We start from the raw sequence: 144,179 nt of genomic DNA, 5'->3' as shown, positions 1-144,179 counted from the left end.
TGGGGTGTCTTATTCAGAATGCTGTTTTAATCTGATTAATATCTGAGTATTGTCCGTGTCAGCAAACATCACTAGATGAGTTTCCATCCAACCTGTTTAATGCATATTTCCAAAATGAAAACACAACAAAACTAAAAACAATCTTAAAATTAATTCTTAAAAAATAGGTGTTGATGCCAATAAGAGCAATGGAATTCAGTAAATAAAGGATTGATGTAAATCAGCGATGAGGAAACCACAAAGTCTTTGACTTAGTACAAGACAAGGCAAATATCACACACATTTTTTCCTGCCAATGAACTCCCAATATTCCATGTGTATTTTCTTTAACTAACTCTAACTACATTCACTTGAAGTTTGTGATACATTTGAATGGATATTGACTCTGGTTGTTTGTGGTAATGAGCTTCACTCCAGAATTAATCCGGGGGCCAATTAAATGCCTCCACGATGTTTTGCATGATGGAAAAGAATCTGCGACTTTTCCACATATCCCCACAAATACACCGATGCAATCAATACTCATTGATCTGACGAGATAATTAGAAAATTTCAAACTGAGCCCGACTATTTTTATCTGTTAATTATCTCATTTGCAGAGAAAGAGAGAGTAGGTTTTCATTAAACCTGAAAATAGCCTTTCAATTCACCTCTTTCATTAAAAATGTTGTTGAAAGGAAATTAATCAGAGCCCAAAAACCTTCATTACTGGAAAGTAGCAGCTCAGCTATGGTGAGGAAATGAATCACACAGATTATAATTACCACCATGAATATTTGCTGGCTGCATCTCCAACAGTCGGTCCACAGACAGAAAGTAATGGGTGATTTCGTCCAGTGATGTCATTGGAGGAAAATCAGTTTCAGCTGCAAAATGTACAGTTCAGCCTCGCTATCAGCACAACCATGCTGCAGCAGGGAAGAAGAGAAGAAGCATCCAAAATAGCTCAATTATCCAGAATATTGGTTAGTGAACATGGTGAGCCGCTGACAGACCGAGGAATGGATAGATGGCCGGTCAGTCAGCAGAGCCTGGATGGAGGATGGAATTATCCTGGTGAAATTCACTTCCTTCCAAAAAACTCATCATTACTTGACATGTACAGTGGAGCAGCCGTCCCCAACACACACTCACTCAGAGATACTCATGTTGTCCCGGCTTCACGGCGTTATTGGCAATTACTATGGGCATTATGGGAAGGAGAATCATTGTCAGGGAACTGCAGTGGCTTTCCACTTGCTAGAAAAGACACTCCTTTTTTTTTTTTTTGCTTTAGCCGCATATAAAGCTTTAAAAGTAGTTATTTTTGTACACAAACCAACAGTAGTGAACACACTCAAGTCGGGTGTCTGGGGATGCTAATAACGCGTTAGCATTTAAGCTGGCGGACTTTATCACTAACGCGCTAGCGTTTAAGATAGCGGTTTTCATCGTCACAAACTTTCTCCAGAGTTTATGAAAAACAAACGGATGGATTATTTAGCGGCCAGAAGAGAGTGGCAGGACATGAGGATAAGGGGACACCTTGAGGCGAACAGACACGGTAGTTACTTCTGAGATGACGATACGACGAGAAGAAAGCACCCCAAACCTCTTATTAACCTTCTATCTTCTTATGGGGTTTTCATTATCCTCGTTAATCTACATTACAGTTCATTTGAAGTCACATACAGGGATTAAACAATGTTTTTTCATGCTGGACGCTGTCTTTTAATAAGACGCTGTGCGTTTCAGAACGTTATGTGGCTACATTGTTATTAGCTATCTCAGTATCGTCATTTTAAAATGCAAATGATGCCCACATCGTAACTTGTGTTGGATCAGATCATCGAAACGGGAGCATGTGAGCATCTGCTATTAATATGAATAGCAAAAGCAATGAGGATTGGGTGCCTTGCTGAGGGATTTAAACCAGCAACCCTCCAGTTACAAGCCCAGTTCCTTTCCTGAATCCTGCTCCCATGAGTGGTTCAGGGACTGTTTCACAATTTCTTTTCCATAGTCTCAAATTCTCAATAATGTCAATGTGTATATCTTTAAAACAACAATCACCATATTATTGTTATATATCTTGCCCATCTGACAAAGTTAGGGTCACGATTGTTGTAAGTCATGTCTCCCTTCATTGCCAACCGGGACGCTGTGAATCAGGATGCCAAGTTCAGCGATGGCAAATGCTGATTTCTTTCTTTTAATGCGATGTCTAAGCGTTCTCCGCAGTAGAAAGAGGGACAGTTCATCAGAAAGCTGAAGATGTCATGATGCCCCAGGTCTGGAATATTGTCCGGCTGTTTCCATACTCGTGCAAAGTACCCGTGGGAATTGTAAGGACCAGATATATTCAGTCTGTCAGGCACTGGGATGGATTGCTCAATCTCTATGGATTTAATGTGCACAATGTAATCGTAAAGCTTGAAGCTTGAAGATCGCACTGGTGCCGTTTATTTCACAGAGGGTTTTCCTGCCAACATGGTGATGTAAGCGAACTGGGTCACATAATGTCCAGAGCTTTTATTGAGTTTAGTATGTGTTCTCACTGAATGTCTAGATCCTCTTGTTTGCACCTGTTTAGTTAAACCAATGATATGAAGTTGATATTCTGATATACACATAATGTGTGTTTTTGACTGACTTGTGGCCTAATACCAAGTAGTTCTCAATCAGAATCATAATTTACACCAAAATGCTGTAATAAGTTACTGTCATGTTGATGTGTGTATCTTAAGACGAAGAGAGAAGAGGTTTTTAGTTTTTTTTTTGTTAATTAAAGGTAACTGCGAACGCAGTTTAGTTTAGGGGAAAACAGAAAATTGAGTTTCCACAGGAAAACTGTTTTCGCTGACCTTTAAATCGAGGTGGTGTTTCTGTTCGGTGCTCTGGCTAAGCCTCAAAACCCAACTGTGTCTGTTTTACCGGCCAAATGAACGAACTTGCTATTTTCATGACTGTGGGGTATTGAGAGTGTCATGGAGCATGACATTAGCCCAGAGCTTCACTGCAGGATTGAATGACTGACTGAGCGGGTGACTATCGGTCTGACTGATTCCTGAGGTTTGTATGCCACTGAGGAGCCCTGAGGGGAGCTGTGAAGCGTGATATTGGACCCTTAGCTTCACAGCGGGAGGCTTCAGAGTCCTAACAACCTCTGAGTGTCTCCAGCCCGTCTGCTCTGACTGGCAGCTGCTCTCATCTGGAACAAAACGCTGCTTAAAGAGAGGAGCTGCGTCAGTAGTGTGAAATGATGAGGAGAGGGTCATCGGGCCAAATCTGCCATTAGAACACAGGGACTGACTCCAGATTATTCAAGGCTTCGAGAACATGGATAAATGTGGAGGGGACAGAGAGGTCCACTCGCTAATAGGATGGAGAACCAACCACAGCTCACTAGGCAACATAATGGCGGTGCTGAAAATCCCGGCTGAGAGAAACATATTTACACGGTTTAACAAAGTACATGATGCTGCGAGCCGTGGTGGCACAGTGAGTACTTGCAGGTCACGCAGAGGTTACCGTTGGAACTGAAAAGGCCTGTGTTGTTGTTGCCCCTCACAGATGGTGTTATTACTTTTCCCCATCTTGGACTCTCCTCAAAGCTCTATCACATAAACAGCAACAATGCACGCGCATCACGTAGGGATGAGGTGATATGGTACACGGTATTGGAATGTGTCCATTACTGGCCAAAATCGCTGGTTCAGATGTCACTGCAGAGTGAACTCTGTTGTCATTCATCATCATGGTGTGAAAACAGTGTTTGGGATTATTTAGTCAGAATATCTTCCATGTTACCTGTATAAGAAATCATTATATAAAACGTTAATCATGAATTTGGATCAAACATCAAACCAGTCATTTGTGCACATAATTAATATAGCGAATTGGTGGGGAAAAATTCTGCTAATCAATTTAGAGACCTAGAAAAACTCTAATCTGGTTTTTTGATTTTATTGATAGTGACAATATTATTGATGATGTATTTTTTTCTCCCTCTCTACGGGAGCTTCATTTGATTTGGTAGAGATGTTTACGTCTGATGTCCTTCCTGATGCTACCCGACCATTTACTGGCACAAGGAGGACACACTCGATCCAGTCTATTCAAATGGCGGCCCGGGGGCCACATGCGGCCCATAACCAACTTCTTAGTGGCCCAGCCTGTGGTTCCACCAGCAGAAACTGAAACACTTTTCACTGCCCCTCTGTTAGTTCTTTTGTATTCTGTCAAAGGCACTTTGTGGTGTTTGTGGGTCGTACAGTATATGACATGTGTTTGTCTTATTTCAAAGAGAAACAAATGCTAATATTGTGCATCTTTTCGATTTCATGCACTTTGAGTTGCACCTGAAATTCCTGTGGTCAAGTTTGAGTGTCCAATGGGGATTGGATACCTTGCTCAGGGGGACCACAGCTCTTGACCTGGTGGGGACCCAAACTGACCCCCTGATTTACTGCACCTTTAAGGGGTTTAAATACAACACAACCGAACGAAACCATGTAATGTTGCTGATTTATAGAAGCGTCAGTCAGGGGTTCACTGAAGCTGTTATTTACAATTTGTATACCCTTTATTGATAATGTCTTCCTCTGCGCTTTGCTTGAACATTTGAGTTTTAGAGTAATTACTAACATCAAGTTAATGACAAAAGAAACATCTAAATGCAGGATGAGAGAAGCTGTCAGGGGTTTCATATCACGGCTGGTTGGAGTCATTTTATGGAATAAAGCAGGACTTTGGTTTCAGGGCGTAAACCGGTAAAAGGGAAATTACCCACATGTACATTTGGACAATTATTCATTTCTAATAACCTGCTCTATACTTCTTGGTAATAACTATTTCCTGCTCTTCAATAACTCCTAATGCATTTACTGCTGCCTCAGGCCACATTCTCTATTTAGATTAGGATTCTGTCTCTCCACCGCTCCAGTCACGGTGTCTACAATGTCGTCCTCCGGTCTATATCTGTCCATCTGTCTCTCTGTCCATCTCTCCTTCACAATATTCTTCCCATCACTCTTACACTGTCTTTCCTCCTGTCAGGTTTTTTTTTTTTCTGTCTGTCTCTCTGTCTCAGCTGATACGTGTTCCCTCTTCCCAACAAATCGCCTGCCGACAGCGGCGGAATAGATGTGAACAACCGACCCCCTCCTGCCATGTAAACATCCATTACTGGACACTGAGCGAGAGGCAGAGGAAGTGGAGGAAACATGCGATCATTTGTTGGTGTCCTCAACAAAACAGACCCCGTGAAAGGTCTGACCTCAATTTTACAAAAGGTGCGGATGTTTCCGTGTAGCACTCAGCTTCCATTAAAAACTCCAAGCAACAGTTGTCTCCAGCAGCAGCTCACAATAATGGCAGCGAGAAAGCCAAGAAAATGAGCTGGTGTTCCTTTAGAAAGCTCTTTGCACACTTAAAGGTCCTGTGTGTAACATTGAATAGGGCTTATAGACAGAAATTGAACCTAGTGTGTGTTTGCATTACTGTGTCATCGCTTTAAAATAAAAACAGCTTGGTTTTCGTGGCCTTGAAATAGCAGTCGCACCGACACATTTCCATCATTTATACAAACTGGACCTTTAAATGGTGTCGTATAAGTAGTGTTATATGAAAATGAGTGAGGAGGCAATGGAAAAATGACATTCACACACAGTTAATATTTATTATTTTAAATATTAGTAAGTAGTGTTTGAAGAAAAAAATAGATATTATTATTATTTACAGCAGTTGAGGAGGGCGTGTCCTGCTTCGTGATGTCCCTTTCTCCGGATTATCTCCTGTCGTGTTCATCGTGTGTGACAAATGTGTCAAAGTTTGTTTAAGTCCACAAAAGAAAATGTCCAAACACAATCTTCCAGACACTCCGTGTATCAAAAAGGATTAAGTGAAGGTCTATTATAGGTCTGTGATTTGACCTTCTGCTGGACATCCTTGGTAACACCAGCACTAACATGCTTATCCAAACCTCTGAGCTAATAAAAAAAAATCTATTAACAGTATCAGGATTTTGGAGTAATCCATTTTCTCCAGCCTCAGATGGTGAAACTCTGAAGAACATAATGTTCATACTTGAGTGTATAAACTGTCATCTCCTTTATTCAAACTCTGTCGTCGTATTCCTGCTCTGGCCCATCAAAGGTCAGACTTCATTGACACTGACACTAACGCTCAGACTGACAGAGCAATTTAAACACCTCGTTCTCCGCTAAAAGGTCAAGCAATCATCAGACAATTCAGACTTTTTATAGCCGAGCAGCAGCCGTTTCCCAGAGCTCGCGTCCGTCGCAGCGCTCACTATCAAAATGTCACCAATCACATGTTGATTCACTATCTTAAATTTTGACCTGTGCAGCTTCATCTGTGACTTTTGGAAAAAGTGATGCACTCAGCTGTGATGGTCCTTTTCATGCTTGTTTAGTCCAAGACCTTTTTTAAGTCTTTGGCTACAAGAGCCGAACTGAACTATGTGGTGGAATTGATGGAGTTAATGACTCCGCTGAATCAGTTTGGAGCTGTTTATGCTTCAGCAGCTGCAGGTTCAGAGAGGTTAATTGGTCGTTTCTGCTTTAGGGACTGGGAGGCAAACAATGGGCTAATATTCTGAGAGGAGACGAGGATTTTTGTCCGATTTCCACTTCATATCTCGCTCATCTCTGTCAAACTGCAAACACATTTTAATTTTCCTCAAAGGTATTTAATGACAACAGTGAATCAGCGCTCCATTTATTCATAGTTACACTAATTTACGTTCTGCCAGGACTAATTAGCTGCTTAATATTCCCTTTTTGTCATAGCAAAATTAATTACTGCCCTGACCTGAGCAAAGGGGAAAAAAATCTCACACTACCTCGTCTGTGTTTCTCTCTTTCTAACTAGAATTAATTTACAATGAAGTGAAAAATGACACCTTTGTGTTGACAACCAGCAGCTCACTGACAACTCAACTGTGATTAAATGACTGTTATGCACAGTAATTAAGAGCTCATTTTGATAATTATAAAATAAAGAATGCCCACTCTGGCAAAGAGCCCCTTCACAGAAGAACGACTGCACGCATTCAAAGGTCAGTTCTCGTCACAGTTCAATGCACACAGTCATATGATGATCGCACCTGACTGAGTGTGTAATACAGGCCCTCACTCACGGCAGTGCCCACACTCAAACATCTAGGAGTCCACACTACACAACATGCTAAGACGGTGAGTTAAGATGACGCGTGGGAGATAGAAGGCCAGGAAAACGTGTTCTCATGAGCCTCCAACGGAAACTTCTTGTACACCTTATATGCAACTCCATCAGGCTCCGGGAGGCTGAAGCACTTTCCACCTCTCTCCAAGTTGGAGGACCAACCAACGTCGATGTGATGTTCTGGGACAGAGGCGTGCGGTGAGGTTCATGGCGTATAAATAATGCATGAACCCAAAAAAGCTTATATTTAAATGTTCACCTCCACTGAAACATTTAGCTGTTTTAAAAGCTTTTAATTATGCTTTAATATAATAATTAGATTTTTTTTTTGAGATGTAATCTTCCATTTTGTCGGAACAAAATTAAACGAGCGTACCGCTACGCACTTGAAAGTATATGTGATCTTTCACATTATATTAAAGTGAAGATTGGTTATTCTAGACGTGTTAGAGGATTGTGGGTCACTGGAGTCCAGAAATCTCAGATCTGGACCGTGGTCACATCACAGTGTCTGTGTGAGTGGGTCTTTGGGTTCTGTCTCGTCATGGTATATGAATGAGGAAGATTTATAAAAAAAAAAAAAAAAAAAGAGATAGAGATCACAGTGAAGTGACGTCCAAGACCTGAAAGAATTATCAAAGCATCCTCTGCCATCAGTATCCTCGGCAGACGCTCGCAATCACACGACAATTATCTTGTCTGTGGTCGCTTTGCTTCCTCACGTCTTCAGGCAAGTGGTTCTATTTGCTTTGAGAGGTGAATTCCTGCTGAAAAACATGAACAGGCAGCATTTCACATGTTTATAGAGGCTATTTAAACAGTTATAATTATATGGAACAAATCCCAGACCTGTCGGGCTTTTAGCAGTTCGGCAGGTTCATGTAAACCACTTAGTGTTTTTAATGCTACTGCTTCTTCTTCTTCTTCTTCTTCTTCTTCTTCTTCTTCTTCTTCTTCTGCAGGAAATATCTTTCCCAGACACCAGCGGCCGTTTCTTTGTACTTTGTCATGTCATCACATCAACCGATCTTTTATTAAAGAAAATAAAAAGTGGCTTGTTTTTCTTTTCAGTTTCAAAGTTTCAAGGCTCCTTTAAATATGCAAATCTTAAACACAAACAATGTCGCCTTTTGGAGAAGAATTCGAGTCTTTTCAAATGCTGATAAATGACAAAAGGAACTAAATCAGGAGTGATGAGGGAGTGTGTGATCTGTCATGGGTGACATAAAGTGCAGGGTTGAAGGACACGGTTTGAAATATTCCCTTTATCCCTGCCACTTTGTTTTATTTTCTGCCAAGGCTGTTTGATTATGTTCCACTGAAATCCGACAAAACCCTCACGTTCTGAAATAGCATCACCACTGATGAAGTATTTTCTACATTTTTTGCATTTTTATTTCTCCTTTTTTTAATGAAGTACATTATACGCGACATACTGTCACCTGCAGACAGGGTTTGTAATGTTCCGAGCACATTTACCGTATGGTTTTCCACTGTTTACAGAGCCGCCCCTGACTCTGGCAAGGCTAATTATATAGTATGTCATAGTTAGAATAAGAAAAAGAAAACGCTGAAGGCCCCCACTGACTCGCCTCATCAAGGCCTTACTGGCAGGCTATAGGGCTAATGGTTCCACAGGCTAATTATACCTCATACGCTCCTGCTTCACAGATTGAATATCATATGTGGGCAACACTGTGTCATGCATGTCAGTGCATTTGGTTGGCATTTCACGGTGAATGAAAATAACTTAAAAGATATTTATCCATATTGACTTCAGTCATTTTTTCCCCTTTTGACTAATTATACATATTATGGTAAATTATCCTATCATAAAATCTGTTTCCTGTACATGTGTATATATATATATATATATATATATATATATATATATATATATATATATATATATATATATATATATATACATATATATATATATATATATATACACATATATATATATATATATATATATAAACATATATATATATATATATATATATATAAACATATTCTACTATACGTTGTTCATTCTGACATTGAATTTGTTGCATTATTAATCTGCATGGTTGAGCCTTTGAAGGGCACACAAAGAAAGCTGCATTTTTGAATAGTGCCCCCAGTGGACAAAGAAATGACGGACATGTGCTAGTTTTGCACACCTGACTTGAGTGCAACTATAATTAGGCTTTTGTGACAGAGCCTAATAAAAGCACAGTACATGTTGGTGTATGTTAAAGCTGTAGTCAGTGTAATGTAACAAAGTACAAATACTTTGTTACTGTACTGTACTGTACTGGAACTGTACTTTTCACATATCTGTACTTTACTTTGTTATTTATATTTCTGACAACATTTACTTTTACTCTTTTGCTTTTATTGTTAAGAAGACACAATAAATGTCATATTCAAAATTGTAATTGCTCACTTAGTTTAAATACTTTTACTTCTAATACTTAAGTATATTTTATATCAGAAAATTACTTTTGATACTAAAGTACAGTACATGTCAGGTACTTTAAAAAAAAAAAAAAAAATTTAATTTCTTTGTCTAGATTACTGGCAGTGCTCATAAAATGTTTAAAACTACATATTTGCCCCCCTTTATTAAACAATAAAACTCTTCTTTACAATTAAATCTTTTCTTGAACAAATGTTTATTAAAGAAAATAATGTTTCTTTGTTTGGGACAGTGTATTAATGTCTGAGAATGACGGATGGCTCAGTGTTCTAGGACATAGAGATATATTGTGAATAATATCACTTATTGTCGTTGTTCCTCTTTATAAATGTTCATTAGCTGTTGCTCCTTCCGTGAAGATCAAGAAGCCACAGTAGTTTAAAATCTTTTGTGTTTTCTGATGATGTATTAAGCATTGGTGTCATCTACATGATACAGCACAAATTCAATTGTTTCCAACATTATCTGAAGTCTGCTCATGTCTCAGCTCTCTCAGGTTTGTTGTCTGCTGAGAACACATCATCGCTGTCCAACAACAACATCACTGTTGATGCAAAACCATCATCTCTGCTGGAAAATATTGGCAGAGCTGTTAGCGACATTGACACGTCGGCTGCTTACTTGTTTCCATTGTCAGTCCTGTGGATTCTCATTGATTTGACTTTAAATGGAGAGACGGGGCCTGAAGTGAATTCCACTGAGCGGACATAAATAATACCGACTGAGATAAATACATAAATGCAGCTTCCATTTGAAATAAACGTTGCATTGAAAATAATTAATTCAATTAAAGGAACTTTAGAGGATGCAGCAACGCGAATAAGACTGTCTGCGGGTGGAATTAAGACAAAATCCTTCTCAGGCAAGCAAAACGCCCACTTTCTTCTTCTTACTTCAGGAGACTAATGTTACTAGTTTTTTTTTTTTTTTTTTTTACAAAATTACATCCATCAGTTTTGCTGTTTTCTTTTATATCACTCTTTACAGCCTGTGCTGATATTTTAAGTACAACCCTGTCTGTATGTGAGTATTTGAGTGAATGACGTGTGTGTGAGAGTCTCGGTGGATCCTTCGAGCTGATTGGTCGTGCACGGGAGGTTCCAGCACTTCCGCACTTGCTTGCACTTGCCAATATTAGCAACAGAGGCTTGTTAGAATTAGTGATAGACACTCACACCAGGCACATGTTTATGTTGCTCAAGAATTTTGACACCTAACCTTCTGATCTGGAGTCAGACGCTGGGTGAATGTGATGACGTCTGACATCTCTGATTGCCTGTCATGCACCATCAGTTGTGTTAGTTAGTTTTAGTTCAGTGTCACTTCCTGTTTTAATTTGGTAGGGGGTTTTCTCTACTTCCTGTGAGCACCTTGCCTGATTCCCTGATTGTTTTCACCTGGTGCTCCTTACCCTCACCACCTACATATACTCCCTTCTCCCACTTTCTGTTGCCAGAGCGTCTTACGTGTGTTGTCAGCGCCCGTGCCACTTCAAGTTTGAACCAAGTCAGAGATCTTTGTTGTGTTAGTTTAGCTTATGTTCTTGTTTGTTTTCTCAGTCATTTTATGTCAAGTTTAGCTTAGAGTTTAGCGTTTTCTGAGTTGTTGCAGCTCCCTTTGTTTTCTTGCAAAAAGGAAGGGAATAAAACCCGTTAAAACCATTTTCCTGTGTCTGTCCTCATGCATTTGGGTCCAAGCCTTGTGAGAGTTTGTAACATTGCTTTGTTTAGTTGTGTTTCTTGGGAGATGGGAAGAAAGAGTCTCCTTATTTCTGCTGCGATCACAAAGTGATAACAAAGGAACACAAGATGTTTTGATTTTCTTTCTCCAATACATTGATTTGGACAATAGTACTGGACTGATATGAGTAATAAGTGTCATATCAGCTCGTCCCTATTTAGCACATATTCATTATTAACACTCCAGTAGAACCATGTTGGCCATGCCTCCTGTTTCTTATGTTATATGTGTTCAGTCATGTAAATGACATCAAAGAGTCATTAATTTTCTGTTGAATTTATTTTACAGGTTATTAAAATACTAATGGCAGGGGTGTCAAACTCCACTGGCCTTTGGGGCCATCTAGTCTGATCAAGAGGTCAAGAGGGGGCCGGAATAGAGAAAAGACAAATGTAGGAAAAAAAAACAGCAGGTGGGCAATATAAGATATTCATGATATTTGACATCATTTCAAAGTAAAAGTACTTTTTTTAATATGGAATGATGTATACTTCACAATAAAACATATTTACGATGCACAAAAACAGAAATAAATCGGACATTTATTGAGTAATGACGTGGATAACTGTAATTAAACAACCTAAATATATGTGGAATACATTCAATAATGCTGCAAATGTCTTATTGTTACTATTATAATTACACTGCCAAACATATTTAGTATTATATTCTATCACTTTGCTGAAGTAGAGGAGGTTGTGGGCCATGTTTTCATTATAAAAATGATTATAAGTGTTTGGGGGGGGGGGGGGCACATGTGACCAGTGTGACACCCCTGACCTAAGGCTTGCGCTCTATCTCTGCTGCACCAATCCATCCACCCACCCGTCCTCTACATCATTTTAAGTTTCGTTACAGTGTAAGAAAATCAGATGAGGTAATAAGAGAAGAGGAGACAAAAACTAAGAAGAACAAAGATATGAAACCAAAGAAGGGACGTGGATATTTCCGGCTGAGTTTCGTGAAACATACTCCAGTATGGACAGAATGAAATAGATAAAAAGGAATAAAGGGTGTTTTTGTCTGACACACAGCGAGGAACTTAAAAGAGTGAGCAGGTTTCATCTGCAGGCAGGAGGTCAATGCACTGAGACACTGGAGCTGTGTTGGGCCCGCCAATGGAGCTCCTCGGGGAGACCCACACATAAACACACCTACTCCGTCTCTCACGTTAACCAAGGCTGACTCTCAGTCACCTAATCCTCTGATGGGCCCAAGAGCAAGGCAGCCATTGTGTCCCTGAAAGAGAGAGGTGATCCAATCTGGACACCAGAGAGCATTTACACTCATAAATCACAGACTGCTACACGATACATGTTTGTCTTCTGAGTGAATGAAATCAGATTCACAGATAAAGACGCTTATAAAAGCGTTCTTAAAGGTCCAATAGGGAACTTTCAGCCTTACACGATGAGTACAGTCCTTAGTCAGTCATTCAGTGCTTTGCATGTGAAAAGCGGTGTTTTTTTTCTAAACTTCAATGGACTTATTATAACTTTTTCAAATATGTAATACTTCTTTCCATCTACCAAGGCTAAATGATGCATATTGGACATTTTTTAAGCACTAAATCCAGCTCAAAGAACTCCAAATGAACCAGTTATCTCAATTCTCTCAGTATTATGATGTGGTGAAAAGGTCCTAATATAGTGGAGAGGAACATTCTGTCACAGCCGCGCTGCTCACGTCGCGTTTAATACATTTTTCTGGTTTCAGTCCTGATGGTTTGGAGGAAGTTTAACATTCAGTTTGTGTCTTCAATGCGCAGAGGAGGCTCGGTGACAGTTTCCATGCTCGTCATATTCAAATCTCTTCCAACGTTTTAGTGATAAAACGTGGCAGTTTGACTCTTTGACTGACAGAGGAGATGATCTGAGTAACTGCTGGAGAGCTTGCTGTATATTTAACTACTTTTAGATTCGTGTTTCTCTGATGCTGGAGCCTAGTTTTGGGTTATTCCTAATGTAAAGGCTTAATAAATACGTACCGTAGCAGACGTAACCAACAAGTCTCAGAAAGATATTGGGCAATTGTTCAATGTGTGTCAACCTGGAATCAATAGGAATGCAACTGTGGTGAAGTCATGCAAATTCAACCGTACATATTTGACCATTTATTTTATGACATTTTTGAGAAAGCAGAGTTTCCCTTGAGCAATTGCCTCTGATTACAACCCTCACCATATGGCCAAGAGCTTTGGGCAACCACCAAAAGAATGAGATCACAGATACAAGCAGTCAAACTAAGCTTTTCCCAAAGGTGTCTGGGTTCCGCCTTGGACATGGGGGCGAGGAGCTTTAGACATTTGCACAAAGCTCAACATTGAGCTAGTGTTTCTTCAGGTGGAAAGAAACCAACTGAGGTGATTCAGGCATCTGATGATAAAGCCTCCTGGGCATCTTCAGGAGAATTTGTGGACACGACTTACCAGGAACACACCTCAGGGTAGATTCAAAATTTGCTGACGCAAATACAGAACCCATTTATCCTTTCCATGCCTCAGGATCCCTTAGCAGTGGTGGAAAGAGTTGCTGTGGAGAGGGATGAAAGAAAAGAAAACTTGCTTAAAGGTGACATCGAATGCTTGTATCGCACATATGTTAGTTATGGAGGTCTACTTACATATATTAACTTGTTTTCATGGTTAAAAACCTCCCAGTCGCTGCAAACAAGCCGATCAAAATATCTCCTCACTGACGCTCTCGTCAGCCGCGCTGTTTCAGACCAAAACCACACCCCCAGAATGTGGACTGTGTTGTGATTGGCCAGGCAACGAGAGCTTTCCCACTGTCCTGTGATTGGCCAGGTACCTGGAAGTGACGTAATTGGTAGGCCAGCTCTCAGATACACAGCTCCCCCTCTGGCACGGTGGATGCTCTGCATCTCAGCAGCTACAACGAGAGTAGTTCTTGTAGTTCATGACATGAGCTGTCATGTCAATTCTTTACATATGGCTTATTTCTACCGGCTCTACTCGGCACGGTTAAGGTTGCATCTCCACTACAAGAAAAAGTACCTAATCACAGCACTCTGGCCAGTACCTACTCAGCAGGCTTTTGGTACCAGGTACTATGCTAGTGGAAACACTACTTAAACCGTGGCGTGGCGTTGCGAGGCGAGTAGAGCTGCTGGAAATACCCCAATAGAGGTCCAGCTCATGCAGCGTCCTCACAGACACATGACACCTGTTGTCCTCCCACACAGGTGTTTTCTAATTGGATGTTTCCTCTGCACACTGTGGGCGTGAACAAACACAGTTTGACTGACAGCTCCAGTCGGCCTGGTAATTTAGTAGCACCCATTTGGGCGGGTTGACTTGTTGACCTGTCATCACTGGACTTAGGTGTCATCATTTTCCCACTGGGTTTTCATACCGTTTCAAACTTAAGCCAAACACCCATGTGGGAAGGAAGAGGCGTTAAATCATTTTTCTGACTTCCTGTCTCTTTAAACTAGTAAACAGTCTCGAGCCAACACATAAGAATAGAGGCAGACTGATTATCCAGTCAATGGTTATTTGTTTTTGCCTCAGAAACTTTCATGTGTTCAATATTTACGCTATTCATTGTTTTTATTGAAGACACACAACCATGTAGACATAAAATGCAGATTGGAGACACATAACACATGTGTTGTTCAATAGAAGCAATTTTGAGATTAGGAAATTGGTCAAATATAATTATCGGCCAGAAAAAAATCTGCATTACAACCATATGCTGCACCTCGGGTACGTTTACGATGACAAATCATAGTCCGACATTGGAAATGAGCCCAAGAAAGATTAAAAGCCATTTCTAAGCATTAATGTTTGCATATAAATTGCACTTGTTTTGTGAGTATCAGGGTCTTAACTTTGAGCAACAGTGCTATGAGTGCTGTGGACTTTTTTTGTTTTCTTCTTCCTGTGACTTCCTGTTTTGTCACAACTTGCACACAAGTAACTTAGTGGTGAAAAAACAAACACTGGTAATGGGAATGGTGTTAATTCCCTCTTTTTTTAGCAGCTTCACTTAAGTTTCCTCGGTTTTCCCAGAACCAAAACCTTCCTGTTTTCCCTTTTGTTTGTTTTGCATCTTTTAAATGCCGTTTTCATGTCCTGTCGTTATTTTTCTTTGACGTGTTTTTGATTGTTTGACGCCTCTGTAGAGGCACGTCAAACTGCTTTGGTGTTGTAATGTCTTTTAGATGTCATTTTAATGTCATTCTAATGTATTATTCATGATGTCTTATTGTTGATGTATGATCATGCCTTTGGAAAGCATGTGTTTGCTCGGTGCTATAAATAAAACGTCAGGATCTGTGTGCATGTGTGCTTTGATTTCATTTCAGAAACCTGAAACCGTTTAGTATGAATTTGTCTGTCACTAATGTTACATGTCAGTGCCATAACGCCATGAATCTCAATTGTATCCCCAGCAGCCCGGCAGCACAGAGAAGCTGTTGTTGTGGTGGTGGTGGTAGATTCAGAGATCAGAGCCCTGTCATGTTTAATTCAGGCTTGACTGTAAAATAATTTAACAACATTTCCCCTGTGGAGAGGTCGAGCTTTCTGTCAGTGAGCTTTGAACAGTCGAGCTAAACACGGAGACCTCTTTGTATGTTCAGAGCTGTGGGGTAGAGCGAGCGCTGCGCACACACACACACACACACACACACGCGCGGCTCTGTGGGAGTAAATTTGATGCAAGCTTAATTAATGATTTGATAACTGTTGAGGCGTTAAACGATGCTCGGGGAAAGGCAAGAATCCCAGATGAGGAGTGAAAGCAGAACTGAACTGGCTGCTAATATGATGTGAAGGGTTTCTCCCCACCTGCTGCAAACACATGTTCCCTCTCGCTGCTGCAGCACACTCACATTCTCCTCATTTCAATTCCAACTCCAGTCAACTCCAGTTCTTTTTTTTCTTGTGCAGCCATTTAACACAGTCTCGGTGCTGTAGGGCCTTTAGTACGCGGCCTCTAAAACACTGGAGGAATTACACAGCTGCAAAACAAGTACAACACCTTCGCTCCATCAGGACATTTACCATTACACAATTTGGTTCCTGAAGCTGCAGCGATGTCAGTCGGTTTATATGTTAATGCAACACATGAACTAACGTCTTCATTTAGTCATTGAGGAATGGGGAAAAGGTTGGGTTTTGCACAGAACAAACAGAGCATTTCATTTTAGCAGTGAAGTGATGAGTTTGAAGCATGTTCATCTGTGCATGATCGTCTGGTGGGAGGCGCTGAGGAGGGGAGCAGCAGTCTCAGCAGTCTCCTTGATCCACCTCAATTAGAAGCTCAACTGGTGGGACACGTAGGCATTCCCAGGACTCACTGGAGAGAGTGAGTCCTGGGTCGACCACCGGGGCCTCCTTCTGGTTGGGCATGCCCAAACCACCTCCCCAGGGAGGCATCCAGGAGGCTTCCTGCCGAAATCCTCAAACCAGCTCAACTCTCAGCCTCTCCAGAATGTCCAAACTCCTTACCCTATCTTTTAGGGTGAGCTCAGACACTCATTTTTGTTGCGTTAGCATCAGGAATGGAACTACCAACCCTTCCCTTGGGGTAGCAGAGTAATGGCTCTTACTGGACGTTGATGAAACTGAGCAATCAACTGTTTTCCTGAAGTCTCTCAAATTTGAAGCAACACAACGCAGAATTGTGACCTTCAAATAACGTCTCCAAGAAGGTTGCACAGTTCACTGGTATCTGACTGGTCAACAAAACGTCACAACAGTTGCAGCAGATGATACCGTTTCCCGGCTGTAGGGGGTGCCGAGAACAAAGCCTGCATTGTGTTAATTTAACGCCATTAAAACCTACTTTCTGTGAAACTGACCTGATTAAAAACAACGTCAAACCCTCAAAGCAGAAGAATGAAACAGGAACACACTTAGTTTTTCTCCTTTTCTCAATAAAAGCTTCTTCTCCGTCACATTTGATGGGTTTGTCATAAAAGTCAACCGATCCTTGAGTTATTGTCTTTCTCATCAGTTCGGCTCAGGTCTCTGATACGGTGCTTTCACTGCAGTCTCCTTGTGTGACTTTTATTAAGTTTATCAGTTTGGGCATAATACAACTCTGCTGTTATCGTTAGGCTCTATATTGCTTTTGGCTGCAGTGTTGTGTTTCTCTGGCTTTTATCTTTTTGTTGGTCTCTCATCTGCTTGTCTTGTAGCAGTTGATCGTTTTCCACCTCCCTTGGTGGAAATAATAATAATCTTTATTGTGCACAAAAGTGGCTAAAAAGACGATACACACAAAATCAATTACAGATACGTCAATAGTAACGAGCCTGTCTCAAATTCAAGAAAAGTTTGCATTTGTTGTAAAAGACTTATAAATGTTAATGGTTGTTCCTGCAGCTCTGTAGCTTCTGCCCGAGGGCAGTTTAATGAATTCGAGCAGAATCAGACACAGTTCTGTTTAACCTGCTTTTCATAAATTGCTTCTGCTCTTTCTCTGTAATTTCACTGGCCGTGTTGGGATTCCTCGACTTATATAAACACTTTCTAAAAATGTCCTCACTTACCTCATATGAATTCAGCTTTGGGGTTCAGAGGCTGTTCAGAGGCTGCACAGCTTTTGTGAAACTATATTCAGTATTGGCTGCATGAAACTTAAAGTGCAATCAATGAAAGTTCCTAAATATTAAAGTTCTAGTTCAACTGGATGATCATGACTCACAACAGAGGGAAAGTTTTTAGTCTGATTAATATCATGGAAATTTGCTGACTGTCTAATTGTGTCTCCTGCTCATACAAGGCCGACCAAAACCGCATCATCAGCATACTTATACAAATGACAGTTTGAGTTCTTCATTTGCAATTCATGAGTGTAGCGAGCCCTGAGGCGCTCCAGTGTTAAGAACAAGTGTGTCACAAGTAACGCCGCCAAATTTGACTTTTTTGTAGTCGAAATTCTGTGAGGCTTAAGCGTTTTGTTTTGTTTCTTAATTGACAGTAGTTCTCCACCTCTGCCTTTCTCATCTGAAGTGTTTAGAAGAGAAAACGTCGTCAAATTGTGAGTTGATTGGCGAGTTGAACATTTCTTCAATGGAACATCCTGTTTTCATCCCGGTTCCTTGTCCATCATAATAATAAAAGAGTCTCCTCCATGCATCCTTATAGCTTCACGGAACAGAACTGACCCTCTACCCTTTCCTTTCAAGGATTTCATCTTGTACTTCATTAAAATTTCTCTCAGTTCTTTCCTCTGAAGCTTAACTAGTTCAAGAACCCCAATAATAAAAGCAGCCAATCCCTCCTTAATGCGTCTCTGGAGACGACTCAACCTTATTATTAGAAAATATCCTTACGGTCTTCGTCACAGGAACATTTGCCTCACGGAACTTCATCTACTCGGTTATAGTAACTATGAAGCATACCTTGTACTTGCACTGTATTTATCTGGCACTGGAACTCGCATGTTTGAATTCATCAGTGACTCATCTGTGTTGAACCTTCGTTCAGACTCTTTGTTTGTCGTTTTTATAAAAGCCAGCTACAGCTCCTCTTTCTGCTCCGCGAGCTGTAGGCAAAGTCAGCCAATAAAGAAACATAATGAACACTGCTGAAGGGAGACATTAAAATTTTAACTGAGCCAGGTGCTCTGCTGAGAGAGAGAGAGAGAGAGAGGGAGAGGCAAATGTGCCGCAAGTGTTGAAGAAATTAGCCGGAAAAACGGGAAGAAAAGGTGTAAATGAATGAATAATCAAACGGCGCCGAGGCAAGAGTTATTCCAACTCATTTGAACTGAATATAGATTTCTCTTCATCAGCACCTGAGGTTTAGCTGTGGTGTTGTTACTGCGTAAGTGATTAAAACGCAGAGAGGAGGAAGAAAAAAAACGAGACTGTGACTGCTGTCGTTAGAGAAAGCAGCAGTCTGCCTTCTGAGCAAACATTTTATTTTAATGTTCAGAGTTGAGAGTTTTACAAATGCTCCTCTTGGTTTAACACGTTCTGTTTCAGTTTCAGAATCACGCAGCCGTGGACTCAACCGGCGGAGAATTAAAGTGCTTTTATTTGAGAGCAGAAAGTTGTGTTCGCTGCCTCGCCGTCTCGCTGTGATGATGACCTTATTTTCTCACCAACTCAGCCTTTTGATCAAAATAATGTTATTAATCAGCACCCGGAGGAGAAGAGCCACTAATGACCTTAATAATGAGGAGTGGAGTCAACACGCTGCTTCTTCTCTTCTCACTGCTCTTTTGTCCTTTCTCCCTCCCTCCCTCCCTCGCTCTCATTTTTTGTTTCAGTCTTCCTTGACCATTTTTAACCTCCCTTAGCTCTTCTCTCCCAATTTATTTTGAAAAGCACCGTTGATTAAACAGCATAATTGCAACCTGGGTGACCTGACAGTTTTCATTTGTTGGATTTTTTGCCAGTTACCAACTTACAGTTTCATCGTTCCTGCAGAGAGAGTTTGTCTTTCTTCACTGACGACACTTCACATGAGGGTGTAGTCGCACTGTGGGAATACTAAAAATTAGAATTATGGTGATATCATCTTAGTTCTGTTGTGAAGAAGTGACACTGATGGTAGGCCCTTGTAATTTTTATTACTAGATAAATAACTTGACATTACAGTACAACATGGTAACAGTGCAGTAACAGTAACCCTCAAAATGTCCATCATAACATCATAACTATAAAAGGGCCAGAAAATGTCCTCTGAGTAAGTGTTTTTGCCCAGTTTTCCAGAATAACCTTCAATATCTGGCAGTTACTTACAATTTACTGCATGTTAAAGCTGTGTGTTAACAATTTAAAATGCAGAAAAAAAACACTCTCGTTGGCTATGAACACCAGGTTTTATGTGTTTAAAATTAGAAATTTGAACAGTATAAAGCATGTTTAAAATAACATTTGCTTGAGTTTTTGTCTCAATATGTACAGACTGATTTCCTGCAACAGCTTGTGCAAACGTGTCGCCTTCGCTGTGCTCGGTGTTTTAACAAATTCTATAATTTGAATTGAATTGAATTGAATTGAATGACTTTATTCCTCCCCCAGGGGGGAAACACACATTCACAACAGCTCAGTTAAGAAAGGTGAGAATAGAATAAAGGTAAAAATAAGAATAAAAATATAGAATAAAAATAAAAATAAGATAAAATAAAAATACAATACAATACAATACAATAGTAAGACAAAAATTACCAAAAGATAAAAAGTAAAAAAGATAAAATTACACTCTAATATAGAGTATTATCAGGGAAAGTGAGTGGACATTTAAGAGGAGTTAAATATCCGAACAGCAGTGGGGATGAAGGACTTTCGGTAGCGCTCTGTCCTACACTGAGGGTGCCGGAGCCTGCCGCTGAAGGAGCTGCCAAGCCCCTCCACAGTCAGGTGCAGTGGGTGGAGTGTGTTCTCCATGATGGAGGACAGTCTGGATAACGTCCTCCTCTGTCCCACCTCCTCCACCGATTCCAGCGAGCAGCCCAGGACAGAGCCGGCCCTCCTGACCAGCCTGTTCAGTTTCTTCCTGTCCCGGTCCGTGCTGCCCGCTCCCCAGCAAACCACAGCATAGTGGATGGCAGAGGCCACCACAGAGTCAAAGAAAGTGCGGAGTAGAGGTCTGCACACTCCAAAGGACCTCAGTCTCCTCAGGAGGTGGAGGCGACTTTGACCCTTTTTGTAGAGGGCGTCGATGTGAGTGGTCCAGTTCAGTTTGTTATTGAGGTGAACACCCAGGTACTTAAAGTTATCCACCAGCTCGATGTCCGAGCCCTGGATGCTCACCGGTGGGTGTGGTGGGGTCTTTCTCCGGAAGTCGATCACCATCTCCCTCGTCTTTCCGGTGTTCAAGCACAAGAAGTTGCTCTCACACCAGTCCACGAAGTTTTTGATGACCGACCTGTACTCCAGCTCGTCCCCCTCAGACACGCAGCCAACAATGGCTGAGTCATCGGAGAACTTCTGGAGGTGACAGCTGCTGGAGTTGTAGGTGTAGTCTGAGGTGTAGAGGGAGAAGAGGAACGGTGAGAGCACCGTCCCCTGGGGAGCCCCGGTGCTGCAGATGGCCACCTCAGACCTGCAGTCCTGCAGCCTCACATACTGCGGCCTGTTGGTGAGGTAGTCGGTGGTCCATGCAGCCAGCTGTGTCCCCACTCCTACGTCCTCCATCTTCCTCCGCAGCAGCGCCGGTTGGATGGTGTTGAAAGCGCTGGAGAAGTCAAAGAACATGACTCTCACAGCGCTCCCGGCGACCTCCAGGTGAGTCAGTGCCCGGTGCTGCAGGTAGATGACGGCGTCATCCACCCCGATCTTCGGCCTGTAGGCGAACTGCAGCGGGTCCATCACGGGGCTCACCACCATGCGCAGATGTCTGAGGACCAGCCTCTCCATGGTCTTCATCAGATGAGAGGTCAGGGCGACGGGTCTGAAGTGGCTCGGCTCCTTTGCGTGCGCTGTCTTAGGAACTGGAACCACACAGGAGGTCTTCCACAGGACCGGGACCTTCTCCAGTCTGAGGCTCAGGTTGAAGATGTGCGCGACCACCTCACAGAGTTGGTCAGCACAGTCCCTGAGCAGTCTGGGGCTGATCCCATCTGGTCCCACAGCTTTCCTGATCTTCAGTCGCCTCAGTTCTCTCCTCACCTGCTCAGTTGTCACAGAGAGGGGGGGGGGGATTGAGGGGGGGTGGGCAGCTGGGGCTGTGGGGGGTGGGGTGTTGGAGTGAGGTGTTTAGGAGGTGAGGACGGTTGGAGGATGGTGGCTGTAGCCGCTGGAGAGCAGGCGTGTGAGGAGTGGGAGGTAGAGGTGGAGAGGGGAGGGGGGCCCTGGTCGAATCGGTTGAAGTATTGATTCAGTTCAGTGGCCCATCGCTGGTCCCCCCCTGCTGTGACTCTGGCTCCACTCTGTCCATGACCTGTGATGTTCTTCAGGCCTCTCCACACATCCCTCGCTTTGCTCTGTCCCATCTGCTCCTCCAGTTTCCTCTTGTAGACGTCCTTGGCCTTCCTGATCGCCTGCTTGAGCTCCCGCTGGACTTTTTTCAGCTCCTCTCTGCTCCCTGAAGCAAACACCCTCTTCTTCTTGTTCAGCAGAACTTGAAGTTGAGGGGTCACCCATGGCTTGGTGTTGGCAAAGCACCGCACCCTGCGGGTTGGTGCGACGTTCTCCTCACAGAATTTTATATAATGTGTGAAACAGTCATTGAAGCCGTCGATGTTATCTCCATCAGAGAAAGTCTCCCAGATTGTTGTCTCGAAACAGTCTCTCAACCTCTCCTTGGCTTCTTCATTCCACATTATTACAGTTCTTTTCTGTGCGGGCTGCCTCCTCACCACGGGTGTGTATTCAGGTCGCAGACGTATCAGGTTGTGATCAGAGCGGCCGAGTGGGGGGAGGGGGGCGGAGGTGTACGCACCCTTTATATTTGCATATAAAAGGTCCAGCGTCTTGTTCTCCCGGGTGTGGCACTTCACGTACTGTGTGAACGTGGGGAAAAAGGGGGAAAGCGAGGCATGGTTGAAATCACCATTTATGAGCAGGAGAGAGTTTGGGTGTTCAGTTTGCAGTGCTGACACTGAGCTGTGCAGCCTCTCACATGCTGCGGCTGCATCGGCTGAGGGAGGGATGTAGACTGTATACACAATCACATGTGAGAACTCCCTCGGGATGTAATACGGGCGGATGCCCACCGCAACAAACTCAATGTCCTTTGTGCAAACTTGTTCTTTGATGGAGACGTGCGCGGGGTCGCACCATCTCTCGTTAACGAACACCGCCACTCCTCCGCCTCTCCTCTTCCCAGCCACATTCCGGTCCGCACGTACCGTCTTAAACCCCTCCAGGGAAACGACCGAGTCCGGTGTCATCTCCGTCAGCCAGGTCTCCGTGAAGCACAGCAGGCTGCTCTCCCTGAAGTCCCTCTGGTGCCGGGTCAGCGCCGCGAGCTCGTCCGTTTTGTTCACGAGGGAGCGGACATTTCCCATGATGATAGATGGGATAAAAGGACGGAACCTACGTTTCCTCTCCTGTTTCCTCCGACCCGCTCTGCAGCCCCGTCTCTTCCTCTTTAAAACCGTTGGAATCGTCCATTCCGCGCTGAGAGAGAGAGCGGTGTTGCGCAACACCAACAGCTGATCCCTGGTGTAAACCACGGATCCGCTGAGCGCGTCTGCCGACGGAGTTCCCAAAAGTGCCGAGAAGAGCATTAAACAAAATGCAAAAGTAATGAAAGTGGTCTCATTGTGCGCGTGGTGGCAGCAGGATTTGACCATTTTAAAGAAAAAGCGTGAAACACGCCAGAAAAAAGGAGAAAAAACGAGAAAAAGTAAGAAAGAAGGGAGAGCCGTTGTAAGCAGCAGCTGCTCGTGCAGCGCCATCTTGAAAACTAATAAGGACAAGCTTTTAGCCACTGAGATAATTCACTCATGAGGAAAATGTTTACTGGCATTTTAAATCAAATGACGCGAAGAACAATCAGGCATGTATTTTATTGGAATTACGTGCTGTATACGTATGTATGTATGTATGTATGTATAAAGATAAATTATTATTTATTATTGTTATTATCATTATTATTATTATTATTATTATTATTACTATTGTTATTACTATTAATAATAATAATAATAATAATAATAATAATTATTATTATTATTATTGTTGTTGTTGTTGTTGTTGTTGTTATCATTATTATTATTATTATTATTATTATTATTATTAATAATAATAATAATAATAATAATAATAATAATAATAATTATTATTATTATTGTTGTTGTTATTATTAATTATTAATTATTATTATGTTTATGTACATATAAACATACAAATGTACTTATTATGTACATATAGTGTATACATCTAACATTTATCTCTCACACTACATTTAGATTTCTTCTTTCAAACATTTATTTATTGTTTGTTTGTTATATATATATGTGTATATATATATACATAGACATAAACACACATACTGTATATCTGTGGAAATATTAGAAAAAATAAAGCCAATAGTTACATCTATTCAATATTGTGGGGGTGACGGTAGCTCAGTGGTAGAGCAAGTCGTCTTTTAACTGAAAGGTTGTAGTTCGATTCCCAGTTCCACTTGACGAAGACACTTAACCCAGGTTGCTCGTGACGGCTGTGCCGCTGTGCAGCGAGTGAAGCGCTGATGGACAGTGACAGCCTTGTATGAACAGTGTGAGTGAGTGAATGGGTGCGAATGACAAAACTGTGGTGTAAAGCAGCTTGGAGCGGTCGTTAAGACAAGAAAAATCAGATTCAAACCATTTACCGTCGTACCAGCGTCTGTGCACACAAATATTTGCTTGATGTCACGCCGTCACTCACAATCAAAGTGTCACAGGATGAAACTTTTTATTGACTGAGGGAAAACAAAGCATCACTCACTCCTCGAGCAACGCGAGGACAAAGAGCTCGTTATCACAAATAGCATCTGTTACGCAGATGAATCATAAATTATTTATTTATCTGCTGTCGTTATAAAGAGGGGACAAATTGCTGGTGATTGTCACGTTAAATCGCACTCGACAGTCCATCATGTGAATCCTCCTGCTGGAGTCTTTTTGCCCCTGTGTGTGTGTGTGTGTGTGTGTGTGAGAGAGCATCTGTTTGGAGCTGCCCGCGTTCCTTTAGCCAAGTGTTTCTCTGTGTTTGGCACCGAGGGCCCTTTGCTCCAGCTCATAAACCAAAGTCAACGCTAACTTTTCATCACAGCAAAACATTTGTGACTCTTTTTTTGTAACCTGATATTATTCTGGACGGATAAATCGGCCATTTTTCTAGAAGGTGTTTGCATTGAACCACTCTTCACCAAAAAGGGAGAAAATAGGAAGCACTTGGTGCAATTATCCCAGGATTAGATCACACACATGTACATGAACCCAATTTCACTTTCACTCCGTTACTGCAAACTTATCTCAAGTAAAACATGTCTCATTCAAATGTTTTTTGGCATATTTTCTGTGTTGTTGTTTTAATATCACAGATTATTGTCCATATATTAGTTATGAAATAATGACTGTCCCCTGCAGTGAGCAGTAACACACCTCAGGTTTCCTACAGGCAGGATGTGCTACCTTTGTCCCTCTGTTCTCCATGCAGAATAAAAAAAGAGAACAGAAACTAAAGGGTTTCGGCTGCTTCCCTTCATTCATCTTGTCTGCTCAGACTGTGAAACTGAAGCCAAGGACGTGTCTCCACCTCAGGCTCAGGCTCTAAGACCTGAACAAGTCCATCTCCCACCGGATTGAAGCACCTCCTGTTGTTGTTGTAGTTTTGCTGTGATGAACTGGCCCTGGATTTGTTCTGCGGTGAAACAAAGGTGGTTAAAATACAGGAGCATTTTCAGGTTTATTATCATTCAGCTGTAGATAACAACCCCCTCTGAGAGACGCTGACTTCCACTGATGTTTCCACGTGTTTATTTGAAGCCTCGCAGCTGCCCGTCTATTATTCTGAGTTTAAGTGGAACAGTTGCTTCATTTGCTGCTGAAAAGATGAAAATCACGAGACAAGTGAATGGATTTGTGTGCGTTTCAGGAGAAATGAGTGGGAAATGGAGTGAAGACCTTCCTTTTTGCTTAGGTATAAGCTGAATATACGACCTCTTATGTTATTTTTGACTTTAAGGTTCAATTGTCAAGTTGTTGTATTATACAGTTAAAAAAAAAGTCACAATTTAATCATTTCTGGTGAAAATTATACTTCCAGTCCAAAGACAATACTTTTTTTTTCTTTTTTTAATACTTAAAAAATGTCAAATAGCTAAGATAAAGTTTAAATGCATTCAACAAAAGCTCTGGTCTGGAATTTAAATTGTTCCACTAACTTTCCAGTGTTAAATTTGGCCGATTGCTGCGGTCAGTGGTGTTCTTCTCCTTTTTCTTCTTTTTATAATAATAATAATAATAATAATAGTTCACAGTTCTTTATCAAAAGTTCTCCACCCAACTGCCCTCTCCTCTCCTCAGTCACTGTTCAAAGTTCTCGTTTTTATCGAGAGTTTTATCCTCATCCTCGTTCTTTTATCCCTTTGGATTCTTCCTCCCTTTAAAGCTCCTCTCATCTCATTTTAGCAGAATAAAAAAGCACCAGTTGAGCAGAAGGAGTTCCTTTTATTCAACAGGTCTAGATCCTTCACTGTTGTTTACCGCCGACTGATGGTGTCGAGCTTTTGCGGTTCTGTCGGGTGCTCTCTCGCCCATGGTGGTCACATCTAATATGACATCAGGCTTAATAAAACAGTCGTAGACTGCAGCTGATGCGGCTCCTGTTGCAATCCCAACCAGAGCAATCAGCTTCTTTGTTTTCTTCCTCAACATTTGGGAAACAGATTCTTCAAACACTGTTTAAGTAAAAACCTCCTACAAAGTGGTTTTAAGTAGAAAGTAAATAAAAACCAGCTGCATCTCTGGTCTTCATGGAGGTTATTGCCTTCATAGAGTTTCAAACTGATACTGTTGTTTTTTCTTTGCCTGTGTGCGTATCTGTTAAGAATAAATTCAGTTGTCCTTTGATTACTTTAAATCAAAGGCGATTTTCTGCTAATTCCTTAAACATGGATGTTTTTTAAATGCTCGATAACTGAAAACAACCAGGCCAATAGATGTGGCAGACCGCCAATGTATAAATACAAATGTTTTAATTTCTTTCTTTCCCTCTAGGGGTCGACATTGTCTTTCTTCTGCATATTTGACTTTGCAGAGATCCAAGCTAGGGATCGGCACAGAGGACACACTGGGTGTGGCTGTAGTCAATTTAGAGCGTCCAATTAACAATAAGCAATGGGGGATTGGGTAAATAAATAGAATAGAATAGATGTTGAACAATTTTCATTTTATTTAGAACAGCCATTTTCAAGAACACGACATGACATACAAGGGAATGTCAAATTGTTTACAAGTTTGTCTCTGCAATGCTTTGTATAAGCATTAAAATAAACCCATATAATCTGTGCAAGCTACTTAACTTGACCCTAATTTTGCTTTCACGCAGCCATTTCTCAGGTATCAAACACATTTTATACTTTCTCACACTACAATGGCTTTACTGAATTATACAGACAAATTTAAATGAATCCCCATAAGGACATACTGTAATTTGTGAAAACAACTTCCTATCCAAAAACAATACTTAAGGTCTTCTTATCCTGCAGGAGTAGGAAAGAGTTCAATTTGAAAGAAACGCTTGGGTTCCAAAGTCGGTGGAGAAATTTGTTGAGAATTGCCGATCACGCTTTCTTTTCATTTTCTGACGATGTTTTGAGTTGAATTCTATTTTTTTCCCGTCCGGTAAAAAAACAGCTCCTCCGCTGGTCTCCACTGCTGATTGAAGGGTTTTGATGGGGTCCACCCTCTGCCATGGTTCTGGGATTTTGGTCTCATCCAACATGGCCATGTTCTTCTTTTTTCCCTTGAAATGGCAGCAGCCCCACGCCAAGGAATGGTAAGTGCCTTTGTCGAGTCAGTCAGTTCGTTATGTATCGTCTGGTGGTGATGGGGAGAAATCACGCCCCCCGCCCCCCTCAGCCAGACTTGAACAGCAGAATGGCCACCTGACCCAGGTAGAAGTAAATGAAATGCTGGGTTTCGTGACTCACGTAGCTGCCAAAGTTCCTCCCGACAATGCAGTGCCAAGTCGGGTTGTATTTCTTGTCAAACTCCTTTTTGATATATGCCGCAATGTCTTTCTCAATGTTGTACTTCTCCAAGGCCTGTGTGGCACACTCCACGGCGTCCTGCTGCATGTCCTCCGACATGTCTGCATTTTTAATCACTGCCTTTCTGTCAGACATGGTTGCCTCGTCTCCGGTTTGTGTTTTATCGTGTTTTATATAGTGAGTAGTGAAAGCAGCGGCTGCCTCTCGGATCTTTGTGATTTTGATCTTTGACCCACGCAGACTCTTAGCGGCTCAACTAGATTTTCTGTTCGCTTTCCCACCAGTTAGCTTATTGTAGAAGTATTAGCCTGTAGTGTTGTTACCTTTCTTTAAAAAGATGCTAGATTTATGACATACTATTGCATTTGTCCTTTGATAATTGTAACTTCAAAGTCAAGTCAAAGAGTAAACAATTTAAATGGTGATAAAAGCACCAATAATGGTACGTTTTTGGCAGTTTTTTTCTTCTTTGTCTATTGACAGCAGGATGTACACAGAGGTGTAAGACGATGCCTTGCACAGTTTGAAAATCTTCCCAGTTGATTTCCACCAGTCTTATTTTTCAAAAATATTATAGCATTTATAAAAAGTCCTTCTAAAAAAAGGTTTCAGTTGCATGAAGAAATGCCAAAACCAGCTTTAATGACAAAGTTCTTGACTTTTGTGATGTTTTAAGATGATAAAAATGCCTTTGTGATGCTTTATTGTGACTGTTAAAACAGGCGGGAAACTATGAAAACACCATCTTAAAACAACTTTTGAGACAGTTGTCAGTCAGTCGCTTCATCCTCCGTATTTTACAAAAAACGTTCAGTCGGGCTGCAATCATTGAATGAAGGGAGCTATACATACATTTGTGTGTCATCCACATATACTGGCACCAAGACTTTTGCCTGAGGATTATTTCTGTAGATGTCTTTGAAATGTCTTAAATGTACCTTTGTGCTTGGAGGGAATGACAGCTAAATTACAAGTAAAACACATGCTGTCAGATTATAGATATTGTCATTTACATACGCTGTAGAATGAGATCTGCACAGGACAAACTTTGATGTCAAATATCCTTAATCAGACTGTTATTATTGTAGCCTTTGGACTGCAGGATGTGCAGTTTTGATCAAAGCTAGTCTCACGCAGCCATGACCATTGGCCAATAAGAGACATTCAGCTGTGAACCTGAAATGATTCATTACATTTAAATGTTGCATGTTGTCAGTGGTGAAGAAAGCCCATTTCCAAATGAATGCCATCACAATTCCACCGACATGAGTGAAACACACATTGATATTCTCTTTAAAACACTTCCGTGCCTGTGGCAGCTTTTCAGTCATCAGACTCATTTCAGATGATATCTCATTTCGACTTTGTTTTGGTTTCCGTCCTTTTAATTTGTGCTTTAAATGTCTCCTGCTGTACTTTTGCTCATCTAATGCTGTTTCTGCATTATTCAGAGCACATTAAACCGCCTGTGGGTATAAAATGTGCGGCTCATAGTTCTTCATTCGTTGCTACAGGATACCACTTATCAAGCTCTGTTTCCCCCCAGTTTTTAATTTCATGCAAAAACAATGTATCACTTCATTTCTCACCATGGGGTAAACCCTCTTCCATCAAGCTAAAGATCTGGTCTGGTTGCAGCCGTTATTATGAGGAAAACAATGCATAAGGCTTCTGTTTGTATCCCTGGATGTCATGAAGGATTTCATGAAAGTCGTGTACTTTTCACCCATCGTCTCAAGTGTGCATCTATTGTCCTCACAAACAAGAGCTCGGCTCGGTTGACACATCCTTCACCTTTAGCTGAAGAAGATCATCTGTGGCCAAACCGCCAACAGTCACGTCTGAGAGCAACATTCAGACTGTAGTGGTGGATATGATGACACTTGAGGAAATCATCCTTCCACTTGACTGAGATGTGTTCAAGGACCATTTGGCTCAAAAGATGAATGGTCCAGGTCATACAGAGAGAGAGAGAGAGAGAGACAGCATGAGACATTAATCCAGATTTAACGTTTGTGAATAGTTGTTTGTTTGTTTGTTTGTTTGTTGGCAGCCTGTCCAATCTTTTCTCTCTTTCTTAACTCTGCTTGGCCTTGGCAAGTGTGCCATGTTCACACTACACCATTTTCAGTCCCAATTGTCCACAATCTTTACAACATGCAGAAAAAGAAAAAGAAGACGCCCTGATCTGTGGTGAGTCTGCGGTCACCAATTATTGTGCAACTTAACTTTCCAATGTCACAAAAAGGTTGTAGACGGTTGTACAGTTCTGCATGTTTCCTGTGTCGCATCCTATGAATGTTTTCATGACAAAATATGGTTTGGAACGCAGACGTTCCAGTCAGAGGCTCCTCCACGTCACATAGTAAAGTTAAGTAGAACCATAGTTCCGTGTTTTTAAATATGTTTTCTTTCTACAATATTACGTGCATCCTCCACCTCTCCATCTCCATTTTAGATCCAAGTACCAAAGACGAACAAGTTGAATCCCATTAGCAGTTTGTGTTGTCACACATTCATTCATTCATTCATTCTTTCATGATATTGCTCATCCTCTGGGTGAAAGAAACAGGGTCAGCAGCTTTCCAAAAAGGCCAAGACAACCGTCCACACTCACATTCACACTCGTGGTCAATTATGAGTATGAATAACATCATGTGCGTCTGCTGCTTTATTTCTGTTGGAAGACTTTTCTCTCTCCACTGCCACTTAAGTGGATTTCTCTCTACACTATTAATTTGTGTCGGGATTTAGTGCCACACAAAAAATAAAACCCAAATTGAGTTAAACAGATTTTCATATTCTGTATTCGATTAGATGCTCGTGATGATTCATTTATTGCAAACGAGGCTCTCCAAACACGAGTCACCAAACTCATCGAGTAGTTTGTCATTTCTTTGTGAAAACTTTTTCCCGAAATGAAACCCGTTACCTGTTTGCTCGTCTGTAAAGTAATATTTCCACATTTGTTTGGATTTCATTAAGCAGAGGTGAGTAAAAACTATCCTAGAGTGAGACACAGAAAGTGAATCGACACTTTTAAATACACACAAACTTCTCCTCCACACAGCAGCTCCTTCAAATACACCTTTTGCCCTCTTGCTATAATTTCTGCAAACTCAAACACACACACACACACACTGAGCTGTTTGCAGCTCACTCATCCAGGGGCCTCATCAAATGAAAAAGGGAGAATCTGATATTTAGATCTTTTCTGCAATCAGCACAGTCTGACTTGCAACTGTTTAGCATTACAAAGTAGTACAACGCTTCTTGGGAGGTCGCACTTAGTTTAAATCTGCTCTGACTGTGTGAAGATGAGTGTGATGGAGTGAGATGACACTGTTCAGTTCATTTCCCATGTGTTTCTGAGATGTTCACACTGTTACAATGTGATAATAGTTATCATCGCCTTCATTTCCTCAAAATATAGAAAGAATAGTGTGAAACAAAACACAGAATACCAATTATTTTGTATGTTCCAAACCATCCATCCATCCATCATCTACCACTTTATCCTCCACCGGAGAGTTGCAGGGTGTGCTGTGCCCATCTCAGCTGACATAGGGCGATAGGTGGGGCACACCCTGGACAGATCACCAGTCCACCAATTTACCTAATCCCCATGTTGCATGTTTTTGGACTGTGGGTGGAATCTGGAGAACCCGGAGAAAACCTACACACACACACATGGGGATCCTCAAAAAAGCTATGTTTTCCCATTCATGTCAAACTTCTTCTTCATTAAACAAAGCTCACGTGTTAATTGTTTTACGGATGCTTGAACAGACAGAAAATAACACGTTTGAGCGTCTTACTCCTTCATGCCCACAAAACCTCATCCTCTGGAAATGACGAGTCTATTAGTCATCAACTCGAAATGAAGCTCCAATTCAAAGAGGATTATAATGACACTAATTACCCTGCAGTGGGAATACTGACAACTACTATGTACAGTGGAGCCAATGCAGTGCTGTCAGAGTCAATTACTTGAATCCACTAGAATCTATGACATGTGCATTTGCACTGCTTCAGGCCGGTTCATAAATAATCTGTTATTACAGGCAGTTAACTTGGATGCAACGTGCAAATCTGAATATTCATTTTCTGAAGGAATTATTGGAGTAAATTGACCCTGACTAAAGCGACCCCTCGTCTTTTGGAATTCATGGTCCCAGTTCTCCGTTTAATAAATGCTAATGTGATGCTCGGCATCGCTCCGCTCTCCGGCTCCGCTTCACTGTGAAATCCGGTGACCTCTGATTCATTAGCTGAATCTCCATTTTGCACGCGTGTCATCGAGCTCGACGGTTGTGAATGCCCTTGGTGGTGACTTCAGCGTCATTTCAAACCACAGAGTGAGACGAGGATCGGCAGTTAACTTCTCCCCCTCATGTATCGCTGTATTATTTATTCCTCTTTAGCCACTTTTCCAACGATCATGTGAAGCATTAGCATACTTATGTGAAGTCAGATGTTCAAATGTGCGGTCTCTTAACGACTCCTGTGGAAAAAGTCATTCATTTACAACCACAGCAGTTCGGGCGTTGATGCTCTTACGTGCCTGAGAGGCAAGAAATGCACTCTCGGGTGCTTTTAATCAGGTTTCTACAGTTATAGGTTTCCAGTGGACTCAATAGACAAACGGCTGCAAAATGCCAAGTCTCACCTTGAAAGACAAAGTGACAGAAAGAGTGTTGGAGGAGGAAGGAGCTGGAAAACCACCAGCGTTTGGCTTTTCAGGTGTATGTTATTGTGTGAGCAGAAGACTTAGTGTTAAAGGTCCATTATGCAAGAAATGCATTGAATTAAATCATAAAGTGACCATGATATGTCATCAGAGAAAAGGGAAACATGTCGAACAGAGACACTGGCTTTACAAACAACAATGTTACAGATGTTTTATTCAGTTTAAATATTCATTCATGGTCCCAAAAATCTATCAAGAACAACCTTTCCACTGCAGGAACTTGAAACCTTTCCCTCAACGCCAAACGTTGACCTAAAGAAGACTCTACTGGCGAGTCCGGACTTTGATCGGTGGAACACATTTTGCAGCTGCAGCTTAAGAAGACAACGGAAGAAGAACTCGTTCATTCCGATGTAGGTCATTTCAAACATATGGAGTTCTCGTAATTGCTGAGGGGGAGTCCCAGCGGGACTTAAACCATGTAAACCCTAAACCACACAGATTAACGAGAATTCTTTTCCCCAGGTAAATCATTTCCTGGAAATAAACGTCCTTGGAAATGTTTCCTTTTGATGTCGCAGCTTTGAGGGAGAGAAATCCTTCTAGATATCCTCTGTTACATTTTAAACACAGGTATCAATGAGAGCATCTGCAGCCGTGTGCTATTCTGCTATTCTGTGGTTTTGGACGGCACCAGATCATATAGATGTTCAAATGTTATCCAACATGCCTGAGGGCACAGTCTTCTCCATCAAGGGCAAACTAATACAGCATATTAGCATGAAGTGTTAACTGTGTATCTGTAGTACATGTAGTCACTTCACAGAATAACGCGAGCGTCTTTGTGTCGTTCTCCTGGAGGCTGATTGGTCATTGCTCATGCTTTGCTTTTGTTGTGTTGTCGGAGCCTTTGAATCCCCCCGAATGAAATCATTAAATAAGCCTTGCAGATTGTTGCAGCATCTGTTAATATAGCACGCTCGGTTAGATCGCTGAGCTGTCGAATAAAAGCAGGAACGAATGACACGTTGTGATTTCACATGCTCAGTTAAATTTGTCCACGGCGTCGGCGTCGAGCTTCTTGCCTGATTACTCCCAACAAGTTCCACCTCACCGGTCCTTTACTGTCAACAAGTACTAGTGGCAAAAATCACACGCTTTGATTTTTGGAGTCATTTGCATAATAGCCTCTGGCACTATGGATGAAAAAGAAAAGTCATTGTTGAGTGAATCTCACATGGTTTAATTCATGAGTCTCGGGTGTGTGTGGGATCAATTATGTTTCTAAAGATTAGTTTTGGATTTACATACTTGTTGTCCCTAACTGCTCATTCTGAATGACCTGTCATCATTAGATTTGCAGGTTTCTAAATTCCCCTAAATTACTGCAGCAAAAAAAAGAAAAGAAAAAGAAGCTTAGTTTAGCTTTGAGATGGAATTCTTTCACCCTGAAGAGCTGATAGCTTTCAATTCTTACAACAATCCAGTGATGGAAGAATCCTGAAAAGACCATTCAAACCTTGACCTCAGCGACAGGAAGGGTTAAGAGCATGTTGCCTTGGTCAAGTATACCTGAGTGGAGTCTTTCATTCATCCTCATCGGGGTTGCAGGGCTGCTGGAGCCAAACCCAGCTGAGGGCGAAATGTGGGGCGTGCGTGTTTTTGTTGACTCACAGCAGGGTAAAAATGAACAGGTTTAACACTGGAGCTGAGAATAATGCTGCCAATAATGCAGGATTAAAACAGAGAAATGAAAATATGCCAAGAGAGTGTCTCTGAGTGATGTAAATTCCCACTAATCTTTTTTTCCAGTGTCGATGCTGAGAGCGGTGCTGCTGTTTGCTGCTGTTTGCTGCTGATAACCCTTTGGAAGAGTCCAGTCTCCCCTGGATTCTATCAGGAGCGTCAGACAGAAAGTGTTGGCTCAAACTGGTTTGAGTGGGAGCTGTAGTTTTTTCCCTCTTTGTCTCCACACCAACAGGAAGTGGCGGCATGTGAGGAGGAGATGGCGGCGGCGGCGGCGGCAGCAACAGCAGCAGCAGAGAGAGACGAGTGTCAACACCTCAGTGTTGTCGTACGTACACGCGTCTCGCTGCACTCTCTTATCTGCAGCAGCTCAGTGCACAGACGCTAAGTTTAGATTCTCCCAGTGGAAACAAAACCACTGAGCGTAGAGGAGATGCTCCACCTGTTGATCCGTCTGTCACTCTGCCGTGTGCGGCTCCATCAAAAACTTTCTGCAGACTTTGATCTGTTGTCTAGAGTTGGAGTATTGAGAGGTAGATTGTGGCAAAGAGAGTCATGGTTTGTGTTTGTTTGCTTTCCTATAAAATGAAATGATTGTAATTCTTCTCATATGCAACATTTTTAATGTCCCCAAATGCTGTACGAGTCCATCAGTGGCATTAGAAGCTCATTTCAGGCCCAGTTATTTATTCATGAATTCTGCAAACGAACAACTAGAACTCACAGTTTATTTATAGTGTATATGTACAAATGAAAATGGTCTATATCAACCAGCTATTTGTCAACAGACTTCACTTTCAAAATCCACTCAGGACTGAGGCAGAAAAGTTTCCGCTGTCATGTATGTTTCTGCAACGCTGTCAATCAAAAACTGGACGGTTTTCATGCAGAAGCCCAGCATCCACGCCAGCCCACTGCTCCATTGACTCCCAGAGAAGCTGAGCTTCCGTGAAAGTGACGTTTTTGCTGCATTTGTCCAATCACCGTCGAGGTCACCGCAGGGAAAAAAAACTATTCTGTGTTTTCACACAGAAAACACATAGATTTTGGTGATGTGGATGTGAAAATGAGCCCCATTTGCCAATGTTGACACTCTCTGTGTTGACACTTTCTCTTGTATTGATAATGAATCGGTCTAAGAGTTGGAGTTCCCCTCAGCTCTGTGAAACACTAATATCCTATTGTTTGTTGTTGTTTGTTTATTGTTTTGGTTTTATGGCTCAGAGATTTATTGTTTTGGCTCAGTCTCACTTTTTCTAGTCACATAAGAATGTTCTCCTGACTCCTCGATGGCAGGAGTGTGAAGAGACCTTAGCTGCTTTAAAGTCCAGGGCTGCAGTGATACATTTTTTGATTGTTTGACACTGTTGGCGATGAATGCAGTGGCTCATTCAGCCAGTGTTTCCTGAACTATCTCTTTTTTCAGTGTTCACATTCAAAGTGAGTGCTGCATTTTATCTAATACCAGAGAAGTCGGAAGACGTACACCGCACATCTAAAGCAAGACACATAAAAACCCAAAAGCAAACCCACAGAAAGTTTCAGGAGTGGATTCTACTGTTATAAGTAGAAGTAGGACTTCAGAGGTTTCTTACAAATGTGACTGTCTGTGTCTGGATCTTTGCACCTCACAGAAATTCCTGGATGCAGGACGAGTAACGCTGCAGTAAAAGACAGATAACGACACATATTGAAAAAATGCTATTGTCTTTCTGTGTGTTTGTGTGATTGGGAAATTTGTATGCTTGTTATGCACCAATGACACCAGAACAAATTCCTTGTATGTGCAAATCGTACTTGGCAATAAAGCTCTTCTGATTCTGATTCTGAGGTTAACCTAGGTTAAAACAGGGCTGCAGGACTAGTATCACAGGTAAACAGTGGAAGCTGTTTGTCAAACAGACACCTCTAAAAGCTAAATTGAGCCAATTTGTTTCAAACACATTGTAGCTCTGTTGAGCTTGCTCTTATGACAGCTTTTTTTTCTGTTCCCTCATATATGTTGACATTAGTATATTTATGTACACCCATCAGATTAGCAATTCCATTTTCAGACAAAACTTCAACTTCACCCTGAGCTGATTAAAAGCATCAGATTAGCTCTGTGTAGAAAAAGCCTCCAGAAATAATCTATAAAATGTTCAAATGAAATGTGGGCGTGAGTCTTATCACATTTTTAAATGACAGTTCTGAAGATGGATCTATTTTGAAATGTTCTTGTTTAAATGGTAATGGTAAATAAGCTGTTTGCTCCAATATATTAAAAACAAGCAACGTGTGGGCAATCTGAGGAATTGAGGAATCGGAGGACATGACTGCAGCCAAACTTATCCTCTGCAGCCTCTCCTCTATGTTATGACCCACATGCATCCATTAAAGTTTAAAACAAATGGAGAGACACGTGTGTGACTGAAATCATAAGGACTTTGACCCAGTGCTTCATTTGTAAACCAGGAACACGGGGCCTTTGACCTGGGCTAGTCTCTATTCCCTCACCCTATCCACTCCCACACCACATTAAGGGTCATCGCTAATCAGTGCAGTGTTGAGTGGAAGTTAATGGTCTGTAGTTGTAATGCACCTATCTAGTCTTGATGACCGCATTAGAGTGACTTCGTTTATTAATTCAATTATTGTTATTTGCGCCACCTTATCGATGCTTGTATTGCAAGAGGAAGGGTGACGACGGATCACAGAATCAGTATTTTGACCCAGCCCTAATATACATGTTTAGAATCAAATCAGCCTTGTCAGCAGACAGCAGGCGTGTTCACGTAAGATTAGAATATAATTTAACTTAATTAAAAGGAAATGTTAAACATTCAAGAAGCACATTCTTAAACTTTAACTGTGACTTGTATAATATAATATGCAATATTACTTACAATATTAATATTATTATTTTTATATTATATGCTATATTACTTATAATATTATTGTTATATGTAATATAGCGTATAATAATATTATACGCTATATTACAGGTGAAAACGTATTTTCTTGTGATTTTACATGACAGATTTATCTTCCCCAAGGATGTTTTGGCAGCGTGGACACCGGCTGAAACAGGCTTTATAAACATGACATTTCATTTATGGCACAGCTATTGTAACCATTAAGTCGCTCTGTCACCCTCTCACTGCCTCGTGTTTTGTTCCAAGCACCTGGGCAGGATTTCAGCTGTGCGTACACTATCCTCCATTGTAGAATAACAATAGCTGGAGGCTAGATTCCAGTTTCTGTTGTGCTGATGGAGTGGACAGCAGCTCAGCCTGCATGTGTTTATCATTCCCCATGCAGCCCAAGAATTAGTCGATATTAGCTTGGCCTTATCAGCGTGAGCCACAAAGAGCTGAGGTTGAAGTGGAACAGGCGCTGAGGGGAAGACGCTCCTCAGGGGAAAACAGCTAATGATTGTCCCCTCTGACAGAGCCTGACTCTGGGCCTGAGGCGCTGCCACGACAGCCTCTCTGAGGCCGGAAAGTTCTACAGTGGAGGAGCAAAAAAAAAAGCTTCCATGTAATTTTAACATTAATGAAAAAGTTATTTCATCATATATGCAAGATCTGTGACATCCAGACTGGATGATTATTCAGAGTAAAAGCAGCAAGTGGCTGGGAATTCAGTCTGATGGTTACAAGGTCACTGGAAATGTAGGTGATGATCTGAAATATATTAACCATTTAATGCCTAAGCCTCAAAATGGCCATCAGGACTCTTTTGCTTATTTTAACCATAAAAGGGCCAGAAAATGTCCCGTGAGTAAGTGATTTTGCCCAGTTTTCCAGTATAACTTTCAATATCTTGCTGTTATTTACAATTTACTGCATGAAGAAAAACGTTTTTTATTGAGGAAAAAACCCTTAAATTTCAATCTGAGCAAAAACACAAAAAATGGAAACTACGTACAGTTTTGTTAGCGAGCAGCTACACCACCAGCTATCATCATAATCAGGATTATACTGCACCCTGACCCCTTGTTAATCCCTGAAGGTCATGTGGTTCACGAAGTGATGGCTTCTGTGATTGCACAGCAGGTCCTTTCAAGAAATCCTGCTTAGTAGGAGGCCCGAGGCTAGACCCAGAACATACGGGAGAGGTGGCCTGTCTTATCTGGCCTGGGATTGCCTCAGGATCCCCCAGAAGGAGCTGGAAGATGTTACTGGGAAGAAGAATATGGAGACCTTCTATACTTGACTTGATGCCCAGGATAAATGTCAGTAGGGGTGGACAGATAGATAGATGGTAACTTTTTTTTCAGCAGGTCACTACCATAATAAGACATAAAAAAATTGAAAGCACGGTAGAGAGATATATATAAATGCACCAAAAGGAATAATAAATACTAATGATCACAGTGTAGGATAATAACAATGTGGTGTTTATGATAAAAGAAAGATGAAGGAAAATGAATGAACCTTTGTAGCGAGGGACCCACATATATTTATGATATAAAAGAATAGCACCGTAGAATAATTGACAGTTCAATGAACGGGTGTGAACGTAATCTTTTAATATCTGCACAAAGTCCGAATAAAATTGACCATTTTTAACCTTCTCACCGTTGTCTTCTTCTCCTGTGAAGCAGCTTCTTCTGTTATTTCTGTGTCAAAGCTCAGATTTTAGCTGGACTAACACAAAGATTTGATGATTTTTTTTTTAACACTGCCATGTAAATGCAATCTTCTCAGTTTGTGTTTGTGAGGAAAACAGGTTTCATCATCTGTGATGTGTCGTATGTCACCGTGACGTGAAAACGAGCCTGAGCTCCTGAACCACGCCGTCTTTTCACTCGTCTGCTGGTGTTTCTCTGTGGACGTGGATCGGATCTGATCTCTACACGTTATTTCACACATGTCTGCTCCATCAGAGCCGTGATGGCCAGTGTGACTGCTGCCACATGGCTGAGGAAGTCACCGGCATTGGATTTAAGCTGATAACTCACCTCTCCAGCCCCAGAGCAGCTGGCATTTGGGGGCTTCAAATCTTAAACCAATCAGAATTTTCCATTGAGGTAATCCTGAAGACTGTCAGAGAGCTCAGGCTCGTGAAATGCATCTGCAGGCAGCACCACAGATATCTAATGCATTCCTTATGCATTCCTCTAAGAGCACAGCTATCGCTCTGTGGTTCTGTTGCATCGTGGCTGACAGAGTGTGATATCAGAGGCCAGAGAGCAGCAGCGGCAACAGAAAGTTTCCTCACTAGAAAAGATATTTAAACCTCACAATAAAAGAAACTCATTTTACTTTTCCAAATGCTTTGCATTTGCCTCCTTGTGCCAGGATATTGCTGATAAAGAAAATCCATTATCGAAGGTTTTAAACCAAAGATCTCATCAAATTCCTTTCTCAGAAGAAAACAGTTGCTTATTTAAGTTAGGTTAGGATAATGCAAGGGAATGCATTATGTCTATGTGTGTCGTCACTAAGATAACTGCACAAGAATGCACATGCACATGCACATGCACATGCACATGCACATGCGGGTGGGTAATGATGGATCATGTTGCCGGCAGCACAACAAAGATCTGTCTGTGAGACCATTAGATGTTGTAGCAGAAATGGCGTCGCAGCATTTCATTTCCTCTTTGATTCTCTGATACGAAAAAAACAAATGGTGACGGCATGCGGCACCGGCGTGGAGAAAAGAAATGAAAGGAACACCTGGCAGCTTAACACAGTCACCTCTTTGTGACTGTTGTTTGTGATAATCACTTCAGTTCCCATCTATCATTATCTATGCTGTTGATCCTTTGAGGGTCTCAGTGGGGGCACTGGAGAGGCAGGGACACACGCTGGACAAGTCAACTGTCCACCATATGACCCACGTTCAGAGACAAACAACCATTCACACCTAAAAATCCATTTTAGAGTCAACTATTACCCCAGTCTGCATGTTGTTGGACTGTGGGTGGAAGCCATATACTCGTGCACTCAAACAGAGCCTTTCTACTGTGAGGCACCAGCGCTAACCACCTCACCCCTGTCCTACCCTAATATCTTAACCCTTTAACACCTGAGCCTCAAAATGTCCATCTACATGTTAATAGTGTATCAACAGTTCATTGAGAAAAAAACACTGTAGTTGTCCACGATAACATTTAAAATAACATTTGGTTGAGTCTTTGTCTCCAAAAATGTCCAAAAACAGGCCACTTATGTACATGTTTTCCTGTCTTCTGCAACTTCTCAGCTTTCAGAAACTGTTGGAATTTTTCCGATAGCACAAATCATCACGTAATTATGGTGATGCAAAGTGTGCTTGCGCAAATGTGTCGTCTGCGATGCTCTCGGTGTTAAGGGCTTAAGTGTCCAATACACTTAGGAGGATTTACAGTATGTGAATAAACCAGCCATAAGTATGTTTGTGGAAGTGCATAATTCCTTTGAAATAAAAATGGTTTGGTTGTCATAGCGTTAGAAGAAGCCTTTTGTATGTACGTGTATCCCTGGCATGTGAAAACTGTCCAGAAAAGTTAAGGTTTCTTCCATATGTGATAATAAATGCTATTAAACCTCCACAGTGTGACACCTTCAGGCACCACTGACTCCCATCAACACCCCCTGGTGTGATAAAGATTTTTTTTCAATTTCAATGTACCCAGAACATAATGTACAGAGCAGAGGGTTTTCTTTTTTTTTTTTTTTTTTTTACAATTTTACAAAGCCATAGAAGCCAATGAATCAGAGCAGCTTCTAGTGACCAACAAAGGCAAATATGACTGATGTTCAACTTCTTCTCTTCCCTTCACCAATTCCATTGCATCTGAGGATTTGGATCTGTTTTAATCTGCGTCTTCACCGTGAAATGACACGTCTCTGTCTCCGTCACCACAGGGGGAATGTTGCACATTGCCACCTTCCTGTGTGACACTTCCATCAAAGGATGTCACGTACACTGACGTGCTGCTCGTGGACTCAGATATGATTCCCTGCAAAATAACCTAATAAGCTAACTATTTAGTCTGGCTTTTGTGTAGTTTATTTACTTTAATTTAAATTTTTTTCATTAAAATTTTACAGTTGACTCATTTATTTTATGTCTTCAATCATTTGACCTTTGTTTACTTGGGAAACGTTCAATTATTGATTGCTTTTGCAAATAAAATCTATATGACTGACTGTATTAGCTGTGTTTTCTTCTTTTTCATCTTCTCCTGTGTAGAGATGAGCTTTACGTTTTCATTATTGTTCTGATCGTAAACGAGAGCTAGAGATGGAGGTGAGAACCTCAGGAACAAACAGCTGCTGTCCGTCTTCTGCCCATCGTCACATTCATCCTAATAAGTAACGTATGAGCGACTTCACTCATCTCATTTCCAGCCATAATGAGCTTCACCTGCTGCAGATGGATGGTGATAACAGGTTGGCGATGGAAGTTTCCCTCACGTTGACCGGCGATTTGTTTGGAAACAGCCACACTTGGTGATGAGGTCACTGACGCTTTAATATTTCAGGTCCGTCCTTTTGTGAAACAACAACTCATTAGAATTCCTAAATCATCTTTATTGAGTTGCAGTAATAACTGCTGCTCGTCTCCTCCCTGCACCCTGCACAGGAACATCCTGTTCTCCCTCACTGCTGCTCTGACGTGTTGATAAGTGTACTTATTTTAGTGAATCATCCTTATCTTTTGTTGTAATTAAAGTCATCACATCCATGAATAAATGAATTCCTCTGTGTGAGAAGTGACACCTCATTGAACATGAGATACATTCTCTGATGTGATTCAAACTCTCATTAAACTTTCACAATCATGAGAATATTCACCAAAAAATATTTGCTGAACTGATATTAAGTGAATTCAATTATATATTTGAGATTTGAAAACATAAAATAAAATAAAATAAAATAAAATAATAACTGAGGTCAATCAGAATTTCAGTTTTTAAAATAATAATATATAAAGTTACCTGCTGTTGCCTCTGATGGCCTGTAGAGGCCGCGGTCCTCCTCCAGCTTCACAGGAAACAGAAAGAAGACATGTGACACTTAACAGGAAGTAAATAAACGGCGTTCCCGCGCAGTTGAATATATTCAATAAACTGTCTCACTTTCACGGATTATCAGACAAAATGGACGAGCTTTACTTGGATAATATTGATGAATACGTGAACGACCACGACAAAATAGTAAGTCGCGTCTTATGTCTCTTTTCTGGCGCGTGCAAATTGCACGCACGTAACGTTATGTGATAACTGACAAAACTGTACATTTAATGTTTGCTTGCATGTCATGCCAATATATGTATCGGTGGGGTATTACTTACAACGTCATATCATCCTCTGTGGTCTTTTAGCCTCTTCGGCTTACGAATTGCATTAATAATAGCGTCACGATTGTCGTAAAAACTGTAGTTTGTATGTCCGATGAACGCTTGCTATTGCCGTTAGCCGCCAACGGTTGTCTTTATGGATTTTATAAAAATGACGGACAGTATTTAAGGTCTCAGCCTCACTCAGGGAATAGAAGCGACCGAAAATACAGTTAATGACAAATAGGACAGATTGTAACGTTAATTTGAAAAGTGTGTCGACACTCATGTGCAGTTTTTTCTTCGGTGTCTTTCTCCTTTGCTCCTTTTTTATGTGGTAAACGAGGTGTTTTCTTCTGTTTATCAGGTCACTTACAAATGGCTGAGTCTAACACTTGGAGTCCATGTCAACACTGCGAAACAGTGAGTGTCCCCTCTCTATGATGGAGAGTAAAGGAATATGCCATTTGTAATTCAATGACAAGCAACACAGCATGCTTTTCACATCTAGTCAATATCCTTGTAAGAGTTTACAAACAATGTTTTTTTTTTGTTTCATTCCTGTGTAATAATATGAATCTAATGTTTAAGATTTGAGTTTCAAAAGTACAAGTTCAAAGTTTCCTATTACCATTTTGACACAATTAGGGCTGCAGCTAACACTTACTTTCATAATCGATTCATCTGTGGTTACTTTCTCGATTAATTGAGTGCTTGTTTGGTCCGTAAAATGCTAGAAAACCTGGAATTGATGATGTACAAACCAAAATGATTGAGTTGTAATGATTTCTTTGTCACGAGTGAAAAAATATTCACATTCAAGATGGTGGAAAATCAGAAAGCTTGTCTTAATTATTGAAAAAAACATTGGATTAAAAAGCTGGAAACACCAAAGATTTGGCATTTGCTAAATTAATTATTTGATCATTAGACGTGTGTGTGTGTGTGTGTGTGTGTGTGTGTGTGTGTGTTGGAGTCCAGTTAAATGTCACAAACATGATTCGGTGAGTGTCTCATCTTCAGGATGCTCTTCCACTACCTGGATCACAAGAGGAAGGAAAGTTCGGGTCAGCTTCATGCCACTTACCTTGTGTCGGGGAAGATGGTGGACAATGGCCAAACAGTGAGTCACATTTGTCGTCGTTTGCATCTTTTTGTACTCGTGAAACCTCCGTTTAATTAAATGTATTGCCTTTTTTTGCTTTTCAGAGCCACAAGGTGTCTGTTGTCAGAGAAGAACAACTGGAGGGTCAGTAAAAATTGTGTCCCAGAGAATGTATTTATTACTCTTTTGGGTGGGGTTTATTCCACGGCTAATACATTTTGTTTGTTTTACTTTGCAGATTTCAAAGCTAAGATGAGTTTGATCGTTAGCGTCCATGTCTACAGTGTCCAGAAAGCTTTGCTGAAAGACAGCAGTCCTCTCTACAGTGTTGACTATGATGCTGTGAGAGACAATCTTAAAAACTGCAGCAGGTATGTTGAATAGATTGTTTGGGGGGAGGCTCCCTTTGCCATATTGACAAATGCCAGTCCTGCGAATATTTCACTTGAAAAGCCTTGTTGAGAAGACTAACTGTCCTCAGAGAACTATCATGCGAGAGTGTTTTTGTTTGTTTTTGTCCATGCATGAAATGTGATGTCAGAAATGCACCAGAAATAAGTATTATTTAATAAGTACAAAGAAAACGACAGCACAGTGGAGATCAGTGAAGATGTAACTTTTTAGGTTTGTTTTACTTCTCTCCCAAACTCACTGGCAAATAAACAACTGTCATTTTCAAATAAAATTAATTAAAGGATGTAACAGAAAAAAAAAAGAGTGGTGTCCCAAGTTTTTAGGTTATCTAAAAACATTCACGGCTGCAAGATGAATGTGCATCTTGGTGAAATTATGCCAGATTATGCTTCCAAAAATGAAGCTAATGAAAAGGAGATTAGTGTTTTAGTAGAGATTAGTAGATTTGTGTCCCTATGGATGCTGTTCGGAACTGAAGAATGCTGACTAAACTAAAACCTGTTCTAACGGGCTATTGGAAATGGTTGTCAGTTATCATGTTGTGCACAATAAAACCAAATGTATTTTTTTTTTAACGTTGCATACTCCTTTAATTGATATTTTTGCATGACCAATCAGGGGAGACAAAAACACCCTTAAAAGTCTTAGTTTGAATTGTGGCACGTCCGATATTTACTTTAAAAGTTTCCGCTTCCTTTGCAGATACAGTGCGATCCGCTGCACCAGTGCGGTGCCACTGTCGCCTGTGGAGCTGCAGCAGACGAGACAAACACCACGGGCTCCCACACCAGAGCCTGCAGTGAAAAAATCCAGCATGAACGGGGAAGCTCCTCTCACTTCCAAACCACCCGCCAAGCAGCAAAAAGGCATCATGGGAATGTTTGCGAATAAAACTGCTTCTAAGAACCAGGACAGCAGCAGAGAGGTCAAGTCAAAACAGAAAGAAGAAGCAGATGCACCTGTGGTACGTCTCTCTATCTCTCTGTCTCGTCAGATGTCATGTTTTACAGCTGTTTGCATCTGTTTTGTTGTTACAGCCTCTTCCTTTTTTTCCTTTTCCTCTTCTCCTTACAAAAAAAATCCATTATGTTTAACCAGTGAAAGGATGTAAGTAGATTTTTACTGTTGTGATTTGAATTTATTTTTAGGTTGATGTCCCCAAAAGCAAACCAGCTGTAAAAGCCAGTCCAATGACAAACTTCTTTGGGACTCAAAAAGCAAGTGAGTAATATTCCATTTTTTTATCAGTGCTACACAGATTTATCAGTCGGCTGCTAAAAAATCTGCAGATATCAACTTTTCATGAAAACTAGGCTCCTATTGGACGATACCAGCTGTCAGTCACACTGGTGTCCACTGATATTTGCTATACAAACTTTTCCTCAAAAATGGGAACAAAATATACAAAATTGACACCATTTTCTGCTGAAGAAGACCAAGTGAGAAGTAGAAGCAAATTTTCTCATCGACTAACAATCGAACTGAGTTCTTTTTGCAACCAGCAGAGTCGCGCCTGGTGACAATTTAAAATATTAATTTGTGTTGAAAAAGGTATGTAATTAGGAACACAGTAGTAGTATGTGGTAACCATATGGTCATGTTGACTGACTGCATTGAAAAATTATAAAAAATATTCTGCAGAAAAACCTGACAAAAGTGTTAAAGAGGAAGAAACGGCAGCAGCAGCAGCTCAGTCATCGAGCACAGCAACACAACAACGTCCCAGTTCACCGCCTGAAGAGAAACAAGAAGCTGCTGCAGGGCAATCGACAAAAAACACCAAGAAAGATTCCAGGAGGTGCGTGTGTGTGTTCAATTTTATAATATTTATTTGAATAATTTGGTTCAAAGTGATCCTTCCCAATCAACACCTTTGTGGCTTGTGTGTTATTATGTATGGAAGAGTATTAGGGCCACATGTGAAAATGATTTTGGAAACAAAATAAATAAAAAGTCCAGAATTCTGAGATTTAAGTTAGAATTCTGTTTTTTCTTTTTTTTTTTTTTGTTTCCAAAAAAATATGTGGCCCTAATCCTCCTCTGTAATGACCATAAGTGTCATAACAAAGGTGTTTAAGGAGGAACTTGATTCATTGCAGGCAAAAATAATTGAATTGTCAAATGTTCAACAATTGTTAAAGCAAAACCAAGCGAATTGAAGATTCTGACAGCGAGGAGGAAAAAATGGAGAAGAAAAAGAGGCGAAGGATTAAGAAACCAGAACCAGACAGCAGCGATGAAGATGGTGAGTGCTTTACTTTCACTTTGTTCTTCTTCTTTTTACTCATTGAACATCTTTGAAGCCTGTATTGAAGAACTGAGTCCTGAAAGTACCTTTTTTCAACATGGTCTCTTTTGTAATGTCATTACACCCAATAAAAATAATTTTCAGATAATCTATAATTTTTTCACGTGTGCAGTCATTCCAGATTCTCCACAGCAGATGGAAATAAAAGAGTCATTACCTCAACCTAAGAAAGAGATCGAACCTGTTTCACATTCACATGTAAGTACTCAGTATTGTGGTGCTGATGTTATAACTGTAAATTATATATTTTTTTCATGTATTAAAAGTTAATTCGCTGATTTAACATTTGTGGGGGTTTTTGCAGCCGAGTCTCCCTGTGATGAAGACGAGGAAAAGGAGACGAGTCCTGAAATCTCGGACCTTTTTGGACGACGAAGGCTGCATTGGTATGAAAATTAGACGGAAATGGAAACTTTATCAAAAGAAAATTCAGGAACATTTTACAACTTTAATGAAGTTTTGATGACTTTAATCAACTTCATTTTCTTTATAATTTGTGTGTATTTTCAGCTCTTGTATGGTTTTGTGTGAATGAGAATTGTATGACAGCTCCACAGACTACAGTCACGTTCTCACCAGCTTTCATTTTCATTTCCATTTCATTTGTTTGTCATTTCCACCCACAGTGACAGAGAAAGGCTACGAGAGCGAGTCATACTCCGAGGCAGAAGAAGATGTTCCGGTCAAACAAGCGCCGAAGAATCCCTTCCCCGCTAAATTAACAGCGAGTAAAAAAGAGGACGAGAAGAAAGGTCAGAAGAAAACAGCAAGTGCAAATAAAGGGACTAAACAAGCGTCCATTATGGGATTTTTCCAGAAGAAATGAGAGAACACGACTGAGACGACCAACTTCTTAACTGACTCTAAAATGAAACAAACACTTCATGATGGCAAACATTTTAATTTCCCAAGCACTCGAAAATATGGACACTCAATAAACATTATTGAAAACTGTATTTGCGCCTTTGTTTAAGAATTGTAATACTGTGATGTGTAATATTTGATGTTACATCTCGTTTTGTTTTTGTGTCATACATCCTACGGCAAACTAAAAAAAGATCAATATCACGTGATGTGTTTCACAAGCTTATGTAATAAACCTCATGTTATAGCGTTTACAATAAACTCTGTACGGGGTTCCCACGGGTCCTTGAAATCCTTGAACGTTTGTAAATCTGAAAAAATAAATTCAAGGCCCTTGCACTTGAATTTTGTTGGAAGGAAGTGGACGAATTGAATGAAGTTGTCCAGTCTTAAGCTGCATCAGTACATTCGCTCTTTGGATTTGAGGGAATTGGTCCTGGAAAGTCCTTGAAAATCCTTAAATTTGATGTCAACCAATGCGTGGGAACCCTGTTTTGATGCTCTAACGTGAAATGCATCACTTTTAAAATAGGATTTTAAATTGTAACGTGAAAGAATCATGTTTAAACCAAATGATCATGTTATGATGTGAAACGATAAACTTTGACGTTCTAACGGGATACTGATCTGTTTTTTTTACATCCAGACTTACATTCCTTTAAACCAAAAAATATGGACAATCGACACGTTTCAAACCAAAATATAAAATAAGACAGCAGATATAAATGTGCAGTATTTGAGGGTGTGTTCATGTAGCTTCACAGGTCATATTAAGTTCAACTGTCGCCTCCTCGTCCAGTTTGCAGTTTTCTGTATGACGGGCTGGAGGTTTCACAGGACGACAAAGGATGGACAGACGCTGAACGGAAAGGGGAAAAAAAAACAGGTGTTTATGTAAAGATATATTTGTGGAGTGATTTAGTGCAGTTATTTTTCCTTGCATGAACCAAATCTAAATCAACGCTAACCTGTACAAAGGTTCCCTTTGTCAGACACATCTGTCCACCTGCCCAAAGTGGCACCATGAGGACAGAGGACAGAGTCATGGTCCATCCCAGCGCGTACGCCCAGTCGGGGTAGATGTAGTGATCGTTAATCTTCAGGTGTTTGTAGTCGACCAGGTACAAGAAAAAGGAAACCTGTGAAGATGAGAAACACAAAAGTGTACAAAAAATCAAATTAATTGTACTGCAAAGACACTTTTAAATGCACTTAGTAAAGAAACTGGTCAATAAAGCACGTTAAACAGTTGAGGGAAGGAGGCTTTTGTCTCTTTGTCTCACCAGCGACAGCAGAGGGACGATGTATTTCCAACACACTTTAAACAGAAGACAAGGCCTCTGTCCCGTCATGTCCTTGATGATGTTACAAAAGTGGTCACCACCTGATGAAACATCAGATTCATGTCATTTTAGACTGATAAACATGCAGTGAGTGACCAAGAAATGAGGCATGAGGTTTATTTTATTTTTATTTTGGTCATCTATTCACATCATTTTCTGAACTCCCCCCAAAATTGTTTTCTATTGTAAATAGGTTCCACATTATTATTTTCCATACCATACCTTTTTGTTTCCCTGGGGAGTAATTTGGCGTTACACATTGTGTGTGTCTTGACGCTTGGAGCTAAAAAGTTATGTTTACATCTCTCTCTCTCCCTTTGATTTTTTACAAGCTTTTTGTTTGTCGCTCTTAAACCTGAAAGTCTATCATAATGTACACTGCTTTGTGACGTGCTGTTAATAAGCATGCGGGTTAAATTCCCGTTGTGCAGGTAAGTTAAAAATGTGTTAAAAATTAGCTTGCGTGAATTAGCTTAATGCTAGCGGCAGTTATTACGGGGTTTCCTGTCCCCGTGAGTTTGCGCAGGGGTTAAAAACACCGCTGCGTGCCTGTGTTGACGTCTTGAATGCCGCTGTATGATTGATATGTGGGTGTGTTCCGCCTGTTTCCTTTGAAAAGGTATGTCTGTTATGAGGTTTTTGTTATAGCTCATTGTAAAAAAAAAAAAAAATAATAATAAAAAAATTAAATATATATATATATAATTATTTGATTGGAGGGAGAGGAAAAAAAAGGACTGCACTGTGACCCTTATAAAAATATACAATATATTTTTGTTATTTACTGATGTATATATTTTATTTACTGTTTTTATTGAACTAATCTCTTTGAGGCTGTTTTGTGCTTCATTTACATTTGATAATTTCCACATGTATTCATAAATAGTTTTGAATTTATGGAGCTTGAGTGAGATAACTGTACATTGTGGACGTTCTGTTTCCTTTGAAAAGGGGAATAAATCTTCCAGAAGTCAACTCCTATGTGTGCCTCGCTCGATACAACACAACGCAGAAACTCACGGGTTACATTTATTTACTTTGCTCAACCTATTTACACCACTGTATTTTAACATTGGCGATAATGCTGTTACTTCAAGAGCTAAAAAGTTTGAGAAGCACGGGTATAGACCATTTCATAAACTGCAACATTCATAGAAAACAATGGAGCCAATAATGGAAACTGTTATTTCAATGATTACATGAAGCAGGCACTATGTAGTCTTGATTCACTAAAGTTCGGCATGTTATTGTGAGTTTATGGCTTAATTTTTGTGTTTTTCCCGTCACGTCCTGTACACCTGTGAAGTTAACGGGGTGAAATATTGTGTGTTTTTTAAATGGATGTTATGATGATGTTTGTGAGCCAAGGGAAAAAATGTGCAGCCAAAAACATTTTCATCCCATTAACTTAAATCTCAAATGACACATTTTATCTCTTGACATGGATATCAAACTTTGTTTTTCCTTTATTATATCCTATATTTTGGATAGATTCCATTTCACCTCTTAAATTTATTTGACTCTGACTAAAAGTAATAGAATAATAAAATCACAATTGAGTCAACTGGTAAATGATTTTTTACTCACCAAAGATCCAGGCTATGGCCACACACTGGCATACAGCCATGAAGTCCTGACAGGCTCTGGTACAACCATAATAGTCAATCAGCTGGAAGACATAAATGCCTCCCTGGAAAAGACACACGTAATCAACCTTCACAACATTACACAAACCCAATCTGCTTTTGTGTTTTAAACCTTAGCGCTCACGTAGCACAGATCCTTGGTAAATGGCCTCTTTATTTATAAATGTTTTTAATTATCTATTTTTCAGTGGCATACATAGACTGATTAAAGACTTTTGCAGAATGGCATGCCTTAACATCAGTGAAAATGGAAATTTTATAAATTATTTTTTAGACACTCTTATAATGTATTTCTTCAAGTCTACAGTGTCAATGAATGTTTTTACAATTTAAAGCTTTGAGAACTATTTAATATCTGTTTTTGTGTATGTGACAGTAAGTTAAATCAAACAGATTCAATCCAATGTAAACATAAAAAAGAAGGTGTGTTTATATAGTTGGTGAAAATGAAAAAGAAATCATCAGTTCATTCATTTATATCAAATATAATATAAGACACTGTAAACTGCACATTCCTATAGCCTCTGTATAATGTATAAAGTATAATGTTTTAGCATATGGGGGGGGGGAAGCAGCCTAAATGCTCTGTGTTCTCAGGGTGAAGGTCAGTGTTTTCTGTACCTCAGTGACCAAGGTCAGATGAAGGAGAAAAAACGAGGCACAGACGACAAAGACGAAGATCTCGTGTCGTCCCGGCGCGTGAAACAGCTTCGGATACAAGTCGCTCACGGAGGTGATGACGCTCTCGACCGTCACAAACTGAGAGGAGGAATGAAATGAGCTGAGACTGTGTTTGCTGCATCTACCTCTTATGTGGTTGGTCAATCATCGGTCTTACATGTGTGTCGACCGTCAAAAGAATGAGCATCAGGAAGAAACAGATGGTCCAGAGCTGTGGCAGAGGCATCATTGCTGTTGCTTGAGGGTAAGCGATGAATGCCAAACCAGGACCTGCCAATAAAACATTCCACAAGCAGATCATCAATGCTCTCTCTGTCTTTTCAAAACAGGTGCTGCCAAAAGGTTAGGTCACTTGTACCTGACTCGGTCACATTTCTGACGCTCACACCCTGTTTCTGAGCCATGAATCCAAGAACGGAGAAGACGACGAATCCGGCGACAAAACTGGTGGCGCTGTTCAGCAGACACAGCCAAAAGCAGTCCCTAAAGGTCAGTGTGTCACACACAGACGAGAGACATTTTATTTTTTATTTTCACATTTCGATTGTTCATATCAGTCTAAAATATTGGCTGGAGTCCGACTGTGGTGGGACTGCGGATGCAGGAGCAACTCAACTCCCATTCACATTATCTCATTATCGGGGGTTTGTTCGTCCAACTTTGAGAAATTCAATTGACAATAATCACAGTCATGTTTTAGTCGGACTTACGCAAATTGCTAATAACACACGGAACGTGTCATATTGGTTAGTGCTCTCTGAGTGCTTTCTCTAGTTTTGTATGCCTTTGTTCAGAATAAAGCTGATAAAATCAAAGATACTGGTGTTTTTTTGAGCAGAGGTTAAATCCCTTTGAAAAGGACAAAAAAAGGCTGCAAGTTTCATTATATACGTGTGTGTGTGTGTGGTAACTTTTCATTGTAATGTCATACTTAACTTTCACTTACTTGTAACAGTTGTTGTTGTACTCACAATAGCTGCCTAAAACATTCAGTGTCCCAATAGTCAGGCTGTAGGAGAAAAATATTTGAGAACCCGCCTCTAACCAGACCTGTAATGACAGAAGCATTTCAACTCTCATAAATACCTGTGGAAATACCTTTGTTTATTATATGAGGTCAGTTTTGGAGCTGATCTGTCAAAAAAGGTAGATATAGGAATCCACAGGGTGGACCAAAGTGTAGTACACAAGATACAGAACCAACAATACTAAAAAGATTAACAATACACAAGTCACACATAAAATACAATAAAATAAGCATTTAGAAAAAGATAATAAAAACACAGACATAAAACAGAACTCAAACTGGGTGAAAAGAAAATAATGTGTTTTTAAATGAGATTTAAGTCTGCCTAATGTGGAGTGGGAGCTCATTCCACAATTTAGGAGTGAAAACAGAGAAAGCTTGGTCTCCTCTAAGCTTCAGCCTTGTTTTTGGGACAATTAAGAGGCGCTGATCTGCAGATTTAGTGACAGTGAGGGAACACAAGGCTGGAGCAGATCACAAAGATAGGGAGGGGCAAGATTATGAAGGCATTTAAAAGTAAATAAAGTAATTTTAATGTCAATCTGGTAGCGCACAGGGAGCCAGTGCAGGGAAGACAGAATTGGCCTAATGTGCTCATGCCTCCGAGTCCGAGTCAGTAGGTGAGCAGCAGCGTTTTGAACGAGCTGGATTAATTACTGCCTGATTTGCCCCCCCATATAAGGGTATTGCAATTCCAAACTAACATCATGTAAATAAGACACCACATGCTATATTTTCCAGTATTTTCATCTCCAGTACGTCCCAAAATAGTTCTAAAGTTAGTGTCAAATACGTCACCTCCAGGTCAGCCAGCTTCTCCAACTCTGGATACAGGTAAAAATAAATGCCATCCCAGGCTCCAGGCAGAGTTAGGCCTCTGATGAGGAGTATCAGCAGCATCGCATAAGGGAACGTGGCTGTAAAGTATGCCACCTAAGTACAAAAGAGTTATTTATTTTTTAAATGTTTAATAATATTTGAAGGGATTTTTTTAAAACGCTGAAACAAATATCCACTCACCTTCCCAGAAGATCGGACTCCTTTCCAAATACAGAAATAGCAGCCGACCCAGCTGGCCAGTAGACACAGAGCCAGCTCCCACCGAACACTGCCCAGCTCTTCAATACCTCCAGACATGGCCAACACCCGGCGTCTGAGGAGGGCATTCGTTTAAAACCACAGAACATCAGAATTATCATGCTTTTTTAAAACTGTTTTCCAACTGCTTTGATGCTACATACAGATGTTCTATGTACATATGTAAATTTTCACCTAAGGCGAGGGCAAATGTTTATTCTTCCCAGAAATAACGTTTAAGTTCAAGTGCTGAACATGAATGCAGACGTTAAAGACTCACTCCCAGAACTCAGTTGCAGCAGAGGTGGCGTTGGTCTGACTCACTGTCAGGTTAGATGAATTAAAAAGACCAAGACAATCAGCTGTGTGTGAGAAGAAAGACGTGATTACAAAACATTACACGTGACAAATATGTGCCGTAAAAATCTGCATTCTGAATGAACCACCTGTGTTCCAGGTGTTGTCACAGTTGGCCCATGGCAGTTCAGACTGGAAAGAGAACACCAGGTAGAAGATAGCCCACACCTGGACTAATATGTAGCTGAAGTCATAAACTTTCATCATGAAATATCCATATCCGATCCCTGGAATGTAAAATTGAAGGTAAATCACATCAATGGCGACGGGTTTCCATCAGCCTATTTTTATTATTTGTATTTGCATGTTCAATGTGTGCATTAAAAAACACAGAAACACAGAAAAGCTTTCACACATTTAGAGGTGGAACAGTTGGCAAATTGGTATAAAGGAACTCTTTTTACCCCACTGCCATCAGAATCCTTAACAGCTGAACAGGACTACAATAATCTTGTCACCTGGTTACACTGTCACTTAATCTGTTACCGTCACTTTAAACCTGACACATGTCACTTTAAATCTGTTAAATCTGTTTGCACAGCATCGAATTGCACAACCAGTTTACACTTATTTCATGCATATATATATATATTTAGTTTTTTTGGTAATATTTATATTTATATTTTCCTTATGTATATTTCTACTATTTTACAAAAGAATTTCTTTTTTTTACTTTATGCTGGTGTTTTTGAGTGGACAGCAAAGTAAGAATTTCATTGTACAGGGAAACGTGTTTCTTTACTGTGCATATGACAATAAACACTTTGAATTGAATTGAATTGAAAAGCAAATAAAAACAGATTCAGATGATGCCAGTTTTTTTTTTTTTCTGACCCTAATACTCCTTCTTACTCTTCCCCATGCCACTGCACAGACAATATCTTTAACACAAATGTCTGAACTGAGTCACATTAAACGATTATAAAATTAATTCTGATATTATTCACTTCAAACTTTTAATGTGAACATAGGCACATCAGGAAAATTGCAATCTTCATGCTGGTTGCCTGTCCCTATCAATTTCATATGGAACACTCACTGATTGTTTTTTTCTTTTTATTGGAAGCCAAACTATGGGCATTTTAAAAATAAAAAAAAGCATCAACTCACCTTGTGCCAGTGGGCACAGTTTTTTCCAACTGGTGATAAATCCTTCCTGTGTGTACTGACCCATTGCAGTCTCCAGCAGGAACAGAGGAATTCCAACCACCACAGCTAACAGACAATACGGCACCAGGAAGGCTCCTATACAGAAATATGTGGATATTGAGTCTTAGGTCACTCACCTCTCTTCAAAACATTTTGCAATGTACATTGTTCACCTCCTCCATTCTTGTAGCAGAGGTAAGGAAATCTCCACACGTTGCCCAAACCGACCACATTTCCAGCAACCACTAGAATATATTCAGTTTTACTGGTCCACTGTCCTCTGTCTCCAACCGGTCCCTGATGTTCTCGTTTCCTGATTTCCCGGTTCATCTTACTGAACCTGCTTACTGCAGGAGCTCACGGCTGTGCTGTGCTGTGATGTGCAGAGACAGAGCAGTGTGAGTGTGATCACTAATGACTCTTGTATGTGCAAAAACCGGTCTGATGACCGCAAATATCATTTTGACAAACCATGAAATCATCAACTGTCATGATGAGTGACTTCTGCAGTCGTTATTTTCAGTCAAACTGCTGTGTGTGCCCTGTGTTTTTTTCTTCCTTCAATCTCCTAGGCAAATAGGTGTGTGCCATAGCCATTCCAGGATTGGTGGAGTGGTTCTGGGCCCTGGCTCTTGATTGGCTGTACTCCACCACCACATAAGGAGCCGATATGGTGGACGTCAGCACGCACTTTTCCTCATCCGCCTCCTCTCCCAACCGGTCACACATCAGCTTTGTAGACCCTTTGTGTAGTTTAGTTCTAGTTCGAGCAGTAGGGGTGGACTGTCAGTTTTGGTTTTAGTTTAGTTTGGGAGGTAAGTTTTCTGTCATTTAGTTTCCTTAAAGTTGGTAAGGTTTATTATTTTCTAGACAGGGACTTTTTTTGTTTGTTATTTTGGCCTTAGTCCACCCTGAAGCCTATACCTCAGTTCATCTAATTTTGTCATTTAAACCTACTTTTGGTAAATAAATCATTCTTTTTCTGAATATACAATTAAAATCGTTTTTGTGGTCACTTGGGACCTGGGGAAGATGAGGCCTTATCTTGTTCTGTCCTAGGCCCCCTAGTCTGGGGCATAACATCAACACAAGGAAGGAAGTGAAAAGTTCCAGTCTGGTTTCCGCCCCCTCCATAGCACAGAAACTGCACCCGTAAAAATCACAGACGACCTCCTAATGGCAGCCGATTCTGGTCTACTCACTATTCTCATCCTCCTTGACCTGAGTGCGGTCACATCACTCTCCTCAAAAGGTTATCTTTCGCTGGAATCACTCACACCCCACTGGACTGGTTTAAATCCTATCATCCCAGCCTTCCACTGTTAGTTCAGTTGTGTCCCCGGGCTGAATCCTGGGGACCCTCTTCTGCATAATTTACCTCCTTCCCCTTGGCAATAATCTTACACAAATATAACATTGACATCCACTGCTACACGGATGACACCCAGCTCTACCTCACCATTAAACCCACTTCCAAACTTCCACTCTCCACCCTTACTGACTGGCACAAGTAAAATCCTGATTGTCTGGTTTTTCAATTGCTCTGTTTCTCCCTCCACCACTTGTCTGTCCCCTCCGTCCGTCTACTGGAACTCATTACTACCTAAATTAAGAAATATCAATTCACATTAAATCCACACTCAAAACTCATCTGTTTGAGATTGCTGCACTTTAAGCTGTTTAACCTGTTTGTGCTATTCTTTATTCAAAGAGGGCCTTGGCAGCTTTGTTGTTTTCTGTGATCTCTGGAATTTGACCTGGAATTCTGTCACTAAACAAGAGGAGCAAGCGGTCAATGAGTTGAGTTCAGTTTGTGATGCTCAAGTATGGCGTGAGTAAAGCTGCTGTAATAGACCTTATTCACACAAGAACAAAAACAAAAGGTTTTACCAAAAACATTATTCAGGATCCCACAGCAGTTCAAATGGACCCTTACTTACTTGACATTTCCAAGTTTTTTTTTTTTTACAAAAGTACTTTGGGAAGTTTTCTGTCTTTTACCAAAGTGTCACTTGCCCCAACTGCGTCCAGGAAACACAGAGCTGTGAGGGGCAGACACAGGTAGATTGTCACATGTAGTCAGGCAGCCGTTGAGGGAGTACTTCATTACTCTTGGCAGAGCACACATTTTAAGTTTGTGAGAGTCTAAACATGTGACTGTGAAGTCCTGACAGTGAATGTCTAGGTTTATTTTTAGCAGTAGAATCCACTGCATTGGTGGCCCTGAGAGGTCAGGGCGCTGCAGATATCACAACACATTAAGGAAAAAACATGCTGCAAATATTACTCATTATCACACTTGCATGCAGGGGGATCTCTCTACAGTAAACAACTGCGTTCAAGCCATGGTAAATGCATTGAAACCATCCGGAACAAGCAGACAGGCAGCAGGATTTTCAAAATAAGATAATAAATGATTTTAAACGGTTCAAAAATAACATCATTTGAAGTCATAAATATGGCAGCGATGGATATTATCTACATCCTGTGTAACTTTAACATTATAAACTTACCCACAAGATGTTTACTGTACAGAGATCCCCCTCCCTGCAGGTGTGGAGACATGTGTGCATCAGTTTCAAGTGTCCCCTGGAAACACTGTTGTGTTGTGATATTTGCAGCGTGTTTTTCTTAATGTGTTGTGTTGTGATATTTGCAGCGCGTTTTTCTTAATGTGTTGTGTTGTGATATTTGCAGCGTGTTTTTTTAATGTGTTGTGTTGTGGGGTTTGCAGCACGTTTATTCTTAATGTGTTGTGTTGTGATATTTGCAGCGTGTTTTTTTGAATGTGTTGTGTTGTGATATTTGCAGCGTGTTTTTCTTAATGTGTTGTGTTTTGATAATTGCAGCGTGTTTTTCTTAATGTGTTGTGTTTTGATATTTGCAGCGTGTTTTTCTTAATGTGTTGTGTTGTGATATTTGCAACGTGTTTTTTTATGTGTTGTGATATTTGTAGCGCGTTTTTTCGGAATGTGTTGTGTTGTGGGGTTTGCAGCACGTTTATTCTTAATGTGTTGTGTTGTGGGGATTGCAGTGTGTATTTCTTAATGTGTTGTGTTGTGATATTTGCAGCGTGTTTTTCTTAATGTGTTGTGTTGTGATATTTGCAGCGTGTTTTTCTTAATGTGTTGTGTTGTGATATTTGCTGTGTGTTTTTTCTGAACGTGTTGTGTTGTGGGGTTTGCAGCACGTTTTTTTAATGTGTTGCGTTGTGGGGTTTGCAGCGCCCTGACCTCCGCAGTTAAGGCACAAAAGACACAGAAAGAAACAACCCTTATCACAACCCACCCTCATCCATTCACAATATTAATCATGACTATTCACATATTCCAAACAAGAATTCAAACAGAATTCCACACAATTACCTGGGACCTTGGGGCTAAGGAGGTGGCTCATTAGAAAAACTCGTTAGGTAAGGGCTTTTGTGGTAAAGGTATTTCCCATGGTGATTTAGAGTTGGACCCATGCCCAACTACTCAGGTTGTGATACCACCAGGCAAGTGGGTCTGCGTTGGAGTTTACAGGTTCGATGATCAGTATTGACTTGAAGCTGTCTCGGGAATGCTTGTGGAGCTAAGTCTATGAGACTTCATCAATGTTCACATTAAAAAAAAGTCAATATCAGATTAAAAAAAATAAATGCATATATATGCATTCAGACAAGTGTTTTAGCACTAATGCATCTGAAAATGTGTGATCTTTCAGTTGCCCGTGTAAACAGAAGGTTGATTATCTCTTCTGCATTTGTTTGCTTAGTTTCAGAGTATATTACCAATGAGAAACACAAATGGTGAAAAGTAAGAGCAAGGCTGTCAGACTGAGCTTTGAGATGAAAAATATACTGAAAGTGTTGGCAGAGCCTTTTGTTAACAGCTGATAGTGGCTGATAAGATTTTCAGATAAAACAACAGCCAACAGACAGTTATACTCCTCCAATTTGGGGGCCCTAAAATACCAGTGTAATGTGGACAACAGGTATATTAGGAGCAGAATTTCTAATATGTTTTTAACCAAAAAAAGTGGGTAGTATAGTAGATATAGTTAGAAAGTCTTTTTTTCTGCTGGTTATGGCTAAGTAGAACCCTGCTTTCCCCTGCTGAGTCATTGGATGGTTTTTCAGAACATCTCTAAAGATCAAATTGGAATTGCAGATCAGAGTGATGCATCTATAATGCACAAAATACTGAATTGAAGATATCTTTAATGAGACACCAATCATGAAGAAGTAGACGGTGATGTACAGTAGAGTCAAAGATGGGATATGAGGATAAGGTGATAGTTTTCAGAATTACATTGATTACCTTGTTTAAAATCAAATGGTAGAAAGTGTATTACTAAAGAAAATGTCCTGACACAAAGTCACAAAGTAAAAACTAACTTTATGAGGACTGGGATAAATTTGATGGTTCAGGATTGCTGCTACATAGAAATGATAAGTTACATGCATTTCCTCTTATGAATGACCAAATACATGATGTGTGTTGTCAATGTGTCAATTAGGCTGTCACTCTAGACGTCATCAGTTCAACAGTCGTCCCTTCCTCTCCCGTTTCTCTCGTCTGCCTGGCTCCATCTGCAACAGGACCGCGAAGGACGGTCCATCGCTGGAAGACAAAAAGAGAACATGACAAGTGAGGAGGTTTAAACTACTTACACTTCAATGACACTCACAAAGGTCATTTTGGCTGTCAGAGGACAGGCACTGCAACATGGCAGGCAAGGGAGGTAGCTCCAAAAAAATCTGAGAATGTCAATTTGTGAGTGGCCAGATATTATGAGATGCAGAATTAGAGGACACTGACCTGTGCAAAGGTTCCTGGTGTCACCCACCACTGTCCAGCTGCCCACAGTGGCCCGATGAGAATAGAGGAGAGGGTCATTGCCCACCCCAGTGTATACGCCCAGTCAGGGTAGACGTACCAGTCATTAATCTTGAGGTGTGTGTAACCAACAAGGTACAAGATGAAGGAAGTCTGTAAAAGTTAAAATGTTGAAGAGTTCCAAATGTGAAAGTACATAGTACACCCTTTCAAATACCCATGGGTAAACAAATATTGTACCCACAGCTTGAAGATCTTAATCATAGTTCAAAGTTTTTGATATCATGACCTGGTTTTGTATTCCTGTTTGCGTTTCAGCCACCATAACCTGGTCTCTGATTGGTTTAGGTGGAGATTAATAATCATGCACCAGGATAATTATCAGTCTTTTAAATTATGTCCTAAGTGACTACTGACTATGTACCAGTTCGGGAAGATTGGCTGCAGTTTGCTAAAATTCATCAGCAACCAGAAAATTGAGAATAATATTGTGTGAGGTAGGTTTTAGTCATGAAAAACAACCAAATTGTCAGGAAAAACTAGTCTTGCTAGATCATATAACAGTATTAAGCTCTCAGTTCTTTAGAGTTCACAGCAACATTTTTTGGGAACCCCCTTAAATTCTGTATACTAAAGACAAGTCCCTAGGAAGACCACTGCTCTTAGAATTAGAACAATGCAGCTACAATATTGTTCGTTAAAACATGTTTCTCTCACCAGTGACAACACAGGAAGAATGTATTTCCAGCACACGTGGAAGAAAATAGATGGTCTGTGTCCTGTCATGTCCTCAATGGTGTTCATAATCTGGTCAGAACCTGAGAAATGTACAGACTGTGAATGACACCAGCTTTAGGTTTCATGATGTATCAGGTTTTATGATAGTGATATAAGACTTTCATTAAGGTAGCACAACATAATAAATGAAATCATCCAACCATCTTATCAGAATAATTTGTTACATTAAGGAAATCCAACCAACACCAACAAGCTCTATAAAACCAAATCCAACACTCAAACATTCACGCAAACAGTCATGCTGCAGACATACACTGAGAATATCATTCAAATAGGAATTATATTTACCAAAACACCAGGCAAGAGCCACAGACTCTGAGAAAACCATAAAATAATGACAGGCCCTGGTACAACCATAATAATCAATGAGTAGGAACACGTATATCCCTCCCTACAGCAGAAAGAGACAAGGTTTTAACATGAGAAGTACTTTTTCTTTTGGAAAATCTAACTGTCATTAAGACAATTTTTTTTCCCTCACCTCAGTGACTAAGGTCAGTTGTATGAGAAAGATGAACAAACAGACGAGAAAGAGAAAGACCTCATATCTTCCTGGTGCACGCAAATGCCTCGGAAACAAGTCGGTCAATGATGTGATAAAACACTCTACTGTCACAAACTGGAGACAAAAATAAACCGTTGACATTTTGTGGCCATGAAGCTCCAGTTATATCAGTTAAAGCAGCAACATCATTTACATGAGTGTCAACACTGAGGAAAAAGACCATCAGGAAAAAGCAGACACTCCAGAACTGTGGAAAAGGCATCATAGCTGTAGCCTCGGAGTACACGATGAAGGACAAACCAGGACCTGTGAATCAGACAGTGATAGGAAGACATTTGAAGAGCATTATTTGTTGTGCATTTAGACCTACAACTGAAAAACCAGTGTCTGAAAATGTGAAAAATAAGGAATAGCTAGCTGCTTGAAAAACAACCAGTACATCCCACCCTCTCTCGTCAGCCTTTTTTGTTAATGCTGCACCCCCAAAACTCGGGTTGGAACTTTAACTAAATGTGTGAATGGGAGGCCAAAACGAACATCTGTTAAAGGCACAAACAAAACAGGCGGATGTCCTTCGAAGGTCTTCTTCTGTCAACATCTGGAAGAGTCTACTCTTGAGATGTTCCCACTTACCCAAAAATGGCAAGGACTTATATATAGGATATAATTGGTAAACACTCCACTGAGTTCCCATTTAGCTCAGCAGTTGATTTTTAAGATCTTGATTCTGCAGGAGCAAGAGTAAGTGACTGAACTGAGACAAGACAGTGGCTGCTACCTAGGAATCAACTATGACTAACAAAGCTACTTCAACATTGCTCCCATTTTCCACAACTTATCTGTGCCAGCTTGGGTTTTCAAGCCTAACTGAAGAGCTCTGCATTTATCTTCACCTAAGCAGGCTCAGATTTCATGTTTTTTTTCCAATATCAAAAACGTACTGTGGTGCATAACAGGTTGAGAGTCACTGCACTAGTGAAATATTGTCCTGTCTGATGAAATGTTGTGTTTGAGAATGAAATGAAATCCCAGAGCTTTAAGATGCATTTGAATTGAGATCTTTACGTTTACCTGACTCAACTACATTGTCAACAGTGACGCGTTGTTTCTGTGCCATGAATCCAAGAAGAGAGAAGATGACGAATCCTGCAAAAAAACTGGTCCCACTGTTCAGCAGACACAGCCAAAAGCAGTCTCTACATTGACACACAAACACAATAGAACACATTCAATTCGTAAAATGTAGAGTAATTTACGCTTTATGTTCCAGTACAACATTGATTGTTTATTTTGTTAAATGATTTTTAACACACAATCCGTATCTCGCTGATGAGGCCATCGGGCACAGGCCACACCCCGCCTATCAAGTAAAGGTACTGTTGTCAGTTTCTAAAAGCAAGCCTGACCCAGGGCTTTACCATTCCAACCACGTAATAGAAACACAACAGATTATGATAATTGCAGGGCTCTAATAGCAGTACCACTGCTCAGTAATGCCCATCACTGTTGCCTGACAGACGCACAAGGTACACTTACAGCGTTGCTCACCAGCCAAGCATCTCAGGCTTCAACTGACTCAGCAATACGCGCATGGCTCAGTGACACAAAACATCAGTGAAAGGTGATCGAGATCAATGGAATGGTCTGTTACCTTCAAAATAAATACTGATTTGGATGGATTTAAAGTGTTGGAAACATTTTGTATAATGTACGTACAATTTTTATTGTTGTTTTTAGATATTTTAATGCAGAAATTTAGCATATTATATCTTTTTTTTATTATTATTGTAAACCAACCTTTCAAAATAAAATGATTACTTACTTGTAACAGTTGTTTTTGTACTCATTATGACTGCTCAAAACAATTAGGAGTCCTGAAGCCAAACTATAGGAGAAGCATATTTGAGATCCTGCTTCTATCCAGACCTGTCATAATTAAAGAAGGTGCATTATATCGTTCAGCAGTAGAGGACATTTCTGTAAATTTCTTTAGCAAATCAATATGGGCATTTTCGGCCACAACAATGTCATTTTTGTACAAAGTCCCTGTAAAAACAACTACGTACAGGAAACTTTCCTCAGGCCCACTACATTCACTTGCATAGTCCGCCTACATTTACCTCTTGTGTCCTGTACATGGTAATAATGTGCAGAATCATAATAAAATACCTCAAGATTAACCAGATGTTTAAAATCTGGATAAAGGTAATAACGAATTCCGTCCCATGCTCCAGGTAAAGTCACTCCCCTGATGAGCAGAATCAGGAGCATCACATAGGGGAAAGTTGCAGTGAAGTATACTACCTTAAAATTAGAAAGAAAAAAAAACAGATTTAATGGTGGTAATAACAATGTGCAACTTTGAGTGTATAAAATAATGTCCATTCACCTTTCCTGTGGACCTGATACCTTTCCAGATACTGAAGTAGCAACACACCCAGCAGAATAGAAGAGCCAAGGCCAGCTCCCATCTCACACTGCCCAGCTCCTCAATTCCACCAGACATGCCTAAAACCCGCCGCCTGTGTAGAGAAGTTTAGGGTTGCACTATTTTATAATAAATGTCTAGAATGGGTTGGTATATTATCTTTAACACAGTGAAATGTCATTTAAAAAAATAAAAGAAATTTGGACTCACTCCCAGAACTCAAGAGAAGCAGAGGTGGTGTTAGTGTTGTTGATTGACGTGGTCTGATTTACAGAGACGTTTGGTGACGATAGACTGACACAGTTGGCTCATTTTAAAGAACACAATTAGAGTCATTCACATGTCAGGGCATAAATCATCTGAATGATATATGAATTTAAACTCCACAGTTTTCCCTTTACCTGAATTCCAGACGTGGTCACAGCTGGCCCAGGGCAGCTGGGATGTGAATGAAAAAAACAGGTAGACAAGAGTCCAGACTTGGACAATAACGTAGCTGAAGTCATAAAGTCTCATCACTAATTGCCCATATCCTATTCCTAAGCAGAGAAAAGTCCAATTTCAAAGTCAAGGAAAGTTTGGACACCAACTTAAAATGCAACAGAAACTAAAATCTGCAACTTGTTGAATGGCAAACCTTCTTTTATTTAACAAAAGGTGCAAAAACTGTCCAATAAAAGAAGACATGAAACTAGTGATTGAGACTGCAAACTCTTCAGGAAAATGTTTACTGATTATGAGATGATGAAATCATGTGAAAAATAGGCTAATTTTCCCATAGATTTCCATTCAAATGCAGTTCCTTTGGCAACCAGCAGAGTAGCCCTCCGGTGCATATTCACTATATTTCTACTTATGCATTGGTACTGGAAGACTATGTCCACTTTTTATATATGATCCATGGTTGTACACAACAATAATTGTACATTAACTTATCACACATTTAAGTTTTTATAGAATTATTATTATTATTATTATCATATAATTTTTTATTTTTTGTTTTTATTTTCTAATATTGCTTCTCTGCTGACCTGGGCATGCAACTCACCTTTTGCCAGAGGAAGCAGCTTCTTCCAGCAGGTGATGAATCCTTCCTGTGTGTATTGACCCATTGCAGACTCCAGCAAGAACAGAGGAATCCCAACCACAGCAGCAAACAGACAATATGGCACAAGAAAAGCTCCTGAAAAGTTGTTGCATTTAACCACCAGTCCTCAAACATTCATCAAAATAAAAACAGCTCTGCTAATACAAAAAAGTTTGCATGATTCACCTCCACCGTTCTTGTAGCAGAGGTAAGGAAATCTCCACACATTGCCCAAACCGACCATATTTCCTGCAACCACCAGAATATATTCAGTTTTACTGGCCCACTGTCCTCTGTCTTCAACGCTCGTCATATTTTCTGTTGTTCCCCTTTCCCTGTTCATCAAGAACAAAAATCTTAATTTCTGTTGTTCCAAAGTGCTGACTCACACCCCGCTCTCAATCGATTCATATGAAACCAGTAATTCTAGTGGTTGGGACTGATGAGCTGTTGGATCATTGTTGTGTGTTTTGGCTTTGGCTTTTCGGATAACACAATGATAACCTGACTACAGAAACCCTTTAGACTCGTGTTCCATCAAAAAGCTAAATCTAGGACATTTTGGCAAATCCAATTCCTCATCAACACACTTGATTTGTTTCATATTTTATTGTATTACATCATATTATATGGGGATGTGGCTCGATTAGCAATATGTCTGTGGCATTTCTACTGCACTGCACAGACTGGTGCCCTTAATAAGAGTCCTTATTGTAATTTATTATATTATATTATATTATATTATATGTTATTATATTATATTATATTATATTATATTATATTATATTATATTATATTATATTATATTATATTATATGGTGTGCCCCAGGGGTCAGTTCTAGGACACATTCTATTGTCAGTCATGCATACAGTTTTTTTTTTAGCTATGTGTATTTGCATTGGATTGTAGTACTGTACTTAAAATGGTGTTATTTGATAATTGACTTAACATCTGCATATCACTGTTGTGTTGACTTAACATTAGGCCTAATCCATTTCAGGGAAGTTGATATCATACAGTGTAATTTGGTCACTACATGATGCAGTTTTAAGTTTATAATTGTGTATCTTCAATTTGATGTTACAATTTCATCTACAAATGAAGTATGATTTCAATCAGTTACATATTTCCCATTCTTTAGACAGTTGTTGGAGGTGTTAGCTGTTTTGTCACATGACTTTGGGACCAGTCATGTCAGTCCTCAACAGCACACAAAAGTTAAGGGAGTCTCAATCCTCTAATAGTGCAGGAACAGCCGTCATATGAAAATGTTAAATGGCATTACGCAATAATGTTTTTACCATGCACATCAAACATGTGCTCTAATTTAACTTTTAATGTAATATATGAAGCAGTTTCTAGTCTGGATTTTGTATAATTGTTTTATCTTCAATTTCCCCTTTATTAACCAGACTTGTTTTCTACTGTAGAAAAATTCAAAGGAATGGACTGGAATTTATAGACACATGACAGAGTCTTCTCAAAAACAAACAAAAAAGACACCATTGCCTGCAGCCTGGTGTATTAACAATGAAAGTAAATCTACACGTAACAAGACAATAATAACTCAGACACAGCTGTCAACTAATAGGCTTGTGTTTTGAGCCCCTTAGTGTGTGTGTGTGTGTGTGTGTGTGTGTGTGTGTGTGTGTGTGTGTGCTCCCAAATTCAAAGTAGCAAAAAAAAGTGTGAAGAAGATAAAAGTATGAAACCATCTCAGATTACTGAGTAACCCTTCCTTTTTTCTCTCCCAAACCCATAAATGCTGAACAGTAGACGATCTGGTCTTAGGGGACTTGTCGCTCTCTAACAACCAGACTACCCTGTTAGCTCGCAGAGCAGCGCCACGCCCTCTCGCTCCCTCTGTGAACACACAAGTGGGCCAGTAGAACTGGTATTTGGGTGAGCTATGAAAAGTCGAGCATGAAAAAGGATAGCCCTCTGTGTTTCGGGGAGTGGTGAGGAAATGTATCCAGCAGCCACTTGTGGTTTGCCACAGCATTTCTACGTTATGGCATCTGTTGTATGAGGTCAGACATAATGCTATTTTATTCCGGAGGAGTGAGGTTGTACAGCTGCAGCTCTCATAGCAGTATAGACAGCTGAGTCACAGGCTACATGTACAGTGCTGTATATCCTGTTTGGGGTGTAACAACTGCTCCAGGGTTACTAATTTTTCCCCTCATATTTCCCTCAAAGCGACATAAATAAAACATGCCTCTTGTGTTGGCTTGCTCCAGTGCTTCATTCAGGCCATCAGTGAAACGTCTAGATCTCAGTTATTTATGGTTGCACATCAAATGGAATCTTTTGCTCCACTTCACACAAATGTTTACAGTAAATCAATGTATATTCAAAGTACTTGAAAGAAAAACCACAGGATCTTAAGTTGGAATTAGATTCATGGTCTTCAAAAAGGCTTGCCCACACAACATGGATGTGCAAATGTGTGGTTAAAGTATGACTTATGATTGTCTACAACCTCTCTTATTTTTATTATTACTGGGTTATACTTGTCATACTATGTGTATGCTATATTACTATATTAGTGTGTACTTTATGTCAAAATCTCATATTCTTGGTAATTGTTAATGTCAATTTTTGTAATTGTAGACCTGTAACTTGTTTTTATTATGTACAGGGCTACTTTAATAAACACACAACACATACACACAATTTGATGTGGATATGAAATGCATATGTTCAGCCACTCATGTCAACAGATAATCCGTTGACACTTATTTATATCCAATGTTCTCAGCTGTTAGAAGGTCCTGACACATTACATTTGCAACTGTATTATCCTTACTATTAGTCCATTGACTGTCAACTAAGCAACTAAGAATTTGTCATACTTGTGGTATATATATATATATATATATATATTGTTACTGTTTACTTATCCAAGTGACAGACTATAAGCTATAAGCAGAGATAGAAAGTCAACTAATACGATGCTGGCACAATCAGAGTAGATCAGAGTATGTAGAGCACAATTTATAGTTTCCTGGCAGTCAGTTAATTGTATGTCAATCATCAGTTGAACAAGCGTCAGCTTATTATCTTTTCTTTTTTTTAATCTATTGACAATGACATGTTACTAAATACCTGTTGTTTACACATGGACTATCAAAACAAAGTTTTACTCACAGTTCTGCTGCCAAACTCACACTTGAGAAAACCCCTACAAACTAGTACTAATACATGCATTTTGAGTAATTGTCACAAAACAAATAAAAATAGCTATATTTTCCACAGGAAACAAATGGACATCACAAGTTAAAGGCAGATGAAATTCCTTTTCCCCGGCTACCCATGCAAAGATTTGATGATGGGCACCAATCATTCTGAAATTATTCTAGCATTTCATTAATACCCTTTTCTGGATTCAGTCATCCAATACTTACATTAATCTTTGTGGTTGTGTCATCTTTTACTGCACATGGATGAAAGGCAACAGTAACAAAGGAAGACAACTGATCATTATACCCGGAGGGCAGTGACATGTAATTGTGAGGACTAGTGCAACATAGAAGGTGCTAATTGGTGTAAAACGCCAAGACCAAAATAGGTATACCAACAACTCAAACAATCACAAATCAGGGTTTTTCTTTAGGCTATAACACTTAAATATACAGTGTGTATGTACATTTAATTTTTTTTTTAAAAGATAGGAATTTAAAGCTTTGTAAATACTAATAGTTTAATACGACAATTCTTTCCGTGTTTCAAGATAGAGTCTCATTTGATTTTTAAGAGATTTCTTTAATGATTTTAACAAAACAGTGAGAAGGGGAGCGCCGGGGTGACGTCATAGAGATCCACATCCACAGCAGCAGCAGCAGGGGTGAGGTGACCAGCCGCTCATCCGCCGGTATCATGGCTTCCTAACAGGAGCAGGAACCGTCTGAGACTAACACAGGGATTTCTGTTGAATGCTCCACAGGTTTTCATCGATCTTTTTGAAAACCTGAGGTTGGGACTGAGGGGCTCAGCCTCCCATTTCGCCCCGCGCGGCCGCCGCTGGGATCCAGGATATACTTTTAATTTTATTGGTGAATTTCCATTTGTGAACCGTGGAAGATGGCCGACCCGGCGGAGTGCACCATCAAAGTGATGTGCCGTTTTAGGCCCCTCAACAGCTCCGAGGTGACCAGAGGCGACCGATACATTCCCAAGTTTCAAGGGGAAGAGACCGTTATTATCGCGGTGAGTTGTTTTGATAATGGCCTTTAGCCGCTTGTGAGACACAGCCCACTGGCGCTGTCTGTGTTACGCCATTTTTGATTGTCTTGTGGCTACCGTAGTTAGCTTGTTAGCTAACGTTAGCATCGGGTTGACCTGTAGACCGCTGCGCTGTTTCTCTCCTTAGGCTGCTGCCTGCTTCTGGCCCAACACACACCTTTTAATTACACGTAACTCGTTACACGATAAGTTAATATTGCTGGACTTTCGACAGCAGCGTACAATGCGCGGTTTAAATTAAACTTGTCGACTTTCTGTTGTCGTTAAATATCACTGTTCACTGTTGCCCTGTCACGGCTAGCGAGCTGTCATTCAACAAAGCCACCAACACATCGGCTGGTTTAAATGTCGTCAGCGTTAGCCTGACAATCCTGCACGATATTCACTTCATTTCTTATCGCAACACAATGTTATGAGTAACCCTTCATATCTAACAATACATGCATTAATGGTGAACTGTTTGCGTCAGCATAACATGTCAACCAGCTTTGATTTCGAGGTGGCTAGCCCACTGTTGGCTAGCAGGCTAGGCCAGCTGGTAGTTGACAGATTAGCCGGCCTTGGCTAGCCGGCTAGTTTTAATACTGTGGCTTAATTAAAGCTAACATTAGCTAGTTGACCAGCTGGGAATATAACAAGCCCCCAAGTTGACCAAGAGCTCTTTAATATACCCTCACCAAACAAAACCAAAACAAATAAACAAAAAGCCCTAGTAACAAAACAGGAGTCAGAGAATGTAAACATATCTTTGACAGTTATCTGCTGGTTAAAGGTGATCAATTGGCCTGTAATAACTGGACACTACACTTAATGACCCAATCAGCAACATTTTGTTTTCAATTGCATCTATGTTTTAACCATGATGTACATCAGGGAGCCTCAACTGAAAATCCTGGTTAAAACATAACATGCATTGATTGCACAAAAATAATAAACTGTGAGCATAGTTTGTTGTCTCGGGTTAAATGCCCCGGAATTCGGCAGACCCCCCCCAGCATTTGATAAGGATAATTGCAAGGGCACAGTTTCAACCTTGACAAAAGGAGGAAATGCCTTTACAAATGTCAGTGCCTCCACTTTACTGAATGAAGAAAGTATTTGCTTTGTGGTCAACTTGGTGTTTGTCATGCTTTGTCATCATGGGCTTGTACAGTGTGTCTTAAAAAGACTCTGTGCAACCTGTATTCATGCCATTATATTCTGTAGCATGCCTGTATGACAGGATTAAACATGTGTTTGGTCTTTTCATATTCCTTTTGACTGTTGTAGTGGTAGTAAATAAAAAAGAAACGTAAGGCCGGCCTCACATCAAGTTGGGACATGTGACGTGCAAAAGTCAGTGGCGTGTCATTTAAAAACAGATCTGGTTAAACATTAGTTTTTCTTAACAACAGGCTGTCGTTCTTTTTGTGGACTTTGGTGTCCTCGTCTTATTTATATATATAAAACCTATGGAAACACGTCTACGGAAACGTTTTCCCCTGAGCTGCTGCTAGATTGAGGATCACTGCTAGAATTCCACATGATTATGAACATTGATGTACCAATATTGAATAATGAACAGTCATAACTTACATCAGTGAGCACCAAATGCTGCAAATTTAAAAAATAATATTCATCTACAATCATAAAGGATGACTTCAGGCCTATAACCAATAGCATACTGTCTGTGCCCCTCAGACACAATGTGGCCCTGCCCAGTTCCGAATGCCAGTCATGTTAGTGCCAAAATAACAGTGCACATTGTGAGAGCTGCAAGAGCTGCAGCCCAGATCCTAGTAGCCACTGCTGGTGCATCTACTTTGGGATGTACAACAATATAGTGCCAGTAAGCAGCATCCCAGGCCTCTTGGGTAATCCCTCTTGTGTTTTCTCTCCTGGTTACTAGCTGTGCAACCAATCAGAGCAGGCAGTTGGCCAGGTGCTGGGCAATCTCTCTGGGTAGGGAGGGAAATTATGATGGTGATGTACACTTGCTGATGCTCTTGTCCACAGTTATCTCATATATCTTATCCATTGTGGAGCAACCTAGGGTGTGGACCCTCTTATTAGGACCGAAGCCTCAACATCCGTGCTTAATCACTTTGCCTGTTGTGAAGTGTCAAGAAATTTTGCTTGTGTCCATAAAGGGAGTAAGCCTCAGTTTGCTGAGAAGTGGGAATTGGGGTTGTTGCCGTGGGTCATGTATTAAATTTGGACGTAGTCTTCTGGTTTGCAGGCGAAGCTAATCAGGAATTAAGAATATATTAAATACCCACTAGGCTAGACTCCACTGGTTGCAGTTTGATCTCTGTTAGAATAAATGAGTAAATGAGGATTTAATGACTTAATCAATAGCGTTGGGTCATTCTTTAGCAATTATGTATATTATTTATCATCATTATTATTATTAATCTGTTATATTTTAATAGATGGAGGGAAAAATAAAATTGGCCAAACTGCCCTGATTTCTAAAGATCAGCATCAGTCGTAGAAAAAACCCATATAGGTTGACCTCTAGTCATAACTTGCCCAGTTTCTCAAGCTAGTTTTGTCAGTGAAGTGTAAGTATGGAGCATGTGAATTATTCATTCATCCATTACCTTCCTGTCAGTTGTGCATGTTCAAGATCACCTCATTCGCCTCAGCTTTGTTGTTGCATCTACTAGTTGCATAAAGTCATTTAGAAGAAATCAATGTTTTTTCCCCAAGCCAGCTGTGGACCAGGAAGCATTATAAATCCTCATAGTCTTTGTGCATCATCCAACTAGACTCACGTGAATGCTGAGAATAACCTTGGACTGTGTCCCCTGAATAGCTTATCTTATGAAGTGTCATAACAGGAGGAGGAAACATGACAGAGCACTTGTGAATACGTTTAACAATTCTTTTAACTGTAATTTTATCCTATATTATTATCATAGATAACAAGGCTAATGGCAGCTCTTAGGGGGTTAATTGCTAGGATATAGCGAGCTGGAGTGAACTATCTACATCTTTAGATGCTGCTGGTCTCTGTTGCACCAAACTGCACTTTAGATGTGACCATCTTTCAGAGGTGATTGCAACAGGAGCAGTAGTCTGAATTATTTTTCACTGACTGAGATATTAGTTGGTTTTTCCTTGATGTGAATGTGTTAACATGGAGTCTTAACGACTGTGCCCCAATCACGGCTGTCTCCAAGGTGACACTAGCTGCTTGTGCTCAGCTTCCTCTTGCACTCACAGGTGTTTACACTGAACCTGTCCATTTGAATCCCTTGCCACTCAAACATTTGTGTTTTGCAACCTGCGGTATTCCATGTATTGGCTGTCTTGTTAAAAAGCTCCTAATACATCACATCCAGAACCCCACCCACATCAGGTTGGTGATGAGTCAGCTGAGACTTCAAACCTCCAAAGAAGATGGTGTGCCATCCAAGCTGAACCTCAGAATTGCATATAGCATCACTTTTTAATCCCCTGCAGTTGCCTTCCTAAGTCCATCTATTGATCGCTCTTTCACTGTAAATGTTCTTTTGAAGTTTTAGCCAACTGTGGAATATCACAACCTTTGACGCAGGCTGGCTCTTAAGTGAGTAGGAAAAGCTCAGGGTCTAGATTAGTTTGTTATAAATGGTGTGCCAATAAATGGGACGAGAGAAGCTGAAAGAGGACGAGGATCCTGATTTTTACAGGGAAAGTAAAATGCAGCTGCCACCACTGAGGATGAGTTTATTTGCGAACGTCCAGGTTTGACAGTTTGAGACTTCCTTGTTTGAAAGTTGTTTACTTGTGCTGGGGCTGCAAGGCAAGCAATGGTTATTTTCAGAGTGTCAATTAATCTGTTTTATTCCTGGGTTAAGTTGTTACTATCTATAAAAAGCAAAAACTGATGCTTGTTGTTTTCCAAACCTCAATAGACTATGGCCTAAAAAAAAAAACGTGTTTCGTCCACAGACCCGAGATATTGTTTGCGGTCATAGTAGAGCAAAGGAGCCACAAAATATTAATTGATGAAACTTGTAAAAACTTGATAAATGTTTCCAGCCCTATCTAAAACATTGTTTCCATTGTTCCACTTTTTTTCCAAGGAAGGATTGTCATTGCTGTCAAATATTGACAAAATGGCTGAAAAATATTTAAAACAAATAGTTGTACACTTCAGTCAGGCCGGTACTATGAGAAACAAGGTAGAGAATGTGGTGAAATTAGTGTAGTGACAGTGCAAGGTGTACATTTGCGAGTTGTTTTACCCCAGTAAAGACTGAGTGCCTTTTGGTAGTAGGGTTGGGTGATAGGAACAATTATAATGGTCTTTATGGTTTTAAGCTATGATATTTCAGGAATATATCTCAGTATTAAGTTGGACACTGGCTGTTTGTATGAGCTCATGAAAAGATTTCTTCTCACAGGCCAGTGACAATATATTGTAAATACTGAATGAAATATATTATGAAGTAAAAGAGAAACCACATTTTCAGCAATTTCTGTATTCTATATTCTATTTTTAATAAAGGATGTATGAAGAAGAGTTGTGACCTGACTTCTCATATAATTTTAATGTCTGATTTCATGAATTTTATTTGATAGCATAATATTTGACTGCAATATCATTACTGCAACAGTCTTTAAAACCAGGGGAAAACTAGATCTAACATCTCGTCTCTTTTCACAACGCCAAATTCATGTTAATTAGACAATACAACTAACGATTGATTTCACAATTGATTAATCTGTTGATTATTGTCTAAGTAAGATAAGGTAGTCCTTTATTTTTAAATGTATTATTAAGATAAAAAGGTAGTACTTGTAGACCAAGACCAGGTACTTGTTTGGTCTGTAAAATGTCAGAAAATGAGTTTAGTGTTTTTCAAACCTGGAAATGATGATGTTCTCAAATGTCTTGTTTTGTCCACAAACCAAAATGATTCAGTTTTGACGATTTCTTCGTTGTATGGAGCAAAGAAACCAGAAAATATTCACATTTAAGAAGCTGAAAAATCTGAAAACTTGTTTTAATGATTCATTTAATAATGGTTGCAGCCCTGATGTCAGTACATCGTGTTTTGTTGTGTGCACAGAATATTGTCTTGAATAGAGTGCTGGGTGTTTGTATATTGTAGCTGTCGCTCACTCTTCTTCCTCTTGTTTATTTCAGGGTAAACCATACGCGTTCGACAGAGTGTTTCAGTCAAATACATCACAGGAACAAGTGTACAACGCCTGCGCCCAGAAGATTGTAAAAGGTGATGTGTTCCTTTTGTATTTTTTCCAGTATGTTCACAGCCCATGATTAACTTAACCACAACTACTTTTTTGAATCATTACTTCAACACACTCTGCTTGGTGTTCTATAGATGTTCTGGAGGGATACAATGGAACCATTTTTGCATATGGACAGACATCATCTGGTAAAACACATACCATGGAGGTAAGGATTAACTTTACTCATTGGACTTTCAACTGAAATGTGCGTTGAATTAAATCATCCATGTTTGTTCATAATATGACATTAATTTGCCCTCTGTTTGCAGGGGAATCTCCATGACACAGATTCAATGGGTATCATCCCCAGGATAGTTCAAGACATTTTTAACTACATTTATTCCATGGATGAAAATCTGGAGTTCCACATCAAAGTAAGACGAAAAATATGTTTTTCTGTTATCTGTTTATACACGCTGCTTTTGTTTTTATGCTTCCACACTGACCACAGTTGTGGCCAGAGGACTGCTCGTCAGTCCCTCACTCGTAAACAAAGCGTCCCTGAGGGAATTTATCCTGTGTTGGGACAAACACTCACTTTTTGTCAAGAATGAATTTATTGGTATTTTTGGTGTGTGTTACCCTCATTATGATGTTAAAAACAAACTAAGACAATGGTAGGCATGATGAGTGCTGGGAGTTTTACACACTGGCACCAACCGTTTCTCTCATGTCATCAGGCAGTGTTTTCACACACCATAGACCAGTGTGTGGAGTGGCTTGCAGCTTTGTTGTGTTGGGCTGGCTGCTGCTGTTGCCATCCAGCCAAAAATAACCACTTTTCTTCAGAATGTCATGGTTACCAGACATTATTCCCTTACAATAGTCTGCACGACTATTTTAATGCCATCCATTCATGTTGTAGTCATCTATGCGGTTTGTCCCCGGGCAGCAATAATTGGAACATGTCCCATCTATTATAAACGGTTAAACTAGAGTTTAGAATTTTTGCTGGATTGTGAAATAATAAGGCTCTTCCTCTGTCTCATTTTCATATTTTAGGTTTCATATTTTGAAATCTACTTAGACAAGATCCGGGACCTGTTGGATGGTAAGTGGCTGTGGTATTTCACATCTCCTGATTGCACCAGACAGTGGTAACAGATATGGCGGAGCGAGCTGATGCAAATGTATAAAACATGGAGCAGGTTGGCTGCAAACATGATGCCATTGCTGTTATTTGTCAAATATAAAATGGACACCAAAATGATTGGTCATAAACTAATGCTTATGAAACTTAAATGATGAAAATGCTCACCTTGTTCTTGAATCTTGTAGTTTAGTCTTTCACTGTTTGGTTCTCCACAGCTGTTTTAGTGAAGACTCCATTTATATTTTGAAAGATGAAAATGCATCACAATGCTTGGTCATGATTAGATGATGGGTCTATGTCAAGTAATATGAACCTGCAGAGTGGAAGTTTTTCATTTGAAATCCTCAAAATTGGCCAGAGTGGAGGGATTTTCAAAGTAATTTCCTGATGGGAAATGAGCTTCCACGCATATCTAAGTCCATTTGAACAGTGTTGACCAGGGGTCATTTAAAAACTGGCAGTAGGAGGGGAAGCAAAGGCTGCATGTAATATTTGAAGTTCCCAGGCGTACAGTTTAATCACCATTTCTGAATTTTCTTATTCATCTTCTTAAGGACACAATTTGCTAAGTCCTTAATAAGTTCTAGGTTTTAAAGTTTTTACACATAATTTCAAACCCTGACTTGAATGGCACAGAACTGTTCAAGACGACATGCTTAGTGTTTTGTCCTCTGACTTGTTTTTCCCTTTTATTTCCAGTGTCGAAGACCAATTTGTCAGTGCATGAAGACAAAAACAGAGTACCCTATGTCAAGGTCAGATCTAGTCCCCTGTTTCACGTCAAATATCTGGTAAAAGCTGTTTGAGCAGGCCATTAATCTCACCTCATGTCCTTTTCTTTTTTTAAAGGGCTGCACTGAGAGGTTTGTCTGCAGCCCAGAGGAGGTCATGGATACAATCGATGAAGGAAAATCTAACAGACATGTAGCAGTTACGAGTAAGATACCATTCTGTTTTCTTACCAAATAATCTGTCTCATAAAAACAGAGACTTTTTTTTTTTAACACAAAATTCTCCCTCTTGTAGACATGAATGAACACAGCTCCAGGAGTCACAGTATCTTCCTGATAAATGTCAAACAAGAGAACACTCAGACGGAGCAAAAGCTCAGTGGTAAACTCTACCTGGTGGATCTGGCTGGTAGTGAAAAGGTATGAAGCTGCAAAGGAAAGCTAAGCCACCTGTTATTGGCCCAATTAGGCATATCCCTTCTCATACAAGTATAGATCCATTTCACGGTTATTGTCTTCTTGTAATTCAGTTTTCTCCCACTCAGATTACACTTTGTTCTTTGTTTGACTCTTTGAGCTGCACAGGATCTTGCTGAGGTTGTTGCTGTTTGTTCCGTGTGATTTTCAGGTCAGTAAAACGGGAGCGGAGGGAGCTTTGCTGGATGAAGCCAAGAACATCAACAAGTCCCTGTCATCCCTGGGAAACGTCATCTCCGCTCTGGCTGAGGGAACGGTCAGTGTTTCGTCTGCTGCCATCGTGTAGATATCACGTTCTTCTGCGGGGTTTTAGTGCTTACGTGTATACTGTAAAGTCTCTTTCACACCAAAATTAGTCAATAGATCTACTCTACGCTCATGACCGGAAGAACGTCTTAGTGTTGCATCTGAAAATGACATTAGATTTTGCATTGCTGCCCGAAATACAGCAGACTACGTAGAAATGACTGTGTTCACCCGGGCCTTGCGTCACACTACTAATACCTGCGTGCAATGCAGAGTAATTTGACCTGGGAATTAATGCTGATTAAACTGATTCTCTATGAGAAAAAAAACCTGTTGGAACTGTTTTTTCTGACTAGTGGGAATGGGGTGGTTTACGACAACACACTTAACTGCCTTTTCTGTTAAGCTTTAATCTTAACTACATATCATAATGTGTTCAAATTTGATTTTCTCGTTGTCGTCGTCATCATCATCATCTACCTAAATCAGCTTATAAAGTGTTGGGTCAGTTCAGACCTCAGGTGACTCTTCTTTCATGTCAAATATGAGTTGATATTGCTGACTGTTCCTTTCATTAGCATAGTTACGTTTGTGAACCAGCATCTTTTTTCATCCCAACATTTTTTAACTATAATTTGAGGAGACACAAACTTTCCTCCAAGCAGTGTTTGACTTTGGCTATTCTGTACCAATTTCACAGTTTTCAAATTGATCAATGAATGGATTGTTCTCGTCCCTCTGCACTCTGTAAACAACCTGGGGCGGACAGCTGCTGATATATCTGTGAGGGTATAAACAGATGAACCATTGTACGACGCCTGTACGAGCGTACTGGTGTCTGAAGATTTATAGCACGGTGCCTCGGCTCAGCTACTTGTGTCAGCAACAGAATATTGATGCTTCTGACATAACGAAGCTAACAATGGCTGTAAGATAAGTTATAGCTGAGTGCTGTTGTGACCACAGGCCTCGTCTTTGGTTTCAGGAAAATGGAGAATCAGAACAACACTTTGTTTCATTTGTTTTCTTATTACTTTCGTCGCTTTTTGGTAATTACCACAATTGCAGGGTTTCTCAGAGGAAATTGCGCACAATGTAAATGGAAGCCAAAAATCAATCTACATACACAAATGTGCCCTACACCAGCGATTTCAAACCTGTTTGACTACAAGGACTGGGCAGAAGTTATCATATTTGTGGGGCTACAGAGCCGATAGTGTTCCATTACTAATGACATGTGATGTAATAGCATGTCATTAGTATCAAATCAAATTTACTACTCTATATAAAACACACAAAATACTATACTTAATTTATCACCACTATAAGCCCTTGGCCTTTTTATCACAGACATGGTGGTTATAGCGTGGCATTATGAGTATGAGTGGCTGACACTTGGGATATGGAATAAAAAGTTTGACATTTCTAAGGAAAAAAAAAATACACTACAACAATGCATTGATTTTGCGACCCAAGCCCAAGGCTCAATACTGGCCCAGGCTTGAGGGATGGGAACCCCATCCCTAAACTACAGCTACACTAACTAAAAATAGGACATTTGCTATATTAAACAGCACCTGTGCTCCTTCTCCCCAATGAGGGTTTAATTGATTTTGGCAGTTGGTCTCTGTTGATGTGACCCTATAAAAGAAGATGTTTTATGCATCAGTCAGTAATTTTATTCAACTTAACTCTCTAATGTAGTTAGCCTACTGTACTTGACTGTATCTAGTCTCTTCTTCCCAGTTCATTCTCTGTATTTATTATATATTGTTCTTCTGTTCTTGTGTGATTGCCAGGCCTACATCCCATATCGAGACAGCAAGATGACCCGTATCCTGCAGGACTCTCTGGGTGGTAACTGTCGGACCACCATTGTTATCTGCTGCTCACCTTCCTCCTATAATGAGGCTGAAACCAAATCCACGCTCATGTTTGGACAAAGGTTAGCTGTCCAGTTATATCGTGTTTGAACTGTTCTGTATTGTTTGTTTTTTTCTAGGACCTCAATATTTGAGTTCCGAGCTAAACCAGAGTTGAATGAGTCCATATGTCATGTCGATACGTTCTGAGAGACCGCAGCTAATGTGGTAATATTGATCCATTTTTATTCTACATCCAGAGCAAAGACTATCAAGAACACAGTCGTTGTGAACGTCGAGCTCACAGCAGAGCAGTGGAAGCAGAAGTATGAGAGGGAGAAAGAGAAGAATAAGACCCTGAGGAGCACCGTCACCTGGTTGGAGAATGAGCTCAACCGCTGGAGAAATGGTGAGGATATGCTCTATTTTTATTTTTTTAAATGAACTCTTTATGCTCTAGAATCTAGAGATTCCCCAAGACTGGGTCAGGACCCAGAGATAGGTCGTCAAACAAATCATTAGTTACTGATAGTTCAGAGTTATGTGTTTTAGCTGCAACTTTATGCACAGATTTGCGCTTGTAATAATGAATAAAGTGATTTGGGTCACAATTGCTACGTGGGTCCCCCAACGTAGAAAGTTTGGGAACACTGCTCTGAACAACATACTGACCATAATCTGATCGCCCACCTCAGGTGAGAATGTGCCAGTGGAAGAGCAGTTTGATAAGGAGAAGGCCAACGCTGAGGTTCTGGCCCTCGACAACATAATCAACGACAAGCCAGCTTCCACACCCAACGTGCCCGGAGTTCGCCTCACCGATGTGGAGAAGGACAAGTGTGAGGCTGAGCTGACCAAGCTTTATAAACAGCTGGATGATAAGGTGAGAACATCATTCTAGGATTAGTAGTAGTTTGATGGCTCGTTGGACAGTACACATTCTTATAACAAAAAAACGAACACTGTTGTCCAGCTATTTGTTCTAAAGCTTTTGTCGCTTGATCTGTCATCTTATTTTTTTGGTTTTCATTGCTTCATTATCCAATAGAAAGCAGAAATAAATGAACATATTCTAGTTTTAGATGAAACAAGATATTTGAGAATGTTGTCATTTTAAGGTTTACTGACATTTCCGGACACTCTGTGGACTGAACAAGTAATTGATTAATGTGGAAAGTAATCAACGGATAAATTAATAATGAAAATACTCATTGCACTCACTGCCCTCGTGTACTTGCTAATGTTGCTGTGTGTCTTTGCACATTACAGGATGAGGAGATCAACCAACAGAGCCAGCTGGCAGAGAAACTGAAGCAGCAGATGCTGGACCAGGAGGAGGTGAGTACAGGAAGTTCAACATGTGTCCTGGCTTTTTATCTTTGCAGACTTGGATCTGTGGAAAGACATAGCACATGAAACTGTCAAATCACACAAATTAGCCACAGCATTGAAACCTGGAACTGGATTTATTGTTCTGGCAGATTCAGTTCTTCACAGGCCATGAGGATACAGAGAGAATGAATGATGGTTCTGAATGAAGATTGATGGCCATAGATGAGCCACAACGTTAAAGGGCCAGTGTGTAAGAACTAGTGATGTCTAATAGTGAGAATATAGATTGTAACTAATGAAAGACTTGCATGCGTTATGGGAAGTATATTCTGTTTATGTTAATTAACTCTCCTAATTCTTACACATTGCACCTTTAAATCCAGTGACAGGTTTTAATGTTGTGGCTGACATGTGTTAGTGTCATTCATTTCAGCCCCGTTTTCATGATCACAAAACATCCGTTACAATTTCAATTTCTTTTTTTGCAATTACAGCGATTACTCATTCTCATTAAGGTCTTTCACAGATTTATACACCGTTGAATTCTAACTCCCTGCCTTAGGGCTTCTGACGCTTTCATAACTGTCGCACACGTCTGAAATACCAGAGAAAAGTCAGCAGGGCCGAACCCTGTTTCATAAGAGGCCAAATTACAATGCAAATTGCTTATTCATCCATGTTATAACAAACACTGACTAATTGCTGCAGCTCTAATTACGTTTCTCACCCGTCCATGCAGCTTCTGGCCTCCTCCCGCCGTGATCACGAGAACTTGCAGGTGGAGCTGAACCGCCTGCAGGCGGAGAACGAGGCCTCCAAGGATGAGGTGAAGGAGGTGCTGCAGGCTTTGGAGGAGCTGGCCGTCAACTATGACCAGAAGAGTCAGGAGGTGGAAGATAAGACCAAGGAGTTTGAGGCCATCAGCGAAGAGCTCAGCCAGAAATCGGTGAGGCACTGTAATACTTTAATATTAATGACTTACTGTTAACACGGACATGCAACGCTAAAATTAGACTTGTGCAGCCTCTAGGAATAACAAAACCTGCTGATGCATAAGTCAATTTAATGCTGCTCCAGCCTCTTCCTTTCTCACAGTATTTAAAACGTAATACATGCATAATAAATAAATAAATTAAAGCCAATGATCACAGAATTTGACAGAGTATTTGATCTTGATTAGACTAATTATCCATTTATACTGGTGAAATGCGTGACCTCTCACTTGGTGACTTATTCATCTGAGAATCTGAATTATTAATGGGGTCAACACAGTGTACCTCCCAATAATCTGCCTTTTTATCCACAATGAAGTAAAAGTAAAATGGTAAAACCAAACTTAAACTATCAGAAGAATGAATTTTATATATATGTTTGATGTTTAAATCTTCTCTTTTCCTCTAGTCCATTCTGTCGTCGCTGGACTCTGAGCTCCAGAAGCTGAAGGAGATGTCCAACCACCAGAAGAAGAGGGTGACTGAGATGATGTCGTCACTGCTCAAAGACTTGGCCGAGATTGGTATTGCAGTGGGCAGCAATGACATCAAGGTACAGAGATTGTTTCTGCACTGTTACCATAGCAAAGTAATGTCAGTGCCAGCCTCTCGAGAGAGCAAAGTTTCCATTTTATCCAGTTTTTAATTGGCTGTTTTTGGTCTTTTCCCTGCTCTTAACCCTCTTTTTGTTGGTCTTTCTAGCAACACGAAGGAGGCAGCGGTCTCATCGACGAGGAGTTCACGGTGGCTCGTCTCTACATCAGTAAGATGAAGAGTGAGGTGAAGACCATGGCGAAGCGCTGCAAGCAGCTGGAGAACACCCAGTCAGAGAGCAATACGAAAATGGACGAGAACGAGAAGGAGCTTGCTGCCTGCCAGCTGCGCATCTCTCAGGTACGTGGGAACTGCGGCTGTTGAGCGTCTGAATACTGAAACTGGTTATAATTGATGGCTAAATGATAAATCAATCAGTTAGTTAATGAAGCATTAACACAAAGACGACATAGTTGAATTCTGCTAATATTGTTTAATAGTGTCTTTAACTTAAAAGGTAAGGTGTTTTTAGGTCAAACAGTTAAAGAGTCTAGCCACTGGGGAGATCCACCACCACTGCTTTTATGATCCTAATTTTACCAGAATTTTTAGCTATCCAAAGTAGTTGTTGGCGGCTTGCTCACATGTTTTGTTACACAACTTTTTAAAATGAGATTTTCTGTCCAGAACTCCGTGATTGTTCACGTCCATCTTTAGCCAGTGTTGTTGTGGATGCTGCTGCTGCTTGTTTGGATGGTGTGGTTGCATTTGTATGGTCTAACGAGAGCCCCCACAGGAAGTAAACAAGACGTTACTGCACTAATTGCATTAAGAATTTAAATATTTGATAGGGATGCACCGAAATGAAAATTGTTTGCTGAAACACGAAAAATATTATTATACCAATTCTGTACCATTGTTTTTTTTCATCTGATTTTATTGTTATGGCTGGGACTGTGTGTACTTACCTCACTAAAGTCAAGGCATTTCAATTATATATATATATATATATATATATATATATATATATATATATATATATATATATTCATGCTTCAAAGAATAAATCAATTAAGAAATCTATGAAAGCGCTGCTTTATCCCCACATCCAAGTAATGATCTTTATGGCGAGGATCGAGGACAGTCGTGATAAGGGGGGAGTTTATAATCTGCGCTGTATGCAGCCAAGTTTCACTTTTGCGTAGACTTTCCAGCATTTAATAGGTGCTGTTCCACCGTGTACTCACATCCGTTTTATTTGGTGTTCCAAACTCATCTTGGACAGACTCTAAGTGGGAATAGACATGCTCGTGATGGCCGTAGTTTTGAATGCATCATCACAACATCCTGTTTCAGTCGTTTTGATTCGGTGTTAAAAGTCTTTTGGCCAAAAATCGAAAATGCCTCGGTATCGGTAAATATTGGTGGCCGAATTTTTGGTGCATCTCTAATATTTAGAGACATTGGTAGCTACAATTAACTTGACACCCCTAAGCATAACTGAATATACAAAAATCATTAGAATGCGTCATTATTTACTATCTGTTTTGTGTCTTGTTTCTACAGCATGAGGCTAAAATCAAGTCCCTAACTGAGTACCTGCACAACGTTGAGCACAAGAAGAGGCAGCTGGAGGAAAATGTTGACGCACTCAATGAAGAGCTTGTCAAAATCAGCGCTCAGGGTAAGAGATAATTCAGCATCTTACTTATAATGACTTTAATCTGAAATCAGGAGCGTGTCTCTTCAGGTTAGGGCACAGTTGTTGGGACCTGCTGAGAAGGACTAATACTTTCATGGTGTTCAGGAAAATCTGACAATGAAATCTATATGTTTGTGTTTTACAGAGAAAGTTCATGCTATGGAGAAAGAGAATGAGATCCAGACGGCAAATGAAGTCAAGGTTTGTCCCTCTGCTCCATTAAACATTAATACCAGAGCAGTTTACTGGTGTAGAGCAAGGAAATTTACAATGTCTTTCTTAATTAGTTTAAACATTTATATTAAATTAGTGCTGCTATCAGGGCGAAAGAAATTACCCACAGAAAGTGAACATACATATTTAAAAAAACAGCTATAAGGGCATGTTCCAGCCTGCTGGTTTTCATTATTATATTTCTGTAAAATATTCTGTCAAATAAAGTTTCTGTACATTTTGTGTGTGTGTGAAATCAGGAAGCAGTGGAGAAGCAGATTCACTCTCACCGTGAGGCTCACCAGAAACAGATCAGCAGCCTAAGAGATGAGCTGGACAACAAAGAAAAACTGATCACTGAACTGCAGGAGTAAGGATTCAAAAAATGTCTAAAATTCATTCTTTTACTACAACCTGATAAAGGGTCATTTAAAAATCACAAAGAAAGCAATGCATGTTGGCGATTTACTTGGATGAGGCAGTTAATAAGTTTTCTCTTTCTTTCAGTCTGAACCAGAAGATCATGCTGGAGCAGGAGCGTCTCAGAGTGGAGCATGAGAAACTCAAAAGTGCCGACCAGGACAAGAGCCGCAAGCTTCACGATCTCACGTATGTTTACACACACAATTGCCCGGAATAGTGACTGCAACGGGTATTTCATACAGCATGATTTTTCTCGTCTTTTCTTAAAACTATGTTTTGTTGTTGTTCTTCAGGGTGATGCACGACAGAAGGGAGCAGGCCAGACAGGACCTGAAGGGTCTGGAAGAGACAGTGGTGAGTTTGTGTCTTTTTAAACATCTGGTAGTACATTTTCTTGCAAAAATGAAAAATCACTTTCAACGCCCATAAACTCATGTTAAACATAAAAATCCAGTGTTGATTTTTGTCTTATTTAAGTCATTTATATTTGACTTTTCTCATCCCAGGCTAAGGAGCTGCAGACCCTGCACAACCTGAGGAAACTTTTTGTTCAGGATCTGGCCACCAGAGTGAAAAAGGTAAATTGCGTTTTCAATGGTTAGGTTCCATCTGATAGTTAAGAAGAAGAACTTATTAAAATCAAATGAAAGTAAAGTAGGTATATTTCCATTTCTGTATCAGTAATAATCATGCTTATTTGTTGTGCAGAGCGCTGAGATGGACTCGGACGACACAGGCGGCAGCGCTGCACAGAAACAGAAAATATCCTTTCTTGAAAACAATCTTGAACAGCTCACCAAGGTTCACAAACAGGTAGGGGGGACTCGCACATGCACATGCATCCCAAGATGATTCCCATTCTCCAAACAGTTTGAAACCAAGACATTTTGTCAGGGTGCATCGCAATTGGCAACTAAAAATTGTGTAAACTGTCCCGCAGCTGGTGCGTGATAATGCAGACCTGCGCTGTGAGCTTCCAAAACTGGAAAAACGCCTTCGTGCTACGGCTGAGCGGGTCAAAGCCCTGGAGTCTGCTCTGAAGGAGGCCAAGGAGAACGCCGCCCGCGACCGCAAGCGCTACCAGCAGGAGGTGGACCGCATCAAGGAAGCCGTCAGAGCCAAAAACATGGCCAGGAGGGGACATTCGGCCCAGATCGGTTAGTAGTGGAAAAACATGACAACAGTCTACTTGGTTTAATTCAGAGAGAGAAGTCTTTATTTCAGCTGACCGGCATGAACATAAGTCCTAAGTCTTGTCTTCATCCCACCATCAGCTAAACCCATCCGACCCGGGCAGCACACAGTGGCGTCTCCCACCCACCCCAACATCAACCGCAGCGGTGGAAGCTTCTACCAGAACAGCCAGACGGTGTCCATCAGGGGAGGAAGCACCAGCAAACCAGACAAGAAGTAAGTGGACCAACAAAACGTCACTGATGCTGTTTGCAGACATGGAAAATTGGGTTAATTTAACATTTCCCAGAGTTTGTCATTCACATAATGACACATACAGGGAGAGATTGTCGGCATCAGATGCATTCACAACAGTAGGATATCTAGCTTGAGCATAAAGGAGGCAGGACAAGGGCTCACATGGACATATGCTGAGACTTATCTAAGGAGACACAAGTCGAAGTTCCATAAACTCCTATATAGCCTTCTGGACAACTGAATTCATGTTTTGTCTCTGTTAATGCATCTAGTGGCTGAATAGAGAACAAAGAACTTCATGTACTAATCACATGCCAGATTTAACTAGGTATAAAAAAATGTACCGCTGCTTTATAGGAGACTTTTTTAATGTCTGGACCAAAATGAGTGAATCACTGTGATAATGGTGAACTGGAATTATATAAATATGCTTAAGATTAGTAAATATTTAGCTCTGTTATCAACTTGTGCAAAAACACAGACGCAAATTGATGACGACACAGTACACAGAGGAACTAATGCTTCAAATGAATAACCAAAAAAACATTGTAATGTCTAATAATCTCAATATATCTGATAATGTTAAAAACTGAAGTTAGAAAAACATGTATAAAATATTGTAATTTTGCAAAATAAAACCAAAAACTATTACAGACAGTATCAAAAAATGTTTCCGTTTCACAAAAAAAATATATTTTTTAATTGTAAATTGTTTTAAAAGTAAAAAGAATCTTGTAAAAGGTCACTAGAAATCATGAGAATGACTGTCAGGCTTCCCAAAAGAAATCACTGGGAGTGTATGTTAGTGAGTGAGAGGGCACTTTGAGTCCCTCACATGAAATATTAATGATTTTTCCCATTAACGGCCATCCAACAAATAGAAAATCATACCAATAACTTTATTGTATGAGCTCTGCCATACACTGCCAGGTTTTACAAATTGTAAAACGTCCCATTTCGAAATACGATGTTGGCTAACGGTGTGTTTTCTGTTCATCTGCAGCTGAAGAGCAGTGGGATCGAAGGACAGTACCACAGAAGAAGAAGAAGCCAATGTCATGCCCCCCTCGCCCACCCCAACAAACCTGTCATTCCATTACAGTAAAGAGGCTCCTTGTCGCTGCTTTGGAGCCAAGAAGGAGTTTCTGAATTATAAATATATATATATAAATATTCCTGGCCTGTACAGCTCATCCTCTTCACCACCTCATCCCCACACTCTCCCCCCCAATTCTCACCATGACTGATCTCCTTTTCTCTCACTGGATATAGTAAATAAACAAGAAGACAAAGATAAGTTTAAATTTACAAAAAGGCAAGATTATGCACCCTTGGCAAGCGAAACTGCGCCTGACTCATAAAATGTGTAGCGTGGGTTTAGTTTTCTTTTTTGATTTGCACAGTGTCTTGTCATCTGTCATCATTGTGCAAGTAGTTCTGCACTGTGCCAAGCTGAATGTAATGGTAGCAAGATCCGGACACACACACACACACACACACAACACAAAAACACCTGAATGGAGACCCTACCAAGAGAAATAGCTTGACCCTATAGCCTAACTCTGTACATTTCATTATTACTATTATTGGTTGTTAACCACACTTTTTTCTCTGGCTAGATTTTACATGCTTCTTTAAGGAAAAACAAAAACTACCAAAAAAAAGAGTACAGTTTCGAAATTGACTAGATAGTGTCGAGCACTACTGTTCCGTTGTGTTTTATTGTACAGATATAAAATTGGCACCACTGCACAAGCCTCCCTGGAGAAAGAGAACTGGATGGGAATCTGGGAACAGTATAAAAGAAGGATTTGGAGAAAAGAAAAATCCACGATGTAAGACAGTGTACTGTAGATGTAATGAACTAAATACCAGTGGAGGCCCACTGTTTTTATCATTAAGTTAAAAAGGAAAACCTATACTCGTTATTGGTGACTTGATAAGAAGGATGTAAAGAATGTAGGACGGTAAGGAAACAGGAGAAAGATCCTATTAAGGAAACAAACTTCCACCTTTTATGCTAAGTAGATAAACGTATTGTTCTTATTCCTCTCAGTGGTTAATCATGCTGTATCAATGGACGCTATTTATCTCCCTCCGCACATCGGGGCACGTACACTTCAGGCGCTCGTCCTGTCTTAGCTGGGTCACTGTCACTCACTCTTCTCCCCTCACTTTTATATTCGTGTTTTTCAGTCCCCCAATTATTCGTCCGATTATTAAAAAGTCAATCAGAACAGCATTTAATCAATGATTTAATTCATTAAAAAAAATGAAAAGAAAGAAAAACTCCAATGACCTCATGACCACCTCATTTGTGGTATGTGTTAGCAGAAGTGATGACATTTACGAGGCTCCTTGAACGTGTCGCGTAGCTCATCTCATCCCCTGGAGTTTGTTTTCCTGGAGTGCAGAATTGCCAAGTGAAGTTTGTCAGATAATTCCCACGCCCACCCCTTTATGAATAATTCATTTTCATTCTTCCCTCCCTCGAAAACCACACACGACTCAAAACACTCTTGTCATTTTTCTTTCCAACTTGAACCTTTTCCGGTTGTAAATTTGCCCAAACCTTGACGTGTCGTTGCTGGTTTTATTTGCTGTATCTTTTCATTGTTGGTAGATACATATTTGAAGGGGGAGCAGCGGGCAGACGGGCAGGAGGGTGATGTCAATGACGTTGGACCCTCGCCGCTGATCAGCCAATCAGGAGAGCAGGGTCTTAAAATTGCACAATTATCTGTCGTTATCTGGAGGAAGGGTTTATTTAACAAAAACTTAGTCAGGGGTTGTAGGATTTATTATGTTTTGTTTGTTGTTTTGTTTTGTTTTTTTAGTGTTCTTAATTATAATTTTTTTGTCATTTTAATTCCCACCTCAGCTTTTTGTTTCCCCTCTTGTCTTTAACCCTGTGAAGCCCCGGTACAGTGGCGCAAAGATCTCGTTGTGATTGTAATCCCAGCACGAGAACACTAACATGTTGTGCAAGTGCAATATACTGTAAAAAAACAAAAAACTAAAAAGCAAAACAAAATAACACTGAATATCAGTCGGCTGGCAGGTGTTTGTGAGTAAACAGTGGTGATCCTGCCATGCTAAGTTCGGCTTTGTCCCGCTCCTCCTCTGTCGGCTGCAGTTTCACTAACATGGTGTATTTTCTCTTTGAGGGCTTCTTGGATTGATCTTGAAAACAAAATGGTAATTTTCCTGCCAACATTCAGAGATGAATTTTCTGAACGTGCATGGTAAACATTTGCATTGAATATTTACTCTATATCGGAGTGCAACAGGGAAATCATAGAAACCTCATTTGGAAAAGGACACTTTGGTTTCAGACCGGGGGAACAAATGTAGCTGGACATGGTGGAGGAGGAGAAGTGCGGCTTTCTCATATTAAATGTCGTACTGCAACCTGTCATCTCTGAACAGGAAAGTCCAGTTTAATAGCACTTCTTCACAATAACGGCACTCAGAAAAAACAAAAAACAAAAAACACTCCATGTGTGTCTGTTTTTGACTGGAACTTAAAAAAAAAAAAATCCAAAGTCATGTTCATGAAACTGTTTGTTGACGGCAAATAATTTATGTAGTAATAATTTCTTTCTATGAGCTGCCGAGAGGAGTAGCTCCCCGTGTCTATGACAGGACAAGTGTTTGGTGTCTATCGATAATGGTTTATTCCCTCTGTGTAATCTTCTAGATTAGCTGAGCAGCATCATGGACCTCAATCATGTTGATCCTTTGACCTTTCACCAAAAAAAACAAAGAAACCGTGATATGAAATATGGGGAATACATAATAAATAAACAGCAGAGAATATTATTGATGTTGTTCCTGAATTAATTTGAATTTTGCATAATTCTAAATAATAAAAAAAAAAACAAAAGTGTATCCACTTTTTTTTATTACTGTGTAATAGTTGGTCAATTTTTAAAAGGACAGTTTTGAGGATCCATCAATGGACAAAGGTACTGGATCATTCCTGGAGAACTGGGACACAATGGCAGGGCTCTGATACGGACGGAGATGGGAAGTTAATGAGATCACAGTTTTGGATTGACTGCATGATGTAAATGTATGTGTGATTAAATAATTATGAAAAAAGTTCCCCACTGCTCATGTGGCCTGTTTTTGTGTTGGGACAACATTTGTGTTCATTGTGTCGTTATAAACCAAATGGTGTTGGAATATTGGGAGTTGGAACATATTTATGTATATATATATATATATATATATCTTTCATTTTGGATGCTTTTAATTTGGAAGTGTTTAAATGAATAGTAAAAGTCATTAAACTGTGTAGGGTTTTTTTTTTTGTCAGGGACTGAATATAAAGTTAAACAGCTACCACTTATTTGAGAGTGTTATTTAAGACACTATACCTGGACAATGAATAGTTCAAAAGGAATTATAGATCCACATTAAGTCAGTAATAGATATTGGTAAGGGCATCAGATGGTGAGAGAAAAAAAGAAACATGTCTATCCTTTATCTCTGCTGGAAATACTGACAACAAACATGGCAACCCAAACATTATCATTGTCAAGAGCTCACAAATGGTCCGTAGCCATGGACATTAAGGAACAATTTATTTTCATCCATTCATATTTAACCCCAGTAATATATCCTTTCTTCTACACCAAGTGGTGCCAAGAAAATGCTTTCATGTTACCTTTTATTAGGAAATCACATTGAGTTGAGTGTTGAGTCACAACTACACTTTCTGAACCATTCTGAAAGTGCAACTATGTGATGTAAGACTTCACCTAAAAAACACATACAGCCATTTTTAAATCTAATTTCCAGATTATACGACATTTGTGCCGCAGTGTCTGCATTTGCGCTTCGTTAACACTAGGTGACGCTGATTCCTATCGCTCTGCGTCCTTAACACCTGCGAACTCGGACCGTACGTAGAGTCAAAGTTATACAAGGAAGAGAGGACTCACTCTGACTATTTTTCCGCTCGTCCGAAACCATTGCGCAGTTTCGTTTATTCAGTGAATTCTATGCTAATTAAATGACGCGACAGACGCTGCATATCATTCGTTTAATGTGGGCCCAAAGTTGTAATGACAGGTACGTAAAATAGCTCTTTTACGTACCTGTTTGTCTCGTTGCTTGATATTTTGATTCAGCTTAATTTCCGCGGTCAAATTAACTCAAAGGGCATGTGCCAACCGGAAGACGGTCAAAGTTTCCCTTGGAAAAAAAGGTGGAGTAACACCTCTTTTGCATAGACGCTCTTTGGCAGAAGGTAGTTGCCAAAGTTGTGAGAGCAGAGTAAGTGTAGTGAGTGAGTGGGTGAGTGCACGAGTGCACGGGGACGAGTATTGTAGGAGATTATTGAGGAGAACAGGAGAAACGGGAACGACGCCGTTATTATCGGACTAACCTGACGAGTCAAGTGGGGAAAGCGTTTGATACTGTCGACGGAGGACGTTAGCGGGGATTCTACCGTCACCCCGGGACTGTGTCTTCTCCCCGCCGTGGACTGTCTCGTTCCCGCAGTGAAGAAGGTAAGTGAAGAAGTGAAGGTGCGGCGCTGCTCGGGACACTCAGGAATGTTTTAGCCACACACAGCTAATTAGCTAGCTAACGTTAGCGACGGGACAGACGGACGTCCTGACAGCAAGTTCAGCCTAACACCACATAAACAGTGGCTTTAGGTTGAAAGTGTGGCTTTTACAACCACAGTGAAAGTACAAATGACAACTAACACGGCTAATTAAGTTTAATAGGAGCAATTATAAGGAACGGTTAGAGTTTTCCCATCCAGGGAAAACATCTTTATAATCACAGTATGGAAAATAAACGAAGTTACAGTTATTACAACCCATTTGAATCAGTGTTGAAGCATTCAGTTGCTGAAAAGCCTTTACTGACTAAAACATGTTTGTCTACAGGAAATATTTATCACTTATGTTTAAACAGCAGTGAAATCACGCTGTCATGGAGAAATGCCACTACTCAAATGTACCTTTTTACTCCTGCACACTTACACAGATATTCAAATGGTCATTATCTCTATTTTTTTTAATTCAAAGAATGGACGCTTTAATTCTAAATAGTCAATTATTGTTGTACAGTAATCTCTTTGTTGAATTATGTTGTCTGCACACATTCAATGTCCCACAATCAACTGCAATACATCTGTAAATAAATCACAGTATCCACTGGTAGTGTTATCTGCAAAATATTGGTATCGTCAGATATTGGCGTTTAAACGTGTTATTGGATATAGGCAAACACATTGCCGATGTGACTAATGACGGCCGATATATCGGCAAAAAGTCTAATATCGTTAGTTCGTTACCTGTGGTTACATGCATGGCAGCAACATTAGGATATTAATCCGATTAAGACAGGAATCTGAATAAGACACCCCATTTACACAACTTTATTTATGTTTTGAAATAAATCCACCTGTGTTCTGTTAAAAGTAAAGGCCAGTATTTTGAACAGGATGTAGATGAATGTCAAAAGTCACATTGTCGGTGTCCATGTCAACACAATTAGACATTATTTTGAATAAGTTTGCATGAATTGCCAAATGAATGTTTAATTTATGTGTCTGCTTACATGTTGCAGTGCATATTACAGTCATGACACACTTCTACTGGCTGTAAAAATCCAATAAGGCATTATAATCTGTGTGTGCATGTATTTAAGCATGATCTCATTAGTTATTCTTAATACCTTATTGGGGTGAAGGAGGTAATTGAAAATGCTACTTGATTGACTGTCAATTTAACTGATTTAATATTGAAATATTGCTGTCCATGTAAACAGTACCACCAACTCTTTCAAAGACTAAGGGTTAGGTATTTGCTTACTAAATATGACAATTATCTTTACTGCAAATACAGTATTTTTGCGCTTCTATTCAGAAAAAAATCAAGCCGTATAAAACTTTGTTGGGTATTTTCTCTGTTGCAATTTGCAATTTTTTATTATCAGATGTATTCTCTCTCAGTTGGTTAAATGATAATCAGATGGTTGAAACCAATGAATCATATCATGATATTTGTTGCATCACATGTGTATCTGATTCAACTTGAAGCTGGTAAGCAGGTCATTGTTGTGAAGTGTGAAAAGAAAGGTCAACTGTTTGGTAGATTTTAATATTTCACTGCCTGCTGTCATTCATAGAGGGATGATGCACTGGCCACTGAACATGTTGTCTCTGTGTTTTATTTATGTTGTGAGCCCTCAGTTCTCTCCTCACCCTCATAAGCCAACTGTAAGTGAGTGGCAGCTGTGGTTTGTTGAAGTGTGACAGACTGTGGCTATGACAGTAACAGCAGAGAACCTCAGGGAGTTGGGTTTTGAGGAACATTGTGGTGAGAGGTGTCTAAGTGGGACAGTCTGTGCTGAATCCCAGCTGTTCGGGGCAATGAAGGCCTATATTCGGTGTGACTGAATCTCAAGGTCACAGTGAACTACTTAACGACTTCTGCTCATTCTTGGTGTAAGACTAATTGCCATTTTTAATAATCGGTGCAATTGTTTCACCTCTTCAGTTATTGTGACATGTACATGGCTCCAAGATGGCATGCTTGCTGACTCTAGGGGTGGGTCAAAATGATATATGATGTATCAATACGACAATCTATAAGCGGACGCACACATCGCTATTTTAATTAACAAATTAAGGCACTCTAAAGTAAAGTAAACAGTCCCTGCCAGTTTCACTGACCAGACAAAGCTATTTCATGTCTCCTTGTGGTGGCGCTGCTCAAATGAATAAGGGAAACTTGGGTGGAAGTTACTTGGCCGAAGACGAGGGAGTTTACAGCGGGATAATGGCGGAGAAAGCTATGTTAAGAGAAGCCCCATCAACGTTCAATACATAGACTTTATGCACTTTGCTCTCTATGTTGTAAATAGATAGAGAAAATATGTTTTTTTTTCTTTCCCTGTGATTCCCACCCCTTGTTGCCACACCAGTGTTGGGGACATATCATCACATGTTCAGTTAGTATTGTGCTGGGCCCTTGGCCATTGTTGACTTGTTTTGTTTTGTTACTTAAAACAGCTTCCTGTTGTGACCCAAATAACTCCCCAGTGGGAGTAAAAAAAAAGTGACTGAGTGGCTAAACAAAAGACAAAAATAGTGTCCAGTGAACTCATTGTGTGTTTTGATTTTGTCACAAAATGTTCACTACAGTCATTTTAAAGGCAACATAATTTTTTTTTTTTTAAATACTAATATTTCCAGTCGGCTCTGTTCAACTTGATTTCCCCTTCCTTTAGTTAATATAACTAATTCAAATGAACTGTGGCCACCCAGTATACAGTCTGCCTAACAAGAATCATGTGAGACCTGAAGCAGGGGAGTGACTCTGTTGTCTCTCTTGTCCATGTCAACATTTCATAGAGTTATATTAAAAAACAAACCCACTCCAAGGTGCTGTTCTGCTTACACATGAGAAAATGTGAGGGTGTGTCTCCCGCACGTGCTGACAACGACACATTTCTAAAGCCTGTATGGATTTAAATACTTCCAGACACATGAATTCTTCTGCAATCATTTCCCAGCACCTCCAACATACAAAATCAACAGACCAAGGCCCTGACTTCATGTCCTATAACTCTGGCTGGTTTCATACTGCCTCCCTACTTGTCCACCCCCCATGTCTCCTGGTAATCTTATTACCATCACTTTAGATTAGGGTGCTTCCTCTGATTTTGCTGATTGGTTTCTGAGAAGATTTGTGCTGTCTGCTAAATGGACACACTGTTAGGTGCACTTAATCTAGGTAGGGATAAGTGAAAGAGACGACAACCCCCAGTCACTGCTAAATCCCTTTCAATATGAAGAACTAGAGAACTCTGAAAGTATCAGTAACACATGTGTGTTATTTGCAGACATGCTGGGCTGAAGTCATTTGGGTAATGACATTTTGAAAGCATTGTTTTTCACATGAATTCTCAGAAATCACATGGAATTACAATATGTTTATTATTTGATAAGGTTGGGAAAATAAAAATATATGAAGTGATGCTTCATCAATATTTATTTTAAACCTATTTTTTGTTGTTTGAGAAAATAATGGAGAAAAAAAGTCAATCAGTGTTTCCTAAAACCCATACATCTGCACATCCAATAATTGAGAAGTTGCTATTGTTAAAAAAGGACTCAACTCCACATATCATCTGCACTTCCTCCCATCTGAATGAGGAGGTCACAGGTTAACGAGGAAGGCTACCACTTCATGTAATAATATGCCCAGCCACCCGGCTTAATGCGTCATTAGCCTGCTGTGCTCTGTGTATTGTGACTGAGGAAGTTTGTTGTTTCACTTGACTAATGGATGATGTGAGCACCTTTAGCCTGAACCTGGTTTTCTCTGGTGATACGATCTCTCCTGTCCTTGTATCAAGAGTAATTCACTTACTCTCGGCCTATTCACACCTAGTAACAGTGCTTTATTAAGCTAATACACATGCACCTGAGAAAAAAAGTATGGCTCATTATGAAACTGTGGTGGGAATATAGACAGCTTCTGAATCCACATTTACGGTTCTTTGGACACTCTTATCTTTTAAAGATTCAGTGTGTAACATTCAGTAGGGGGTTACATTTATTTTAAAATGATATTGTATTGTTTTTTGTAGCCATACAATAAGCCTTTTACACATACTCTATGTACTTAAAATCCTTGCAACTTGTATGTACCTTGAACAAACCAGTCAGAGCTTACATTTCACTTTTACTACACAAAAGAAGCCAATGCATAAACCAAATTTGAAACCTCTGTATTGATCAGGAACCTCAATACAATTAGCTGATGGACATCTCGGTTTGCTTGTCAATGACGGCGTCCTTTTTGGTTTGCAAAGGCCTGTGGGTTTGTGTTTTCCACCATGATGTGCTAATAGGAAAGTGAGGGGTGAGCAGAGGGGTCGTTCTTTTGGTTGAAATCTGCAGTCTCATCATTAGATTTCACAGGCCGGACCTTTTAGGGATCTTGTATTGTGGATACGTCCCATATAGAGCTTCTGTGGTGTTGTCTGGGAATCAGACTTCCTCTTATTCACCTAATATCAAAAAAGGTTTTGTCATTCTATACCAGTTTAGGAGTTAATCTCATCAGTGTTTGTGAGCCAATAAGAGTGCAGCATTCTGTTTTGGCCCTTTTCCACTATTGTCCCAGCTCGCCTCTTTGGTTTGTGATGCCACTGGTGATCAGCAGTGCTGTCGCTAAATACACCAGACTCCTCTGTTAAATTCCCTAGACATTTCCCTATGTCTTTGTTGGAGATTAACCCATGCATTTAGGATTGTTAAGTCTTTTTAACTGATCTACAGTTCACCATCTCTTCCTGTGACACCACTCTGACCAATCAGTGGTCGGCAGTCTGGCGACTTCACGCATAGTATCGCCTCAGCTCGCTTGGAACCTCGCCAGAGCAGGTACTAAAAAAAAAAAGTAACTGGTACCAGGTACCATGCTAGTGGAAACACAACGCAACTTAACCATGCCAAGGCGAGTTGGGCTGTTGGAAACACGCCATTTGACTGAGATCTAACAGTGCTTGATTCCCAGACTGGCTGTCATGAGGCATGCAAGAAGTTACGCCAGAGATGGAGCTCATTCCCCGAAGTAGAAGAGGAAGATGGGCCTTAACATATGTGTTTTGTTTGATGAATGAAGGAGAAGTGGAGAAGATCTAAAGTGCATGAATTAATATGAGAGCAGGAAGTTGCTCCACATTCCACTGCTGACCATCCCAGCTAAAATTAAAACACATTACTGTAATATGTGATGTAAGTGACGGATGAGACAGATTTAATAAAATTGGGATTGAAAGGAATCTGAATCGAAGAAGACTACCTTCATTAAATGTCTGCAGGACATTGCAAATGGCTTTATTTCAGTTTCGATATGCTGATTAATCGTTCAGCTATAAATTAAACCATAGGGATAGAATAACCATACAGACTTTGCTGATGAGGTTAGTTGGTACAACACATGTGACTCCAGATGGAAGAAAGAAGCTTTGTTTTTGTTTCTTTATTTCAATCGTAAAATTAAAACCATTAAAGGATTAAAGCTTTATTAAGAGAAATGTTCACTTGGATGTGACCCACTTTGTCATGTTGTAGGTACGATTGCCATTGTAATATCCTGCTCTAACAGCAACTGACACTGTAATATCCTGCCAAGTCATATCAATGAAATGAGGTTGTGTCTGCATCACTTTCTTTAGGAACACTGTCTGGGTTGTTGATGCTCTGCAGTTTGAAATACATTCGGCCAAACTTAATGTTGTTTTCGGTGGCAGGGGAAATAAGAAGAACTTCAGCATGAGATTATTTTTCGCTTTATTACTGTCCTGTCAGTGTAAACACTGTTCAAGTGCCAGAAATGATTCAGATGTTTGAGGTTGATTTTGTGATTTAATCTTTACCAGAACCTCAAGAAAAGTGTTTCATTGTTGATTAGTCTTGATTGTTTTATGTGATATATGATATATTCTATGATTTTCCAGAGAGCAAATTGACAAGTTTATTACTTCCCAACCCAAAGGTAGACTGAGCTAACTAATAATATCATACTTATATATACTATATAGTACATTTTTTGTGTACATTTTATTAAAATAAATCAATTCTCTGTGCACTGCTCAGTCAAACAATTAATTCACTTTTATTTTGTTACAGCATGTATGTAGCAAGCTCTTCAGTCTAAATATCAGTTACAGCTAAACCCCCATTAATTATGTAATTTAACAATTCAAGTAAACTAAAAGACATTTAAGAGCTCTTAAAATGATACTTTTCCTGGATCTTAGATTTACCTCCCAACGTTTCAAGAACATTACATTGAAACAAGTCAACTTGAACTTGTCAGAGCATAAAATCTTTTGTTCCTACTTGCACCACTGGCCCCAGCTAGTACCACTAGCACTGCATCTTTATCTATACAAAAAAACAAACAAAAAAAACATACTACTAGAGGTTCCCTGAGGCAGTTTTTGACAACATCTAACCGTGTCACATTCCTGCCCAACGGCAACACTTGTATGATAACATTATCTTTTCTTTGGCCTCTGTTTTTGTCATTTTTCCATTGGTTTGCCTTCAGAGTTCACTACAGATAGAAGAATAGCTTTTAAAACGTGCATGCTTCTTGTCCCTGGCAGTTAAAGCATGAGCATTTCAAAGTTCAGGTTGCTCAAGGTGTGTTACAGCCTCACCTCATGTTGTAAGAGTGTGTCTGTGTGTGTGTGTGTGTGGGTGTGCATGTGTGTACTCAGATGTGACTCCAGCAGGAAAGTATGCGTGTGTGATTTCACTAATCTCTCCCCTCAGCAGCAACATGCCTCAGTTGCGGTCAGACAGGAAGAGAGAGGGGCAGAGATACACTTGTGTAAGAAGTGAGATCATGTGAATCACATTATTGTTTCCCCTCCTTTTTGATCTCATGTGCTACTTTGCAGTAATTAATGGACTCAATGGTCATCTTTTGAAGAGGGGCTAATGTCCTTCAGATTAGGTCATATTCAATTGTTAGTTAGTGAAATATAGGCCTCAAAAGACATGTCTGCCTGTGTTTTTGTTGTGTTAGACAGAGAGACAGAGAAAAGGAAAGAGGAGTATTTTCTAATTTCTAAATACATTACCTAAGCTAATACTCACAGGTTCACACACAGTAAAGCATAGACAGTATAAGCCAGGATTGCATTTTTGTGTATACTTTTAAATATTGTATTAAATTATAATACATTTTATTTTTATTTGAAATGGTTTGACGCTAGAGTGAGATTATCCACAGATCCCGAAATATGTTACAGTATTTTTTTGTATGATATTAGGCGAAATACTTCTTATCCTGCTGTAATTATTAGAGTGAATCTTTTTTCAGAGGAAAATATATTTGTTAATACTTATTTGACATTTATATCTAGTTTTAAATGACCACTGTAAATGTAGATAACTTGTTTTTATTTTGCCAACAAGGGTGTGTGTTAGGAGCATTAGGAACACATATACTACACATAAGTATTTGTTTATTTATCCAAATTAATATTGCCAGCATTTTTGTATGTGGAATGTTTTCTTAGTATCCTGCAGACATAATGCTTGGTGAAATAATTAAATACCATTTACCAAAGGCCCAGGATTAGAATACTATTAAGGGACATAAAGTAACATTACAAAGTGTGACAATATTTATTTAAAATCATAATTGTTTGTTGTTTTTCTTTAGGTCTGCTCATGACGCAATGCTAAAAAACATCTCACTCTTGTGGTGAGCTGAGGTGTGTGGACAGTCAGAGGCGTCATGGCAGAGCTGCCTATTGCCCCGGGAGAAGTCTACATCGAGGTGGAGTATGACTATGAATACAAGTCCAGCAAGGACCGCCTCATCACCATCCGGCAGGGGGATTGCTACATGCTGATCAAGAAAACCAACGAGGACTGGTGGCAGGTGAGGAAAGATGAGGGGACTAAACCATTTTATGTGCCAGCTCAGTATGTCCGGGAGGTCCGCAAAGCCCTAATGCCACCACTTAAACCATTCCCACATCCTCCTGCTGCCACCAGCAATTCACCTCCTCAAAGTGGAGGTTCACTCTGGGTAAAGCCAACTAGCCTGGAGCTGGGTCTCCAGGATCGGCCTGCAGAGGACCTTCACAGACGTGAGTCCAACTCCCGCCGATCTCCATCCGCACAGACTAGCTCCTCTGGTCACTTTAGTCCCCCCACCCAACGCAGGGACAGTAACCACCGCCATGCCCCCTCCACCCCCACAGATCACGACCGAGCTCTGCATGACATCCTAGTTCAGGGTGGAGGTCTCCCGCCCGCCCAAAGAGGAGGGTCCAGCACTCTGCCCCGTTCCCGAGCTCGATCCCCAGAAATGGCAAGGGCCCCACTGGATGTTGACAGCACCCAAAACTATGACTCAGCAGAAGAGGAGAGGCCCACCAATGACTCGGAATCTGGAGACGAACTGAGCAGCTCTTCCACTGAACATCTCCAGGTAAAAATTGAGAACTTCTTCTTCTGGTGTTTGTTGAATGTTTTCATACGCATAAAAACTTTAGGCTCATTTATCTTCTGAGACCCAGTTTGCCTATCTGGATCATTTTGGTTACTAAGAAGTTTTATAGTGTCTGTAGTACAACAAGGAGACTGTCCATGTTCAGGAGCTCTGTTTTGATGGTGTTGGGCAGTGGTTCTCAAACGTTTTATACCAAATACCACCTGAGAAACTATTGAGCTCTTAAAGTAACACCATTATCACCAACATTAATATACAGTGGTGTGAATAGGCCGAGCAGTCAGCTACAGACTTTGCACAGATGGCAGATTTATTCCCAATAAGATAATTTGCTCTGTCATCCTCCTCCTCTTCCTCACATTTATTTCAGATACTGCTATACTATATATACTATAATACAGATACTATAGATACTGCACCCAAACTTGCTCAGCTCCACTCACATCACATCACATACCCTGGTACAGTGTACAGAAGAACAGTATTGCTGATTTTCCACTGGAGGAGGCTTGCGTACCACTGGTTGGTACACATACCACAGTTTGAGAACCATGGGTATAGGGTGTAGGCTCAAATGCTGATGCCTCTAGTGCAATATTTGCAGAGTGTGATTTGATGGGTCATTGCTTTTCTTAATTTCTACTGCAGGCAACAGATCTACAATGCAGTTCAGCAACGCAAAAAGCATTTAAACTGAATGAGCAACGTTACAGATGAAGCCTCCAGCATGTATGCATGAGTGCAGTGTAATGGACCACAGGCATTAAGGGGTTCACCTTCTGCCTGTTCCCACAATAGTGTTGGAGAACAAGTTATTTTCTGGATCATTCACTGGGTCTCTGTTGGTGAAGCTGTTTGAACAGTTGGCTCCTTTTACTCGTTCTCTTGTTATAGTTGTAGTTAGTTTTCCCTTTCGTCATCTATTTACATGTTTCAGTGAACACGGTAACAATGTGTAACTGCACCTTAGGCCTTAGGCCTTTCACCTGAAAGCTTCAGACAGAAAGCCGCAGTGAAATGAGGCAGCTCTTTGCTTGTGAGCTTGGTCAGTGAGGGTTCTTGTTCCTGGACTAGCTCAGTCTGTTGCTGAACAAAAGCCTGGGTCTGTGTCGTGTTGCCACTGGGTGTATACCACTTTTTGTGTATTTGTGTGTGTGTGTCCAACTGTGGGAAAGAGGGAGTTAAGTTTTTTTCAAGTTACACTTTTATTGAATATAGGAGTTTTACAGTTATTGTAATTTTTGCCTGAATAAGAATACTACTCACAAATATCACAGCACCAACTGTACTGATGTACTGACACACTACACTGTACAACTACTCAGTTATTCGTCTTTGTATATTTGACTTTTCGGAAGAAGAAATGTGATCCGCTAACCCTTAATGTGACATAAATGCTCTACTGAGCATAGGCAAATGTCACCATGTGACTAAGATGTGAGGAAGTGCTGCAAATGTTTTTTTAGCACTTGGTTCATTATACTTTTAAAACAAAAATGTGTAATTAACATCTAAAAATATATATATATATATATATATATATATATACATACATACATAAATACACACTGTCAAAGAAACTGAAGGAACAATAGCTACTTGTTCTGGGTTGAACCCGCAAAGTAACCTTCAACATGTTTGGTCATAGTTTTCAACAAGAAAAATATTGCTTTCAGTCACAGTCAAAGCAAAGTATTCCTAAATCATACAGGCACTGATTTATGTGAGACTCAACGTATACAACGTGTACCTTTTCTTTTAGACTTTCAGTCGCCCTGTTTGTCACTTTGGCCCATATTTTTACTCCCTCAGATTTCAGCGAGATACTGCAAGTCACCCAGTGACGTCACTGTCATTCAGTGTGATGTGTTTGTTAAAGGTCACCTTAAAGTGAACACGTATGTACGTTTTGGAAATTCTCTGGAAAGTTCATAATGGTGTTCCTTCCTCCCTCGACCATTCAGTTTGCCATATCAATGGCAGTAGAAAGGTCAGAGTTGTCGAGCTTGTTTTTGGTTGTGTATGACCAACCAGTCCAGCTTTGTCTGCAAATAAACACTGTGGGATTTTCTCACACTGTGAGTCATTCGATCCACAACTTAAATGATCACAGTAAAGGCGAACTTGGTGCCTGGTAATGTGAGTGAGGCACTGCTGAACAATGTCAACAGGAAATATGTCGTTTGGCTTGGATATCAGGACACCTGGTACACAGTACAGTCACTGTTTTGTGTCAGTGTCATGTAAGTATCATGTGTGTTAGACTGTGAGTTATCACAACAGCAGTGCAATAGCTTTACGCTAATGTGATTTATCACAGATGGTCACAGGCAAAACCTGCAGTTCAGAAATAAAACAAAAACTTTGGGCTGCACCAATGAAATACTGTGGTATGGACAAAACTATACAGAGGAAGACAAGATATGAGGAAGACAATTGCACACTTCGTCACCTCAAATTAATACTTAATACAGAGAGAAACGATGGCCACTGCACCAGTGGCTAAACAGGTGTTGTGTTCCTTTAAGATAATTTCACTCTCACTAACTCATTGCACATACATTTACATACTAACTTAGTGGTTAACTTAGCAATGGTGGCTACATGCTCTCCCTCTCAGTCTCATGTGGGTGAAGCCAAACACAACTGTACATAAATGCCGACCACGGTGTTAAGCAACTTAAATGTATCGCGGTGAAAATTCCTTTACCATGACACAAACCTACTCAACACAAAAAAATGTAAGTTTAACATCTGCTGTCATATTGACATTTTGAGGCGAGGTAGCAGCCAAATGCACAGTAATTATTTTTTGGTTATCCCTTATCATATATCATATAATATGGAGGTACATATGTCCATCTGTCTGTCGCAGCATGGCTTCCATTTTCACATGCAGCGTGATAGCGTGGTCATGCACTTTGGTGTCCTGTTGCAGGTAAAGAAATGATGAGTTACTCCTCATCCACCTTATCTGGTATATTTCAGGAAGGACCTGTTAATGACAGAATGGTTACCACAATGGTATTCCTTTTATTGATTTATTATTGTTTGGTCAGGCGGATCCCACTAAACTCCTGTGTGCTGCATAGTGGATGATGGTGACGTGAAACTGTCCCAGTTTCAGTGGGTTGCTTGTTTGTTTTTCCTCTGTCCTAACGACACGCTGCTGCTGATAACACCACAGATGAGAGGCGGGACTTCCTGAAATGTACAGACTCTGCTTCTTGTGGGAAAACAGACCGAGGTGAAAGTGAGCCTGTGATAGCAGGAGATTTACTGAACTTTAAAACAGAGCAGCAGTGTAAGAGCAGTGTGTTTGAGTCTCCAGCTGCCAGGCCTTGGTCCTTATTGATGGCTCATGCAGCTCCTTATGATAAGCTTTGTGACCAAGCAGTGACAAGTGTGTCTGCAGAACTCATCACCATTCTCATATCTGTTGACACTGAAGGCCTACTTTGTCAGTACATGTGTGATTGGTTCACTTTTAATAGCAGCAAGTATATAATCTAGAATGAGGGGCACATTGCAATAATCAGTAAAATGATCAGAAATAACACTTGGTAGATTGCTGCTGTTCTTGATCTTTTGTTTTGTGTCATTCCAGATTATCCACTTTCAATTTCTCACCTGTTTGATGCTATTCAGTAATTCTGTTTAACCCTCTTATGACCATCATGATAATCAGGCCGGCTGGATTTATTTTGATTTTAAAGCTGTAGTATTGTCAAAAAATGTTCAATGAGTGAGTGCTTCTGCCTCTTTTTCCAAGATTCACTCTGAATGTCTGGCAGTTATTCAACCATTTAGGAATTACAGTACTGATAAGCTGATGTCACAAACGTATGATGCGCTTGTGAATCTTGTCAGTTATTTGGAGAGCTGTTCTGCGGAAATCCTGAGGGCTACCGTAATGACAAGTATTTGGGCACAAAGCTCTATTTCTTTATAGTCCTTTAGCTGAGGTCAAGTTAAAAGTTAGGGTAACAGTTATATTTGGCCTTTACTGGCATTTTAGTAGGAAGTGGTTTTATGAAAAATATTCAGCATCTGAAGTGAGGTTTTTTTTTATATGCCCATCAGCCACTGATTCCTTGTGAGAAGTCACCAATTGAGATATCACCTGACACCTTGAAAACATCTTGAAGCCCCTTGTCTCGGTGGATTAGACATTGTGTCCATTGAAGCAGATGTTTCCCTACAGCCACTAAGTGTAATGGTTGTCAAGGTCTCAGTGTGTTTTAATTTTTTTTGCTTCACTGCACGGCCTCATCCTTTCAGCATTACAACATCTCTCTTCCTTTTGGATCATCACTGAGTATGCCATACACCACATGCAGAGTTTCACAGGCTAGTGCTGATGCCAGTTTTGGGGAGTGAACATTCTCTAGTACTTATTTTCTAATTCTGAATTTGGCAATGACATATCATTATTAAAGCCTTTTTTTCCACATATGGATGTAATTGAGACTCTATTATGCTCCATTTGTAAAAACATTATACAATTATTACGAAATAAACACACATTTTAAATTGATTAAATATGACTTTTTGTTTTATGTCCTAATGCAGTCAAAATTGATATGCAATGTCTGTCAGAAAAAAATGCAACAAGATATTGTCACCAAATTGTTTAGTCCTGCATCTCACTGTGTTTGAGCTGTCGGTAAGATCATCTGAGAAATGAACAATAATTTGTGGTTTCTCTGCACTCACTGTTGGAAGAAACACACACCTAAGGCTAACCCCCTCTCTCTCACAGTCAGTAACACCATCACTACCCTGCAGTCTCCCATCATTCTTCATGACAGCTGTAATCAGCTAAAACCCTCTGAGCGGGATGATTGATTGGAGGAAGCACCTCCTCAATTCACTGATTTTTGTTGCGTGGCAGGAAGTGGAGTTGACATATGTATTTTTTACACTGTCACACCTGACTCTACATTAAGTGATTGAACATATCCATGTATATTAATGTTCATCCAGTGCACATAAAATTAGTAATATATGAATCCTCCTTCAGCCAGTCTGTACAGTCTCTCAGTCATGTCTGTTTAGTCATTTATCAACTCACACATGAGCAGACACAGCTCATACGCACATTCAATCATCTTCATGTCTTGATAGCCATCAATAAATAAAGTATGAAAACAATTTCAATTGAAGAGTTTAATTATTTTTTCTGTACATTCATTTATTATGTCACATGTCGACTGTGGCAGGTCAAAGGATTTATTTCCTTAATTTCAGGTTTTCAGGAGTAAATCTTCCCACAATATTTTCACTTCACTTGGCTTTGATTTGTACTATAAATATTTCCTGGGAATTCTTTTATCCTATTATTGTGTATTTCATAGCCATCATTACTGATACTGATCATTGTTCTACCAAACACACATTAGTTAACTGCTCATACTGTTGGCGACTGAAAAGTATTGTTGAAATGAAATGCATGTCTTACGGCTGTTGACAGAAGGGGAGTGTTAGTATCACTAAATTTAAATAACCAGCTAAGACACTTTCCCAGACGTCCACTTCATGTCAAGCTGAAATAGTTTTTATTGTGAAGTAAATCATTAAGGATCATTTTTTGCTTCACATATTTGGGATTTGAGCCAGAAAAACACCCTCCCACCTTCAGGAAAATCACCATCAGCAAACAGCAGTTAATTCAGTTCAAGTCTCAGTGGAGCTCTGCAGTCTGTGATGGTGTCAGTTTGTGTGTGTGTGTGTGTCACCAGTGTTATAAAGCAGCTCTGAGGGCTTTAAAGTACTGCTCTGTACTGATCCGACCTGAGACACACACAGAGCTGCAGTCGTCTGGCGGCTGACCCAACCCTTCTCAGTGTGTTTAACTGTTGTGTAACAGAGCACAATTAAGGCCAAGTTTGACACCCTAATGCAGTACAATGAAATGCAGTCCCTTTTTATCATGAAGCAAAAACCCCGCTCACATTACACAAGAGAATAACAAATGTTAAATCAAATCTTTAAAGGGATGGATAGAAACTTTTTGTTACTATCATTACTCTGTATGACAAAAGTTTAAGTTACCATCATGGACAGTAAATTTGGTTAGGGGAAAAAATGGATACAGTGAATATTTCGTGTTGTGATATTATATCGCTTTTGAGACACCAGGTATCCATTTTCTTTAGCATATAATGCTTCTTTTTTTTTACTGATGTTGCAAATAAACATAAATCAATTGACGTTTCAGTCAGGTGCTGTTGTGTCAGTATATCGCAATATATGATTTCGCAGATACTCGTGATAATGTATCATGACTTACAGTATATGCTGCATTGTGGTGTCTCTGACGATTCCCACCCCTAGTATTTGTCAACATTTGGCCCGGTGTAACATACAAGTGTATCCTTAATAGCATCATATATCATATCACTAAATAACAGCTGCATTTGTAGTGGGAGTGATGTGAAGATTTGTCAGCTTTTCCAGAAATCGACTTGTGAGGAAGATCAGAAGGTTTAACTCAAACAGATTTTTTTCTCCACGTTAGAATCTTAATATAGATGGATACTGTAACTTCTATAGCGTTGGACTGATGAATTGGAAGCTTTAAAGACAAACACAGCTGCCAGTAGTAAAACAAATATCCTTGAAAGTGATTATGTGGGTTAATCCAGTGTAAATTGCGACTATGCCCTGTATCGCTTCTTTGATGAGAAACAAAGATGAGAAGTGTCTGTGTAGGGCAAGGGGCACTTTGTTCCCCTCTTCATGGAGCTTTTCTTAATCTCTCTGAGAGCTGCAATTGTGTGTGTGTGTGCGTGCGCGTGTGTGTATGTGTGTGTAAAAATGCATGTTGGTTATTATGTCAGCAAAGGCTGTTTGTTGTGCAGGCATTACAGGAGAGCAGGTCAAGCTGTGAGTTATGTGGCAGCTGTGGGAGAGTCAGCATCACTGAGTGCTCTCTCTCTCCCCCCCTCTCCCTCTCCCTCTCTCTCTCACTGTCTCTCTCTGTTTATGTAAGAATGTGTGAGTGAATAAGAGTCGGTGTGTGCATGTGCGAGTGTGTGTACAGGGCCTCAATTATCTTCTGTACCACAGTGTCATGTCAGTCAGTCAGACAGAGAGTGTGTGAATAGGCAGAGGCTGCTGCGTTTCGCTGCATCATCTTTGTCCTCATCAGCTCCACTGGCCATTTACACTTTTTCCTCTGCAGCGGCAACTCACCTACAGGACAGTATGTACCCAGATGAGAATGAGACGGTAAGGCAGCTTCTTTATCACACTCACAAAACTGCAGGAACCATCACATGCATCAGTCAGCAGCAGCCTCTCTTCACACAGCTGCATGTGCATTTTCTGCCAAGTCAGAGCAACCCCCTGTATAGTATGTTGTTCTGCTGTGTAAAAGTAAACCACTGCAGTGAGTGACTGATATCTGTAAATGTTTAACAGCTGATGCAGTTAGATTCAGTGTGCGTTTCACTCTTTGAATTAAGTGCTGTGTCTGATTTCAGTTGGGTATCCATACAGTATTATGCACCAATATCTAGCGTTAGCTAGATCAGTTTGTTGTGTCCTATACGATGCTTATATCACAACCTTGAATTTACACCTGATATTGATCTGTCCAGTCTGTCTTTATTATCTTTTCAACAACTTAGCTGTTTGTAGGGCTGCAACTCATGATTATTTTCATAATCAATCAATCAACCTGTTAATTATTTTGACTAATACGATTAGTACTTGTTTGTTTCCGTAACATGTCAGAACATGTTGTAAAAGGTTGATCAGTGTTTACCAAATCTGGAAGTGATGATGTTCTTGAATGTCTTGTTTTGTCCATGAATCGAAAATGATTCAGTTTTAATGATTTCTTTGTTATACCAGCAAATATTCACATTTAAGAAGCTGAAAAACGCTGATGCAGCTGTCATTGCTGTCTCACACTTACGCACAATAATTCTGTTGACTTTAAATGGATCAGAGTCAAGTGTTGCCAAACTGCATTGTGGGTCTCCTTCACTTGGCTCATGTTGCATGCTTAAGAATCTGAGAAATGCTCAACTTTCCAAGCAGCAGCATGAGTGTTGACCAATCAAATCACATAGTGCACATATTCCAACACAGGTGCTTGCACATACGTGCGTTAGCTCAAATACTGCACTGCCAAAACAGAGCTCTCAAACAGGATTTTTCTCCCCACTGTTGATGTTGTCGTACAGGGTGTGCCCAACAATGGTGAACACAGCAAACATCACTTTGGCAACAATAGCAACTCTTGCTATGTAGTTAGCCATGACAGCCCTGCTTTGATAACTACCTGCAGCACCAAGTGTCAGGCCTGCCCACCATCCCTGACATGGCAGACATCTCTCTTTACAGCATGGTGCCTGTGTTAAGTGAAGCATATATGCTTTATTTAAGGTTTATGAACATTATCAGACTTCACATTTTTATTTTCCTAATGTCCAATAGAGTGCTGGCCAGTATCAGAGCAGTGCAGAGTGTTTTATTGGCTCATCCATACAGATATCATGATGCCAATGCAAGTGGAGGGTTTTGAGCACTGAAGTTGCCCACAGAAGCTTCCAGTCAAACACGCACTCACAGCTTATGTGACTGTTTCTCTCTCATGTCTGTATCTCTGCGTCTCTCTCTCTCTCTCACACACACAGATCAGCTGATCTTGCAGCTTTTGTTTACCTGCTCAGGGCAGACATGTGTTTATTATCTATTTGTTCAGCTTGAGCGCTCTAAGAGATCCATAACATTGATCACTGAAAGCCTCCTCAGCTACTTTTTCCTTGAATCAATAAAATTGTTCAGCAGAAGAGACCGACGGAAGGTTCAGTTGTGTCATCCTGAAATGTTTGAATTGATGATGGCATGCGACAGGATAGCTAAGAGGATGCGCTAAGCACTGGCCATGCTTCATTATATAAGCTCCGGCCACAAAGCATTTGTTTGGACAGCTGGCTGGTGAGACGAGCTCAGGGAAGCAGAGAATAATGGGATGGAGGACGAGGACAGGGTGGAGTTGCAGACACAGACCGAATAAAACAGTGACTGTATACACTGTTGGGACAGGGCGTTATTGCTTTTCAATATTATTGTGATATTTTGAGACTGTTTGATATACAGTACAAGATATACAGTACTTGATATAAAGCTGGACACAGGCTGTTTGAGCTCATAAAACATTTCCTTTTTCGAGGTCTCTTACTTTGCAAATACTTAGATGTATTATCTACCCTAAAAAAATAGTATAGAAATTTCTGTTATAGATATTCTAGCTGTTTATTATCTGTATTACATACTTAATTTGACATGATATCAAGTATATTTCCTTGGCTTTTTAATGGTTTCATTTGTAAGAAACAACAAAATTGCCTATACATTTAGTCAAATTTTGCTGTGACATTAATAATTAGGGTTTAAAATTGAGGAAGGTAGATAAAACCATAAAAATTCCTACAAGAAACAATAAACAATACATGTGTTTAATAAATCTGCCGTTAGAGTTAATCGTAAATGAGAAGATGAGTTCTTTTATCTCGGCTTCTCAAAGGCTGCTCTTTCACTGAGATCAGCTCTTTCCAAACCAGTATATCTGAGCAGCCACTAAATGACAGAGAGCCATTTCCACCATATAATCTCCCTGTCCAATATAAATAAAGGTTTGCTTGTGGCCCTGCCCATGTGTACTTATGTGTGTCTAGCTGATGACAGCGCCCACTATAATTTCTCACTTTCCAGAAGACAGCACTGTTTTGTGTCCACTTTGCCCTCAAGTTACGTTCAGAGTCAAAGATGATACATTTGGAAAAACAGGAACAAGAGTTTTCTTTTTCTTACTGTACTTATTAACTTGTCCAGTCTTGATCTGATTATTGTTTCCTTTCATGAAAGCAAAGCTCTCTCACAGTTTTCTATTTTAGTCATGTAATCATTCAGAAAATGAATTTGATCTTTTAGATATAGGAAAATTAGCAGTTGACATTTTCACTGCTGTTTAAGCTGCAGTACTCGGTGAACAGGGACATTTACTTTCCTCTTTGTACGTTACACTTGATGTTTATTCATTGATGCAGTTTTTTGTTTTTGTGGATACAGCCATTTTTCTGACTCTGGCGCAGAAAGATTGTTTATTTTGTCAACATATCTCCAGAGCATTGTTTTTACATATTGTCTTGCATTTTGTGACGATTGTGGCATTGTTCTAGGTTATGATGTACTAAAGATGAAACGGGCTCTAAGATTTCTTCATTGCTCAAGGCCTTCTATTTTTGTTTAATCATAAATTACTTAACTGAGACATGTTTAGGCCAAGTAGTTGCCAAATTGTTTCAAACCTGCAAGTTCAAACCCTGATGCACCTGTGGCGAATGTCTGCCTGCTGCTTGAATCCTGAACAATTTGCAAAGATTTCAGGGCGATCTGTGCAGAAAATTAGCTTTAAAATACTCTGACTGTGATATGAGTGCTTTGGAGGAACAAAGATAACAGAGCTGCAGAGTCATGCTGGGGAATTGGCTGCACACTGTCAGCTCTCCTTGGTTTAATGTCAACTCATCTCCTGCAGGATAAAAGCTCCTTAACTTCCTGTGTGGACTGTGCCCCTGGGAAAATTCTATTCCAGATTAGATTAGTAGATTATTTCAGGAGCCTTGTCTGCCTCTTCCTCCTTCCTTCCTTTTCCTCTTCCTCTCCCTCTCCCCTGCTGATAATTCACAACTTAATAAATTCACATCATCTGTACTTATCTGCAAATGTCTTTAAATCCCACAAATGAAACTTATCAACTCCTCTATGTTTTGCTGAGCTTGTTCAGTATGACCAGGTTTTTGTGCCTTGTTGAGATTTTCTGTCAAGTCTGAGACATGATGCACACTTTAGTTCATTTGCATTCAGGACCCGAAATACAGGTTCAGGCCCAGTGAATTGCTGCTATTCTGAAAAGAAAAAAGCAAGCATTCTTTTCCCCTCAAGGACAGTTGGATTCTAGTGTGTGCCTTTTGTGAATACAAAGTCAAACCACACAATGCTTGTTGTTATCTTTCATAAAGGTGTGCTGGTCTCTCTACCCGCTGTTTTCTGGTCATTTGTAATTATTGAAAGACAATCTTGTCTTTGCTCTGCTACAGTATGACAGAGTGGCAAAGGTATTACTGACAGGAAGACAGTATGTAAAAATCATCAGCCCTGGAGTTGTCTTTTATCATCTTAAAGATGTGTCCACACACACACATGGAGGGAGAGAGGGAGAAGGAGCGCGTATATCCTGACGCAGTGCTGTAGCTGAAGGGCACAGTCAGAACAGACATGCCATGTCATGACATGCCACTAAATTAGATGAGTGTGATATAGCAGCATCTAAATGGTCACAGACAAGGTCAGAAGTACAAGGATAACTGTGGAGGCATATCACCCAAAGTCTAAACATGAATTCTTCTCTTCAGCTTAAGTTCAGCTTAAATTCTCATCCTAGCATTAGAATAAAAGTAGTTCATATGTTGATGGTTGCTCATGTAAGTGTTCCTCATGTACACACAATGTGTAGTTATTGCAATGTCAACATGCACAATATACATATTGCAAAAAAAAAAAAAAATCCCCATTAATACTACTTGGTGGCAGTAAATGAGAGGTACATTTGGTTGAAAATAGCAATGAGAGACATTGCATTTTGATTTAAATTAGGTTTAATTGTGCTGAAAATTTCTTTTTTTATTTATATATTTTTAACAATCCAGCTATATGTGATGTTTACCATTGTTTTCAGTAAAACCATGTTGTTGGAATATATATATATAATGCATTTCATTTCAGTGTCTACATAGTGTCTCATGTTGGCAGCAAAACCGAAAGCAGAAAGACAACACGTGACACCAAAAATGATGTCCCCCAGTTTGTTTGTTTTTTAACATAAAGAATAATGCATAAATCAGTTATTCATGAAAATGTCTTGCATTGCTTTCAGACTGATTCTTGCGTTATGCTACTTTATACCATTGCCTCATACCTAGCACCACATAAGCCTTGGTGTTACCGAGTGCCTCTCTTGGGTAAATTCTATCTTTTTTTTTTTTTTACTTCAGGTTGGAACATGTTTGAAGGAAATAGCAGTCAGGTACTGTGGTATCTCAGAAATTGAATCTTACTTCTGAATAGTTGGAAAGTGCAGATTTAATTTTTATTTATTTATTTTTTACATCTCTATGTCCCTGTGTACATATGAGAATGACCCAGTGCAGGATTAGTATGGTCAGTGATCACTGCCAGCAGCTGGCTCGCCTCTCGCCACGTAGCTCCACATAGATTTAGATTTAGCAAGTAGATGGAAAACAGCCAAGAGACCTGCACCAGCAGCTCAAAACACATGTGCACAGCATTTTTTTAACCTTCTCATATTCTTCTCATATTACCCACACTCTGTTCTTGAAACAAAAAGTTTGTTCTTCGCTGTATGAACATATATTTATATTTAGCAGCAGCACCCTGTTTCAAAGACACAGTAGTTAGCCACTATTTGTGTTTCAGTACAACTTCCGATCTCTGACACCCATCTTTTAAACTACTAAGCTGTAAACAATGTGTTTGTGCTGTTGCAAAAGCCATACCCAGCCAGTGTTGGACTGATCATGAGTATTTTATGAGCTCATTACTAAGGAATTGCTTTAAAACATAGTTAAAAGTATTTTTGAGTGACGAAAAATTAATATTTAGACTTTTTACCTTTCTATCGTCTTCATTCCATTTACATAATGTTTGCTCTAAATTTGTGCTGATAAAGTCATTTATAATAAGAGATGTTCTGACATGCTACTGGCTGATGGGAGGAGCATCCTTAGCCAGGGGAACACTCTTCATGCTTGTTTCTTCCTCATACTTGCCCTGTACTCTCCTCCTCATCTTTAAAGAGGTGCACTGTTGAGACATGTGGCTTTAGACCAGGACACGTGGCCGCCTCAGTGTAGCTGGAGGAGGTGAAAAGTACGAGTGCATGTCTTTTTCGTTCTTCTTCTACACCACATTCTTTGTAGTGTGCAGAAACATGTTGGCACTTGATCGAGGTGACCAAAGGATACAGAAATATTCATATCATGTTAAGTTTTCTCATGAGCTTTTGTAAACCACAGTGGCTGCCCACATCACCTATTGGACAATAAAACACACACACACACACACACACACAATGAAGTATAGATGTACATGAAAAGCAGCACTAATGCAAGTTCAGGTAGTGAAGAATAATGAAAGGAAAACAAAGGGCACAGCAAAGTCAGCTGCTTCCTTTTCCAGAGATAACACTCATGTTGTCCTTTCATTCAGAGGCAGCTCTTGCATCTGCATTGTTCTGTGGTTTAACTGGGATACACAATGATCAATGAGGTTCTGACGGCAAACACAGCAGACTACTAGACACGGGCAAAGAGAAACAGGAAAGAGTAATAAAACTAATGCAGGAGTTATTTTTTATTAGGTGTAGTTGTCCTCCGACCAGTGAAATCAGGCAGAGGGGATTAGTTGTTGGTCTGTTTCTGTCTCCTCATTGAGTCGATGGGCTCTATGGCTGCACATTATTTCCTCTTCACTCAAACACCAGTTACCTTGCTCTGTCATTCGCTGTGTGAAAACACTTTGGAGGCAGCATTTGGGCTCATCGTCGAGCTTAATTACACTAAACTTTAATTGCTCTGTTGTTTTGTCTCTGCATGCTGTTGCTCAGCTTTCACACATCACAGTTATTTGTATATTCTCTATCACAGAGTGTCAAAGTAGCTCTTGGTCCTGAAGGCATAACTTGCTCCACTGATGTTTTCCAATTAGTTCTAGACTATTAAATATAGCCCAGAGTGCACCTTTGGTTTGTCACATAACAATTATTTTCTTTATCTACAAATGTACTAATTACTCTCCCATTCTAAATAAATTATCAAAATTAGTTCAATCTATAAAATAGATAGTGTAGCTTATATTTGCCAATTAACTTCTTGGTTGACTTTTTAAATGTCCAGGTGCTTTTCAGGACTCAAAAAACACAGTAAATAACCTGTCTTAAGTGTTGAGAAATTGGCTGTTACTGGGCTGTGAGTCCATATTCCTAAGGTTTCAATTTATTTTGATTTGTGTTAATTATTCATTTTGGGATATTTGTTACAATACCTGTTTTGCTAGAACATGAAAGAGATTTTCCAGAAGAGAACTTTTCTTCTGTCTGTTTTTAAATGATACCAGAGGCAGCCATTCTAATAAAAGATATGTCTTGCTATTCTGAACTCCTAACTCCACTGTTTTTTAAATGTGGAAAAAACTAGATATCACAAGAAGAAAGTTGACTGGGTTATACTAGCATGATGACTCTATCTCATGCTGGTGCATATCAAAATCAATCAGCAAAAACCAGTGCTGTTTCTGGAATGAAGAAACTTCTTCTTTCAACCCACATCTGCCTGTAAGTTTCTGAATAAACCTCAGTTGGCTTAAAATAACTGTCGGGCCAATAACCTACTTTAACTAATCAGGCCAGTGCTGCACTGACCTCCTTCATGTTGTTTGAACTGAAAAAGTTGCTTCAGGCTACTGAGTGGGTAAGTTTCAACTGCTTTATATATATATATATATATATATATATGTATATATATATATATATGTCTGTGTGTATGTATATGGAAGCGCTACTAATTTTCTGCCATTTATGAAAAATATCCATCTCAGTTACAGCAATCCCTGTGATTTTGGGGTGTTTCCACAATTTGTGGTGCTAGTAAAAGGCCGCTTGTGTCACTTGAAGGCGTGACTCACTCCTTTTCCAGTGCACAGTCATTTATGAGGTCTACTCTTGCGTTTTTGCCTCAAATATTTGAATGACGCTTAGTGTTTTTGTTAATGTTTAGCCACATTAAACCGTTTTATCAGATCATGTTTTGTCCCAGCTCTGAAATGTTTTCCAGTGTTTGTCCATGACACTCTGTTGATGATATTAATGGATGAAGCTTAGGCATCAACATGGAGTGTTTCATATTGTATACTATGTATAAAGCCTGTATTTGATGTGCAGTCCCTCAGACTGCCTCTATCATTAGTCCTTCATGCGTTTGACCACTCACCCACATGTTTGACCTCACAGCCATTATTAAAGCTCTGAGGAGAAGACGGTGGTTTTTCTTTGGTTCAGAAGTGGAAAGAAACCGTTATGGGCAATGACCTAAAGCTGTGAGACTGATGTTGGTGTGGTGTTTGTGTTTGTTGCTAAGGGTGTCCGTCCACACCTACAGCTTCTCAATATCCAGCCAGTAAAAATCTAATTTGTAATGTGTTCTACTAGGAAATTATGGGCTGTAGCCACAGATAATGATCTGGAAAATTTAATTACAAAGTGCTTCACAAGACAGTACAAGTAATACAGCCATAATAGTTAAATCACCATCAAAATTAAGAACAACAGTTTAAAATTTTTTACATTTTTACAAATTTGAACATCTGAAAAATTTAAATTCCATTATATCAGCAATAATCTATCTCAAATTATTTTCAAACATAAATCTGGAAAGGCCCTCGGATTAAGTAATAAGTAAGTCTTATTGGTATATTTGTTTATTGATCCTTTCAGTTCCAAGAAAATTAGATATTAAAAGTTTATAGTCAAATGGAAGCTCCAATCAGTTTGTGCACCTATTTAAGATGTAAGTTTTCACTGACAGCCACAATTTTCAATATTTAACAAATACTTAAATAATTGAAAGTACAAGTCGAACAGCTTAATTCAAACTGATTTGTAATCCCTTTACTTGGCACCAAAATGTAGGAGGTAGGGCTCTTATAGCAGCACCAAGAGGAGCACTTAACTTCACTAAATGTGTCATAAGAAGTCCCCTGACTTTGCTCCAGCTAGTATCATCACCCAAGGCAGCCTGGTCATTTTTGGATGAATAAAGTCTACTTAGATAATGACTGCGCTCCAATGTGTCTCCTTTTATTTCTGTCACACAGACTGAGCTCAGCTGAGCATCATGGCAGTGATGTGTCCCTGTTTCTCTGGGTTAATGGGCATATAACCTCATTTATGTCCATGAATGAACATCAAATACATCTGGACATGGCCTTAAAGGAACTTTGTCTGTGTTTGAATGAATAATACTCAGTCCTGTTTCTCCCACCACTGGCTTCAGTCTGAACTTATTCAGCGAACCCAGCTGGTTCAACAGTGAAGCTGTGTGTGTTGTAATATGATCTGACAAGTTGTGATACTAATGTGTTGAAGTCCATTTTCCTCAGCTTATCTTGTTTAATACGTTAAGCTGCATGAATTGTCCAGTTTTGACTGAGAATATTAGTAAATAGAACTGTAAAGGTATGTGTTGAGCCGCATTTTTGGTCATCACTCAGGATTCCTCCGGGGGACGACAGAGGTTCCGCACTGGAGCTTTAATATTCGTGGTTTGGTAGTAAAAATAACAAAATGTCCTGACATCACCTGCACAAGAATGTTGAGACTGGCATTAACAGAGCCTCTTTATCTCTGCTTCATATCTTCATCCCGCTGCTCAGCTTTAACGGCTGAACAGAGGTGGATTAAGATAACAGGTGTCGAGATGTAGACATCCATCAGTGGTGGTTTAGATTGGATCTGAAACCCTGTTGTGATGTGGTCACAGAGGTCAACAAACACGGGACAGCAGATAGACTGCTCTCTACTGGGTCTTTGTGAAAATGTGAAAAGCCACCAGTGTGGAAAAAAAAAGCTTAATTTTCTTCTTGGCAACTAGGGCTGCAGATGACGATTGTGGTGTTTAATTGTTTGTTTGATTCATTAATTAGTTGTTTTGGGTCTATGAAATGTCCAACCTTAAAATTAATATTTCAAATATTTTTGTTTTGTCCACAAACCAATATTATTCATTTTCAATTATTTAGTTATACAGAGTTAAAAAAATATATTTATAATTGCCAACTAATTTTATAATCAATGAATCATTAACTAATCAGTGCAGCCCTACTGGCAACAGTGGTTATGCATCAAATGACAATATGAGAGCCTCTGAGTGAGACTGAAAAGCTACAAGGGATAATCTTAAGTCACATCCAATTTTCCCTTTGCATCCTGACCACTGACCACACCTGTCCACCTTTTACAAAATCAGCTCCACCATCCTTAGTGGGGACCCCTCCAGCATTTAGCCATCCACAGTGATGGAGAATTAGCATCACTGGCTGTGACCAGTCAGGTAGATGGAAAAGGAGGATGAATCATTCAGTCGTGATCCTCCTCAGTGCTCTCTACTCCCTCTGGAGCCTCTGACACACAGCACTGATCTTACATGTGAGGCTGAGTCAACTCTGAAGATCCTTTTTTTTTTTTAAAGAATGTGTGAAAAAGTTCATGTGTCACTGCAGGAAATTCTCACTCCCAGAGAGAGAAAAAAGATGTCATTGAGTTTCTATGAACTGTAATTCTTGACTCAATCCAGTCAACTGTATACAGACCACACATAGCATCCTATGCTGTAGGAAATGTGATGCACTGCTGTGAAATCAATGAAGTGGACATGGGAAACTTGTGCCACAGTCATTTGGGTACATTTGTACTAAATCTTATCTTGAGGTAAGATTTGAGATATGTCACAGCTCAGTTTTAACAAATAAACTTGCCAATCTTTCAAATCCCATCAATATGAAATTAACTTAAATGGAATAAAGTGAATTTAATACAAATTTCTAAAGCAGCATTTATATATGAAGGGCCTCAGTGGGAATTCTCAGCCCTGGTTTGAAGACACGGTTATATCAAGCTACAATGGGAATAAAAAAAGCAAATAAACGTTTGATTTCTTTTCTGATTTAAACATTGAATGTATAACACATGTTTTAAGAGCTTAGTTACTGTAGATTCTTTAAGATAAAACACGGTGTGTTCAATCAGTGCAGCCTGAAAGCTTCACGAGGTCCCTCGGGTACAAGCTCTCCTGGGCTTTTCTGTGTTTCCTTTTTCTCCTGTTGAATGTAATCACACTGGAGTTGTGTAACTGCCTTGGGTGGTGCCACTATTTTAAGAGCTTTTTGTGTTGACTTGCAGTGTTTTGTGGGTAGTTTGTTTTAATCCCTGTTCAGTCAGATTTACTGATATGACCTCAGAACAGAGTGAAAGACTCACCATGCTATAATGGATGTGTGTGTTTTTCTTTAGGCTTGGCTCTCATTCATCTTTATGTTGTGTTTTTATTTCTGTTTCTGGTTAACTCCCAGAAAGTGTAATCAGTTTCGACAAGTTTCTTTTTTCTTCCCTTTTTATGCACCTAGTCCTTCAGTCAGAACTTGAAGTGTTAGACTAAGGGAACGCACTGAAACATAAGCTTTAATAACAATAATTAGTTAGTAAACTACCATGTCACAGCATTAAAATCCTAAAATCCTTTGATATGTTATTTGTTTACATTACCTAATTACCTTGTCATGCTTTTACAGTGTCATAGTATCAGTGATGTAATCACATCAGGAAAGAAAGCCTGGCAATTTTCCATGTACACAACTCTTCCTGTCTTCCTGTTTCGATCAGCCGTTGTCACGCCTCATGACTGGTTTCACTAGTTATTTGTGCCACATGCATTGTTGCTGTAGTACCTGCAGTATATGCTGGTAACTTGTCACAGCCCAAATTGCTATATTTAATCAGCTCAGATGGATGGAAATCTATATTTTCTTTTATGGTGCTGCAATTTAGGATTATTTCAATCATTGAAACACATTTTTTACAGTTATGTCATTGAATGAGGTCATCACCAAATGTGGATATATTAAGAAACATTTCCTACTTGAGTTATGAAACACATGCTGCTGTCCACAGACAGGGAGAGATGACAGGTGGAGGCTCCGCCCACTGTGTGTGCGTTTATGTGTGTTCATGTCTACTTGTATTTTTTTGCCTCTCTGGCATAAACACTATTCTTGTCATGACCAAAGCCTTATTTCTGAGGGATTGGTGAAGTTTAAGGCCAACATTAGAATTGTGGTTTGGTTACAGGTTAGACATTAACTGATTGTAGTCAAGGTCAGCTTTGTTTAGACTGTCCAAATGAATCTGAGTTGGTGCAGTGTCGTAAGAGGAATATCTGTGCAAACCTGTGCGTGGCTTTATGTCCCAGTGAAAATAAAATTTGAGCACACAAGGAAGTAGAAGAGGTTGGCGTTTTCACTGTGCATGTTAACGGTTGTGTTTGTGTGTGTGTGAGAGCATGTCTGAGCATGTGTATGAGCTTGCACGTGTGCATGTATGTGTTGGTCTAACCTGAATTTAAAGCTTTGGATCCAGTGTCTTTATATTGCTTGTGTGCCTGTTTGGTGTTCCCAGCTCCCTGTGGTATGCAGCAGAGCAGGTTCATCTGTGTCAAAGTGAAAAGGGGAGGAGAGAGGAGGTGAACATGTGTAGCTCCACCTCCTCCTCCTCCTCCTGCTTCATGGCTGGTGTGTTGCTCTGTAACTCCACAAACTTGTCGTCAGGGTGCCATCTAAAGGACTGAGCCGATGATGATCTTCTCTTTGTTAATTCTGCTGCTGAGAAAGCACATGTGGTTTGAGTCTGTCCCACACAGCAGACCTCTGCCTCCACTTTGACTTATATTTTGTATTGATAATTGATATTTTTGAAAGAAAAGAACAGTTCGCAGATGATTGGCACCAGTCAAAATGCCACTATTACAAGTGGGCCATTTTGGGCCACTGCTCTCAAAGATGTTTTTTTCCGGCCATCCAAACAAAAACGCTGCCCATATTTTTCCATTCAAGGTGCTGGAAAACGGCACAGCGGTGTGGACAGCAGGCAAAACTTAAAACATATTAGTTTCTATAAGGGCTGCAATTAGTAATCGATTAATCTGTCTATTACTATCAATTCTCAAAATAATTGACAATTCATTTTGTAATCGATTAATAATTGATTAATGAAACAATCATTGCAGCCCTAGTTTGGATGTAGCTTTAATCACCTGACATTTCCCTTGCATTAAAACAGCACATCTTTGATCTAGTTACGTTACACTGTCATACACCATGACACTTGTCCAGTCAGCGACCTTTCCTTTAAGCACAGTGTACTATCCAAGAGGGCATCTTCCTCAGAATGAGAGGTCAACGTATTTATGTTCCACTGCGGGTCATTGATCTGAGAGCTTGGTATTGATTAGGCGGTCGGTCTGTTCACACCAGCTGCTCAGGAATATGCTGCTGCTTTCAGAGACATACCGTGCATTTTTAATGAGCCAACCTGATAGCTTCATGCAGCTGTTACTTAACATAACCTACGTTGCTCTGCAAAAAAAATATTGTTTTAGTCCAACTATAATGGGACTATGGAATTGGAACGCAATTGTTCTTATTCAATTTTCTCACTTGCATGTTTGTGATAATGGCCATCTTTGAACCTCTCTCACTGTACAACAAAGGACACCAATTAGGAGCAAAGACCAAAGAAATCACCACACACATTTAATACTAGTCATTTCTCATCAGGGACAGTCAATATAAACTTGAAACCACTAAGTTGCAGTTTGAGCATATAAGGTGTTTGTCAGAACAGAGTTGAAGGGGAAATGTAGTTTTGTGGCAGACACCGAGGTGGGAAGCGACCTTACTGGCTTTTAACGGCCGATTGACTACCAGGACTTCCTCATGCACTGAATCACACATGAGCAGGAAAACCACAGAACAGTGTAGCCAGGCTTGAACACCGGCTGACAGCACCACTCAAGCTCCAAGGAAAAGTTTTCTCAGGGCAATCTTGGCACATGAAGAGGACGATGTGTTTACTAGCTGCTCGATGATAGAGGTAATACTTTATATATATTTGCAATTGTTTGGACCCCACTTAACATTAAAGCAGAATATTTTTTTCATTTTTTTCAAGCAGGCTTGTACTTGGGAGGTCTGGTTTACCTCAATGGAGAGGTTCTCAATTGTTGTCTTGCCTTTCTAACCAATCTCTTTCTAATACATGCAGGTTGAAACAATTGTATATTTACCAGTGTTTTGTAATTTCCTCATGCTGTGGTATTGAGCAGACTTCACAGGCTTCTCCTCATCTGCTGAATATTCATGTGTATTTTCATGCGTACCTCCAGCTGTTCACTGGGCTCCTGTATATTTCATCCCTATTGATCCCTGTGCAATAAAAGCATCACAGAGCCAATGTTAAAAGCCCTCCAGGTCACAGCATTATTTATGAACCTGTCTGCTATTTTTTGCTCTGCAGACTGGCCGCTTCTTTGTAAAACTAGCATGAAATAAACATGACAAGTCATCCATTTACATGGATCAATCCTCCATCAGGGGTTTGAATCTTGACTCCAGCAGGTTACAGGAATATTGGTGGAGTAACTTTGTGTCATGCTTTATTAGCTCACACAAAAGATAACTTTAATTTAATCTCCTGATTTCCACAGCTTCCCTTCTTTACAGCTTTGAGGAGGAATCTGGACAAAGTGTCCTAATTTTTCAAGATGTGTCTTCATAGTCAGTTTTACTTCCCTATTTTTACCTTATCTGCTACTCTCACTTATATAAGAGCAGCACTTCCCCCTGTGCTCCTTCTTCAGATTCACTCAGTTCTCTGCTCCTCGGTGGTCAGCAAGATTATGTCAGCTTATTTGACACTTTAAGTTCCTGTGCCACTCACTGCCTTGCACCAACATTGCTGTATAGATTCTGTCATTTAATACGTTTTCAGTGGGAACATGGCGTTGACAGTGTGGAGGTTTGATGTCGGTTCTGAGGGTGTTGACAGGTGTTTTGTATGAAGGTGTGCAGCAGCTTGCATATGCAGCTGTTGATTTTACACTGTGAGACATGTGATTTTGTTGCATCACGCTGTCCAGGATCTTTTCCCTGATTATGCAACAGACTAGGGGTGGGCAGTATACCGGTGACATCACCGTCACCATTGTGATTGCTCCCTGGGCACAGATAAGATCTGCCCACTGCTCCTGCACCAGGCTTGTGTGTGTAATCACTACTGGGGTGTAAAATGGATGGGATAAATACAGAGGTCATATTTACTATCACTAATTGCTGAGTTTGCAAGAATAACACATTCTAATGATATTGATTTTGCAATATTGTCATTATCGTGAGAAATGGGCACATGGTTTGCTTTTGGTCCAGGACTCGGATTCAAGCATTGACTACATTCGGACATGGAAGTTGGAGGCGAGGACTCAGACTTTGGATATGTTTTTTGGTTATTTTTAGTGGTTTAGTGGCTGACTGAGTGAAGGAGAGTAGAGCAGCAGCTGCTACAGCTAGATGTGTCACGGATAATCAATAATAACAGCACAGCTCAGGTCTGAGAGAGAGCAAGTTTCTCTGACGTGCTGTTGCATCAATTCTCATTTCTGCATCCACATACACATCTGCAGTTCCATTCCCATTTAAACAAGGGTCCAAGGGTCTAGTAATCCACACATACATACTCGGTCGAATTCTGTATTTTCAAGCAGTGATTACTCAATAGGAGTTCATCCTTTTTTGTTTCCTTTTTTTTTTTTTAAACTCAAGCAAGTTTCCATAGTTGGTGACTTATTTGTTGTGTCTTTTGACCAAAACAAGAGCGAGAATGTGTTTTGTTTCAAAGTATGACCGGAATTTACTAGACAGGCAGTGCAGAGATAGAGGAAAAAAATATGCCTTTTATTGTAGTTTTTTTTACGTCCTATCGTCCACCCCTGTAACAGACTGAAATCCAGTCACAAATGATTCACTATTTTACCTTTTGCTTTCTTTGCTTCTTTCTCCCTCCATCAGACGGTGTCTTCATCAGGCCATGGCCACGGTGACTCGCCCATCTACACCAACCTCAAGGAGCTGAAGATCAGCCAGACACACATGCCCCCTCTGCCCTCAGGCTCCCCCATTCAGACTTTGGGTGACTGGGAGAGTTACAAGGACCAGAGTGGCAGGCACTTCTACTACAACCGCTCCACCCAAGAGAGGACCTGGAAGCCGCCTCGAGCCAGGGAGACCAGTAGCGGCAACTCCAGAGGAGAAAACCACAGTGCAGGAGAGAGCTCTGAGGTACAATACATGCCCTGTATGCCCATACAAATGTAGACTGTCTGTTTATGAAGAGGTTCCAGTGACATGACTTAAAACACGACTGAAAACACTCCCCAGCTTACAAGTGCATTCAACTTAGCTTGTGTGTTATGAAAACACTAAGCCAATGGTGTGACCACATAGTGATGTTTTGAAGATTTAAGATCTTTAAACCACTTTGAGATGGTCAATTTTTTTTTCAGTACCTTAAATAAACGGAGGATGTAGTTTATTCCCCATGTCAGCACCGAGTTAGTTTTAGACAGTGTGCAAATCTTCCGGCAAGGCTTAAGTTATCAATTTCTTGAAGTGCAAAGGAGACTCAAAGCCAGTCAGAAAGGGAGACAAGTACAACATCACTAAAAACTTAATAACAAGGACAAACGGACAATATACTGTATCTTAAGATTTGTGCAATTAAAATTAAATTAATAATTCATTAATTAAATGAACAATTAATTAATTAAATTAATAATTTATTAATTAAATTAAAATCCTCACAAAACATACATTTTTACTGCAGGAGGTATAACCACAAAAAAAGACCAAAGTATAGTGAGCCAAAAGAATTAAGAGAAGTCCACCCACGCTTTTGTATATTCTCAGCCAGAGACGGATTTAAAAATGCTAAAAATGCAGCATATAAGACAGAGTTAAGTGTCAGGCAAAATGCATTTCAGAGAAAATAAAATCCCTGCGCCATGTATGCCGTATCAACACCACATGTGGTTCATTGAAAAGTTGTGATGAAACAGAAAGTCCCACGTGTAGATACAAATAGACTTGCAATTTTGGAAATTGCACAGGGCAGTATTACAATTTTCAAGAGTTACTTGATCAACAGCCAGTGACAATTATGACTAAGTGAAAGATTCTTTCATGTGCACATGCAGTACACTGACACATACCAGACTGAGTCATGAGGTGGTCACCTCTCATTTTCTTCCCAATTCCAGTACATGCACAATGCACCACACTGCCACCTACAGGTGTAAAGCTCCCACTGTCACTCAGTTAACTGTAGCAACCACCTCTAGATTTACACAGTCCACAATGAAGCATGACCATTAGTAGTTGTTTATTTTTAACTCTCTTACGGGTTTTCTGGTTTTCTGTTCTATAAAATCTAATGGTGTACTGGTTGTGGGTGCTTGACTGCTTATTCTCCTCGATAACGTCATGGTGAAAGATGCCCTGTCTCTTCTCTCTTCCTCTCTCTCTTCCTCTCTCTCTTCACACATGCTAGACTACTCCTCTATCGCCTTCTTTCCTCCCCCTCCTTTCGCTGTCCATCGGTCGACTTAAGCCTCTGTCGTCGGAGGACACCTGCTTCAGTACCTACTCTAGCCAGTCTGACAGTCAGTATGGCTCGCCGCCGCGTGGTTGGTCGGAGGAGATGGATGAGCACGGCCACAGGCTGTTCGTCAGCGACCATACTAACGAGAAGGTACCCGCTGCACAGCGCTCATCTTCTGCCTCTTGACTCTGGTGGTTTCTGGGGATGAAAGAATTAATGGAGTTCAGGTTGATTTTGTGATGATTTTCTCCGCCTATATTTCCTTCTTGCACTGATTCAACAATGTTGTAACACCACAGCTGGAGAGAGAGATATTACCACCACAGGAGAAATGTCGACAATACAGAATGTTTAGCTCTTAGAAGGCACTCGCGGCAAACATTCAGGAGCTTAAATGCATATACATTTAAAAAAGCAATATCAACAACTTTTAACGTTTAACACCTCATGTGGTGATTGATGCAAAAAATTTCATTTGCCGTTTGGTCAGCGTGTTTGATGTTGATGTTGTTACTCCATGTGTGTCACCAGTGGTTAAAACATGTTGATGAACAGGGCCGACCTTATTACTACAGCGCCGATGGTTCCAGGTCAGAATGGGAGCTGCCAAAGGTAAAACACTTCAAAAGAATGGTCAAATTTAGACCCTAATTACTGAACTGTGTCCAGTAATCAACCTACAAAAGCATGAGAGCATAATTGATGTGATCACAAGTGCTACAGCTAATATTTTTACTGATAACTGATTCTTTTGTTAGTTATTTTCTTGTTGCTCAGTACCTACAGCATTTGTTTTTCCCACAGTCATAATTTTAAATGGTTTATTTTGTTCGACACACAACAAGCAGGAGACGAAAGACAAACCTTTATTCATTCAAACCAAAACTACTTGGCTGTTCACAACACATTAACCAGTTAGTGTGCATTTACCAGTTAGACATAGCCAGCAATTTGAAAAACATAATTCTTCCACTGTGTTACAAATATTCTCCTCCCATAAAGAAGAAATAAACAGCCCACATCATGACTCTGTTAAAATGCTGATGCTGCTTTTTGTTTACTTTTTTTAAGTCTGTGCCAAGGAGTGCATTTTTATCATATTTAGGGTTTTTTCGATCAGTGCCGTATCATATCACGTTTTCTTGTCAATAATCAACCTATTATGTTAGTTGTATTAGTTATATTTTAAAGATTCTATTTTCAATTTGACTTACTAGTAAAATAATATTGACATTTAATCCAGTAGTTGCAGATGTGTTCTAATTAGTGTGTTAGTGTAATTTGACAGGTATGTATAAACAGTATGTTACAGGATGTACATTAACTTCAAGGAGATGCTGTGCTTATTCTTGTTTACCCACATTGCAATGATTATTTATGAGCGGAAAATCTATTTGTAACAAAATGAAAGCTTGCAGCACAAACATATCAGCTCAAACCTGTTTTATTTAGACGTATTCAGTTTAATTTAGGAAAAACAAAGATTACTGAATGCTTATGCTTTGTGATTCCCCGTTTCCTTCTTTCAGTACAATATCTCCCCTCCCCAGCCTTCTGGAGATGCTCCAAAAACTCGCAGTCTGGACAGGAGACACTTGGAGCCCATCATCCTGACCAAGTGGAGACATAGTTCTCACGTTGAAGAGCCAAACGACAAGGTCTGACACCCGCATCTGCAAAGAAAACACTAAATATGGTCTAATATTTATACAAAAACTCCCTTAAAAAGTACATTTTTAAACCTATTTCTAACATTTGTCAGTTGTGCTTATTCAATCCTGGATACATACTGTACCGTGTTGCTGCTATCTGTTGTGAAAACGGTTGTTAAGTCAACAGTTTCAGTTGTAGACTTGTTACATTGCAGCGGCTGTTAAAAACCAGACGTTTCCGCGCAGTCTCTGCCCGCCTACACCCATACAAACACAAAGTCAGTAGTCCGTCATACCGACAAATCACTGTCTTATCCCTTAATCCTTAAACCTAAAAGACAGACAATGAGACAATCACAATACATGAGTCATAATTACACATCTTCGTGTTGAATCACTTTTTTTTCTTGCATGTTTCCCTGAGTTGATTGAACCAGTTTTTTTTTTAATCATTTCACTTAAAAATTGGACAATCAATCATAAAGTTCATCTTCAGAGCTGTGGTAGGCAGCTTGTTTTTTTGTTATTTACATTTCAGCTTCATGTAAACCAAGTGATCAGAGAGAGAACTAGACATAAGCACCTCCTCTAGACCTTGAGGAAATCTGGCCTTCTATAATCAATTACACAACAAAGAGAGTGACAATGAGAGAGAGGGCACCTCCTATTTGCCATTCTTTATCCCAGCTGTGCTGAATTAACGTGTTAGTCAAAATGTCTTTATGTAGCACCTTTCAAACTTATCAAATGCTGTATAAAGTGCTTTCCAATTTGACTGAATAAACAAAAACAAGCAAATAAAGTAAAAATGCACTTGGCAACTATTGCACACTGAGCAATAAAAAATCAATAAAATAATGCACTTAAAAGTATAAAAGATTTTAACTTAATACTATAGTGATAAAGACATAAAATATGTAAATCTTATTTACTCAGAAACAGTAAAACAATAAAATCTAATAATAATATATATAAATAAAATATTGATAGCAGAGCAAATAATAATACTACAACAAAAAAATAAACTCACAACAATAACATAACATACATTTATAAAAGTAAGACGCTACATAAAAGCCAGACTGAAACGATGGCTAAGATGGTTATGCTAATCAAGTGCTACACTATAAATTTGCAGATGTGTTTGCGTTATTCTGTGATTTTTCTTTTATTTCTAGAACTTCTAAGTATGTTAGAGATCATTTCATAGATAAGTTAAAGTTATAGTCATAGACCGCAAATATTTTAAGTTAGACTTTTTAGGGGCAGGGTAAGTCAAACTGCAGCAGCTGAAAATATCCTGGAAAATTGATTTGAAGGAGAGTGGGAACCATGACCCTGCCTACTGCAGCTTTAAAGAGCTTGACCACAGCGACGGAAACATTCTTAGAAAATACAATATTACACATATGAAACACATGAAGTACCTTTTTATATGCATGAATCTTTCAAAAAACACTATTGTATGCATATCTGATTAATAATCCATTCATTTCTCCTGGAAATCACTGTCATCATCATCATCCTCACCGTCATCTCAGTGCTAATCACACTTGTCTTTGTCTTCTTCATCACATCTGATCTCATCATCGTCTCATTAACACTCTGTTGTTACCTGTGACACAGTGTTTGTTTTTCTTTTCTTTTTTTCTTTTTTGTCCATTCCTGTCTCCTCACTAGGATGCACCTCTGGGTCCCATACCCTCCTCTCCTGACTCTGACTCCTGCCCTTCGTCTCCAAAGCCCCCTGACTCTGTTAGTACTCACCCCTAACTTCCACCTGCTCACCTCACCCACCAGACTCTGTCCTGCAGGGGTTTATTTAACTCAGTCCCTGTGTTACAGGCAGTGACACATGTTGCAGCTTACTACAAGGTTCCTACACTGGTCTGGGAAATGGTTAAAGCGATAGTTTTTTTAGTGGAGGGTTTGAGGTTCTTAAGCATAGTTGGTGTGTTACATACAATAGACCACATTCACCTGTTTGGAGAGGGAAAGACTGTCACCCTATTCCTACATGCATTAACGCCGTAGTGCAGATGTTGTATATCCAGCAGATAAGTTGTCTGGGTTATACTTAAGAATGGCAGCATGGTATACCACTGAAAATAATCCAAATATAGCATACAGTAATAATGTTATAATACTTGTTTTTTCTGCTGTCTCCTTTTCCATAAATATTCCATAAATAACCTTAACATTTCCTGTCTCCCTCTCCAACTGAACATTGTCTACTGTACATAACACACTGATGATGCATAAGCACCTTATTCACCAACTTACTTCTTTAAGAAATCTTAAACTGGAGTCTGTGAAGAAACACTGAGGATTGGTCAAATGTCATTAATGGCGTATTTCCACCGGCTCTACTCGCCTCACCTCGACACGGCACAGTTTAGGTTGCATCTCCACTACAGAATCAGTTAATAAAAAGTATTTGTCCAGTACTTCCTCCATGACCGGAGCACAGACTCCGTCTGACACAGTCACTGGACTGAAACACAGCGGCAAGGTCTGTGATGCCAGGGTCTGTGATCTCCTGGTAGTTGTTGGAGATTAACCCACGTTTTTAGGATTGTTAGTACCTGGTACTATGCTAGTGGAAACGCTACTTAAACCGTGCCGTGGCGAGACGAGTAGAGCCGGTGGAAATACGCCATTAGAGACATTTATGTCATTATCTGGGTTTGTTAATGGTTGGGTTGATAACCCATTTGTCTCATAATCAGAAAAGGCAAATAATCAGTGGCTAAATGCAGCTCTGATAGAATAATTAAATGTAATGTAAGTTGGCATCTGTATACACTCTCCAGTCCACTCTTTATGGTCACTTGCCTTTCCTGAGGGAGTGATTTTTCTCGTTGCATGGTGTTTTTTGGTGGTGGTGTTTGACTTATTGTTCACCAATATTAAGCTTTGACAGCAGCTTTGTCCTTTGCGATCCTGCTGTGTCTCTGTAGAGTCTCTGTAAAGTGTTGTTTTGTTTTATTTGCGCTCTAATGCTTGTTTTTGTTCCTCCAGCCATCTGAAAAGTGTGGGGTTCTGAATGTGACAAAAATCACAGAGAATGGCAAAAAAGTGCGGTGAGTGACTCTGACTCTGACACTTTTGCTGTGTCTAATTGAGAACGGTGTAACAGTATGTGCCCTTCTGTTAATCTGATGATGTTCGTTGCAGTTTGTTTGTGATCAAAATAGATTGTGATTTACCAATAAAGTATTCTGATTCTGAATGCCGTGCTGTGCCACAGGATATAGTTTGTATTTGGATCACAGTGCGAACATTGAAATCAAACTGCACATTTTTGTTAACTACGTTGCTGTAAATAATATTTTCACATCTATAGCAGTGACAGTAAATCTGCTGTTGAGTGCAGCTGTCCATTAAAACTTTGAGATGCTTGTGCCACTGTGATTCCTAAATTAATTCTCTCTTTGCCCAAAGTTATAGGAAAATAACTAGATTCTTCATATCTAAATTCTTAAATTATTTAAATATCTCGTGCAAATTGGTTCACTAACCTGCATCACTGTTGAGCACACATAAAGGAAAAGTACACGTTTGATGACTGTTGTCCATGAACTGTCTGCTGCAGAAAGAACTGGACCTCCTCCTGGACAGTTCTCCAAGGATCCATACTGCTGTTTGCCAAAGGACAAGGAGGTGGAAGCAGCTGGGTGAGTGATAGAAACGGTTTTCTGTACGGGAAAAAATGTTTCTCATCATGTTAGTGATTCAGTCTATATGTCTAGACATAGGTGCAGTACTAACAAAAGAAGAGTTGTTCTCAGTCATTCAGGCATTGAAAAGGGAGGCAAGGACAAGTCTGTTTCATCTCTGTGTTGTTGTTTTTGTTCTTTAGTCTCAACCAGGCTCTGTAAAGAGGCTGGTGTTTGGTTTGTCAATGCATTTTCCTAAAAAAAAAAAGCTTTCAAGGTTTTTATAAGGTCATTACAGGGTCATTACAAGTGAAATTTGAACTTTCTTCTTCCTGGATGTTTCTTGTTCCTTCTCTTTCCATGCCTCCATCTCTTTATCTCACCCCCTCACTCTGTTTTCTTCACTGCCCCTCCTCGATCCCTTCATGCAGTCATACTATCACAGTGACTCCTTCCCTGAATTTCTCCTGTCACTGTTGAGTAATTGGAGGCCGTCTGCTAAGAAGCATCCTGCTGTCTGCCATGGCTGCACTGAGCTCCCTCAAGCCTCCTCTGTATGTGCTTTCTCCTTCCTTATGTGTGCTTCTCTACTTCTTCTCTACCTCCTTTTCTGCATGACACATATGTCCTGTCTGTCGTGCTCTGACCCCAGACCCCTTTGTTATCGGTCACATCAAAGCTCAGGGTTGACAACATGGACAGAGTTTAGAAAACGGATTCAGTCGGAAAAGCTGAGAAGTTTTAAAGTTCAGATGGAGGTCTGCTGTCATGGGTCTTGTTACGTGGACGGAGCATGACACACAGGCAGCATTACTGCATGTGCATGTGCATGTGTGTGGAGGCTGGAACACACTCCTGAGTCTTTACTGCAAAGTTTTCACTGCAATAAATGAACTGTCAAGATAAAATAAATGGCGGCTTGGTGTTTTTCCTTAAACCCAGTATGCCAAAACATTAAGAGAGGCTTTAAATTAAAGGAATTGAAGAATATACGCTGTCTTGGCAGTTTACTGGGTTCACCTATCTAAATCGATTGCTGTCTACTGTGAGAGCGAACCATTAAATCCTCCTTCCTGCAGGTTATAATGATCCGGTTTTGTTTGACAGAGGTGTTGATACAACTGTGAACACTGTGGAGGCTCAAGTGTTAAAGCAGCGCTGAACTGTGTCATTTTCATCCTTAAAGGTGTTTTTTTTTTTTATTCACCCCCTTTATATCAGTGACATGAGACAACATAACAGAATCACTTCTGTGTGTAATGGAGCAGCACAAGCTACATCCTCTGAAATCAGGACAACACAGCTGAATCAGAGCCTGCTAGTGGTTGCAGTTGGTGGTTTTAATGAACTGCCAAATAAGTGTATACACTGTGTAGAACTAATGGGTTTGTCAGTTGTTCGGCTATTCAGTTAAAGGTTTATTTTTTTTATGTTATACCTGACTATGGGAGTGTTTGAGTATACACACCAGCAGAGCAGGAGCGAGTGAGGGCTAGAAGTCAAACTGCTGATCGACGTTTGCACCTCTTTGTGTTTTTAGTCATACCCCCTTGTTTGCAGCTGACTCGCTTTACTAGAACACTGTTTCCTCCATCTGTCTTGAGATAAAACAAATCACTTCCTGTGTGCAGTGTGTGAATGTCGCCAGGTGGAACGAGATCTAAACACCATCATATTGAGAAACACGCAGAGTGTCATGTGGAGCTGATAGGCTTAGTCAGCGTTGTGTTAACTCTTTTGAAGATGGTGTGAGTGTAATAGACCCTTGTTTGTATTTAAACAGTCAAAGCCAGAGCTATAAGACAGCTTTATTTTTTACAGCTGCATAAATTGTCACATTTATCATGAGTAAGACATGTGACAAAGGTGTTTACTCTGCCCCGTTCGGATTCTTTTCTCCTCTCCAGTTTGGAGGAAACCAGTCCCAACCCGAGTTCACTGTGGATCTGAAGGGCGGCTCAGTGGAATGGGCCTCCAAGGACAAATCCAGCAAGAAGCACGTATTAGAGGTGAGACAGAGCTCACTTCACATTCGCATGCTCTCTGATCTTTTACTTGTGTGTATTTTCCTTTGAAAAACAACTTCAAAGTGCAAAAAAAACTAATGTTTCAGAAATCCACTGAAGGGTTTTAAGTAAATATTTTTATGAGTTTTAAGAGTCCATGCTCATTGTGAACATACAATGTGAAGAAATAAAAAGATCTCACCATTGTTGTGTGTCTTTCTCCTGTTTGCAGCTGAAGACTCGGCAGGGAACAGACTTGCTGATCCAGTCAGAAAATGAGAACGTCATCTCTGACTGGTTCAGAGCGCTGCAGGACATGATCAGCACCCACGTAAGGAACAACGCTTTCTCAGAGTTAGTTTACTTAAGGAAACAAAGGTCAAAAACATAATATACATGTGTTGTTAGATTGTGACTTCATTTTAGATGAATAGAGGACTTTGTTTTAGTATATAAATAATGTTGAAATGTCTGTTCATGTTATATTGAACTGAATAGGAGCTGCTCATTGTATCCACACTATGATATCAATGTGTGATGTTTATAGGTGAAAAGATTTGGAAATGTTGCTGAATATAAGCCACCCTACTGAAAAACTGAGAGTAAAATAATCATTATTGAAGAAGCTAAAATCATTAACTCAGGAACTCCATCGTGTGGAAACACAGGAAATAACAAAGTTACAAATAAAAAAAAAGTAAAATCCAACCGATTTGACTTGCAGCTGTACTTTTTACGTTTTCCTGCCCTGGGAGTCCAGCGATGTAGCAACGTGAACGTCTTTACATCAACAATATCTTGTTTGTGTTTGTGTGTGTTTTTAGGCTTGTGAGTCTGATGAGGCCATCGAGGAGGACATGCCCGAGTCTCCTGGTTCTGAGAAACATGACAAGGAGAAAGAACATAGAGACTCAAAGAAAGGCAGAGGTCTGTGCTCTTTATGGCTTTAAACTTGTGTTATTACATTATGTTTTTAAACACTTTTTAAAAAGTAAGTTAAAGTTGATTATTAAGATTTAAATGTTGAATAAAGTAGAATAATTATGACTGTAGGACAGATTTGGCAGCGCATATCGAAAGCACAAAGTACAAAAACAGCTCGATGACGTATCAGTATCACCCGCTCTATAAAACAACTGCTTATCAGTGTCATTCCTCTAAAACACAGAGCAGCTGTAATGTCGATCAGTGTGCTGAGACGAGTAGTGGACTACACTTTCATAGCTCCTTTTTCCTCAGCAGCCATGAAGACCTCCACCAGCATGGACTCCTCCGACAACAAGAAGACCAGACACAAGCTGAAGAAGTTCCTCATCCGCCGCCCGACACTACAGTCCGTCAGAGATAAGGGATACATCAAGGGTAACGGAGACTTTTAAGTTGTACTTTCATACATTTATTAGATTAGCGGGTGGAAATGTTTTGCTGACACGTGAAAATAGTGATTTTTTTGGTGATTCTGCATTTTTAGATTAAGATGATTCTTTATTTGCTGAGAAAAATCTCCTGATTCTAAGCTAAGAATCCAGTATATTGCCATGAAAATGCTTTATCACACATCTGAAAACGTTTTTTTTTTACCGCACACCATTAACAATCAAGTCTGGAAGTGGTAGACAGCTGACTGAGGACCTTGGACTGTTTGTGATGCTGTCTTTTGTTACTATGTGTCTTCAGATCAGGTGTTTGGCTGCAGTTTGTCCAGTTTGTGTCAAAGGGAAAACAGCACAGTGCCACACTTTGTAAGGATGTGCATCGACCATGTGGAGAACAGTGGTGAGTCTACATGTGTGTTTACCATCACATCTGCATTAGGAGGAAAGGTTTCTAGTTTCTGTGAATGTGCATGTTGTAAAAGATGGGAGGGGTTTACTGTTACGTGATTATACAGCTAATGTTTGATAAGCAGTTACTCCCTAACAAGTTGTAAAGTAGTATAAATACTCAACTATGTCTGACAGTATTGATAGATTATAGATTTCTCCTCACTGGTGTTTTTCTCCCATCATGCCCTGCAGGTCTGCATGTGGATGGGCTGTACAGAGTCAGTGGAAATCTGGCCGTCATACAGAAACTACGATATGCTGTCAATCACGGTAAGACACTGTGTACTAACACTGCGTTGCTTTACTGACTTGGCAACTACAATGTAGATCATCAAATTATAGTCTGAACAATTAACCTGAAATGTTACTGAAATCACAAATCAAGTCGTTTTTCTGTAATCCTTGGTTGGAGATTAAAGTAAAAAAGACTTGTGCAATGTAAATATTTTACTTGACTTTTTCCTAAAACAGTGGTTTGTATGTGTGTGTCCAGATGAGAAGGTGAGCCTGGAAGACGGGAAGTGGGAGGACATCCATGTGACCACAGGAGCGTTAAAGATGTACTTCAGAGAGCTGCCAGAGCCGCTCTTCACCTACACTCTCTTCCATGACTTTGTCAATGCCATCAGTATGTGCTGCACCACAAATATGTCCCTGCACTCACTCAGCAACACACTTAGTATATAAAGGATAACAGAAGCATTTACTGCGGCAAAACCCCCCAAACCGGCATTTTATTGAAATCTCTTCCAATCATGGAAAGAAGTTCATTAAGCCTGTTTTTTTGTGCTGAAATTTAAACTGAATACTGGGAGATAGATACTTAGAAAACATCCTTTACCTCTTTTATATTATTGTTGAAAATAAAAGTCAAAAAGCACCACTGAGATCCCTAAACCCTATTTATAAAATGACTTCCATAAAGATTAAGTACTATTCAGTTTGTCTGGATCTGTTTTTTTTTACCCAGTATAGTACCAGCGAAGACAATATAAGTACGCATTACTCTGATGGTTCACATGTTTCTACCAAGGCTTTAATACTTTTTTGTTTTCTTTTTCTGCTCTACAGAAATATCAGACTACAAGCAGCGGGTTCAGTCCATCAAAAACTTGATCAAACAACTGCCTAAGCCAAACCATGACACCATGCAGGTTCTCTTCAAACACATGAGGAAGTAAGAAAACCACTGTGTTTTTTTTATTCATCCAGATATGGACAAAGACAACCTTACTTACAACACTTAAAAATGTGTATACTAGGGATGTACTGATTTTATGAGCTGTCCATCAGTATCTGCAATGACACAGATATATAATTAAATACTTCCCAGTTTGATACATAGTTGAATAAAAGGCTAAACATGCTTTAAACTGTTATTGTTTGTCATTAAAGGTAATGTTAAAGGTTAGTGCCTGAATATGTATGACTGAAATTATAATTATTTAAAAATACTGCGATAGTTTGATGGGCTGAACAATTAGATTTTGTTCAGCGTGTAGAGAATCTAACAGTTTGTCTTTCCTCCAGGGTGATCGAACATGGTGAAGAAAACCGTATGAACACTCAAAGCATGGCCATCGTGTTCGGCCCGACACTGCTGCGGCCTGAAACGGAGACCTGGAACATGGCCGTCCACATGGTCTACCAGAACCAGATAGTGGAGCTGACACTGCTGGAGTATGAGAGCTTTTTTGGCAGGTAGACGGAGGCAACAGAGGATAAGCCTACGTGTTCTATTTTCTCTCCAATAACGCAGCATGGCCCTGCTAAAAAAAAAAAAAACACACACACACAGCCCGGTTCTGCTCATTGTTGTCGACTTCATCTTTATCTCAAACCAACCTGTGGGCAGTGGCTTCTCCAAACAACCAATTTGTGGACCAAACGTCACGGAAACTAAATCGTAGATGTAACTAGTGACCAAAACATTTTTGACTCATTGCACTTTTTCAGTTTCTCGTTTTCTTCTGTCGCTGCATTTGTGTCGCCTCTGTACTGCAAAGGTGACGTCCTCCTGTCCTGACACTGGATTTTAAATAAAACACGGAACCAAACAGGCCTGGACCACTGCACAAACACGCTGAGAGCAATGGAGCCTCAGCAGCCTCCATCACACAGGAGGTGTCAGTATTGGAGGTTTATGATGCTGAATATGACGTGTTTGTACTGTATCTTTCCTGGGTAAATGACAGCTTTGCTTTAGAGTTTAGACACTAAGCGAGAAAGACGTTAGAGGCAGAACAAGGAGAAGGGATGTGGATTATTATTTTACAAGAAAATCTTTTTGTCTTTCTGTACTCATTGTGTTCCCTTTTTTATTTTCTGTTTTATTTTAAATGATTTTTTTCTTCTCTTTCTCTCTGCATCCATCTCTGCCCCCTTTCTCTTCTTTCTCCCCTGATATACTGGACTAATGCTCTTTTGAACGCATCAGGTTAAAGGGATCATTTAAAGGCGCTGACAGAACCCAGCAAGCTTGCTGACATGGCTGCAAGCAGTGACGCTAAGGAGGACAGAAAAGAAAGACTTATCAAAAGGCTGACCTAATAAAATCTATGCCTGATTTAGACTGCGATATCTTAAGAATATGTTTGCCACTTTATCTTGACGTCAGACAGCCTTTTCTTCCTGGAAACTGAATTTGAATTTTATGTTATTTAACTGCTCACTCCCTGCACCAAAGTCCATAGAGAGAATGTGCAATTTTACATCACAGCACACAGGCGTTGCTGATCCACTGCTGATCAGAACGCTCCGATATCTTATTTTGTGACTTCAGTAAGTGAAGTGAGCTGATAACAAGGCAGCAGTAGACTAACAACTCCTGAACACTAGCTCTCTATTTGGAGAACGTGAGAGTGAACGGTTTACAAACTTCTTTTTCCAGTCAGAAAAGTCTGTCTGACCGTGAGATAAAGCGCTGTGCCTGCCTTAAACTGGTTCTTGGCACAGTCGGGTCTCTGTGTGGCGGCACCGCATACAACCACACTTCAACCAAACTTGAACTATCCCTTTAACAGAACTCCGTATTATATATCTGCATGCCACCTTCTCCTCTTGGCTTTTTTAGAACAAATCATCTCACAGTGGTCAGAACATAAACCTGAAAACCAACACTGGTACTCAGCTGTTGCTTTTCTCCTCATGGATACAAAGCAAACGGCCCTTGAACGTGTCTCCATTGATACATTTGTACAGTGTATATGTGTGTGTGCATGTGTGTCTGTGTGTGTGTGGGTTGTATGGATGAATGAATGAATTTACTGACAACATGTTGTACAAATAGTAAATATAAGTACATTTGCCTGGAGTGTTAAAAATAAGGTAAAGAGGGAGAAGTGACGTGAGGTGTGAAGTAATGAACTGTGGATGAGGTGGTTTACCTGTGAATCAGGTACATGGAAGGTTGTGAATGTAAGTTTGCAAAGTAAATGCTGTCGGCTTTATCAAACTGGAATAAAGACCTTTAATAGAGGGGCATATTCTTTGTGTTTTTTTTAATGGGTTTTACTGTGTCAATCTTCAGAAATCAGTGCAGCCAATGGCAGATACATGATGTAGAATTTTGTGGATGACATGTTTGGCTGTTTTTCTTTTTTCACAGGAGAAATGGGGAGGCTGCTTTTTTCGGTGACATCTGAAAACACCAGTTGTTTTGGCTTCAGAGCGGGAGTTGAGATCCTCATGAATGACGTCGCGACCAGTCGCCACTTTGTCTGAACGATTGTGGACTTTTAAAGGCCAATAGAGTGACAGCAGTTTGAAGCACGAACAAGCAGAGAGCAGATGAATCAGCCAATAGCCCTGTAACCCCCCCCCCCCCCAATCCAGAGGAAAAAAGTATCAGATATGAACAAAACAATCTGTCACTGTCATGGTATAAGAAAAATATTTGCAATTTTCAAGTTGCAAACTGAAGACTACGTTCATTTTTATACAGTATAAAAGTGTCATGGGTGAAAATGGAGTGTTTTAATTTCATCAAGCTCCAACCATATCCAGTTCTATTTAAACACAATAAAAGGTTGCATTAGAATATGTTATGACTATAGACTTCTAAGCAGTCTTTTGCACCTTGTGTTTGCACGTTAACTGCTGTTGCTGTTATTACCTACTTAGTCTCAGAATAGTGTAAACCTTCACTGTAGGCACAACAGAGTTTTTGCTTTCCTTGCATATTCTTCTCATACTTTCCTTTTTCTTTTTTTAAGTGCCGCCCTAATTGTAAATCGCTCCACTTATAGTGTTGCACCTTTAGAAATGAGGTCAGGACAACCACAGATTCCTCTGGTGATTTGACCTGAATAAAGTCTTATTCAGAGGCGTTTTAATTCTATTCAGGTATGTGGATTATTTTTTTCTCCTTCACATTAACCAGATAATATCATGTACACGTGCATTATGTGGTCATTATGATCAGGACGCATTCAGCAGTCACACTTTTGGGAAGCAGAGAAATTTATCCTGGATGGTTTATAGAATGGTTGGCTTGAATAAAAGCTGAATTTATATTTTGAAAAGGACGTAAAGTCATGATAAGAGCCTATAACTCTGAAAGGACAACCTGATATTAATTACTGTGGAATACTCTGGTTGTTTTGGGGAGAGTGTTCAGTCCACTGCATATTATACCAGACAGAAAAATAATACAAAAAGCAGCCGCCGATAACTGCTGTGAATAATTTAAATGTTATTGCCGTTCATGTGAATATTCTGCATTCTGTATTTTAATGACACGAAGGTATCAGACACTGGCGATGGAGCCGAGAACTTTACGCCTCATGTAGCCACCTGCAGCGTTTATGTATAATTCATTTCATGTTTTTTTAATTGGGACAGATACAGTAACATCTATTCTTTATGAGCTTGTGCTTGAATAAAGAGGATCTTTTGTTAATGGTAAAAGTACATAATATTGATAAAAAATAACTGTTGCTGTGGTTGTATGTCCAGGTGCTCCAGGCCCAGTTTCAGGCTCTGATCGGTCAGTGACTCCCTGCAGGGCCTTTTCCAGCTCAACACCCACACTTCACTTCCTTTCAGCCTCAGTGCTTCGTGGCTCCTGCTGATAGGGATAAACTGATGCTGTATATGTGGCTGCATGGGGAATGTTAAACACAGGAATCTGGCCTGGAAGGCTGGAAAGGTTTGAGTGCACATCACTTACAGTTTGTAGTTCTTAACACTGACTCTATGCTCTAACTATGGATAGTATGTAGAATACACTGCGCAGTTCTGCTGGAGAGCGGCCTGAACTTACCACAAACACAGTCCAGCACAGGTAGCAAGAAGTGAACATGGAGGTTTTTTTTAAAACAGACAAGGAGGCAAAACAGTTCTGACAAGACGAGGTGAGTGAATTCAAAAACCAGGAAGAACGGGAATGAGGCTGGCACAGATTCAGGGATGGAGAGAGGTTGAAAACACCAAACAACCTGGCAGCTGTGAAGACAAGGAGCTGATAAGGGGATTGGGAGCAGGAGAGCAGGTTCATGAGCTAGAATCAGGCGATTGTGAGGAAGGAAAGCTGCAGGGTAGGAGGGACAGTTTTCAAGACGGGCAGACCTTTATTTAACCAGGAAAAGTCCCACTGAGATTGAGAACCTATTTGTGGTGATTCTACCCCACATTACAGACAGAAAAGAAAAAAAAAGAATTTAAGGAATCAAATTTCATAACTCGCTCGACTAAAAATAGTGACATTTTTGGGAATCTGCCTCCAGTTTCTACATAAAGAAAGTACCAGAGGATTTTTAAATCGGACTCCTGAGGAAACACAGATCACAGAAACTCGCGTGATTTACCGTTTGCAAGTTACAGTTCTAAGCAAAGGTATGCAACATCCGTTTCCCGGTCAACTCACTCTCATTGGTTATTTGCTCGTTTCTGCTCACGCCCCAATTTGTGTTCAGTCGTAAATATCGACACCTGACACTACAGGATCGTTTGGCCAGATAATCTGTTCAAATTGGCCTAAAATCACAATTGTCGGAGGGGACTGATCGGGACTGAAATCTGACCAATTGTCCACTAATGTGGGACGGGCTTTAGGTGTGAAAGTTGCACCTCTGAATGTAAGGAATTTGTGTAACTGTCCAACGGTCACTTGACAGGCATCAAACTGGACTTTGACGTTGTTGGATCAGAAATGCAAGAGATAGCAGTAAAATAACAGCCATGCATTGAACAGGTATTGCACTAGTGTGGTTTTAAATTGAGGTGTTTTCTGACTGAATGTCTGAACACGACTGAATGTATGAACACGATTTTCCACATTCATTTATCTTTCATTGAACAGCAATCTGCAAACGGCCACAGAGGACGAGAGCTGACAGTGACAGGTTGTGTCTGTGTGTGTTCAGAGGAACTGTCCCTTCCATCCGTGCACGCAGATCCAGACGGGACCTCCGCTGTGATGACTACTTCTGCATGGTAACGATGACATCTCCCCTTTGGAGCTCGAAACACGCACTCAAACTCACACTGACTCGATCTGCTGCAGAGGTTCATCTGTGACTCCTGTTAGCAGCTCTGCATGATGATGACGCTCCCCACAGACATCTCTGTTGCCAGCACCAGCTCACCACTCTGCTCTTAACACAGGCTGAATGCCAGAGCAGCCAGGTGGGCTGTTCTGGCATTCAGGTGTGTTAAAACACAGTGCACTTCAACTCTTTTCCACCAAATACCCCCAAATCCCTGTGACCTTGACGCTATCTTGTTAACCAGCCTCTGGTTTCTACCAGTAATGGTGCGTTTGGACAAGATGTCGACCAGTGGCAGATTTTCAGAAGGCCAATAGAATACCAATTTGAAGCATGAAGAACCCCATAGATGATGATTCTTTTAATGGCTACTTCACATTGTCAAGTGGGAATAAAAAAACATCAGTCAGTGTCATGATATGCCAAGAAACTGAGCAATGTTTCATCAGTGAGTAGAACAATACTACCTAATTAGCATAGCATCTATGTCTACATAGTGGCAGCAGCAGCAGCATGTGTTTGTTTCGTGGACAGCATGCGTGTTTGCAGAAGTAATAAAACTTCTGAGTGTCCTTGAATGCACCTCACAGCCTGTCCTCTAAACTCAATATGCTCTGAACCCTGAATTAACCTCAATCTGAAGCACTGGCGTGTGTTTTTGTTTGTTTTCTTCAAGTGGAGAATTAAGTTTATCTATCTACTATCAAATGTTGTACAAAAATGACTAATTAAGTCAATGTATTGTTTAACAACATGGTTTACACCATTAATAATTATTGTGCGTCATTTCAGTGTTCAGAATCACTGCTTCTTCTTTGAGCCGAACATATTCTAATATTATTTTATGGACATTTACTCTCCGAACATGGCTATCCATTACAACTGCACTGTTTCATTTTTATTTTTCAAATCAGGCATTTATCAGCAACATGAATTCTCTTTCAGTTCATATTTTTGTTTTTCAGAATAAAAGCTCTGAATTCTTTAAAAAAAAGTTATTTGTGATAAGGAAATTATTTAAAAAAACTTTTTAATTCATCTGCCGGGCAAGGTGCTGATGCAGTTGCTGACCCCTGTGTTAAACAGTTGTTTTGGTTATTAATCATTTTCACTTTTTTTTTCAGCTAAAGTGCCTTTTAAATGAGCAAATTTGACCCATAATGTGTTTCGAGGTGTGCTACTTACCTCCATGCAGAGCAGTGATGTGCGTCTTTACATGACAGGTGCAGTGCAGCCAGGGTCATTAATCAGTCATACTGCAAAACATTTGCATAACTCAATTTATTTATTTATTTTTCAATGCAAAAGTAGGAGTAAATGCAAATTTCATGTCAGCCGTACCAAAAGTGATGTGAATCTTACGACGTGTGTCCCACAAAGACGCCAGAATTGCATCATTTGCTTTGTTTCAAAACCAAACTATGGCCAGTTTCAATAACTGATATTAATTACTCAGGCGATGCTTGAAGGAAACAAAAAAACACGGCCACAGCAGATTCTGCTCAGGATGTTCTCATCCTCTGAGCACCGCTCTGAATTTCCCCTTCTATTTATCGCTTATCAGAAAACTCTGAATAAATCTCACACCCTGCTCCTTCAGACCCGTGTTCTATTTCCCTTGAATCTGCTCTCCTTCACCGGAGCGACTCAAAATAACATCTATTTCTCTTTTCAAATGAAAGTCGTGGCGTTGCATTTTTCCACATGTAGAAAATGCAAACGCACAACTTCCATTTGCCCGCGTATCGGAAAATAGCATTCAGGTGGTTTTAACTGCTGCTGGAGAGGATTTCTGCAGAAAGGAGGAGCAGGTGGAACCTTTGTGGATGTTTTTGATGACCTGCTGACGCAGCGGTGGGATTTCAGGTGGTCATTAACAAGTAACACAACACACAGGTGGACTTGTGTTTACGAGTGCTGCAACTAAAGGTAAATAATCACTGACTTTCAACAACTACATTAATCTGCAAATACTTCATGTAAGATTAAAAAAAGACTTGCTGAGGTTTGGACAACATTAGCCTATAACATGAATGAATAATGTGTTTTGTCCATAATAATGTCAGAAAATACACGACATTATCAAATGTCTTGTTTTTCCTACAAACCAACAATTTTCCTGTTTCTAGTTTCTTTGTTGCATGGAGCAAAGAAACAGGACAAAAATAAAATAAAAATTCATATTTAACAGGCTCAAATTTCAAATAAGTTCCATCCAATCAATTGTGGAAACAGTTGCTGGATTTAATTTATGCATTTTCACTCTTCTTCCTATGTTTTGTTTGTTTGTTTTTCTTTTAACCATATTTCAACCCTATTTTAAGCATGTGCACACGTGTGCTATAAATAACCCTTTGACCTTGATTATTGCGTAGACAATTGCAAATGAATGAACTGTTACAATAATAGTTTTAAAACCTATTCCAAGTTATTAGGTGTCTGTGTTGTTGTTTCATTGTTCAGTGAGTAATATGAAGTAGTATAATCCCTGCTGTAGGTGTTTGAGCAGTGTACGTGTTCGCACACGTAATGACTTCACACAAAAAATCGATTGGCTCCTAACTATTTAATTGCTTGGAGCAAAGGTGGCAGTTTTCTCCTGACATTTTGGTTTGATGTCATGCTCGTCAGCAGAGAGGTGGAGAAGCCGAGTTGCAGAGTTAATGAGATTCATCAAGAAAACGCCAAGCTGCTGATCCACTGTGACATTTGCGGCGCTGCGGGTTGATCGATAAGCGGATACAGGGATACAGACCATCCCCACAGACTGAGCAATAAAACAAAAACACAACACAAGTGACTTTAAATGAGTTTCCTGTCGGGAGAAACTTTTTCCTTGTAGAGATGATGCGCAACAGAATGGATTGAACATTTGGATTATGTGAAATGATGCATCGTTTTTTGCAAGCGTGGTTAAATGAGGCTTTGGCATATGATCAACACTGATGTCGTCGTGCTTGTCGCTGCTTCTATGAACATTCTCTCGCTGACAACATACCAACACCTGCCAGCAGTGACAGAAGGGAAAAAGTGATTGTAGCCACTTAAAGCAGAACTTTGCAGGATGTTTACTCTGATTTAACAGCGTTGGAGTCTTTGTGATGGTTAAATGTCTTGTAGTGGGGAGATTGTGGGCTGTCTAACACTGTCTGTCAGAGGAAAAGCAGCCTTGCAAGGTCAGAGTCCTCAGAATGACGGGGAAAGAAGCAGGGAAAACCGTGGTTGGAGGAAATGAGGAAGAGGAAACGACTGTCTGAGCGATCTGAGCTGTCCAATACTAACTCATCACTGACTCCAGAGGTTGCATCACTGGTCATCTCACCTGATAATGACAAATCACCATAAAATCTGGACTTCAGTTCTTGAAGACGTTTCGCCTCTAATCCCAAAGGAGTGCCTTTGGTTTTCAAACCCTTGGTGGCGCCTTGGGGTCATTAACTTACCGCCATATGAGTTGCTAAGGTCATATGAGGCAAGCGGTGATTTATTAGGGTAATTCTTCCCCCTGATTACCATGAGAGTCTTTAAAGTCACGTGGGTCAAGGTGTAAATTGGGGTGAAACTTTGTTTTTCTGGAGCTTTGTAGGTGGCTGACAATTGGTGTTTGAATCCAACTTTCTGTTCAAGGAAAGTCGCTCTGAATGCACATAGATGGCTTCCTTTACTCCTCTCTCTCTCTCTCTCCCTCCCTCTCTCTCTCTCTCTCTCTCTCAAACCATCTGTCTTCTCTGCCCAAAATACGAATGTTGGCATCCTTGAAAGAGTGTCCCTTTTCCTGTAGATGCAGGTGTACGGCTGAGTCTTGTCCCCAAAACATTGGTGTTAGTTATTTGTTATAAAGAGATTATTAAGCATCCTTATTTAAATACCACTGTGAAAAGAATATCTGGATGACAAGTCGCTGGCTGCTGCTCAACAGATTGTGTTATCTTCTACAAATCAGCCCAGTGCTGCAACTGTGGAGAGGTGAAACACGAAAGACTCTTAACCTGAGCTCAGTGGTCAAATTAAGATGTTTAGTGATGTTGGTGGTGGTGGTGACACAGTGAATATGGGCAAACATGAATCCAAAAACACTCTCTGCAGCAGCCGGAGAGTAAAACTGTCTGCGTCCATATTAAACAGAAGGAAATAATAGAGCCGATTAGCACCAGTGTCAAAAATCTTCCGGTTTTATCACACTGTAATTCCACTATTCACTGCACAGAATAATGTGAGGAAAAATCATTCTCCAGGAGGCTGATTGGTCACTGCTCATGCTTTGCTTTTGTTTTTTTTGGTGGTGTTGTTGTTGGAGCCGTTGAACCTCGTGTGAAATCATTAAATAAATGCTGCATATCGTCACAGCATCTGTTAACATCGCATGCTCGGTTAGATCACTGAGCTTCCTGCTCCGCGGGGAGGCTGTGGAATAAAAGCAGGACGAATTGACACGTCGTGATTTCACATGCTCAGTTAAGTTTGTCCACGGTGTCGGCGTTGTGCCGCCGCTGTCTTGCCTGATTACTCCCGGCAAGTTCCGCCTCACCAGTCCTTTACTGTCAACAAGTGCTGGCAGCAGATATCACACGCTTTGATTCCTGGAGTCATTTACATAATGGCTGCCTCTCTGACACTATTAAAGCCGTCTTTCTTTGCTCCTGTCCTTTTAAAAGTATAGTAGCCGTAGCACAATAACCTATTGGCACAATTTAAATCTCTCACCGACTCGGGCAAAACCCAAAAGCAGTGACAGGAAAGGTGATTTCAAAACACTGTAATGAAAGTCTTTAAATGTGAAGCAGCTGACAGGTGACTTCCTGTGCTGAGGCTGTGCAGGTGAATCCTGGAAGAGGAGATTTGTCTGTGTTGCTTCAGGCTGACTTTTACTATTAATAGTTGGAGAAAACAAATGTGCTGTGAGCTGAAGAGCTGTGATCCCTCACAGCTATTCTTCTTAGGACACCGCATTGACTTCCATTCATTTGGACGGCCTCAACAAAGCCTTATCCCGTTTAACCCTTACCTTAACCTAACCTCAACTCAAATTTTAGCCCTAAGCATAACCAGTTCCTCAGAAACAAGTTCCAGCCACGTTAGGACCAGGTTTTGGTCTCAGTGAGGACGACTGGTCCTGACAAGGTCAGTGTTTATGCCACAAAAGGTTCTAAAGCGGAAACAAATACGAGTGTACACACACAAACTTGTTTTTATATCATAGTGAGGACACTCTTAGACATAAGGAATGCCCCTTACCCTAACCTTAACCATCACTTAACTAAGTGCCTAACCCTTCCCCTAAAACCAGGTCTTAACCCTGAAAAGGCCCTTTAAAGTTGTGGGGCCCAGACAAAATGTCTCCACA

General features: G+C 40.0%; 6 protein-coding genes and 1 long non-coding RNA gene across 24 annotated transcripts; 4 read left to right on the top strand and 3 right to left on the bottom strand.

The window, feature by feature from the left end:
• Positions 1-27,183: 27,183 nt before the first annotated feature.
• LOC131466595 (dynein light chain 2, cytoplasmic-like) lies at positions 27,184-28,372 on the bottom strand. The gene has a single exon (XM_058639954.1). It carries the CDS (start codon positions 28,158-28,160, stop codon positions 27,891-27,893), a length of 270 nt encoding a protein of 89 aa, XP_058495937.1. The 5' UTR covers positions 28,161-28,372; the 3' UTR covers positions 27,184-27,890.
• A 14,069-nt stretch (positions 28,373-42,441) lies between these two features.
• pold3 (polymerase (DNA-directed), delta 3, accessory subunit) lies at positions 42,442-47,500 on the top strand. Its single transcript, XM_058641810.1, has 12 exons — positions 42,442-42,595; positions 43,085-43,140; positions 43,741-43,840; positions 43,927-43,966; positions 44,061-44,193; positions 44,939-45,200; positions 45,385-45,457; positions 45,878-46,034; positions 46,378-46,481; positions 46,657-46,742; positions 46,849-46,930; positions 47,171-47,500. Exons 1-12 carry the CDS (start codon positions 42,539-42,541, stop codon positions 47,368-47,370), a joined length of 1,350 nt encoding a protein of 449 aa, XP_058497793.1. The 5' UTR covers positions 42,442-42,538; the 3' UTR covers positions 47,371-47,500.
• Positions 47,430-55,210, bottom strand: LOC131467972 (sodium- and chloride-dependent GABA transporter 3-like). Its single transcript, XM_058641802.1, has 14 exons — positions 54,862-55,210; positions 54,650-54,784; positions 53,629-53,766; positions 53,463-53,544; positions 53,126-53,258; positions 52,904-53,038; positions 52,025-52,128; positions 51,437-51,561; positions 51,236-51,348; positions 51,019-51,156; positions 50,339-50,441; positions 48,692-48,792; positions 48,377-48,547; positions 47,430-48,267 (listed from the first exon to the last, which is right to left on the bottom strand). Exons 1-14 carry the CDS (start codon positions 55,016-55,018, stop codon positions 48,157-48,159), a joined length of 1,746 nt encoding a protein of 581 aa, XP_058497785.1. The 5' UTR covers positions 55,019-55,210; the 3' UTR covers positions 47,430-48,156.
• LOC131467997 (uncharacterized) lies at positions 49,025-54,111 on the top strand. 2 transcript variants are annotated; one of them, XR_009241662.1, is made up of 4 exons: positions 49,025-49,182; positions 51,024-51,322; positions 51,408-51,567; positions 53,640-54,111. It is a non-coding gene; the product is annotated as an uncharacterized LOC131467997 (long non-coding RNA). The 2 variants fall into 2 exon arrangements; XR_009241660.1 differs by lacking the exon at positions 49,025-49,182 and having other exon boundaries at positions 50,991-51,322.
• A 3,667-nt stretch (positions 55,211-58,877) lies between the features above and the next one.
• LOC131470474 (sodium- and chloride-dependent betaine transporter-like) lies at positions 58,878-64,639 on the bottom strand. Its single transcript, XM_058646323.1, has 14 exons — positions 64,513-64,639; positions 64,288-64,422; positions 63,641-63,778; positions 63,450-63,546; positions 63,201-63,333; positions 62,981-63,115; positions 62,634-62,737; positions 61,883-62,007; positions 61,005-61,117; positions 60,788-60,925; positions 60,595-60,697; positions 60,226-60,326; positions 59,491-59,661; positions 58,878-59,292 (listed from the first exon to the last, which is right to left on the bottom strand). Exons 1-14 carry the CDS (start codon positions 64,637-64,639, stop codon positions 59,185-59,187), a joined length of 1,728 nt encoding a protein of 575 aa, XP_058502306.1. The 3' UTR covers positions 58,878-59,184.
• A 3,532-nt stretch (positions 64,640-68,171) lies between these two features.
• LOC131470102 (kinesin-1 heavy chain) lies at positions 68,172-88,941 on the top strand. Its single transcript, XM_058645648.1, has 26 exons — positions 68,172-68,536; positions 73,692-73,779; positions 73,891-73,964; positions 74,068-74,172; positions 74,801-74,849; positions 75,591-75,646; positions 75,741-75,828; positions 75,918-76,042; positions 76,251-76,355; positions 78,145-78,290; positions 78,468-78,616; positions 78,903-79,090; positions 79,477-79,545; positions 80,279-80,485; positions 80,941-81,084; positions 81,234-81,425; positions 82,632-82,749; positions 82,913-82,968; positions 83,241-83,350; positions 83,488-83,589; positions 83,697-83,757; positions 83,910-83,981; positions 84,112-84,216; positions 84,344-84,560; positions 84,678-84,813; positions 85,838-88,941. The coding sequence occupies exons 1-26, from the start codon at positions 68,411-68,413 to the stop codon at positions 85,839-85,841; spliced, it is 2,892 nt and encodes a 963-aa protein (XP_058501631.1). The 5' UTR covers positions 68,172-68,410; the 3' UTR covers positions 85,842-88,941.
• Positions 88,942-90,060: 1,119 nt separating this feature from the next.
• Positions 90,061-135,825, top strand: LOC131470106 (rho GTPase-activating protein 12-like). 17 transcript variants are annotated; one of them, XM_058645718.1, is made up of 20 exons: positions 90,066-90,353; positions 98,055-98,487; positions 98,602-98,831; positions 121,617-121,886; positions 123,154-123,354; positions 123,736-123,816; positions 124,734-124,862; positions 125,072-125,134; positions 126,537-126,611; positions 127,878-127,939; positions 128,452-128,533; positions 130,423-130,524; positions 130,754-130,852; positions 131,346-131,448; positions 131,761-131,883; positions 132,199-132,297; positions 132,540-132,617; positions 132,841-132,975; positions 133,419-133,524; positions 133,878-135,825. In XM_058645718.1, the coding sequence occupies exons 2-20, from the start codon at positions 98,130-98,132 to the stop codon at positions 134,050-134,052; spliced, it is 2,571 nt and encodes an 856-aa protein (XP_058501701.1). In that variant the 5' UTR covers positions 90,066-90,353; positions 98,055-98,129; the 3' UTR covers positions 134,053-135,825. The 17 variants fall into 17 exon arrangements, with proteins under 17 accessions (XP_058501665.1, XP_058501690.1, XP_058501747.1 ...); XM_058645682.1 differs by having other exon boundaries at positions 90,061-90,353; positions 98,055-98,831; positions 124,755-124,862; XM_058645662.1 differs by having other exon boundaries at positions 90,065-90,353; positions 98,055-98,831.
• Positions 135,826-144,179: the final 8,354 nt, after the last annotated feature.

This window comes from Solea solea, chromosome 1, assembly GCF_958295425.1.
Source record: "Solea solea chromosome 1, fSolSol10.1, whole genome shotgun sequence".
Taxonomy (NCBI): domain Eukaryota; kingdom Metazoa; phylum Chordata; class Actinopteri; order Pleuronectiformes; family Soleidae; genus Solea; species Solea solea.
Note: the sequence above shows the minus strand (reverse complement) of the source record. Positions and strands in the feature narration are given on the sequence as shown.

What these genes read in the sequence shown, in the direction of transcription:
- LOC131470106 (XM_058645662.1), top strand. Translation starts at nt 98,130, where the DNA reads ATGGCAGAGCTGCCTATTGCCCCGGGAGAAGTCTACATCGAGGTGGAG. An exon ending in CGACCATGTGGAGAACAGTG is followed by an intron (nt 132,298 to 132,539) that starts GTGAGTCTACAT and finishes CATGCCCTGCAG; the next exon opens with GTCTGCATGTGGATGGGCTG. An exon ending in ACGATATGCTGTCAATCACG is followed by an intron (nt 132,618 to 132,840) that starts GTAAGACACTGT and finishes GTGTGTGTCCAG; the next exon opens with ATGAGAAGGTGAGCCTGGAA.
- pold3 (XM_058641810.1), top strand. Translation starts at nt 42,539, where the DNA reads ATGGACGAGCTTTACTTGGATAATATTGATGAATACGTGAACGACCAC. An exon ending in CAGAGAAGAACAACTGGAGG is followed by an intron (nt 43,967 to 44,060) that starts GTCAGTAAAAAT and finishes TTTACTTTGCAG; the next exon opens with ATTTCAAAGCTAAGATGAGT. An exon ending in AACCTGTTTCACATTCACAT is followed by an intron (nt 46,743 to 46,848) that starts GTAAGTACTCAG and finishes GGGTTTTTGCAG; the next exon opens with CCGAGTCTCCCTGTGATGAA.
- LOC131467972 (XM_058641802.1), bottom strand. Translation starts at nt 55,018, where the DNA reads ATGAACCGGGAAATCAGGAAACGAGAACATCAGGGACCGGTTGGAGAC. An exon ending in TCGTCCCTCTGCTGTCGCTG is followed by an intron (nt 48,548 to 48,691) that starts GTGAGACAAAGA and finishes TCATCTTCACAG; the next exon opens with GTTTCCTTTTTCTTGTACCT. An exon ending in CAAAGGGAACCTTTGTACAG is followed by an intron (nt 48,268 to 48,376) that starts GTTAGCGTTGAT and finishes CTTTCCGTTCAG; the next exon opens with CGTCTGTCCATCCTTTGTCG.
- LOC131470474 (XM_058646323.1), bottom strand. Translation starts at nt 64,639, where the DNA reads ATGACGAGCGTTGAAGACAGAGGACAGTGGGCCAGTAAAACTGAATAT. An exon ending in AACTGACCTTAGTCACTGAG is followed by an intron (nt 60,698 to 60,787) that starts GTGAGGGAAAAA and finishes TTTCTGCTGTAG; the next exon opens with GGAGGGATATACGTGTTCCT. An exon ending in TTCTTCCTGTGTTGTCACTG is followed by an intron (nt 59,662 to 60,225) that starts GTGAGAGAAACA and finishes TAACTTTTACAG; the next exon opens with ACTTCCTTCATCTTGTACCT.
- LOC131470102 (XM_058645648.1), top strand. Translation starts at nt 68,411, where the DNA reads ATGGCCGACCCGGCGGAGTGCACCATCAAAGTGATGTGCCGTTTTAGG. An exon ending in GATCCGGGACCTGTTGGATG is followed by an intron (nt 74,850 to 75,590) that starts GTAAGTGGCTGT and finishes TTTTATTTCCAG; the next exon opens with TGTCGAAGACCAATTTGTCA. An exon ending in ACAGAGTACCCTATGTCAAG is followed by an intron (nt 75,647 to 75,740) that starts GTCAGATCTAGT and finishes CTTTTTTTAAAG; the next exon opens with GGCTGCACTGAGAGGTTTGT.
- LOC131466595 (XM_058639954.1), bottom strand. Translation starts at nt 28,160, where the DNA reads ATGTCTGACAGAAAGGCAGTGATTAAAAATGCAGACATGTCGGAGGAC.